The 120069-nt window shown below is 43.3% G+C and overlaps 1 protein-coding gene across 3 annotated transcripts; it reads left to right on the forward strand.

Annotated features, from left to right (window-relative positions):
• Positions 1-16878: 16878 nt before the first annotated feature.
• LOC129868402 (G protein-activated inward rectifier potassium channel 2-like) lies at positions 16879-112589 on the forward strand. 3 transcript variants are annotated; one of them, XM_055942349.1, is made up of 4 exons: positions 16879-17207; positions 23248-23306; positions 96431-97358; positions 109721-112589. In XM_055942349.1, the coding sequence occupies exons 3-4, from the start codon at positions 96455-96457 to the stop codon at positions 110077-110079; spliced, it is 1263 nt and encodes a 420-aa protein (XP_055798324.1). In that variant the 5' UTR covers positions 16879-17207; positions 23248-23306; positions 96431-96454; the 3' UTR covers positions 110080-112589. The 3 variants fall into 3 exon arrangements, with proteins under 3 accessions (XP_055798324.1, XP_055798323.1, XP_055798325.1); XM_055942348.1 differs by lacking the exon at positions 23248-23306 and having other exon boundaries at positions 16880-17207; XM_055942350.1 differs by lacking the exons at positions 16879-17207; positions 23248-23306 and adding an exon at positions 18161-18249.
• Positions 112590-120069: the final 7480 nt, after the last annotated feature.

Raw genomic sequence — 120069 nt, forward strand, 5'->3', positions numbered from 1 at the left:
ATCGTCTTCTCCTGCCAGCGATTCCATCACTACTTATATGGTCGAGAGCTGGTCACCGCTGAAATTGACCACAAACCACTCATTGCCATATTCAGTAAACCTCTCCTCAACGCGCCCAAGAGGCTTCAAAGCATGCTCCTGACTCTGCAAAACTACAGCCTGAAGGTCATTTACAAGCCAGGACCAGAGATGTACATCAGCAACACACTGAGCAGGGCAACAGCACAATGTACAGGCAGAGGCACTGTCTATCAGCAGCAGGCCATCTGTTCGCTACAGCAGGAACAACAAGATGTTCAACAGATCAATCAGGCAGTACTTAAACGTGACAGATCACCGCCTAGCCCAGATCAGGCAACACACTGACAAGGATGAACACCTACAGTCACCGAAGTCCATGGCTCACGCAGGTTGGCCATACCTGAAAGAGGAGACACCTTTCACAGTGAGAGAATACTGGACCTTTCGAGATGAGATCAGCGTGCAAAGTGGCGTCTTGTTCAGAGGTCAGAAGGTCATTATTCCCAAATCACTACGTCCAGAGATGCTTACCCGCATATACTCCAGTCACGTTGGAGGTGATGCATGCTACCGCCAGGCTCGTGAAACATTATACTGGCCAAACATGCAAGCAGAAATTAAAGACTTTGTCAGCAACTGTACCACATGCAACGAGTATGCTCATGAACAGCAAAAGGAAACCATGATGTCACACGAACTGCCCACAAGGGCCTGGCAAATCATCAGCATGGACTTATTCAGCCACAGACAAAAGGACTATCTTCTCATCGTTGATCACTACTCTGACTTTTGGGAAATTGAACTGCTCCCTGACTTGTCTGCAGAGACGGTCATAAAGCGCTGCAAGGCGCAGTTTGCAAGGCAAGGTCAGCCTGACAAGGTAATCACGGACAATGGCCCACAATTCACTGCACAGTTCAAGCGTTTTGCCTCAGAATGGGAGTTTGACCACGTGACCTCCTCTCCAAGACACCCAAAAGCAAATGGCAAGGCAGAATCAGCTGTCAAGATTGCAAAAAACCTGTTAAGCAGGGCCTTGCGCGACAGCAACGACCCATGGAAAGCGATCTTACAGTGGAGGAACAAACCCACCGAAAACATGGACAGCAGCCCAGCACAACACCTTCTGTCCAGACGTCTGAAGACTACCATCCTCGTAGCTAACAAGCTACTTGAGCCCTGCGTCATGGTTGGCGTCATGGACAAACTGCGTCACAGAAAGCAGCTCGCTAAGTGCTTCTACGACCGGACTGCTCGAGACCTACCAGAGCTGGAGGTGGGTGAAACGATAAGGATGGGCACATGCCTACAGAGAGTTGCACCACGTTCTTACCTGGTGGATGTTGGTGGCTCCCTCTATCGTCGCAATCGGGTGGATCTGCGCGTAGCAGAGCAGACAAACCAGAACACGCCATACACTCACCTAGATGAGCTGGATCACATTCCAGGCCTAAGGGTAAGGGGCGCAGAATTGAGACATGAGCCAACTGAAGGTGAGGCCCCTACCCCACCAAACTCTCCAGCTCGTGGCCCTAATCCTACCCCTGTCAGAGCCAAACCGACGGGTGGGTCGGTTGTGCAAGCCACCGGACAGGCTTACTCTGTAAGCAAGAGACTGTTAACTTGTCGTCTGTTAATACATTTTTTAAAAGAATTTTAAAAAAGGAAGATGACAACTGAAGTAAAAAGAAAATGTCATGCTTTTCAATTGTTATGACTTGACTGTTAAGAACTTAATGTTATGTCGTTATGTTTGCACTTTCTATTGAAAAGGATGATGTTACGGAGTCTAGTTGATAGGTATTCGACTAGCCGGACTGTTCCCCAGACTCCACGCGTAGGGATTTGTACAATACTTAACAAGGCTATTGAACTTGACATTGGTGTCTGTCTTTATTCCTTTATCCAACATATCATACTGAAACACACGTCTTTGATGTGTTTGATACCATTCCATTGACTCCATTCCAGACATTATTATGAGTCGTCCTCCCCTCAGCAGCCTCCACTGATACACTATAATAACATAAATAACATATCATATCTATCTGGTATCATAGGTGTTGTTCAAAGGGGGGCCCTTGGCTCTATCTGTGAAAGTATTACAGAGACTGTAGTATTATCAAAGAGAAAAGGATGATGTATTGTGTAATGCACATGTGTGTCAAGTTTCATTTCTCCTACCAGGATACCAATGAGGACACAGGGGAATGGCCCTGCATGGAAAAATCTGATTTGGGCAGGAGAAACCATTAACGCTCAGTCTGTGCTGCTGTCACTTGTCCACAGTATCGCTGTGACAAAGCAAGTAAGGATTTGTAGGACGGGAAAAGGCAATGGGGGAAGGGTGTGAGGACTAAAATCCAGTGGGGAGTTGTAGAGCAGTGCATTATGGGTTGAAATACCTCAAACTAACTGGGGGAATCTCCAACGGCTTTCCATCCCAATCCCTGTGCGGCCCAAGGGCAAGAGAGTGTTCTGTCGATTCTGTGAAAACGCTGGCGTGTCTGAGCAAGAAGTAATCTCAGAGCTGTGCTGGTCATTCCTCATTTAAGACATACTGAAATACTGTCAGGACTACGGACAATAGTCAGCTGACTGAGAAGGTGTGTGTGTGTTGCTTTGTCTTAGGGTGTTAAGTTCACTTCTCATCATATGTTGTTTCACACATTTCAAGACAAAATGCTGTATTTGCACGTACTTATTAATAACTCATGTTCGTTAGCTTTGCCCATACTGTACTCCGTCTGCTCACCAGTGCATGCATGTCACAACCTACATTTCACATATGAACACTATCTATGCAGGCTGTGTCTGTAATACCAACCTAAAGCTCTGTGGATATCCTACAGAAGTATGTGCAGATATAGTGCATTCGGAAAGTATTCAGACCTCTTAACTTTTTCCACAATTTGTGACGTTACAGCCTTATTCTAAAATGGATTCAATTGTTTTTTCCCCCTCATCAATTTACACAGAATAATCCATAATAACGAAGCAAAAAGCATGAACATTTTTTTTTTTGCAAATACGTAAAAATTTAAATAATACATTTTACATAAGTATTCAGAACATTTAGTCAGTACTTTGTTGAAGCATCTTTGGCAGCGATTTCAGCCTCGTCCTCTTGGGTATGATGCTACAAGCTTGGCACACCTGTATTTGGGGATTTTCTCCCATTCTTCTCTGCAGATCCTCACAAGCTCTGTCAGGCTGGATGGGGAGCGTCGCTGCACAGCTATTTTCAGGTCTCACCAGAGATGTTAGATTGGGGTTAAGTACAGGCTTTGACTGGGCCACTCAAGGACATTCAGAGACTTGTCCTGAAGCCACTCCTTTTTTTACATTTTTATAATTATTTATTACAAAACACACAAGGAAGGGGTAACATTAAAGTATTAGAACATGAAGGACAAACAATACAGCATCAAGACACTATCAAACATGTATCAGTCTTTCCGCAACAGAGCCATCCTTATGTGTGAGGGTGCGTGTGCATGATGGTGATATAAGATATGTCATAGTTTCCTTTTTCATGATAACAATCTTGTGAAGCCCGAACCATCCAAGATCCCCCCCACAGTTCCCCAATAGCTGTCCCTCAACCATTCGAGACCCCTCCCACAGTCCCCCCCGGATGAAAAAAAATAAAATACAATGAATTCCATTCCCCACCCCCAAGAACCCCCCAATGCACCAACAACCAAGAGAATGAACTAAAGAGAAAAAAAGAAAAAAGACAGAAGACAACAGCAAACAACAATGCAAAAATAATAAATTTAAAACAAAGGACATCAAGCCCAACTGAAATCATAACAGCAATGCCTACTTTATATGTTTGTGTGCATGTCTGCCACTATTACATGTATGTGTGTGTTCTTGTATGTGATTATTTGAATGAGAGTGTGTGTATATGCATGTGTACAAACACCTGTACGGCATCAGCCTCAGGCAAACCGGCAATAGTTGTAAAAACACTGCCACTTAGTGTCATTCAAATGTACTTGTATTATGTTTTATTTTGACTTTTTTTCTCCTTTAACTTTTGACCATCATTCTCTCTCTCCTGAAGCCACTCCTGCGTTGTCTTGGCTGTGTGCTTAGGGTCGTTGTCCTGTTTGAAGATAAACCTGCGCCACAGTCTCAGGTCCTGAGCGTTCTGGAGCAGGTGTTCATCAAGGATCTCTGTACTTTGCTCCATTCTTCTTTCCCTCAATCCTATCTAGTATCCCAGTCCCTGCCACTGAAAAACATCCTCACAGCATGATGCTCCCACCACCATGCTTCACTGTAAGGATGGTGCCAGGTTTCCTCCAGACATGGCGCTTGGCATTCAGGCCAAAGAGTTCAATCTTGGTTTCATCAGACTATACAATATTGTTTCTTTAGGTGACTTTTGGCAAACTCCAAGCGGGCTGTCATGTGCCTTTTACTGAGGACTGGCTTCCGTCTGGCCACTCTACCATAAAGGCCTGATTGGTGGAATGCTGCCGAGCTGGTTGTTCTCCCATCACCATTAAGGAACTCTGGAGCAGAGTGACCATTGGGTTCTTCGTCACCTCCCTGGCCAAGGCCCTTCTCCCCCGATTGCTCAGTTTGGCAGGACGGCCAGCTCTAGGAAGAATCTTGGTGGTTCCAAACTTCTTATAATTGAAGAATGATGGAGGCCACTGCGTTCTTGGGGACCTTCAATGCTGCCGACATTTTTGGTACCCTTCCCCAGATCTGTGCCTCGACACAATCCTGTTTCGGAGCTCTACAGACAATTCCTTCGACCTCATGGCTTGGTTTTTGCTCTGACATGCACTGACATGCACTGTCAACTGTGGGACCTTACATACACAGGTGTGTGCCTTTCCAAATCATGTCACAGGCGGACTCCAATGAAGTTGTAGAAACATTTCAAGGATGATCAATTGAAACAGGATGCACCTGAGCTCAATTCCGAGTCTCATAGCAAGGGGTCTGAATACTTACAGTTGAAGTCGGAAGATTACATACACCTTAGCCAAATATATTTAAACTCAGTTTTTCACAATTCCTGACATTTAATCCTAGTAAAGAATTCCCTGTCTTAGGTCAGTTAGGTTCACCACTTTAGTTTAAGAATGTGAAATGTCAGAATAATACTAGAGAGAATTATTTATTTCAGCTTTTATTTATTTCATCACATTCCCAGTGGGTCAGAAGTTGACATACACTCAATTAGTATTTGGTAGCATTGGCTTTAAAATGTTTAACCTGGGTCAAATGTTTCAGGAAAACTTCCACAAGCTTCCCACAATAAGTTGGGTGAATTTTGGCCCATTGCTCCTGACAGAGCTGGTGTAACTGAGTCAGGTTTGCTGGCCTCCTTGCTCGCACATGCTTTTTCAGTTCTGCCCACAAATGAGGTCAGGGCTTAGTGATGGCCACTCCAATACCTTGACATTGTTGTCCTTAAGCCATTTTGCCACAACTTTGGAAGTATGCTTGGGGTCATTGCCCATTTGGAAGACCCATTTGCGACCAAGCTTTTGCTTCCTGACTGATGTCTTGAGATGTTGCTTCAATATATCCACATCATTTTCCTACCTCATGATGCCATCTATTTTGTGAAGTGCACCAGTCCCTCCTGCAGCAAAGCACCCTCACAACATGATGCTGCCACCCCCGTGCTTCACGGTCGGGATGGTGTTCTTCGGCTTGCAAGCCTCCCCCTTTATCCTACAAACATAATACTGGTCATTATGGCAAAACAGTTCTATTTTTGTTTCATCAGACCAGAGGAAGTTTCTCCAAAAAATACGATCTTTGTCCCCATGTGCAGTTGCAAACCGTAGTCTGGCTTTTTTATGGCGGTTCTGGAGCAGTGGCTTCTTTCTTGCTGAGCGGCCTTTCAGGTTATGTCCATATAGGACTCGTTTTACTGTAGATATAGATGCTTTTTTACCTGTTTCCTCCAGCATCTTCACAAGGTCCTTTGCTGTTGTTCTGCGATTGATTTGCACTTTTGCCACCAAAGTACGTTCATCTCTTGGAGACAGAACTCGTCTCCTTCCTGAGCGGTATGACGGCTGCGTGGCCCCATGGTGTTTATACTTACGTACTATTGTTTGTGCAGATGAACGTGGCACCTTCAGGCATTTGGAAATTGCTCCCAAAGATGAACCAGATTTGTGGAGGTCTACAATTTGTTTTCTGAGGTCTTGGCTGATTTCTTTTGATTTTCCTATGATGTCAAGCAAAGAGGCACTGAGTTTGAAGGTAGGCCTTGAAATACATTAACAGGTACACCTCCAATTGACTCAAATGATGTCAATTAGCCTATCAGAAGCTTCTAAAGCCATGACATCATTTTCTGGAATTTTCCAAGCTGTTTAAAGGCACAGTCAACTTAGTGTATGTGAACTTCTGACCCACTGGAATTGTGATACAGTGAAATAATCTGTCTGAAAACAATTGTTGGAAAAGTTACTTGTGTCATGCACAAAGTAGATGTCCTGCACGACTTGCCAAAACTATAGTTTGTTAACAAGAAATTTGTGGAGGGGTTGAAAAACTAGTTTTAATGACTCCATCCTAAGCGTATGTAAACGTCCGACTTCAACTGTATGTAAATAAGTTATTTCTGTTTTTTATTTGTTATACATTTGCAAACATGTCTAAAAACCTGTTTTTGCTTTGTCATTATGGGTTCTTTATTCCATTTTAGAATAAGTCTGTAACCTAACAAAATGTGTAAAAAGTCAAGGGGTCTGAATACTTTCCGAATGCACTGTACATATAGGGTTTGTTCCAGTAACCTCTTGTCACCTGTTTATCTTCCCAAACATCCACCCACAAAATAGATCCACCCACAAGTTGATCCAAGGTCAATTTTGTGTTATTCCCTTGAAATGGATGAGGTTAGGTTTGGGGGTAAGCTGATCATAGATTTGTGTCTACGGACAACCACTATCTGGACAATATGACTCATTCTGAAAATCTTTGCCGTTTAAGACAGAGCATATCTTCAGGGACAAGGACATTATGTCTAAGGTGGTGGCTATTTCTACCATGTCACAACGTAAGATGTTTCCCGAGTCAAAGGATCACTTCAGGGATCAAGTTCAGCGTTGACCCAAATCACATAGATACTAGAGGCAGAATAAAAACAGTAAAACTCATAAAGCAGCCAATAGAAAATGGCCGTCTGAGGGATTAGACTTGGTCATGCAGTCTGGGTCCAGTTTATTTGTGTAAGCCACTCTGGGGCATTGGTAGGGCAGTCGGGCTGCTAATTTTAGAGGGAACATTGATCGGAGCAAGCTGAGTGTTCCAGGATCTGATCTCCCTAGTCACCCCTGCTAGATGATCAGGGTCGGACAGACAGACAAACAGGCAGACAGAAAAGATACTGTACACACACACGCACACTTAATCACTTAGCTGACCATTGTCCGTCGAAAGCTGAAGACAAAATTTGCCAACTGTTTAATGTGTGGACAAGTGTTAAAGCACTAGGCTTTTTAAAATTATTATTATTATTATTTCTATTATTAATAAAATGTTGATTTATCAGGCGGTGCACCCTTACTTCCTCCGGATATGTCAGTATCACTTTCTCAGTGCTTGTTTACAGTCTGTCCAAAATCATTAGAAATGCGTAGAGGCACTGCTTACGTCAATGGAAATCTACAGTGTTGATTAAATAATTTATAAACCTACAATATATTTCAATATTAAATAGAACTTTTCAATATAAAGGAGATTTGACATATCAAGAATCTCACCTCTACTGCAAAACAGCGAAGGAGGAACTTTCCACTGAAAGTGTAGAAAGGGTGAAGAGTTTGGCGTTCACTGTTTGGCGGTAGAGGTGAATTTCTGGATGCCTCTGCTATTGACTTGTCAGAGGCTTGAGTTGAGAGTAATCCCAGACACAGCAAGTGAAGTGGTTCTGAGGGAGTCCATTTGGTTTTTCAGGCATACGGAGATTGCTGTTGGAGAGCCTGAAACACTAGCTTTCATCTTCCCTCCACTCTGTTGTTTTCCCTCTCTTTAGTGGCACTGACATAGCCAGGCTGCAGGCTTCTGTCTTAAGGTCAGGAGTCTTGGCGTGAGCAGAGTGCAACAAAGCCACAAGCACAATGTTTAGAGGAGTGGTGAATCTTCTCATATGTGTACAATAGCTTTGACTGTAATGGCACATACAATACTATAACCAACCGCGATGTTCCTGGTGGAGTGGATATCCAGCACAGGAGATCAAAGTTGGTTGATCACCTGAATAAGATTGTAATGATCACCGCCATGAGTATTTGTGTGTGAATATTACACTACAACTTAGTGTGAGCAGTGTGTTACAGGAAACTCGTAAATTAAAGAAAGCAACAGAAATAAACACTCTGAAAAAGGGCTCCTTGGACAATGGTATGGATTGCCATGGTAATTTTGCTAACTTTTTAGGAGAATCGTACTATTGAGTTAATTATACTATGAGCATCACTAGCGCACTAGAGATTGCATCAGGTTGGTAAGAGCAAAATCCATATCTACGTACTACTTTGAGAAACTACTCTTCAGTGTGGGTGAAATCCCTCCTTGGAATCGGCTCTACTTCCAAAACCCTATCCAAACAATTGTAATACCTTGAATCTGGTGTGATTTTTTTTCTGGTTGTTTGAATAATTAATCTTTCTCAGGGTCATTAATCACACAACATGCAGCCTTCGCTAGATAGTCTCCATGGATTTGTGTCTGTTCAATTATTACTTTTATTGCTGATACATGACTAAGCCCCTTGTAAAACTTTCAGATGCAAGTTATGTTTATCGACAGGTTGGATCAGTTTAGATCAATTCAGCCATGAGTTTGTTTAATATCGTAATACTGTGTTTTCTGACATAGGGTATGCCACAAGAAGGGCAGTTATTAAACTATTCACAAATATGAACATGATTATGAAACCATATTTCTTTAGCTACAGTAAATGTAGCTAAAACTGAATAAATGTTTTGGGACTTCTGGGAATTCTGTGGTACCGTTATATCAATTTGCTAATGGTATGCTAATCAGGTTTGCACATCAACATCTCTGAATCCTTTTCTCAACAGTTGATGTAAATGTTTTGTTATTGGTAGTATTCTGTCCATATACTGTACTATATATGTTGGTCTATAAATATCTGGTGAACAACATGTAAATGGTTGCAACTGTAGGCTACTGTAAACTGTGATTAACAGCCATATGTCCAAGCTAGCCTTACCATTTTTGTATTTTTTTAAATGTATTTATTAACCCATCTACCTCCCCCCTCTTCGGAAGAAACATATCTTGTTTGTTTTTTACAGTTTTTCTGCTACATATAGATACATTTTGCATACACATTTTACATACATGGTAGTTTTATATAACGCAATCACATAACAATAATACATTACCAAACGTAAGCTATTTAATCCCACCCCTCAGCCACTCTCAGCCCATCCCACCTATCACCCTAGACCACACTTGTTTGGTTTCCATGTATTTTTAAATTTTGCTGTGATGTTTTCCATTTTTAACCTTTCTAATCGTATAGTATCCACAGATTGTGAGCTAAAGATGAAAACCTTTCCTACAAGTATTATTATATTATTTATTGACTGACTATGGGTTCCCAAATCACCAAGCTAAGTTTGCCTATTACAGCTCTGCACACAGGGTCATGGTTCACTGAATATGCTCTCAGCATGCTCCAGCTACAGATGTCGGATCTTAATTTGATCTGTTTTTTTGCTGAGAATTTAATTGCAATGCAGGAAGTGCAAACTTGTAGTGTATTTGAGTTTTAAAATGGATTCTAAAGTTTGTAATTTCCATTTTGAAATGTCATACTTTAACAACACCTCAAAAAAATGTCCATTCATTATAATTCACATAATAATTCACATTTCCAGTTGCTCCAGGCTTATTTTCATGCTGTAGAGAACTGGCTCAAATTAAGATCCTACATCTGCACAGAGAGCTTTTTCAGGGCCACAGACAATGGGAGGTATTCTGTTTTGTCTCGCTACAATCAAACGTGTTTTAGCTGAACTGAGTCTACTGCACTGTGCTGTCCGTGTGCTTGTGTGTGTACACACGGTACAGACGTGGGTGTATTTTGTGTTCACATGTGTGTGTGTGTGAGTTTGTTTGTGCATGTGTGTTTGAGTGTGTGTGCAAAAGTGTGTATTTTTCAGCAGTTGTGTCTTTCTGTGACAGTTACAGTAGTTCCTTTCTGCATCATGAAAAGCAGGTCACATAAAGTACATAGACCCGGACTAGATCAGGCTTATGACTGCACTGTGGTGTGAGGTTCTGAGCTATCTGACTGACAATGTGTGTGTGGAGGAGGGTATAGTATTTCCTGGGGTACATGACTGGGGGAGAGAGATAGCTGTCCTCATTTTATTTAATGGCAGCGACAGGCAGGCCCCCGTCTGAAAATAGCTCTGTAACTAGAACATGAAATTGTCATTTATGTCCTTTTTTACTCGTGCAGTCTGACTCACACACAATAGAAGTTTATCAAGTTGTTTTAAATAATGCACACGTGAATACTGGCATAAAGTACAGTGTTGGCTCCAGCCCTATAGACCATCCTGTTGTCCCTGTGGATAATAATACATACGGTAAACACTGTCTACCTCCCTATGGTAAATAGTGTCTACCTGTCTGGAGGGAAAACCCTTAACACAAGGCTGAGGCTGAAAATGCAATGTGAGGGTAACATAAGGTCATATTGTGAAGAGATTAAAGCACTGGGTGGTTTGGGAACACCTGAGCCAAAGCCTCTGAGTCAGAACCCTCTCTTGCCCTCGCAGGTCAATACTGAAGTATGTTAAGATTTGTTAACATTCAGACTGGTTTGTCTCTGGCAGATAAGGTGAAGTGAGAGCAGCTCCTTGGTGAATACTGAGATGTGCCGTCAGTCAGGGAAAGCAGGGAAAACAGTTGTTTTTATTCCTGCAAGTCCTCCTATCTGCATTTCTTCGAAAAGGTTTGGATTCGCTGAAACACCTCTTGGCGGTAGCAGAAATCCCATTGACCGGAAGTTATTACATTTACTTAGACTCAAACACAAGTCTTGTAAGAATATTCTCTAGACTTTTTCTAATATTTCTGAATTTGCATCACTCTGTTTTGAGACAGGATATTGAGTGTACTGTATTATGTTGGTGTTCTTGGGCAGGGTGATAAAGTAACCTGGCCTTAACAAGAAGTAAATGTGATGCAAACTTTTGCAACACTGATTCATCCGAAGACCACCCTGGGAATCCAGCCCAGCCTATGAGCTCCAGACAAACTGTTCAGAGGGCACCCTAGGCTTGCTGTGGATCTGCAGGCAGCGGTGACTTGTCCTGCTCTAACTAACTCAATGGTAATAATCGTCTCACTCCATCTGCATGAATAGTATCTGATTGTCAGTCCCACTCCTTGACAATTAAACTCTCTCTGGGCCCCATCAGTGGATAGGCAGGCCTGCATGACTCGGGACTTTGAGAAGGTCAAAATGTTCTTTCTTTCCGAGGCAGGGAGTAAATTTAGTCTGCTCTCCTAATTCTTATGTGGAAAGATGTGTGTGTGACTATTCTTTTTCTTTGTTAAGTCAGAACAGGTATACGTAAACAATATGTTTTCAGACTTTAAAATATTTATCTAGAAGTGTTATGTGCGTGTGTGTCTGCATTTGTGCATTTTCTCATGAGATTTTCAAACAGTGGGGGGTCAGAGAGGAGAGCATAATCTGTGAAATGCTCAAAACAACAAAGACAACTAGCTTTTGGAAAGTCAAAGATGGTCGAGGACCTTTTCGAAAAGATTATGCAACATATCACAGAGCTAATTAGACTGATACACAAACTAATAGAATGTTTTCACAAAACATGAAAAGCATACAGAATCCAAGTATCTATCCAGACACAAGCATCCTCAAACAAATTCTTGATCTCTTCTCTATTAAGGAATCTATCTCAATCCCCAAATTCGTTGCAGATTAAGCCCTGCGTACCCACTGGCCAGGCCTCTCCCTGACTCCAAAGCCTTAATCAAACTGTTGCTAAATTCTGCCGGCCCATGGGAAGGATATACACTGCCAGGTCTCTGACCTCCTCCCTATAGGCTGCCTCATAGTTGTCGATGATCAGGCCTACCACTGTTGTGTCATCAGCAAACTTAATGATGATGTTGGAGTCATGCTTGGCCACACAGTCGTGGGTGAACAGGGAGTATAAGAGGGGTCTGAGCATGCACCCCTGAGGGGCCCACGTGTTGAGAATCAGCGTGGCAGATGTGTTGTTGCCTACCCTTACCACCTGAGGGCGGCCCGTCAGGAAGTCCAGGATCCAATTGCAGAGGGGGGTGTTTAGTCCCAGGGTCCTTAGCTTAGTGATGAGCTTTGTGGGCACTATGGTGTTGAACACTGAGCAATGAATAGCATTCTCACATAGGTGTTCCTTTTGTCCAAGTGGGAAAGGGCAGTGTGGTGTGCGATTGAGATTGCGTCATCTGGGGATCTGTTGGGGCGGTATGCGAGTGGGTCTAGGGTTTCTGGGATGATGGTGTTGATGTGAGCCAAGACCAGCCTTTCAAAGCACTTCATGGCTACCTATGTGAGTGCTACGGGACGGTAATCACAGGTTACCTTCACTATTTTGGGCACAAGGACTATGGTGGTCTGCTTGAAACATGTTGGTTTTACAGACGCATTATACCCTGATGAAGACAGCTTGTCTGTCGAAATGTTGGACATACATTTTTTGCATCTGCGCTCCTAGAGTATGCGGCTCTCCTTTATTTTTCTAAGTGTTCCACTCCACTAGCCAGCACCTCGCCTAAATAGGTGTGCGTTTCTTTCGCCTCTAGAGTATTACAGACTCGGTCAGGGAGAGGTTGAAAATGTCAGTGAAGACACTTGCCAGTTGATCAGCGCTTGCTCTGAATATACATCCTGGTAATTCGCCTGGCCCCACAGCCTTGTGGATGTTGACCTGTTTAAAGGTCTTGCTCACATCGGCTACAGAGAGTGTGATAATAATGTATTTTAGTGGGTGTTGGAAATATTTCTGGAACTTATACACTCAAGAGCCTGGTTTCTTCCCAGATATTGCTACTGATCTACACTACATGTCCCAAAGTATGTGGACACCTGTTCGTCGAACATCTCATTCCAAAATCATGAGCATTAATATGGAGTTGGTCCCCCCTTTGTTGCTATAACATCCTCAACTCTTCTGGGAAGGCTTTCCATTAGATGTTGGAACATTGCTGCGGGGACTTGCTTCCATTCAGCCATGAGCATTAGTGAGGTCAGGCACTGATGTTGGGAGATTAGGCATGGCTCGCACTCGGCGTTCCAATTCATCCCAAAGGTGTTCAATGGAGTTGAGGTCAGGCCAGTCAAGTTCTTCCACACCGATCTCGAAAAAACATTTCTGTATGGACCTCGCTTTGTGCACGCAGGCATGGTCATGCTGAAACAGAAAATGGCTTTCCCCAAACTGTTGCCACAAAGTTGGAAGCACAGAATCGTCTAGAATGTCATTGTATGGTGCAGCGTTAAGATTTCCCTTCACCAGAACTAAGGGGCCTAGCCTGAACCATGAGAAAACAGCCCCAGACCATTATTCCTCCTCCACCAAACTTTACAATTGGCACTATACATTGGGGCAGGTAGAGTCCTCCTGTTATCCGCCAAACCCAGATTTGTTCGCCAGACTGCCTGATGGTGGAGCGTGATTCATCACTCCAGAAATATGATGTTATGGGTTATTTTGCTTCCACTGGTCCTGGGGCCCTTGTTAAGGTCAACAGCATCCTGAACTTTACCCAGTACCAGGACATTTTAGCCAAAAACCTGCTTGCCTCTGCAAGGAGGCTAACACTTGGCTACAAGTGGATCTTCCAGCAAGACAATAACCCCAAGCAGACACGAAAATCCCGAAATAAATGGTTACTTGACCACAAAATCTACATTTTGCAATGGCCATCTCAGTCTCCATACATGAAACCCATTGAAAACCTGTCGTTTGATTTGAAGAGGGCAGTCCATAAGCGCAGATGGATATCAAGGATATGGAAAGAATCTGTATGGAGGAATGGTCTAAGATCCCTCCCAATGTGTTCTCCAATCTCATAATACATTTTAGAATAAGGTTCAGTTCTGTTATCCTGAGGTGATGTATTGAAAACAGGGGTGCCATTAATTTTGACCCCTATCTTTTTGAGAAAAATGTGTATTAAACAAAATATTTTTCTAAAAGCAATTGTATTAGTATAAAATATAATGTTCTGTTTTTTTTTTTGAAAATAATATTGTTATAATTAGGGCACTGCTTTTTGGTGTGTAAATGGAGGCACTTATCCGAACGTCTTGATAAACTCACCAGGTGTTAAGGTCCCTACACTATGCCCCTCATTCGGGAGAGTGTGTCCCCATGCTTCTCTATACCAAGTCGCTCACATGTACAGGCCTCTCGAATGGCATCACAGCTTCTGAGTCCATTGGAGAGGATCAGCTGGAGGTGTTGAATCACTAATATTATTCCCTGCCAAATAATAGGTTTTGTGTGATTAAGATTCGCAAAGCTACGCCTCCCCTGTCTCAGTCGATCCCCCCGCCAAACAGACACGCACAACGAGACATTGATTGATTGGAGACAGCTTGTCTCAATTACAGAACATTTCCTAGGTTTTTCTACCTGCAGCAACACTAATGCTGGAAATAGAGATAAAAGCAAAGTGCCGCCATTTCCACACTAAAAATCAGGACCCTAGTTTAATACATAGTAGATCAGGTTCAATAAGTGCAACATTGATTTATTTACATGTGATGTATAGGATAAGCACTTGTGTATGTGACATTGTTGCTCTGGTAGGCTGAAACATGAGGCTAATATAACAACCTTTGCTCTGATGTGTGTAAATGTTTGCTTTGCCGTGTGTGTGTGTGTGTGTGTGTGTGTGTGTGTGTGTGTGTGTGTGTGTGTGTGTGTGTGTGTGTGTGTGTGTGTGTGTGTGTGTGTGTGTGTGTGTGTGTGTGTGTGTGTGTGTGTGTGTGTGTGTGTGTGTGTGTGTGTGTGTGTGTGTGTGTGTGGTCACTCTGCAGGTGTCCTCTTGTCTCCTTTGTAGGTCCCTGAGCCGCTCTCTGATGTGGATCACACACCCCAACACATCACCAAGGGGGATGGGAGAGAAAGAGAGAGAGGAAGAGAGAGAGAGATTATTTCTTACAATATATCAGTCAGGCGTCTTTCATGTTTGAAACAAGTGCGTCACAAGCTAGTGTAAGTACCACAGACTGATGTCTCCCTGCTTACAAAGAGTGATACGCAGCCAGCTCCTGAGGGAGATTGAGTGAGACTAACTGTATAGCTTCATGAATTAGAATGATTTGTGTGCATGTACCCCAGTATAGAGAAGTAGAGAGAGAAAAGGGAAGGGGGATAAGAGATGGAAGAGAGGAGGAGATGAGAGAAAGAGAGAGAAAAGGAGTGCATGAAGAGGAAAAAGAGAGAGAAAAAGGGAGGAGAGGAGTTGGAAAGAAAGAGTGGGAGAACGGGAGTGCAGGAAAATGATAGACAGAGAAAGGATTTTTGTGTCTGGGGAAATAGAAAGCTTCTAGTTAAGCATATGAAGGTTACATCAATAGATACTATTTTACTATGGCCGTAAAACAAACCATTATGTTGCAGTGTCACAGTAAAGTTTAAGACGAGGTAGTCGTGTAGCCTGCCAGCCATGAAAGACAATGTGACCCATCACTTATCAAACATGTCAAATCTTTTATGCTTCGGAAGTCAAGGGGCAGGTTGTTGAATTCATAAAATTGACGACATAAATCCTGTTTATTTTTGTTGTTGGGTAATGCCCGAAAGCCAAACAAAAAATATAATTTGCTTTGTTCCCCTGGGTCTTACTGCCATTGTCTTGGATAGAAAAGATTTATTGGGTAAAATGTGCCTCTGACAGGTATGCTATACAGTGATAAGTACAGCTAATTACTTTGGAGAGAGTTGTGTTACAGGTAGCAGTTCCGGAAAGACCCATGGGATGACATTTTCTTTGGAGCTTTTGTTTTATACACAGCAATAGCCATGTGTATTTTGCCATGTATTAAACTCAGCTAACCATGACTCCTGTGTCTTTTGGAACCTACATGCTCTTTAGTGTCATCAGTCCCCAGTCCTTCAGAACCAAACTAGGGAACAACCATTGTCCTAATCTATGAGTGACAGGCCACAAATGCTCTTTCATCTAATAAACATAGTGTGTAAAAAAGAGATCCTCTTGTTATTTTAGCTGATTATTTTGTTTCTGCCAAGCAGAGGCCATTTAGATCATTTGTGCACAACATAATGAATGAATGACATGCTATCTTCTGATGACACAGTATATTAGCACCACTAAAGTAGCCTGTCTGTGAAGATGCAATAATGATTTCAGCAAACACTTGTCTGGTCTGACCTTACAGTCCAACATGCAGTGAGAGAGAGAGATAGAGACTACATAAAAATATTGAAATGTTTGCATTTCCAGTATGTGGCACTGTTTTCAGTTGTATGGCATATATTCAGCCTACTATACACTAATGTGAAATGATCTGTTTCTTCTGTATTTGAATGACTTATTGATGACGTCCCCTTGTCTGATCTTTGACCTGTGTTAAACATCCCGGGTGGGTTGTTTCCACAGACCCTCTGTGATTTCCTCAATAGCCTACTCTTCCTTACTATTACATTGACAGCTCTGTCCATACATACAAAACAACCTGGATCTCAGCTATTTGAAGTCCTCCCCCTCTCTCCCTCCCTCCCTTTCTCTTTCTTTCTTTCTTTCTTTCTTTCTTTCTTTCTTTCTTTCTTTCTTTCTTTCTCTCTCGTTCTCTCTCTCTCTCTCTCTCTCTCTCTCTCTCTCTCTCTCTTCTCCTCCTCCTCTCTCTCTTCACACACAAATAGCCTGCACTCTCGCTCACTCAAACACACACTCTCTTTTGCCCATTCTCTCTATCTTCCTACTTGGTCGAGCTCAAAAGAAGGGGACATGACAGAATGACAGGAGATGGATGTTTCAACAAGATGTAGGGTGAAATGTGAAATTAGCAACTCATATTCCTCGCCCCTGTGTTAAACGACAACCGTCGGGAACCAGGCGTAATTGTTAAACAGAATGAATTAATAAGAGCGGCGTCTATTAACAAGGTAGGTAAATTTATAATTTTCTTCTGCACGTTAGACTGGTTTTGTGGTGACTGAGAAATTACGGATAATACAAGGGGGAGTGGGGGATTACATAACACATTGCACCGTGCTCCCGTTTTATCTTTCCTAATTTTTCCAAGTGCACGAGAGTATCGAGTTATCTATGAATTTAAGTCGTAGCCTAATGCTTTTTTTCGGGAAAAGCAACCGTCGGTGCACGCTTTGAATTTGAAATCATGAACACTCGATTGTTAATAACATGAACTAAAGGCACGTGAATAGGGAACAGTGGAAACTACAGAGGGTTTCCACATGTACTGTTATCCTTTAATTCTAATTTCTCAGACATTATTATCAGTGAGCTAATTGAATAATTGTGTGTATGTTATCAGAAGAATCAGTCAAAAAAGTACTCCCATAGTCTACATCTGTGTAGCCTATTTAGCCCATAGGCCTATTTTCCACTGCATATTAAGCACTTTATCTTCATTGAAGTCTCTGAGTTAATTGTATTGTCAACCTTTCTAATAATGTTAGTGTACCATAAAAAACATTTCACTGTTAGTAATTGCAGTTTCCATTAAACTGCGTCTTGTTCTTACAAACATAGCGCTTACATTTCTTGCTGTTCTAGAATATAATATTATTATATTGCGTGGCATGCATGAGTGCAGAGCGACCATCTGTAGAATCATTTCTCATAAAATTTGTGATCAAGACAATAGAGCATTTTGGGGCCAAAGAAAATGCTGAAGGGGTCGGCTCGGTGAAGCATTGTCGGTAAAAAGCGATACCTATTCTATTCTGGATAAAGAGCTCCCTCCATCTCCATGGCGACGTGGAGACGTGGATATCTCATATTCAAAACCATGAATTGTGCGTGCAGCTTTCTCGCTGAAAGGGGATCGCTTCGATGGCAGGACAAAGCGAAAGGTAGAGCACTCGCACACCGTGCTGAAGAAAAAAAACGATAGGGTCTGTTTTTGGAACGAAAAGGGGAACAATTCTGACACACAAGTTATCTTCATAGGAAAGAAGCCGGGTGAGTGAAACGAGTATTGTGAGCAAAGCCTGTTGCTTAGTCTAGGCTATCATATCCTGAGAAAAGTCTGTTTTTTAGGCTATAGGCTAAGCTCCAGTCTGTTGCCTTTCTGCGACGGCGCAGTTTACGAAAACATTTCCACTAGCCCACAGTGATTTCCTAACTAACTTACTCAGGTGCATTCGTTACACCTGGAAAACATCTAAAGCGATTAGCTAGCATACCCGTAACATCTATAGTGATTGACAACATAGGCTACGTAAATGGGCTGATGTTTCAGAGATGGGCTAAAACTGAGTTGAGTGGCTTACCTAGGCCACCTAGGTAGCCTGCAGGTCGTCCTACTTGTAACGTGGCTTAACCCAGAAAGCAGGCGCGGAGTATTGAACCAGCTCAGATTCATACTCCCATTCACCAGCTCTGCAAGCGTTAGGGCCTATAGTGTCAAACTACGTTCGTTGATCACCAAATAGGCTATGGAGTTTCGCTGAACAATTATATTTACTACCGTAGGCTACTTCCAAAAAAGGTATGCTATAAATAAAAATGTACAAGTAACCCGAAAAAATGTCTCTTATTGAGCTGTTGTAGACTTCCAACCAGTTTGTGGCAGTAATGAGTGCCAAATATGTTTTTTTTTTAGGTTGCTTGTACATTTTTATTTAGACCTTTTTTGGAAGTACATCCCGGCCGTAGTAGGGGTAAATGAATATAGTTTCTCAGAGAAACTCAGAGAAATTTGGACCTTATAATGCATGCAGATATGGTGAATGGGAGTTTGAATGTGAACTTTCCGGGCGTTAGACAGGTCTCTAACGCACTGATACTGGTTCAGCGGAGGATAGTTGAACTAGGCTGCTAGGGCCTATAACATGTAGGCTAAATTGTCACTTTACGATTTTACTTACAATAATAAAGCTGTTTTGGTCCATCAACTTTCAGAAACGTATATTTTAGTAGGCTACCATTAGAGTAGCATATAGCCTAAATCACTTAAGACCGTCGCATATGTTGCACCTGGCAGCTTCATAATAGAATTGGTGTTGATATGCATTTTCTACTTCTCACTTAGTATTGCAGTTGCCTGACACATTTAGCAAATGGACAAAAGCGCACACGTGAATTTACAGCACTTCTCCAATAGCCCACTGAAATCGTGGGAACAGTTTCAGGACCTTGGACAGCAAAAAAGCGAATGCTCTTACTCTTTACACTTCCTTCCCTACGTCAGCAATACATGTTTTACATCATAAAACGTCTTGACTATCCCCAGTTTAAAGTGCTATGCATAAGCATAGGCTACAAGCAGGCCTGGTAATGTAGCCTGAATGCTGTTTGTCTTGGATAGGCTGTTATTAGAATATCATGGGTCGACTTATCAGGCTGTCATATTGCTTTGTCAGGCACTGTTTTCTAAGGAAACGTGTAGCCTAGTCTAAATGAAAGTTACGGTTGCTTCTCCCAAGCCTATATCCTATGCCTTCACATGTAGGCTAGCAGGACAGATAGCATGCATTTTAAATGGATGATATGATTTTGTGGAATGGAGTACCATGTATGTTGATTTAACTGAAAACCAAGGATATTTTTTTTAAGTTGAAGCTCATTTACTGCATTTCTACACCAAGAAAATTAGCTATTTAGAGATCAGCAAAACAAATAAAAAATCACCCCAGCCATTAATTATCACCGCAATATTAGGTTTAAAGGTACTGTATGTGGAACGTCGTGTACTCAAGCATAAATTGACTCATTTACTTGTGGAACAACGCATACAGTGCAACATGAAATAGATAACACATGCTATCTAGTCACAACAAGGCCGACTTCAATGTGAAAGTAACTAGTGCATTAAACAGCTGACCATGAATGCAAACTATGCCAGATAAATCATACACATGTAGTGGCGTAGGAGCCGGGGGGGACTGGAGGCTCCCCCCAGTGATTAATTTGTAAATCGGGAGCTTCCGGTACCTCAAAGCCCCCCGGATAACTCCCCCCCACCCCTTTCGCGCTCACTCTGTGAAAAAAAGTGACAAACTCAATGTAGCAGCACAGCAGACCGAGTGAACTGCCAAGTAGCCTTCTATCCATGGTGGTGAAATGGACAGCGCTCTCCAAGGTGCTGATTAATTAGAAGCATTTTAGACGTCACTGCAGAACACCCACCATACCCATAGCCTATAGTATGCCCACATACTCAAGTATAGCGGTTGGGCTTAGACAAGTCAGAATTCTTTTGCCTAATTTTCAAGATATCAATGTACAGCATCATTTTTAGATGTCACGGCAGAAGACCCACTGTATGCACAGACCCAAATTTCATATGATTTTTAACCTTTTTTGGCGCAGGAACCGCTAGCGGGTCACCTACGATAACATCCGGTGAAATTGCAGAGCGCGAAATTCAAAATACAAAAATCGTAATATTAAACATTCATGAAAATACAAGGGTCATACATCATTTAAAAGCTTAACTTCTTGTTAATCCAACCGCGCTGTCAGATTTCAAAAAGGCTTTATGGCGAAAGCATACCATGCGATTATCTGAGGACAGCGCCCCACACCAAAATACTTTTTCAACCAGCACAGGCGTCACAAAATCACAAATAGCGATTAAATAAATCACTTACCTTTGAAGATCTTCCTCTGTTTGCAATCCCAAGGGTCCCAGCTACACAAGGAATGGTCGTTTTGTTCGATAAAGTCCTTCTTTATATCCTAAAAAGTCAGTTTAGTTGGCGCCAATGATCTCATTAATCCACTCTTTCAACATGCATACAAACGAATCCAAAAAGTTACCAGTAAAGTTCCTCAAAACATGTCAAACGATGTTTCTAATTAATCCCCAGGTACTCTAATATCTAAATTAATGATAATATTTAAGACGGAGAATAGTATGTTCAATAAGGAAGATAAGTAACAAAGAGCGCGCACCTCATTCACGCGCCAACAAGACAACTTTTCTAATGAGAGACACCTTGTAGTTCTTCCAACTACTTGTTCATTTTTCAAAAAACAAGTCTGAAACCCTTTGTAAAGACAGTTGACATCTAGTGAAAGCGTTAGGAACTGCAATCTGGGTCCTATCTATTTGTATTTCCCATAGGTAAGCACTGAAACGGCCTGTGACCGCCCCCCAAAAAATTCCGGATTGATTTTCCTCTGGTTTTTGCCTGCCATATCAGTTGTGTTATACTCACAGACATTATTTTAACAGTTTTAGAAACTTCGGAGTGTTTTCTATCCAATGCTACCAAGTATATGCATATCCTAGCTTCTGGGCCTGAGTAACAGGCAGTTTACTTTGGGCATGTCAGTCATCCAAAATTCCGGACATAAACCAGTATGCTAATGAAGTTCTAAGACTTCAATTAGGCAGTAGAACAAATATCACAATATCGGAATATAACTTCAAATAAAATAAATCAATGTAGGCTACAAAAGGACATATTTTGAGGGTGAACTATAACCTGGGTGTCCTCTTTAGCCTTGTCTACAATGCTTGCTGCCACTAAATGCGCTTTGACTTGGGCATGTTCAAAAACCTTTTTCTGAGGGCTCTTTATTTTTATTTTTTTACGTTGGTGGCAGAGGATGTTACTGTACATTCCCACTCGTTTGCTAGTTTAAATAATGGAAAATTACCACGCTGCACATTGGTCCTCAGATCCTTCTCGCCTCTCCTCGTTGAGGAGGAGGACGACTTAGACTGCCGTTACAGTAGATATGTACATTACGAGTAAAAAGTTTGGACACACCAACTCATTCATGGGTTTTCTTTATTTGGACTATTTTCTACATTGTAGAATAATAGTGAAGACATCAAAACTCTGACATAAGACATATGGAATCATGTTGTAACCACAAAAGTGTTAAACAAATCAAAATATATTTAATATTTGAGATTCTTCAAAGTAGCCACGCTTTACCTTGATGACAGCTTTGCACACTCTTGGCATTCTCTCAACCAGCTTCACCTGAAATGCTTTTCCAACAGTCTTTAATGAGTTCCCACATATGCTGAGCACTTGTTGGCTGCTTTTCCTTCACTCTGTGGTCCAACTTATCACAAACCATCTCAATTGCGTTGAGGTCGGGTGATTGTGGAGGCCAGGTCATTTTTGGTTACTACATGATTCCATATGTGTTATTTTACAGTTTTGATGTATTCAATATTATTCTACAATGTAGAAAATAGTCCAAATAAAGAAAAACCCATGAATGAGTAGATGTGTCCAAACTTTTGATTGGTACTGTACACACGGTGCATTCGGAAAGTATTCAGACCCCTTGACTTTTTCCACATTTTGTTATGTTACAGCCTTATTCTAAAATTGATTTAATAGTTTCCCCCCTCATCAACCTACACACAATACCACATAATGACAAAGCAAAAACAGGTTTTCATAAATGTTTGCAAAAAAAATTGTTCAATCTTGGTTCGACCAGATAATCTTGTTTCTCATGGTCTGAGAGTCCTTTAGGTGCATTTTGGCAAACTCCAAGCCGGCTGTCTTGTGCCTTTTACTGAGGAGTGGCTTCCATCTGGCCACTCCACCATAAAGGCCTGATTGGTGGAGTGCTATAGAGATGGTTGTCCTTCTGGAAGGATTTCCCATTTCCACAGAGGAACTCTGGAGCTCTGTCAGAGTGACCATCGGGTTCTTGGTCACCTCCCCGACTAAGGCCCTTCTCCCCCGATTGCTCAGTTTGGCCGGGCGGCCAGCTCTAGGAAGAATCTTGGTGGTTCCGAACTTCTTCCATTTAAGAATGATGGAGGCCACAGTGTTCTTGGGGACCTTCAATGCTGCAGACATTTTTTGGTACCCTTCCCCAGATCTGTGTCTCAACACAATCCTGTCTCTGAGCTCTATGGACAATTCCTTCAACCTCATGGCATGGTTTTTGCTCTGAAATGCACTGTCAACTGTGAGACCTTATATAGACAGGTGTGTTCATTTTCAAATCATGTCCAATCATTTCAATTTACCACAGGTGGACTCCAATGAAGTTGTAGAAACATCTTAAGGATGATCAATGGAAACAAGATGCACGTGAGCTAAATTTCGAGTCTCATAAGTAAAGGTTCTGAGTACTTATGTACATAAGCTATTTCTGTTTTTTATTTTTAATACATTTGCTAACATTTCTGTTTTTGCTTTGTCATTCTGGGGTGTGTAAATTGATGAGAAAAAATAATTGTATCCATTTTAGAATAAGGCTGTAATGTAGCAAAATGTTGAAAAAGTCAGAGGGTCCGAATACTTTCCGAATGCAATGTATAGGTAGGGATAACGTGACTAGGCAACATGATAGATAATTAACAGTAACAGCTGCGTATGTAATGAGTCAAAAGAGGATAATGAAAAAAGGGTCAATGCATATATTCCAGGTATCTACTGGTTAACTATTTAACCATCTATTTAGCAGTCTTATAGCTCAGGGGTAGAAGCTATTCCGGGTCCTGTTGGTTCCAGACTTGGTGCATCGGTACCACTTGCCGTGCGGTAGCATAGAGAACAGTCTATGACTTGGAATTAATTTTTATGGCCTTCCTCTGACTCCTGGTATAGAGGTCCTGGATGGCAGGGAGCAAGATGCAAGATGCTCTCAATAGTGCAGTTGTATAACCTTTTGAGGATCTGAGGGCCCATGCCGAATCATTTCAGCCTTCTGAGGAGCAAGAGTCATTGTCGTGCCCTCTTCACAACTGTGTTGATGTGTTTGGACCAAGATAGTGATGTGGACACAGAGGAACTTGAAGCTCTCGACCTGTTCCACAACAGCCCCGTCGATATGGATGGGGGCGTGCTCGGCAATCCGGTTCCTGTAGTCCACAATCAGCTCCTTTGCCTTGTTGACAATGAGGGAGAGGTTGCTTTTCTGGCACCACACTGCCAGGTCTCTCGTATTGGGATTTCCTATAAGAGTCCAGTGTCCCGCTCATTGAAAGCGGCAGCTCTAGCTTTTAGCTCAGTGCGGATGTTGCCTGTGATCCATGGCTTCTGGTTGGGATATGTACGTACGGTCACTGTGCGGACAATGTCATAAATGCACTTTTTAATGAAGCCAGTGACTGGTGTGGTAAACTCCTCAATGCCATCGTATGAATCCCGGAATATTCCAGTCTGTGCTAGCGAAACAGTCCTGTAGCTTAGCATCCGCTCCATTGGACCACTTCCGTATTGAGAGCGTCACTGGTACCTCCTGTTTGAGTTTTTGGTTGTAAGCAGGAATCAGGAGGATAGAGTTATGGTCAGATTTGCCAAATGGAGTGTGAGGTAGAGCTTTGTATGGGTTTCTGTGTGTGGAGTAAAGGTGATCTATTGTTTTTAGTTGTTTTTAGTTGCACATGCTGGTAGAAATGAGGTAAAACGGATTTCAGTTTTCCTGCATTAAAGCCACCGACCACTAGGAGCGCCACCTCTGGGTGAACATTTTCTTGTTTGCTTAGGCCCTCGTTGAGTGTGGTCTTAGTGCCAGTGTCAGTTTGTGGTGGTAAATAGACAACTACGAAAAATATATATGCAAACTCTTTTGGTATATACTGTAGTCTACAGCTTATCATGAGTTATTCTAACTCAAGCAAGCAAAACTTTGAGACTTCCTTAATATTAGAGATTGGACACCAGCTGTTGTTAACAAAGAGACACACACCTCCTCCTCTGAGCTTCTGTCCTGCTGATGTATAGAAAAACCAGCTAGATTTATATTTACCATGTCTTTGTTAAGCCTTAGAAACATAGGATATTACAGTTCTTCAGATCACATTGATAGGATAGTCTTGAACGGAGCTCATACAGTTTATTCTCCATTGATTGCACGTTCGCAAATAGAATGGAGGGTAGAGACAATTTTCCCAGTCTCCGACGTAGTCTCGTCAGGTATCCCGCATGCCGGCCTCTATAGCGTCATCTCGTACTTCTTCGAGTGTCGGGATTTTTGCCTGGTCTGCGATAATCATTGTCTTTCTCCAAATGGAGGGGAGTGACAGCTGTACTGATGTCCAAAATCTCTTTTCTGTCATAGAAAACGATGGGGGGGAAATTATGAACAAAAAAAGATAAGATCAGTGCAAAAAAAGACACAAAATAGCCCAATTGGTCAGGAGCCCGTAAAACGTCCGCCATTCCCTCCGATGCCATTATGTCCCATTTGCAGCATTTGTTATAGCCTACTAATATTAGTGTCTTTGAAGCCAAAAACAAGACACGTATTTTGGGGAAATAGTCTACATAGTTATTTGTTCAGTTGTGCATATTTTCATATCAATACATAAAACCAAATTGCATTAGCCTACTGGACAAATGAATTAAAATATCAACCTATACTTTAATAGCAATACAATAGCTTTTGGTTTCGAAAGGTCACCAAAAAAAGGAGGGCTCTCCCACTTCCCAATTCAATTAACCCCTGGTTATTAGAATACATCAAAGCTTACAAGGCCGAGTTCAAATGCCAACATCAAAATCAAAGCAATCAGTGCATTGCCTAAATGGCTAACCAGCAAAGCAAACTGGCATTGTCTCTACCTTTAAAAAGCGAGAGAAAAGGCTGCAGGCTAGCAGTTGCTCTCCGGGCCATGCTCTGCATGGTCCTAAAGCCACCCGCCAATTTGAATTTGGCATCAGTGTATTATGCCATTGTTAGCACTTGATGGATTGAGCTGTGCGTTGCCATGGACACCATTGCAGCTCGAGCTCATAATATTCCCTAGTGAAAGCGCAGGATTTTTTCCCCCTCAGGAAAAAATGTACAAATAAAATGAATTCTATGGACAAAACTGCTAATATTAAAAGTGCTGATGTCACAAAATGTGATCGATGATGACATGCGTGTAGAGTTAGTGAGGCGCACAAAAATCTCAGGGTGCTCCCAAAGCAAACGCAGCTTTGAACATGCAACAGTCACATGAGGCGACAGAGACCTTTGCAGATGATCGCGCTACTCTCTGACACCGTATTCTTCTCTCATTAATATTTATGTTTGCCAAAGGTTGTTGTGAGGCCTGACTGTCTAAGCCTCTTGCGTAAATGTGAACTTTCCAGGATAAGCAGCTCACCCAAACTGTGCCATATCCAGATATAGCCTAAAGCCTACAAATAGCCATAGCATAGCCTTAGGCTCCTCAAATGAGAAATTTCAAAAGCTCACACAAACAACCATCACTCTTGGGGTTTCCATCCTTCCATGTTTCCATGGCATGCTCAGCGCGTTGTTCTCCTCCCTATGTTAGTGCGTCTTCATGTTCTGTGAGTGTGGTGCTGGTAGTCCAAGGTGCTGGAGCCAGTGAACAGTTCATAGCCAGGCATGAGGAGGACTGGAGCCGGGTGCGAGGCTTGGCCCTGACAGTCTTTGCTCAGGCCCACTGTGCCTGCCATTGAGTGCCCTCACTGGGACTGCATTTAATTACTGGTCTCCAGCAGGCACTCATAGAGAGCCCACTTAATATTTAGTGACGCCACCGCTCACAGCCAGGCGGTCTCATCCACTGTGTGCTTGAGAGAGGGAGGAGAAAAGTTGTAGATCGGGTAACCATGTTCCAGAAATAGCCAAAATAGAATGTAAGATTAAAGATACAGTCCGGGATATTAAGCACAATAAATTCATAAAATGTATATGTATGATTTGTATTTGTATTTTTTTTTACAGGACTTTACATATTGTAAGAATTGGATGACGTACTGTAGTACACTAAAAAAGGGGTTTTGGCTCGTGAGCACCACTTTCAAAACTACTGGTTGAAATTATACAAAAGTTCTGGAGCATCACGTTAAAGGCATAGGAGGCCCTTCCTTGTTAGTTAGTGATGTAGGTCTTGGATTTTTACAAAAGTGTCTATTTGTTCCTTGTTTGGCTGAGTATCGCAATGTAGGGCCGTCACGTTTCATGATATTAGCCTAACTCTTGAGAGCTACTAAGGATACACTGGATGTAATGTTTGTGAAGACATATACCACAGCATGTGATCCATTGTAGATGATCACGTTTTTGTACTTTGGTTGTTTTCTCTCCATAGGCAAGCATAAGGGACTGGAAGAGAGGGAGCGAATAGAAGGAGTCTCTCTGGGATTGCTATTTGTTGAGCATCTGTTGCCTGTATTACAAGACTGACTGGCTTTTCACTTGACATTTCCAATTCCTTTCTGCTGAGTCAAGAGCCTTTTCATAGCGAAGGCAAGCAGAGCTCTTTGAATTACCTTGTTTCCAGCTGTGATTATCTTTCCCTTGATGGATGAGAGAAGGGAAGACCGGGCACATGGGAACGATTGCCCCTGATATATAGGGGCAGAGACAGCTCTTTCTCATGCATTAATCTGTAAATCTCGCTTTCTGTTTTTCCTCTCTCTCTCTCGCTCTCTCCCGTGCTGTCTCTCTCTAAACATGTTGTTTAAACACATTGTCGACCATTAGGTTGAAGGGCCAAAGCTTACACGTCGCCTGACATTTGGCTTAATGGACTAAAGTCATCACTTGTTCATCGGCTTTGATGTGATTTCCTCACACTGCTTTATAGACTGGGGATCAAAGAAAAACGTCTCTCCGCCACTGGGCCATTAAATTGTGTTTTGTCTTTATGTCAAGTGGCAATAATTGAATTCAAGAGTGGCTGGCCTCTCAAGCAGTGACGGAGTTCATATGGGTGTTTTGATAAGGGTCTTAGGGGAAATGTCAAACAAGATTCAGCTTGTTCTTGAGGGCCCTCGAGAGTTGAACCGCTCCAGTCAAAATGTCATTAGTTTGATATGACCAGATGATTGATTCAAAGCTTTTTGAGGCTGGAAGTGAGATTTGTTTTTGCTGAAAGAGCACAATGCACTGCTTTGATACATTTAAGCTTATAATAAATAAATAAAATATACATTGTATCTACACAGTACATTGTACTATATGCAGTCCACCTTTTGTGTCTTCTTTCCTGTGTGTATGTGTGTGTGTGTATGTGTGTATGTGTGTGTGTGTATGTGTGTATGTGTGTGTGTGTGTGTATGTGTGTGTGTGTGTGTGTGTGTGTGTGTGTGTGTGTGTGTGTGTGTGTGTGTGTGTGTGTGTGTGTGTGTTTGTACGTGTGCGTGGGCATGTACTAATATAGGCCTACTGTTCATGTACTAATATAGGCCTACTGTTCATGCACTAATATAGGCCTACTGGTCATGTACTAATATAGGCCTACTGTTCATGCACTAATATAGGCCTACTGTTCATGTACTAATATAGGCCTACTGGTCATGTACTAATATAGGCCTACTGGTCATGTACTAATATAGGCCTACTGTTCATGCACTAATATAGGCCTATTGTTCATGCACTAATATAGGCCTGCTATGCAGCATGTACATAATAAAGAATCTGAGTTAGATAGATATCTCCTGTCACTTCTGGGCTGTGAGAAAATGTATTGTGACTTCGGCGATGCGTCACAAGTAGCACAATCAGGACCTAGATTTACTGGGCCAGAGGAAGAGGCTGCCTCACTACAGCGACATGATTGGTTCTAGGGCTCCTCGCATGGTGGCCACAGCTGATTAATGGCTTTGTGGCACTCTACTGATTTAGTGAGGGACCGTAGAAATGAACTTAATGTAAAAAGATAGCGAGTGGAAAGGAAGGGCTCGGGTCAGAGACGGCGGCTCTTAATTGGACAGCTATAACTGCCGTTATGAATTAAGGGCATAATTCATTGTGTCTTTTTTTTTGCTTCCTTGGGTGTGAATCATGCAAGCTATGGCCTCAGAGCCAGCAAGTTATCAAAAAATATGTGCAGTTACTAAAAGGACACCTCTCACACTATTAGCCAGCTTCTAACAGTGTGTCAACCCCAGCAAACGAGGACATTTCATTATGAAAACCCACGGTTTAAGAGTTGTTGCGAAGGAAAGGGGGATCATGCCTAGGTGATTCAGATAAATAGACATTGTGTCTCATCTGGGAGGAAATGAGAAGTACATGCACTGTCTACCAGATGGCCCCTTATATTAGACTGCAGCCACAGCCTGCCACCTCTCTGGCTGTATCTGATACGTTATGGCGGGCAGGCTCATTTCCTCTCCTATGTGATATCATACTGCCCCCTCAGATCAAATCCTGATCCTTGTCAGCCACATAACAAGATCGGTCAGGTTTGATGAATTAATGACATAGTCATTGTATTGATGGGTTATGATCCGCCCCTCAAGTCTCTCTTCTTAAACATTCCTGTCCATAATGTCCTCTCGAACACTTTCCATTGGTTGGACATGAGTCACTCTCTTTTCATATGGATATCAGTCTCTCTTTATCTCTCTTCGTGCCCTACAGCTACAAATAGTGCGACACTCACATTCTGATGAAGGTGACCTACGTACTGCATAGCCAAACCACTAATAAGTGTCACGCCCTGATCTGTTTCACGTGTTCCTGTGATTGTCCCCACCCCCTCCAGGTGTGGCTTATTTTCCCCAGTGTATTTATCCCTGTGTTTCCTGTCTCTCTGTGCCAGTTCGTCTTGTATGTTTAGTCAAATCGACAAGCGTGTTTTTCCCGTACTCCTTTTGCTATTCTCCTTTTTCTAGTCCTCCTGGTTTTGACCATTGCCTGTTTCTGGACTCTGTACCTGCCTGCCTGACCATTCTGCCTGCCTTGACCACGAGCCTGTCTGTCACTCTGTACCTCCTGGACTCTCATCTGGTTTTGACCTTTTTGCCACGACCATTCTCTTGCCTACCCCTTTGGATTATTAAACATTGTAAGACTCCAACCATCTGCCTCCTCTATCTGCATCTGGGTCTCGACTTGTGCCTTGATAAATAAGTGATTTCATAATAATTTCCCAAATCTGGAGAGTGCTTGGAAGTTTTGGAAATCTGATGAGTGGTGTTTAATGGATATGTTATATACTGAACAAAAATATAAATGCAACATGCAACATTTCAAAGATTTGACTGAGTTATAGTTCATCTAAGGAAATCAGTCAATTGAAATTAATTCATTAGGCCCTAATTTGTGGATTTTACATGACTGGGAATACAGATACAGTTGAAGTCGGAAGTTTACATCCACTTAGGTTGGAGTCATTAAAACTTTTTTTTCAACCACTCCACAAATTTCTTGTTAACAAACTATAGTTTTGGCAAGTCGGTTAGGACATCTACTTTGTGCATGACACAAGTAATTTTTCCAACAATTGTTTACAGACAGATTATTTCACTTATCATTCACTGTATCACAATTACAATGGGTCAGAAGTTTACATACACTAAGTTGACTGTGCCTTTAAACAGCTTGGAAAATTCCAGAAAATTATGTCATGGCTTTAGAAGTTTCTGATAGGCTAATTGACATCATTTGAGTCAATTGGAGGTGTACCTGTTAATGTATTTCAAGTCCTACCTTCAAACTCAGTGCCTCTTTGCTTGACATCATGGGGAAATCAAAAGAAATCAGCCAGGACCTCAGAAAACAAATTGTAGACCTCCACAAGTCTGGTTCATCCTTGGAAGCAATTTCCAAACGTCTGAAGGTACCACGTTCATCTGTACAAACAATAGTACACAAGTATTAACACCATGGGACCACGCTGCCGTCATACCGCTCAGGGAGGACATGCGTTCTGTCTCCTAGAGATCAACGTACTTTGGTGCGAAAAGTGCAAATCAATCCCAGAACAACAGCAAAGGACCTTGTGAAGAGGCTGGAGGAAAACGGTACAAAAGTATCTATATCCACAGTAAAACGAGTCCTATATCGACATAACCTGAAAGTCCGCTCAGCAAGGAAGAAGCCACTGCTCCAAAACCGCCATAAAAAAGCCAGACTATGGTTTGCAACTGCACATGGGGACAAAGATCGTACTTTTTTGGAGAAATGTCCTCTGGTCTGATGAAACAAAAATAGAACAGTTTTGCCATAATGACCATCGTTATGTTTGGAGGAAAAAGGGGGAGGCTTGCAAGCCGAAGAACACCATCCCAACAGTGAAGCACGGGGGTGACAGCATCATGTTGTGGGGGTGCTTTGCTGCAGGAGGGACTGGTGCACTTCACAAAATAGATGGCATCATGAGGTAGGAAAATTGTGGATATATTGAAGCAACATCTCAAGACATCAGTCAGGAAGTTAAAGCTTGGTCGCAAATGGGTCTTCCAAATGAACAATGACCCCAAACATACTTCCAAAGTTGTGGCAAAATGGCTTAAGGACAACACAGTCAAGATATTGGAGTGGCCATCACAAAGACCTGACCTCAATCCTATAGAAAATTTGTGGGCAGAACTGAAAAAGCATGTGCGAGCAAGGAGGCCTACAAACCTGACTCAGTTACACCAGCTCTGTCAGGAGGAATGGGCCAAAATTCACCCAACTTATTGCTGGAAGCTTGTGGAAGGCTACCCGAAACGTTTGACCCAAGTTAAACAATTTAAAGGCAATGCTACCAAATACTAATGTAGTGTATGTAAACGTCTGACCCACTGGGAATGTGATGAAAGAAATAAAAACTTTTATTCTGACATTTCACATTCTTAAAATAAAGTGGTGATCCTAACTGACCTAAGACAGGGAATTTGTACTCGGATTTAATGTCAGGAATTGTGAAAAACTGAGTTTAAATGTGTCACAATCGTCTTCGTGAGAGAGAGTGGACCAAGGCGCAGCGTGTGCAAAATACATCTCTTTTATTTTAGAGAAGGGAAAAAACCTGCAACGAACACTATTACAAAACGAAAACAACCGTGAAGCTAAAGATGTAAGTGCAACCACAAGCTACAAACGTACAACATAGACAACTTCCCACAAAAGCCTACTGCCTATGGCTGCCTTAAATATGGCTCCCAATCAGAGACAATGAATGACAGCTGTCTCTGATTGAGAACCAATCTAAGCAGCCATAGACATAACTAGACAACTATACTCTACTCTGCCCCATACACATACAACACCCCTAGACACTACAAAACACATACATTCCCCATGTCACACCCTGACCTAACTAAAAAACATAATGAAAACAAAGAATATTAAGGCCAGGGCGTGACAAAATGTACTTGGCTAAGTCGTATGTATACTTCCGACTTCAACTGAATGCATCTGTTGGTCACAGATACCTTTAAAAAAGGTTGGGGGATGGATCAGAAAACCAGTCAGTGGCTGGTGTGACCACCATTTGCCTCATGCAGCGTGACACATCTGCTTTGCATAGAGTTGATCATGCTGTTGATTGTGGCCTGTGGAATGTTGTCCCACTCCTCTTTAATTGCCTGTGGATATTGGCGGGAACTGGAATACGCTGTCGTACACTTCGATCCAGAATGCTAATGGATGACATGTCTGGTGAGTATGCAGGCCATCTAAGAACTGGGTCATTTTCAGCTTCCAGGAATTGTGTACAGACATGAGGCCGTGCATTAACCTGTTTGGCGTGCAAGCCCGACGTCGGTACACTTATGACAACAGCCAGCTCAAAGTGCAGGGCGCGAAATTCAAAATATATGTTTTTTAAATATTTAACTTTCACACATTAACAAGTCCAAGACACCAGATGAAAGGTACACATCTTGTGAATCAAGCCAACATGTCCGATTTTTCAAATGTTTTACAGGGAAGACACAATATGTAAATCTATTAGCTAACCACGTTAGCAAAAGACACCACTATTTTTACTCCATCCGTTTTTTACTACATCAGTAGCTATCACAAATTCGAACAAATAAAGATATAAATAGCCACTAACCAAGAAACAACCTCATCAGATGACAGTCTGATAACATATTTATTGTATAGCATATGTTTTGTTAGACAAATTTTCATATTTCAGGTATAAATCATAGTTTACATTGCAGCTACAGTCAGAAATTGCACCGAAAGCAGACAGAAAAATTACAGACACCAACGCCAAATAACTAAATACTCATCATAAAACATTTCTGAAAAATACATAGTGTATAGCAATTGAAAGACAGGCATCTTGTGATTCCAGACAATATTTCCGATTTATCAAGTGTTTTACAGCGAAAACACAATATAGCGTTATATTAACTTAGCACAATAGCAAACATAACAACAGCATTGATTCAAGGCAAAAATAGCTATAACGTATAAACCACCAAAATATATTAATTGTTTCACTAACCTTCTCAGAATTCTTCAGATGACAGTCCTGTAACATCATATTACACAATGCATATAGAGTTTGTTCGAAAATGTGCATATTTAGCAGCACAAATTGTGCTTATACAATGAGAATAGTGTCCATAACGTCAAGCAATCTGTCCGGCGCCATCTTGGAAAGCCACCTATTCTAATCGAAAACTATTCATAAACTTGACTAAAAAAATACAGGTTGGACAGCAATTGAAAGACAAATTAGTTCTTAATGCAATCGCCGAATTACATTTTTAAAATTAACCTTACTGCGCAATACAGGCTGCGATAACACAATGCTACATTGCAAGCAATGGCGTTTCATGCATTTGACATTTTTCAACAGAACAATGAATTATCAGCATAAAGACTGCTTACTATTAGCTGAGCTTCCATCAGAATCTTGGGCAAGGTGTCCTTTCTTCAAAACAATCGTCTTTGGGTTGAAAGATGTCCTCTTGTCCGGTCGAATTAGCCGCTAAACGTTAGCCGCCAACTGGAGTGGTGTCCAACTCGTGAAAGCGCATGGCAAAGAAATCCCAGAAAATCGCAATAAACTGCTATAAACTGCTATAAGTCGGTTTAAATTAACTACCTTATGATGTTTTTAACACCTATAACGAATAAAAACATGACCGGAGATATAGAAATACTAAAACGAAAACGTTTGCAGGACGCCATTCTGATGTCTTCATGCGTCAAGCGCACTGTTGAAAAGAACGGTACTTCCTGTTCCACGGTCTAATATAAGGTCCCAGATTGCGCAATCGACTCCATTCAAAGTCTCACCGCTTACTGACATCTAGAGGAAGGCGTATGCAGTGCATGTACCCTCATAGCTTGCATGGGGACTTATAAACTGATCTCAGAACAGGGACCTGGATTTCTGAAATCTCACTCCCTGACAGGAAAAGTGCTGCAGAATGAGTTCTGTTTCACTCAGAGAAATAATTCAAACGGTTTTAGAAACTAGAGAGTGTTTTCTATCCAATAGTAATAATAATATGCATATTGTACGAGCAAGAATTGAGTACTAGGCCTTTTTGAAATGGGCACCTTTTATCTGGCTACTCAATACTGCCCCTTGAGCTCAAAGAGGTTGCTGAAACATGGGGTGATGGCGGCGGATGAATGGCACGACAATGAGCCTCAGGTTCTCGTCACGATATCTCTGTGCATTCAAATTGCCATCGATAAAATGTAATTGTAATGTAATGTAAAATGTAATGTAATTTGTTGTCCATAGCTTATGCCTGCCCATACCATAACCCACTGCCACATGGGAACTCTGTTCACAATGTTGACGTCAGCAAACCGCTTGCCCACACAACACCATGCACATGGTCTGCGGTGGTGAGGCCGTTTGGACATACTTCCAAATTCTCTAAAACGAAGTTGGAGGAGGCTTATGGTAGAGAAATTACTGGCAACAGCTCTGGTGGATATTCCTGCAGTTAGCACGCTCCCTCAAAATTTGAGACATCTATGGCATTGTGTTGTATGACAAAACTGCACATTTTAGAGTGGGCTTTTATTGTCCCTAGCACAAGGTGCACCTGTGTAATGATCATGCTGTTTAATCGGCTTCTTGATATGCCACACCTGTCAAGTGGATGGATTATCTTGGCAAAGGAGAAATGCCCACTAACAGAGATGTAAACACATTTGTGCACAAAATCCTACAGAAATAAGCTTTTGGTGTATATGGAACAACTTTTATTTCAGCTCATGAAACATGGGACCAACACTGTACATGTTGTTTTGTTCAGTGTAGTGTGTTATCAAGTTGGATTGGTAAATTTAACCCTCCGCTTAAAATGCCTCCACTGTGCCATCAAATTGCTAGCTTTTCGCGGGTGTAGCAGGCTAAGGCGTTGTCAAGAGGGCAGTTACATCTGTTTGCAAGATCAAGGACCGGTAAGGATTTATGAGCGAGGAAGATGTACTGTAAAGCAGGGTTCCCCAACTGGCGGCCCACGAATGGTTTTATTTGGTCCTGTAACGGCAGCCTTACCTCTCTTCACTAGAAGAGGGGGTGAAACAGGGATCTGACCAACACGCAGCGTAGCCAGTGCTCAACATGTTTAATTAAACAAAAAACAGTGAACACTTACAACGAACAAAAAATAACAAAGTGTGGCAAACCGAAACAGTCCTATCTGGTGCAGAACACAAACACAGAGACAGGAAACAACCACCCACAATCCCCAACACAAAACAAGCCACCTATATATGACTCTCAATCAGGGACAACGATTGACAGCTGTCTCTGATTGAGAACCATATTAGGCTGGACACAGAAACAGACAAACTAGACACACAACATAGAATTCCCACCCAGCTCACGTCCTGACCAACACTAAACAAGCAAAACACATAAGAACTATGGTCAGGACGTGACAGTACCCCCCCACTGAGGTGCGGACTCCGAACGCACCCCTAAAACTCAAGGGGAGGGTCTGGGTGGGCATCTGTCCGCGGTGGCGGCTCCGGCGGTGGACGAGGACACCACTCCACCACTGTCTTTGTCCCCCTCCTTAGCGTCCTTTGAGTGGCGACCCTCGCCCCCGACCGTGGTCCAGGAACCTTCACCAAGGCTCCTAAATATAGACAACTCAGGACAGAGAGGTAGCTCAGGACAGAGGGGTAGCTCAGGACAGAGAGGTAGCTCAGGACAGAGGGGCAACTCCGGACTGACGGACAGCTCAGGACAGAGAGGCAGCTCTGGACTGAATGGTTGCTCCGGACTAGATGCAGCTCATGACTGGAGGGCAGCTCTTGACTGCAGGGCAGCTCATGACTGGAGGGCAGCTCATGACTGGAGGGCAGCTCATGACTGGCGGGCAGCTCATGACTGAAGGGCAGCTCATGACTGGAAGGCAGCTCATGACTGGAAGGCAGCTCATGACTGGAGGGCAGCTCATCACTGGAGGGCAGCTCATCACTGGCGGGCAGCTCATGACTGGCGGGCAGCTCATGACTGGCGGGCAGCTCATGACTGAAGGGCAGCTCATGACTGAAGGGCAGCTCATGACTGGCGGGCAGCTCATGACTGGAGGGCAGCTCATGACTGGCTGGCAGCTCATGACTGGAGGGCAGCTCATGACTGGCTGGCGGCCCTGCGGCTCCTGACTGGCTGGCGGCTCTGGCGGCTCCTGACTGGCTGGCGGCTCTGCGGCTCCTGACTGGCTGGCGGCTCTGGCGGCTCCTGACTGGCTGGCGGCTATGGCGGCTCCTGACTGGCTGGTGGCTATGACGGCTCCTGACTGGCTGGCGGCTCTGGCGGCTCCTGACTGGCTGGCGGCTCTGGCGACTCCTGACTGACGGATTCTCTGGCGGCTCCTGACTGACGAACGGCTCTGACGGCTCGGGACAAACGGGCGGCTCTAATGGCTCGGGACAGACGGATGGCTCAGATGGCGCTGGGCAGACGGATGGCTCAGATGGCGCTGGGCAGACGGATGGCTCAGATGGCGCTGGGCAGACGGATGGCTCAGATGGCGCTGGGCAGACGGATGGCTCAGATGGCGCTGGGCAGGCAGGCAGCTCAGACGGCGCTGGGCAGACGAGCAGTGCAGACGGCGTTGAGCAGGCGAGCAGTGCAGGCGGGGTTGGGCAGACGGCCAAGGCAGACGGCCATTCCCCAAAGCAGAACACAGCAAAACTCCCGAAAAAATTTCAATAATCTGATTAAACTATATTGAAAAAACATACTTTACGATGATATGGTCACGTGTATCAAATAAAATCAAAGCCGGAGATAGTAGTCGCCTATAACGAAAGCTTTTCATAAGGCAATCCCCGGTTCCTTCTCGCGCCTTCCTGAAAACAGGAAATGGGTGACACGTCATTCCAAGAGGATTTATTCCACTTCAGACCAAGATAAACACTCCATTTCTTCTCTCACCGCCTCTTGACATCCAGGGGAAGGTGTATGACGTGCATGTATACTAATACATATCATGCCCATTTATAGGCAGGACCTAGAACAGAGCCTCGATTTCAGACTTTCCACTTCCTAGTCAGGAAGTTTGTGCCAAATGAGTTCTGTTTTACTCACAGATATAATTCAAACGGTTTTAGAGACTATAGAGTGTTTTCTATCCAATAGTAATAATAATATGCATATTGTACGAGCAAGAATTGAGTACGAGGCCGTTTAAATTGGGCACGATTTTCCCCCAAAGTGAAAACAGCGCCCTCTGTCCTCAACAGGTTTTAAGCTTGAAGTTGTTCACTTATGACGAATCTAGGAACTGTCATCAAGCTAATACGCAGCACAGTGTGTCCCTGTGCTCCGAGTGGCGTTGCTTTCAGGGAAACTTCCCTACGCTCCCCAATAACAATATGTCCTTGCAATATTATATCACCCAGCTAATATGTACACTGCTCTCAGAGCATTTCATATTATTCTGTATGTAAATCCAAGACACTCCATTTAGTATGATATGTTACGTTTCCTATGGTATGTATTAACGTTAGCTTGCTGACTAATGTTAGCTAGCTGACTAACGTTAGGGTTAGGGGTTAAGGTTAAGTTTAGGAGTTAGGTTAAATGGTTAAGGTTAAGGGAAGGGTTAGCTCACATGCCAAGTAGTTACAAAGTAGATAAAAATAGTAAGTAGTTGCAAAGTTGCTAATTAGCAAAAATTCTAAAGTTGTCCGTGATGATTTTCAAACTCACAACCTTTGGGTTGCTAGACGTTTGCGTCATATGCCCACCCATCAACCCCGACCAACCACCCTACTTTCGTTTTTGCCTTAAGTAACCATTTGTCTTATCCTGTCTAGGATGAGTGTGCCGCTAGCGGCACTCCCCCCCCACCCCCACTGAAAAACCAGTGCCGCGAAATTCAAAAAAAATATTTTTTTTAAATATTTAACTTTCACACATTAAAGTCCAATACAGCTAATGAAAGACACAGATCTTGTGAATCCAGTCAACATGTCCGATTTTTAAAATGTTTTACAGGGAAGACACAATATGTAAAGATGTACATCTATTACCTAAAAACACATTAGCATAATCCACCATCTTTTATTTGTCCACCAACACCAGTAGCTATCACCAATTCGGCTAAACTAAGATATTTATAGCCCCTAACCAAGAAAAAAACTCATTAGATGACAGTCTGATAACATATTTATGGTATGGGATAGGTTTTGTTAGAAAAAAGTGCATATTTCAGGTAGATGGCATAGGTTACAATTGCACCCACCGTCACAAATGGAATAGAAAAACTACTTAGAGCAACGTGTTTACCTACTTACTAATCATCAAACATTTCGTAAAAATACACAGCATACACGAATCGAAAGACACAGATCCTGTGAATACAGACAATATTTCAGATTTTCTAAGTGTCTTACAGCGAAAACACAATAAATCGTTATATTAGCATAGCACATAGCACATAGCAGCCCAGCATTGATTCTAGCCAAAGTGAGCGATAAAAGTCAACATCGCCAAAATATATTAATTTTTTCACTAACCTTCTCAGAATTCTTCAGATGACACTCCTGTAACATCATATTACACAATCCATATAGAGTTTGATCGAAAATGTTTATATTTAGCCACCAAAATCATGGTTAGACAATGTGAAATGTAGCTCAGCTGGTCAGAAAATGTCCTTGCGCCACTTAGACAGTGATCTACTCTTATACATAAATACTCATAAACGTGACTAAAAAATATAGGGTGGACAGGGATTGATAGACAATTTAATTCTTAATACAATTGCGGAATTACATTTTTTAATTTATCCTTACTTTTCAATACAGTTTGCGCCAAGCGAAGCTACGTCAAAAAACATGGCGTCCTAAGCCACTAAAATTTTTCGACAGAAACACGATTTATCATAACAAAAATGTCCTACTTTGAGCTGTTCTTCCATCAGTATCTTGGGCAAAGGATCCTTTCTTGGGAGTAATCGTCTTTTGGTGGAAAGCTGTCCTCTTGCCATGTGGAAATGCCAACTGCGTTCGGGATGAACTGAAAGCGTGCCCAGCAATTCACAGCGTTAAAGAAATAAATGTCCCAAAATCGCACTAAACGGATATAAATTGCTATAAAACGCTTTAAATTAACTACCTTATGATGTTTTTAACTCCTATAACGAGTAAAAACATGACCGGAAAAATATAACAGGCTAAACTAACGCTTGGAAAAATAGCAGGTCGATGTCCTCCACGCGCATTACGCAGCTGCAAAGGAGCTCCTACCTACAGGGTTTTTTTATTTATAGGGCCTGTGAACGCGCAATCGACCCCATTGAAATCGTCATCACGTAAAGGCATCCAGGGGAAGACGTAAGCAGTGTCCGTATAGTCATAGCAATAACAGTGCCCTTTTAACTGACTCCAGAACAGTGGCCAAAATTTCTGAAATCTGACTCCATGTCAGGGAAATTGCTGTAGAATGGGCTCTGTTCCACTTAGAGACAAAATTTCAACTCCTATAGAAACTATAGACTGTTTTCTATCCAATAATAATAATAATATGCATATTGTACGATCAAGGATTTTGTGGGAAGCCGTTTCAAAAATTACACGATTAGCATAAATAGTCTAAACAGCGCCCCCATCCTCAACAGGTTATGTAACTATACCAACTTAACATATCATACTAATTTTAGGTCCCGTATTTACGTTTCCTATGTTACGTCTAGTCTATGAGACCAGGCTGTAATATGACAGCCAAGCCTAAATGGCTTCATCATTAATGAATCGAAGGGGGTATCGATCATCTAGTTTCCCATCCCCCTTGGTACTCTACGTCTTCTGTCTCAGTGCCACATCGCCACAAACACTCTTCTCTCTGCCCCCCGCTTCTCGCTTTGACTCAGTGCTTTTTCTGTCTTCAGGACAGCTGGCTGCTGGAAGAGGACCATTTACTCCAAGCAGTGTCAGTCCCAACCCTACCTACCTCTTTCTGTGGGTCTCTCCCTGTGGGGAGAGGACTCTATGTGTCTGTGATTGTAGACACAGCCACAAGGTTCTTTGGAACATGAAAATGAAGTATTATCTCCCATGCAGTGGCTAGTTATGAGTGTTGTTTCTCTTGCTGGCAGGATGGAGTGGTTTCTCTGTTTAGGCTATAAGGGAAAGAAATGCCAAATCTTGTCTGTCTCCATGGCTATGTGTGTTGGTAAACTGTATTTCTGTGATTTTCCATGTATGCTTGTGTTGTCTGAAATACACATCCTTAACTGGTGTGCAGTGTGGGAGATTTAGCTAACAATCACATCACCATAGTATAGTAGATATCTGCGCTGCTCAAAACCCCAAACAATAAATTTTCTCCAGTTGTACACAACAACAGAAATGTAAATGTGTTAATTTACATGGGCTACAGGATCTGCTTGTATATTTTTTAAAGGCTTCATGAATATCAATTATTTTTGTGTTGTATTTATCAAGTTCTGTCTGTCAGGAAAAATTGACACGCAGCCACATAGCATAGAGGTTTGTCATTTTAGCATTAGAATAAACATGAGCGGATGGGAAATTCTCATAGCAAATCTTAAAAGCACAGTGTTTGTTTATGAGGAGAGGAAAAGAGGAAATGCAGGTACAGAACTAGTGTTAACCCAGCTAACAATTCTAAGGAGAGAGAACGTTGTTGTAATGTTACCCATAATGTTACCCTGATGATTGAGTGTCCAGTTTTTCATTAGTTAGTTACCAAAAACTTCCTGAGAACCTATTTAGCATGTTTTGGCGTTTGAGTTAGGAGAACATTCCCTTATTGTCAAACAAAACTTACCCAGAATGTGGTTACCATGTTGTCAGAATATCTAATATTAAAGCTATAATCCTTAATTGAAACAATAACAAAGTGTCCCTGCCCCTGTTTTCGCTAAAAAGGGATGGGGCTGGAGAAATGTACGTAAGCACTCTCAAATGTAACCACTCTCAAATTCATAGACAGAACTATGGATGCAAGGACTGACCATCCATGATATCAAATGTATAGTTTTAACCATGTTTTGAGGCTATACAGTGTTTGTTTACATTTACGTGGTTTATAAACATTGGAGTAAAACAAGCTCATATTTTGGGTTCTGATTGGGTACGACAGTTGAACTCAGCTAATGAGGAATTTCTAAGTTATATTCTTAAAGAATCAATGGTTATATGTAATTTATGTATATGTCAAAAAATGGATGTTGCAACTAAGGATTCTAGATTTAATGTTAGCATTTGTGAGAATTCAGAATATAAATATGCTTACATACTGTCTATACCAGATTCAGCCCGTTTATCAATCTAGAATGGCCATGTGATCAATTCTGAACAATTATTTTCCTCTAGAATTTTGTCTAAGCTTAGCGCCATTCCATTTCTTTTCTTTTTATCATAAAAACTCCCTTGCCGATTACAAGCATACCCATTACATGATGCAGCCACTACCATGCTTGAAAATATGAAGAATGGTACTCAGTGATGTGTTGAGTTGGATTTGCCCCAAACATAAAGCTTTGTATTCAAGACATAAAGTACATTTCTTTGCCTCATTTGTTGAAGATTTACTTTAGCGCCTTATTGCAAACAGGGTGCATATTTTGGAATATTTTAATTCTGTACAGGCTTCCTTCTTTTCACTCTGTCATTTATTGTCACGAACTTCAAAATGAGCGGACCAAGGCGCAGCGTGCATTGACTTCCTGTCACGATCGTGTGGGAGTGAGACGGACCAAAACGCAGCATGTGGAAAATAAGCCATCTTCTTTTATTAATAAAGAAGGCAAAACGAAACAAAACACTTACAAACTAACAAAACAATAAACGACCGTGAAGCTACAAAACGTAGTGCACACACACAGGCTACAAACGTTCAACATAGACAATTCCCCACAACAAACTAAAGCCTATGGCTACCTTAAATATGGCTCCCAATCAGAGACAACAGAAACCAGCTGTCTCTAATTGGGAACCCATTCAGGCAACCATAGACTTTCCTAGACAACTACACACCACATAGACACAGCTAGACAACTATACTAAACATAAACCCAACTACTCTAAATAAACCCCCTAAACCTTACAATCACCCTGGACACTACAAAACCCACATAAATACACATGTCACACACTGACCTAACTAAAATAATAAAGAAAACAAAGAATACTAAGGCCAGGGCGTGACACTTCCACATCTTTTTAATACAAAGTGAAACTAGAAACAAAACCAACAAAGAACGTGAAGACGTAGTGCCCAAACACACTAACACAAACAATATCCCACAAAGCAGGTGGGAGATAGGGCTTCCTAAATATGATCCCCAATTAGAGGCAAAGATTACCAGCTTCCTCTAATTGGGAACCATACAAAACCACCAACATAGAAATACACATTCTAGAACACCCCCTCACACCCTGACCTAAACCACTATAGAGAATCCAAGGGTTCTCTATGGTCAGGGCGTGACAGTACCCCCCCCAAAGGTGCGGACTCCGACCGCAAAACCTGAAACCAAATGGGGAGGGTAGGGGGGGGTGACTAGTGTCGGTGGCGGCTCCAGTGCGGGTCATAGCCACCGCCCCAACCACAGATCCGACCATGGAGCTGGGTTGGACGCCGTGCCTGGACTGGGCACCGGCACAGAGGAAGGCTCCGGCCATGGAGCTGGGTTGGCCGCCATGCCTGGACTGGGCACCGGCGCAGAGGAAGGCTCCTGCCCTGGAGCAGGACTGGATGCCTTGCCTGGAAGCTCCAGACCGTTGACCGTCGCTGGAGGTTCCGGACCGTTGACCGTCGCTGGAGGTTCCGGACCGTTGACCGTCGCTGGAGGTTCCGGCCCGTTGACCGTCGCTGGAGGTTCCGGACCGCTGACCGTCGGTTGAGGATTCCGGACCGTTGACTGTCGTAGGAGGTTCCGTGGACCGCTCTGGACTGGGAAACCTCGCCGGAAGCTCTGGACTGGGAAACGTCGCCGGAAGCTCTGGACTGTGAATGCGCGCTGGAGGCCTAGTGTGTGGAGCCGGTACAGGTGGCACCGGAATGGTGACACGTACTTCAGGGCGAGTGCGGGGAGCAGGCACAGGATCTACCGCACTGGGGAGGCGCACTGGAGGCCTGATGCGTGGGGCCGGTACAGGTGGCACCGGACTGGTGTCACGCTCTTCAGGGCGGGTGCGGAGAGCTGGCACCGGACGTACCGGGCTGGGGAGGTGCACTGGGGGCCTGATGCATGGATCCGGCACAGGTGGCACCGGACTGGTGACACGCACTTCAGAGTGAGTGCGAGGAGGAGGCACAGGACGTTCCGGACTGGGGAGGCGCACTGGAGGCCTGATGCGTGGATCCGGCACAGGTGGCACCGGACTGGTGACACGCACTTCAGGGCGAGTGCGAGGAGGAAGCACATGACGTACCGGACTGGGGAGGCGCACTGGAGGCTTGATGCGTGGAGCTGGCACAGGTGGCACCGGACTGGTGACACGCACTTCAGGGCGAGTGCGAGGAGGAGGCACAGGACATACCGGACTGGGGAGGCGCACTGGAGTCCAGATGTGTGGAGCCGGCACAGGTTTCACCAGACTGCTAACCGGATCTTCTGGTCGAATGTTGAGCAGAACACACTTGCACAACATCTCTCTCTCTCTCCCAACTTCTCCATTGCCTCCCTGACGGTCTCTGGCTCTTTAGGAGCGAATGCAGGGAACCGGCACAGGACATACCGGGCTGGGGAGGCGCACTGGAGATCTGAGCATTAGTGAGCATTTCTCCTTCACCAAGATAATCCATCCACTTGACAGGTGTGGCATGTCAAGAAGCTGCTTAAACAGCATAATCATTACACAGGTGCACATTGTGCTGGGGACAATTAAAGGCTACTAAAAGGTACAGTTTTGTAACACAACACCACCGATATCTCAGGTTTCGAGGGAGCATGCAATTGGCATTCTACCAGAGCTGTTGCCAGAGAATTGAATGTTAATTTCTCTACCATAAGTCGACATACAACGTTGTTTTAGAGAATTTTGCAGTACATCCAACCGGCTTCACAACCGCAGACCACTTGTATCCACGCCAAGCCTAGGACCAAATCCGGCTTCTTCTTCTTGAGACCAGCCATACAGACAGTTGATGAAACTGTGGGTTTGCACAACCAAAGAACTTCTACAAAAATTGTCAGTGAAGCTCAGTGTCGTAACCGACTTCAGTGGGCAAATGCTCTCCTTCGATGGCCACTGGCACTCTCGAGAAGTGTAACAGAAATATAAAGTTGTATATCGTCTGCGTAGCAGTGAAATCAGTGCTGTGCTTTCTGATAACGCTGCCAAGGGATAACATATAAAGACTGAACAATACTGGACCCAAAATCGAACCTGAGGAACGCCACGTGATATGTATTTTCTATGTATTATATGTTCACCAAGGGTGACAAAAAATGATTTACCGGTTAAATATGTCCGAAACCAATTTAGAACTGGACCGGAGAGGCCAAACCACATCTCCAGTCTGTCCAGAAGGACATCATCGTCAACAGTATCTAATGCAGCACTTAAATCCAAGAGTACAAGTACAGAGAGCAGTTTGGCATCTGTGTTGGCTCTAAGATCATTTGCCACTTTAACTAAGGCTGTCTCTCTGCTGTGGTGGGCACGAAAACCAGATTGGATGGTTGTCACTTTAAAAATAATTTATCTGTTTGAAAACCAATTTCTCCAGGAGTCCATTCTTTAGAAAAATTCTGGAGAAATTGATTTTTAAACAGCTAAATAATTTTTTGAGATTGGACGAAAATTGCTAAAAGCTGAAGAATCTAGATTACTTTTCTTTAGAAGGGGGTATGACCATAACAGTTTTTAGTGCAGTGGGGAAGGTGCCTGTGAACAGGGAGTGATTAACAATAGTTTGCACTTATTCATAGCAATTAAAAACTGTTTTGAAGACAGTGGTGGGATCGAGAAAATAAATCCATAGTGCCATTGTGTGCTATGTTAAAGCACAAATCATCAAAGTTCTCATCAAGTCTTGCTTGACTGATACCTAGCCTAATGTTGGTTATCTTATCTCTGAAATATGCTGCAAACCCATCACATTTAGATGTGGAGGAAAGTTCACATAGGTTTGAGGGGGTAGGATTTATCAGGCCATCAATGGTCAAGAAGAGCACTCTCTCATTATTCTGATTAGTAGTGATCACGTTAGAAAAATGAGCCCGTCTGGCATTTCTAATTGTCTTGTTATATATGCCAAGTTGCTCTCTCAGAATATCATAATGGACCTGGAACTTTGACTTTCTACACTTCTACTCTGCCTTTCTGCAATTTCTTTTTAATTGATAAGTTTCCTCACTCATCCTCCGTTTGGATGTGGCCTTTTACAACTTTACTGGAGCTATGGCATCAATGGTTGACCTTAATTTGCTAGTAAAGTTATCAAATAAATCGACACGAGGAAGGCAGAATAATTGATGCTGTATTGTTCATATACTCAATCAAATCTGTAGCAACTTCAGAGGTAAGATAACATTTCTTAATAATGTGTTATCCTGTGCTATGGGCAGCAAGATAGTACAAAATAAACCGTGGTGATCAGATAAAGCAACATCAACAATAGATAATATGTCACTAGAAAGTCCCTTGGTAATAACCAGGTACAGAGAATGGCCATGGTTATGGGTGGGCCCAGTAACATGTTGGATAGAGTCCATAGAGCTCAAAAGATTCATAAATTCAATGGTCTTAGAGTCAGTCTCTTTGTCAACATGAATATTTAATCACCCAATAAAATGATTTCATCATAGTTCTCAAGGAGTAGTAGCTGTAGTCTTGGGGGAGGCTTCAAAAAGAGTGGCACTACAGTCTGATGACAGTCATGTTTCAGTGAGAAACATGCAATCAACTTTGCGCTCAGTAATGGGGTCTTTCATGAGAACGGTTTTACTAGTGATTGCTCTAACATTTAAAAGCTCCATATTCAATGAGTGTGAGCCACTCTTCTCCTGGGGCATCTGCCTCGAGGTAACCAATGGAATAACAACCAAATTATTAACGTTTCGACCACGTTTTCTGACAGTCTCCAATCTAACAGAATGGTAGGAGATGACAGTTTGTATAAACTCACTAGAGGTCGGAGTTAAAGGAACATAAATTAGGCTACTCACAATAACCCTAGTGCCATTTCTACAGTGGTTGATATGCTTTCAAAGTACTCTGTTGCTTATTTTGACAGGGAGAACTAGAGCACTACCAGACCCTGTCCATCAGTCTCTAAAACAGTTTGCGATGTTGCTGGAAATAATCCTGGAATCCCTGCGGTTAGGGTGAATTCCGTCTCTTTTAAAAAGTACTAGTTGCTCCCACAGCAAATCAAAGTTGTCACAAAAATAGGCATTGCTGTTGTTGTAAAATTTCTTCAGGTACTCGTTCAGGGCAAAGAGTCTGATAAAACATTCCGAACCCCAGGAATAATTATTCTCTTTCCTGTGCTAGCGAGGGTGTTTAAAAATAAATCAAATCTGTATTCCCAGTTGTGTAAAATCCATAGATTAGGGCCTAATGAATGTATTTCAATTGACTGATTTCCTTATATGAACTGTCACTCAGTAAAATATTTGAAATTGTTCCATGTTGCGTTTATATTTTAGTGCAGTTTATATTCTGAATTCTCACACATGCTCGCTCTAATATATCTACTTTGTATTGTTATTTCTTGATTTCCTGTTTAGATGTTTTTATTATTTGTGTATTTGCGAGACATTTTACTGCACTGTTGGAGCTAGTTACATAAGCATTTTGGTACACCTGCTATAATACCTGAAAATCTGTGTACACGACCAATAAACGTTGATTAATAATAAATAAATAAAAATACTGTATAAATGGACATGTACAATGTACTGTATTTAAGTTAAAAACATTGTATGTTAAAAGCATTGTTTGTGTGTCCCTAACCTTGCCCACAGACAAATAGCTGAATGGTTCACCAATAAGGGCCTTGATGGGCTCAGCAACAGTAGCAAGGGCTATGAATGGATCAGTGGTTCACCAATCAGGGCCTTGATGGGCTTGACAACAGTAACAATGGATGGTGTGTAAAGAAACACTTTTTTTGTCTTCCGGAGAATGTTTCTTTAGGACCATCAGGCTTCGTCCTAAAAACGTATTTAGGGACTTCCCCGGAAGAAGCTTCCCTGGAACAAGATAAAAATATCCTATGTTTTAAATGTCCTTGGACACAGAAATGTTCTTTCAATGTTCCCATGAAACATGTCAGGAACATTAATATCTTGTATTTGTATTTGGCAACCATGTTCTGTGTATGTTTGGTGAAATATTCTCCTATCCCCTCAGAAAACTGGACACATGAATGTACCTGCAAAGTCCCATGGAACGTGTCTAGAACAATATCTTATATTCTGAGAATGTAGCAACCATGTTCTGTGTATGTTTGGTGTAACATTGATGGATATTCTCATAACCCTCAGTAAACTGGACACTGGAATATTCTTGCAACATTCCATTGAAACGTGTCTGGAATATTAATATGGAATATTCTGAGAACATTTGTAAAATGGCGCCGGAGCAGAAAGCAGACGTTTTACGTGCCCCCAACCGATTGTGTTTTTTTGTTTGTTTATCTGCGTTGTTTGTAACTTATTTTTTTACTTATTTTATACATAAGGTTGCCTCTACCGTCTCTTATGACTTCTAGACATCAGGACTGCGATTACTCACCACGGACTAGCAGAATCCTTTTTCTTATTTCAAGACTCTGAATAGCCCGAGGCGGAGGATATACGGCTCCCTCGGGAACAGGCCCCGACCCCCATGATCTTGTTGAAGAGGAGGTGGAGAAAGAGGGTCCGGAGAGCGGGCTGCCTTCTGAGAATTCGAAGGCAATCGAATAAACCCCCGCTTCCCTCAATTCTGCTAGCAAACGTGCAATCTTTGGACAATAAAATCGACGAGTTACGTTGAAAATTAAACTACCAACGGAACATCAAAAACTGTAACATCTTATGCTTCACGGAGTCGTGGCTGAACAACGACAATATCAACATACAGCTGGCTGGTTATACGATGTACCGGCAAGATAGAATGGCGGCGGCTGGTAAGACAAGGGGCGGTGGACTATGTACTTTTGTAAATAACAGCTGGTGCACGATATCTAAGGAAGTCTCAAGCTATTGCTCGCCTGAGGTAGAGTATATTATGATAAGCTGTAGACGACACTACCTACCGAGAGAGTTCTCATCTGTATTCTTCGTAGCTGTTTACATACCACCACAGTCAGAGGTTGGCACTAAGATAGCATTGAATGAGCTGTATTCCGACATAAGCAAACAAGAAACGCTCAACCAGAGGCGGCGCTCCTAGTAGCCGGGGACTTTAATGCAGGGAAACATGTCACTAATAAAATTTGATTTGATCATGGTCACCACATTCTGGGTACGTTCTGTTTGATATTAAGGTAATGGTCTCTTGGAAAGGTCCTTGCACATCACTGGAACATTCCTATGAACATTTTAGGTAATGAGACTCCTAAGGGAATGTTCTCTAATGTTGTGGTAATGTTTGTTGTTAGCTGAGAAGCAGCAGATATTGGTCATATTGGAGGGCAATGAAGCATTGGGTGGAGATGCTGTTTTTATCTATTAAAGGAATGGAAGGTTTCTCCTGGATCTGGATAAATTATTCAGTCATTACACACGCACACATACCCACGTTAAATAACTCCCAAATGCATAGTATGATGACATCATCCCTTTTCAGCTCCTCTTCAATGGAAACCAATCAAAGTCAGCGTGCTCCAACTTCGTTGGCCTCCTAACGATAGGAACATAGTTACAAAAGCCTTTACGTAAGCCCCTCTTTAGAGGAATAGAGAAAGGAGGATAACAGTGGATTGACATCTGAGCTGAGCTCAGGAAGATGGGTGGCAGGGAAGAAAGAGTAGTGTTTTGACTCAGCATTAATTTCAAGCTTCTCAAAGAAAGAGGGTGACAGACGGAGAGAAGTAAGGAGGGTGCAGGAGAGTGATGACGCAAATGTATTGGGCTCATGTGATGGCCCGCTAAACGGCTATCGAGGAGGGAGAGACAGAGGGAGCTAATGAATTACATCAACACATTTTTACACATCTGCTTCTGTGCTGTGGCTATATTTTCCCTCCATTTAATTAGGATACTGAGGCTTTCCCCATAATGAAACTATTCTACAGTTAATACGGATACAAAATAATTATGACGATGTAGGTACTCTACTGTAGGTGAGAGTTTACCAACACTGTCATAGCTGGTAGATAGGAGTAAATGTTGCATGATGTTATGTAAGGCTATATTTTTCAGCACTATCTACAGAATTCGATTTTTTCTTCGTCACTCGGTGCCAACTCTGCTCGTTGTAGTGTTTTTATCAAGGCTTTGATTACCATTTCAAACTCAAAGTAAACAGGCCTCAGCCTTAAACCCTCAGTTCTTGAATGACGTTTTCATATTTTTTAAACATTATTATTATTTTAATTTTTTACATGTGTTTACAATTTGCCTTAAATTGTTGGTTATAAAATCAAATCAAATTCTGTTTGTCACATGCGCCGGATACAACCTTACCGTGAAATGCTTTCTAACAAGCGTCACGTTCACTGTCTTCAAACTCCCTGTCATAAATGAGCCAAGGCGCAGCGTGCATGTAATTCCACATCTTTAATCGGAGTGAAACCTTCACAAAAAACAGGTAAACAGAAACCGAACGTGACGCAACCGTGGCGCACACAAACACTCACAGAACATATATAATTACCCACAACATGCATGGGAAAAAGGCTGCCTAAGTATGATTCCCAATCAGAGACAACGATAGACAGCTGCCTCTGATTGGGAACCACACTCGGCCAAAAACAAAGAAATAGAAAACATAGAATGCCCACCCAAATCACACCCTGACCTAACCAAATAGAGAAATAAAATGGCTCTCTAATCTCAGGGCGTGACAGTACCCCTGTACTGTCTGTAATTGCTGTAATTGCTGCTAAAGGTGCTTCAACAAAATACTGAGGAAGTGGTCTGAATAATTATGTAAATGTCATTTTAGATTTTTATCTTTAATAAATTAGCAAAAATATCTAAAAACCTGTTTTTGCTTTGTCATTATGGGCTATTGTGTGTAGATTTTAGAATAAGGGTGGAAAGTAACAAAATGTGGAAAAAGTGAAAGGGTCTGAATACTTTCCAAATGTATACTGTATACTGCATGCAGTTTACTTTAAGTCAGAAGAGCACTGCAGAGGGAAACCGTACCTGATTCAAGCAGGTTCAAATACATTAAAATGTATTGCCTCATTTGCCTGTGTGCAGCTGAGCATGCATGGCATGACACCGATAAGGATGTATCTCTCTCTTTTGATGTCCCCCCACGCTTTCCCCACTAATCATTATTAATTGAATAGGCCATTGCCCAAGCCCTTCAAACAGGATTTTCTCTCGGCCTCACTCTCACGAGGTCTACAGATTAAGTTCTTTTTTTTTATTAGTCACATTTTCATGATATATGTGGAGTACGATAGCGCAACAAAATGCTGACTTGCAGGTTCACTTCTCAACAATGCAACAACAATAGAAAAGTAATTCAGTTAATAAAATAGTGCGAGTGAGTGAGTGCATGTGAGTGAGTGCATGTGTGCAGGGTTAGGGAGTAACTGAATGCATGTAATTGCTTACATGTAATCTGATAATAAAATAAAACATTTAATCAGTTACGTTACCTGCAAAAATATCAGATTACAAATGCTTTTGAAAAACTAGATGATTACTTCTTGGATTCCTTGTGAAGAAATACATTATGACACCTTTCTGTTTTCAATTCAGCATTGAAAAAAGACGCAAGTTAAGTTTGTTTCACCTGAGCGAGTCTGACCACAAGTCAGAGAACACTATGATGACACACCAAATGTGTTTGATGGATCCATTGTGTCTTATTTTAATGCCTCTTAAAGGGAAAGTAATCTGATTGCATTACTGTGTTTGGGTAATCCAAAAGTTACGTTACTTTCTACAATTTTGGACAGGTAACTAGTAACTGTAATGGATTACATTTAGAAAGTAACCTACCCAACCCTGCGTGTGTGTTAAGGCACAGGAAGTCTGTGCAAGAGACTGTTGTTGTGCCAGCGGTCAGTCCCAGTTCAAGAGTTTAGTAGTCTGATGGCTTGTGCATAAAAACTATCTCTAAATCTGGAGGTCCGGGACCCGATGCTCTAGTATCGTCTGCCAGATGATGATGCAGTGAATAGGGGTGAGCGTGGTCCTTGTTGTTGTTGCGGGCCATTCTCAAGCACCGCTTGGAGTAAATAGTCTGTATGATGGGGCAGGGTTGGGGAGTAACCTGTAATCTGATTACCAAAAAACTGAAACTCGAATCAGTTTCATTACCAGCAGAAATATTGTATTCAGATTACAGATACTTTTGAAAACTAAATTACTTCTGGAATTACTTTTCAATTCAGAAAGGTTTGTAAAAATAAATGTTTGACACCTTTCTGTATTCTCAAAGAAATTCAATTCAGCATTTAAAAAAGGTGCAGGTTTAAGTTTGTTCCACATGAGCGAGTCTGACCACAAGACAGAGACCAGTATAATGACACACCAAAAGCGTTTGATTGATTTTTCTGTCTTCTTCTAATGCCTCTTAAGGGGACAGTAATCCAAAAGTAACTGAAAGTAATCAGATTACGTTACTTAGTTTGTGTAATCCAAAAGCAGTGGTGGAAAAAGTACCAAATTGTCATACTTGAGTAAAAGTAAAGATACCTTAATAGAAAATGACTCAAGTAAAATTGAAAGTCACCCAGTAAAATCCTACTTGAGTAAAAGTCTAAAAGTATTTGATTTGAAATATACTTAAGTGTCACAAGTAAATGTAATTGCTAAAATATACTTAAGGATTAAGTATAAATAATTTCAAATTCCTTATATTAAGCAATCCAGATGACACCATTTGTTTTTTTAGTTTTTTTTTGCAAATAGCCAGGAGCACGCTCCAACACTCAGACATAATTTACAAGCAAAGCATGTGTTTAGTGAGTCCACCAGATCAGAGGCAGTAGGGATGACAAGGAACGTTCTCTTGATAAGCGTGTGAATTAGACCATTTTCCTGTCTTGCTAAGCATTCAAAATGTAACGAGTACTTTTGGGTGGCAGGGAAAATGTATGGAGTAAAAATTACAGAATTGTCTTTGGGAATGTAGTGAAGTAAAAGTTGTCACAAATATATATAGTAAAGTAGAGTACAGATACTCCAAGAAACCACTTAATAGTTTCGTAGTACTTTAAAGTATTTTTTACTTATGTACTTTACACCGCTGTCCAAAGTTATGGTACTGACTACAATTTTGGACAGGTAACTGTAACTGTAACGGATTACATTTAGAAAGAAAACTACCCAACCCTGGTGGGGAACACGGCTCCAGTGATGTACTAGGCCATCTTCACCATCTGCTGAAGGGCCTTGCGGTTGTGAACAGAACAGTTTCGGTGCCAGGTTGTGAGGCAGCCGATCAGGAAGCTCTCTATGGTGATGCGGTAGAATTTGGAGAGATCGCAGGGGGACATGCTAAATTTCTTCAGCCAACTGAGAAAGTAGAGGAGCTATTGTGCTTTCTTGACCAGGGTGGTGGTGTTGTGAATCCATGTGAGGTTCTCGTGATGTGGACGCAGAGGAACCAGAAACTGCTGACTCGTTCCACTGCAGTCCCGTCAATGTGGATCGGGGCGTGTCCTTTTTTCTGCTTCCTGATGTCGACAATTAACTCTTTTTTTGCTGACGTTGAAGGAGATGTTGTTGTTCTGGCACCACACTGCCAGGACTCTGACCTCCTCCCTGTAGGCTGACTTGTCGTTATCAGTGATCAGACCTACAGCCATGGTGTCGTCAGTGAGGTTGAGAGAGGTCTCATTTTTGAGAAACAATGTGCTTTAAATATGGCCCAGGAGCTATGCTCAGTGGTCACTGTGAAATGAATAGGGGAATGGAATAGGGGTACTACAGTTGAAGTTGGAAGTTTACATACACTTAGGTTGGAGTCATTAAAACTCGTTTTTCAACCACTCCACAAATTTATTGTTAACAAACTATAGTTTTGGCAAGTCGGGTCATCTACTTTGTGCATGACACAGATAATTTTTCCAACAATTGTTTACGGACAGATTATTTCACTTACAATTCAATGTATCACAATTCCACTGGGTCAGAAGTTTACATACACTAAGTTGACTGTGCCTTTAAACAGCTTGGATAATTCCAGAAAAAATATGTAATGGCTTTAGAAGCTTCTGATAGGCTAATTGACATAATTTGAGTCAATTGGAGGTATACCTGTGGATGTATTTCAAGGCCTACCTTCAAACTCAATGCCTCTTTGCTTGACATCATCGGTAAATCAAAAGAAATCAGCCAAGATTTTTTTTTTTGACTTCCACAAGTCTGGTTCATCCTTGGGAGCAATTTCCAAATGCCTGAAGGTACCACGTTCATCTGTACAAACAATAGTACGCAAGTATAAACACCATGGGACCACGCAGCTGTCATACCGCTCAGGAAGGAGACGCGTTCTGTCTCCAAGAGATTAACGTACTTTGGTGAGAAAAGTGCAAATCAATCCCAGAACAACAGCAAAGGACCTTTTGAAGATGCTGGAGGAAACAGGTACAAAAGTATCAATATCCACAGTAAAACGAGTCCTATATGGACATAACCTGAAAGGCCGCTCAGCAAGGAAGAAGCCACTCCAGAACCGCCATAAAAAATCCAGACTACGGTTTGCAACTGCACATGGGGACAAAGATCGTACTTTTTTGGAGAAATGTCCTCTGGTCTGATAAAACAAAAATAGAACTGTTTGGCCATAATGACCATCGTTATGTTTGGAGGGAAAAGGGGGAGTCTTGCAAGACGAAGAACACCATCCCAACCGTGAAGCATGGGGTGGCAGCATCATGTTGTCGGGGTGCTTTGCTGCAGGAGGGACTGGTGCACTTCACAAAATAGATGGCATCACGAGGTAGGAAAATGATGTGGATATATTGAAACAACATCTCAAGACATCAGTCAGGAAGCAAAAGCTTGATAGCAAATGGGTCTTCCAGATGGACAATGACCCCAAGCATACTTCCAAAGTTGTGGCAAAATGGCTTAAGGACAACAAAGTCAAGGTATTGGAGTGGCCATCACAAAGCCCTGACCTCAATCCCATAGAAGATTTGTGTGCAGAACTGAAAAAACTTGTGCGAGCAAGGAGGCCTACAAACCTGACTCAGTTACACCAGCTCTGTCAGGAGGAATGGGACAAAATTCACCTAACTTATTGTGGGAAGCTTTTGATAGGCTACCCAAAACGTTTGACCCAAGTGAAACAATTTAAAGGCAATGCTACCAAATACTAATTGATTGTATGTAAACTTCTGACCCACTGGGAATGTGATGAAAGAAATAAAAGCTGAAATGAATCATTCTCTCTAATATTATTCTGACATTTCACATTCTTAAAATAAAGTGGTGATCCTAACTGACCTAAAACAGGGAATTTTTACTAGGATTAAATGTCAGGAATTGTGAAAACTGAGTTTAAATGAATTTGGCTAAGGTGAATTTAAACTTCCGACTTCAACTGTATTTCACAGGTAATAGCCAATGTCATTGACTGGCAGTCCTGTTACCAATTCTTCTTCCCCACCTACAGACTAGCAGTGAGGTTAATGAGGTTCAGTGCAGGCAATGCCCACTGGGACTGTTTGTGGTGGTACAGGCCAGGCAATCAGACTACAATGTGATGTCTAGATTTGAACCAAACAGATGCTGTCTAACAGCATTCCCCCAGAGGCTTCAAGGTAATTACATTATATGTTCACTGTATAGTCTGGCTAGCTTATGACATAGTGTTGATGCTATGACATAGCATTTCACTGTAAGCTCTACACCTGTTGTATTCGGCGCATGTGACAAATACAATTTGATTTGAACTATAGGTCTACATACAATAATGGTTTGTCATTTTTCTATCCACTTTGTCAATACATAGCAGCTAATATATATTATAATTGATCCTTGTGTCAAATGCATGTTATTAACACTATTTGAAAATCATAGCATGTCAATCAGAAATGAGAAGGTGTAAGCAAAATGGGCTAACTGGTAATGTTGTTAAGCTTCATGATGCCACACTTCTTCACTTAAATAGGCAATCTGCTATGGCTAAATCCATATTCCCATACATTTTTAAGAATACACAGTAACTTATAAATGCCTCATGAGCTTATTTCAATTGTGTTACCCCATCAGAACCCACAATATAAGCTCATTTGTTTGTATACAATGTAACCATGTAAACAAACACTGTATTGCCTCAAAAATGGTTAAAACTATAATTTCGTCTCATGGATGGTCAGTCACACACCAATTCCACCATTAAACCCTCCTCACACTTCTCAGATTCTCTCTTTCTCTTTCTCTCTCTCCACTTTCAATTTATCATGCTCTCACTGGCCCTTTCATTCTCTCTATATTTTTTCTCACACACAAACATGCATTGGCTCTTTCACTCACTCTTTAGCTGGTTTACTCTTTCTCTCTTACCCACCTCTCTTTTTGAGCCAATCATCTCCACAAACGAGGTTCCCGTCTCTTCCGCCAAGGTGTTTGTCACAGTATCCGTCATCCCCCTGTTCCAGGCAGGGTAATGAGCTGGGCCTACAACTGTGTGAACTCAGACTCACCTTTCTCTCTCTCTCTCTTTCTCCCCGTAGCAGACAGACACACCACTGTCTCCCTCCTGAATGCCTGTCTGTCTGGGTTAGTCTCAGCCCACAGTGCTAGTGGCAAGTCTAGGGTGGACAGAGTTCTGGGACCAGGCTGAGGGTTGTTCCATGGGATAGGAGGGGAAGTATCACTTCAGATGTGATTTCAGGGGAAATGGTGCGTGTGTGCATGCTTGTTGTTCTGTTTTCATGGAGGCGAGGCTGTCAACGTTATTTCCTGCACGGGCCATTTACCTATATGGAGTTGTTGTTGTCACGTCTGTTAGCAAAGCTACATGCTGAAGTATCCCATCCAGTTTAGCAACTGAAAGCTATTCTCTATAATAACTCTAACACTGCCCACACAGATTAACAGACCTTGCAATTATAAATGCACTGCATGAATTATTGTACAAAAAGAAAGAAAAAAACATTAGGTAGCTGTCTTTACTCATGTTACTACCACTGATTCAAAACCCCAGCAGTTCTTTTATTTGACCTCATTTCAGTCGCTTTTGTGTGGAATAATGGCCTAGATCTAGAGGTTACAGTAATTAATTCTCAATCCATTACTAAAGTCTATTGTGTGTTATTTAAGATTACATTAATGGCAGAGAGTCGGCCGTAAAACATGGCTGGTGTCAACTTACCGCTCTCACATTGATCATTAGTTCAAGCTTTGGCTGCACCTGAGTCATGTAAGAATAATTAAAGGCTTTTCAAATGTCACCATGGCTGCCACATTGACACAGTCCCCTTTATACACAGACTGCAGGAAGACTTTACTCTGGGAGAGGTGGAGAAGACATGGTTGGCATTGCACTGAATAACAAGATATACAGACAGTACGTCAGCGAAAGCCCCGAGTGAAATTTTGGTCATTATGTTTTTACTTTGTGTTTTTTTAGCTGTCTTTCTTATCAATATTTGCTTCCAGACAGACAGGAAACCAAAAACATAACCCCTTATTGAAGTCAATTCAAACATCTTCACTATGGCCTGATAAGAGGAAAGTAATAAGAAAAAAGGAACAGCTAAGTCTCCATTAATTATTTCACGGAAGTGAAGGAGAATCCAAGAGATCAAACTCTCCGTCACAAGGCAAATACTGAACAAGACAGATTTGAGTCTTGTCAAAAAGATGAGGGCTTTAAAGTTTTCAGATAGAGAGAAAGGGGAAGAGTTGATAAGTTCGGGGTCTACAATTGCAGCCTGCCCGGTAAGCGCTTTCTCTGGCAACATGTGCAATGTGACATGATGTTCGTATTGACAGACAGCGTGCCTTGAAACACTTTTTTTCATTAGCCAGTTATCAAGGGCCATCACTGTCACCTGGATGATGGTACAAGGTCCATGCCATGTAGTGTGCCCATAATCTCCACAAACAAGGTCCCCGTCTCCTCCACCAAGGGGATTGTCACAGTATCATCCCCCTGTTGTCAAGTCTAAGAGGTTGCTGCACCTGCCTTATGGTGGTGTGTGCATAGAATCCCACGGATGGTTCTTTGGCTTATCCGTTAGTAATTAAAGACATTACTGTCAGGGTTATCTAAGGCTTCTCTGATTGTTATTCAGTGAAAGGGTTGAGAGAGAGCATACATGGGAGAGATATTGCATCACCATACACACATACTGCAGGCTAATATGATAATACTGTAAATTCCATTTAGCAAACTTTTATCCAAAGGAACTCAGTCATGCGTGCATAAATGTTACATAGGATGGCCATACCGGGAATCAAACCCACGACCTCTGGTGTTGTACGCGCCATGCTCTACTAACTGGGCCACACACACACGCACACATGCACACACACACACACACACTTACTTACTTACTTACTTACTGGAAGTTGTTTTTATTGAATTCAGCGCAGGGCCACCTGAGAGCTTCAGCGTACCCAGTCTGTTTACATCTAATGATCCCACATCCTCAGTCCTCAAATTCAAACTCACTTTCACATGGCTTTCATGAAGACATGAGTTAATGAACTACTCTGTAACAGGATTGGTTCGTTTCAGATCTCACATTACCATCATGTCAGCATACATTATGTCAGAAACTGTTCAAACAAGGGGCATGTTTTTCAGGATCTTCTCCTCTGAAACCCATTTCTTTGGTCCTTACTCCTTGTGGGAATGAAGTACTTTCCAAAATTATCATCACGTTCCCAGATAGAAACGTCCCCCCCCCCCCCCCCCCCCCCACACATTCTGAAATTGCACCCCCCCCACACAGTTTTATCATTGGAATGTGATACAAAACGAGGTAACGGTGGGCTTTAGGACGATGCGGACGCCTCCGAGTGGTCAGATAGGCTGTTTGGAGTGTTTCATAATATAAATTATGTCCCCCCCACTTCTAAAACCAAATTTGCACCCCTGCCGTTAGCAGGATGGATGAGAAACTGACTGTCCAGAGCAGAGACACTCATTAAGGGCATACATTGGATTAAAGGACAAGAAAATGGCTTTTGATTCACGTACTTTGCGCCCTGTGACAGCCATATATAGCATAGAAAGCACATCAAAGCCCAGGAGAAATATTCAACAAATAGGGGAGTTGAACATGGATGTCTGCATTTTGAAGTGTCTACTGTCAAGGGCTGTGCTTCATAATGTTTTCTCCCTTGTCCCTGAACGGTACCTGGGGGCTGACATCACTTGAAAGGATGTGTGGGTCTGGGAATGTTGGCTGTTCCCTGAGGCGGACACAGAACAACGTACATACCCCAACCAGAAGCCATGGATTACAGGCAATACCTGCACTGAGATAAAGGGTAGAGCTGCCGCTTTCAAGGAGCGGGACTCTAACCCGGAAGCTTACAAGAAATCCCACTATGCCCTCCGATGAACCATCAAACAGGCAAAGCGTCAATATAGGACTACGATTGAATCGTACTACACCGGCTCCGACACTCGTCGGATGTGGCAGGGCTTGCAAACTTTTAAGGACTACAAAGGGAAGCACAGCCATGAGCTGCCCAGTGACACAAATCTACCAGACGAGCTAAATTACTTCTATGCTCGCTTCGAGGCAACTAACACTAAAGCATGCATGAGAGCATCAACTGTTTTCGGACGAGTGTGTGATCACGCTCTCCGTAGCCGATGTGAGTAACAGGACCTTGAAACAGGTCAACATTCACAAGGCCGCAGGGCCAGACGGATTACCAGGACGTGTACTCCGAGCATGCGCTAACAAACTGGCAAGCGTCTTCATTGACATTTTCAACCTGTCCGTGACTGAGTCTGTAATACCAACATGTTTCAAGCAGACCACCATAGTCCCTGTGCCAAAGAACACTAATGTAACCTGCCTAAATGACTACTGACCCGGAGCACTCATGTCTGTAGCCATGAAGTGCTTTGAAAGGCTGGTCATGGCTGACATCAACACCATTATCCCAGAAACCCTAGACTCACTCCAATTTGCATACCGCACCAACAGATCCACAGATGATGCAATCTCTATTGCACTCCACACTGCCCTTTCCCACCTGGACAAAAGGAACACCTATGTGAGAATGCTATTCATTGATCACAGCTCAGCGTTCAACGCCATAGTGCCCTCAAAGCTCATCACTAAGCTAAAGACCCTGGGACTAAACACCTCCCTCTGCAACTGCATCCTGGCCTTCCTGACGGGCCACCCCCAGGGGGTAAGGGTAGGTAACAACACATCTGCCACGCTGATCCTCAACACGGGGGCCCCTCAGGGGTGCGTGGTCAGTCCCCTCCTGTACTCCCTGTTTACTCATGACTGCATGGCCAGGCACGACTCCAACACCATCATTAAGTTTGCCGATGACACAACCGTGGTAAGTCTGATCACCAACAATGATGAGACAGCCTATAGGGAGGAGGTCAGAGACCTGGCCGTGTGGTGCCAGGACAACAACTTCTCCCTCTCAGGAGACTGAAAAGATTTGTCATAGGTCCTCAGATCCTCAAAAGGTTCTACAGCTGCACCATCGAGAGCGTTCTGACTGGTTGCATCACTGCCTGGTATGGCAACTTTTTGGCCTCCGACCGCAAGGCACTTCAGAGGGTAGTGCGTACGGCCCAGTACATAACCTGGGCCAAGCTACTTGCCAACCAGGACCTCTATACTAGGCGGTGTCAGAGGAAGGCCCTAAAAATTGTCAGAGACTCCAGCCACGGCAATTGACTCTGTACCGGTACCCCCTGAAAATAGCCTCTCTATTGTTATTTTACTGCTGCTATTGATCTATTTTTTACTTAACACTTTTTTCTCTTAAAACTTCTTAAAGCCTTGTTGTTTAAGGGATTGTAAGTAAGCATTTCACTGTAAGGTGAATTGCTTGTATTCGGCGCATATGACAAATACAATTTTATTTGATTATATTTGAGAACACATTTAGCCACCATCATGTCAAAACTAGAGTGCAGTGGTGCGGCAAGCCACCGGAATGAATCAAGATAATGCAAAGGCAGTTTTGGGGGGTATGGCCCTAGCCCTCACCCTCCGATCCAATAGGTCCCAGACGTGGTCAATAGGATTGAGATCCGGGCTCTTCGCTGGCCATGGAAGAACACTGACATTCCTGTCTTGCAGGAAATCACGCACAGAACGAGCAGTATGGCTGGTGGCATTGTCATGCTGGAGGGTCATGACAGGATGAGCCTGAAGGAAGGGTACCACATGAGGGAGGAGGATGTCTTCCCTGTAACGCACAGCGTTGAGATTGCCTGCAATTACAACAAACTCAGTGCGATGATGGTGTGGCACACTTCCCCAGACGAGGACGGACCCTCCACCTCCAAATCAAATCAAATCAAATGTTATTTGTCACATACACATGGTTAGCAGATGTTAATGCGAGTGTAGCGAAATGCTTGCGCTTCTAGTTCCGACCATGCAGTAATATCTAACAAGTAATCTAATAATTTCATAACAACTACCTTATACACACAAGTGTAAAGGAATGAATAAGAATATGTACGTAAAAATACATATGGATGAGCGATGGCTGAACGGCATAGGCAAGATGGTATAGAGTGCAGTATATACATATGATATGAGTAGTGTAGGGTATGCAAGCATTATATAAAGTGGCATAGTTTAAAGTGACTAGTGATACATTTATTACATCCAATTTTTAATTATTAAAGTGGCTAGAGATGAGTCAGTATGTTGGCAGCAGCCACTCAATGTTAGTGATGGCTGTTTAACAGTCTGATGGCCTTGAGATAGAAGCTGTTTTTCAGTCTCTCGGTCCCAGCTTCGATGCACCTGTACTGACCTCACCTTCTGGATGATAGCGGGGTGAACAGGCAGTGGCTCCGGTGGTTGTTGTCCTTGATGATCTTTTTGGTCTTCCTGTGACATCGGGTGGTGTAGGTGTCCTGGAGAGCAGGTAGTTTGCCCCTGGTGATGCGTTGTGCAGACCTCAGTACCCTCTGGAGAGCCTTACGGTTGTGGGCGGAGCAGTTGCCGTACCAGGCGGTGATACAGCCCGACAGGATGCTCTCGATTGTGCATCTGTAAAAGTTTGTGAGTGCTTTTGGTGAAAAGCCGAATTTCTTCAGCCTCCTGAGGTTGAAGAGGCGCTGTTGCGCCTTCTTCACCATGCTGTCTGTGTGGGTGGACCATTTCAGTTTGTCCGTGATGTGTATGCCGAGGAACTTAAAACTTTCCAACCTCTCCACTACTGTCCCGTCGATGTGGATAGGGGGGTGCTCCCTCTGCTGTTTCCTGAAGTCCACGATCATCTCCTTTGTTTTGTTGACGTTGAGTGTGAAGTTATTTCCCTGACACCGCACTCTGAGGGCCCTCACCTCCTCCCTGTAGGCCGTCTCGTCGTTCTTGGTAATCAAGCCTACCACTGTAGTGTCGTCTGCAAACTTGATGATTGAGTTGGAGGCGTGCACGGCCACGCAGTCATGGGTGAACAGGGAGTACAGGAGAGGGCTGAGAATGCACCCTTGTGGGGCCCCAGTGTTGAGGATCAGCTCAGTGGAGATGTTGTTACCTACCCTCACCACCTGGGGGTGGCCCGTCAGGAGGTCCAGGACCCAGTTGCACAGGGCGGAGTCGAGACCCAGGGTCTCGAGCTTAATGACGAGTTTGGAGGGTACTATGGTGTTAAATGCTGAGCTGTAATCGATGAACAGCATTCTTACATAGGTATTCCTCTTGTCCAGATGGGTTAGGGCAGTGTGCAGTGTGATTGTGATTGCGTCGTCTTTGGACCTATTGGGGCGGTAAGCAAATTGGACTGGGTATAGGGTGTCAGGTAGGGGGGAGGTGATATGATCCTTGACTAGTCTCTCAAAGCACTTCATGATGACGGAGGTGAGTGCCACGGGGCAATAGTCATTTAGCTCAGTTACCTTAGCTTTCTTGGGAACTGGAACAATGGTGGCCCTCTTGAAGCATGTGGGAACAGCAGACTGGGATAAGGATAGATTGAATATGTCCGTAAACACACCAGCCAGCTGGTCTGCGCATGCTCTGAGGACGCGGCTAGGGATGCCGTCTGGGCCGGCAGCCTTGCGAGGGTTAACACTTTTAAATGCTTTACTCATGTTGTCTGCGGTGAAGGAGAGCCCGCAGGTTTTGGTAGCAGGCCGTGTCGTTGGCACTGTATTGTCCTCAAAGCGAGCAAAGAAGTTGTTTAGTTTATCTGGGAGCAGGACATCGTGGTCCGCGACGGGGATAGTTTTCTTTTTGTAGTCCATGATTGACTGTAGACCTTGCCACATACCTCTCGTGTCTGAGCCGTTGAATTGCGACTCTACTTTGTCTCTATGCTGATGCTTAGCTTGTTTGTTTGATGCTTAGCTTTCAGTTTTGCACAAATGCTGCCATCAATCCACGGTTTCTGGTTGGGGAAGGTTTTAATAGTTGCTGTGGGTACAACATCACTGATGCACTTGCTAATAAACTCGCTCACTGAATCAGCGTATTCATCAATGTTATTGTCCGACGCTATGCGGAACATATCCCAGTTCACATGATCGAAGCAATCTTGAAGCATGGAATCAGATTGGTTCGGACTAGCGTTGAACAGATCTGAGCACGGGCATTTCCTGTTTTAGTTTTTGTCTATAGGCTGGGATAAACAAATGGAGTCGTGGTCAGATTTTCTGAAAGGAGGGCGGGGCAGGGCTTTGTATGCATTGCGGAAGATAGAGTAACAATGGTCCAGGATTTTTTCCACCCGGGTAGCGCATTCGATATGCTGATAAAATTTAGGGAGTTGTCACGCCCTGACCTTAGAGAGCCTTTTTATGGCTCTATTTGGTTTGGTCAGGGTGTGAATTGGGTTGGCATTCTATGTTCTTTATTTCTAGGTTTTGTGTTTCTATGTTTTGGCCGGGTATGGTTCTCAATCAGGGACAGCTGTCTATCGTTGTCTCTGATTGGGAATCATACTTAGGCAGCCTGTTTTCCCACCTTAGGTTGTGGGATGTTGTTTTTTGTTAGCTCTGTGTAGCCTTCAGAACGTGACGTTCGTTGTCCTTTTTTTGTTTTGTTTGGTGTTCACATTAAATAAAGAATCATGAACACGTACGACGCTGCACCTTGGTCTCATCCTTCCGACGAGCGTTACAGGAGTCTTGTTTTCAGATTAGCCTTGTTAAAATCCTCAGCTACAATGAATGCTGCCTCAGGATATGTGGTTTCCAGTTTACGTAGAGTCCAATGAGGTTAATTCAGGGCCATCGATGTGTCTGCTTAGGGGGGATATATACGGCTGTGATTATAATCGAAGAGAATTCTCTTGGTAGATAATGCGGTCGACATTTCATTGTAAGGAATTCTAGGTCAGGTGAGCAAAAGGACTTCAGTTCCTGTATGTTATTATGATCACACCACGTCTCGTTAATCATAAGGCATACCCCCCGCCCTCCTTCTAACCAGAGAGATGTTTGTTTCTGTCGGCGCAATGCATGAAGAAACCAGGTGGCTGTACCGACTCTGATAACGTATCCCGAGTGAGCCACATTTCCGTGAAACAAAGAACGTTACAATCTCTGATGTCTCTCTGGAAGGCAACCCTTACTCGGATTTCGTCTACGTTGTTGTCAAGAGACTGGACATTGGCGAGTAGTAAACCCGGGAGCGGTGCGCGATGTGCCCGTCTACAGAGCCTGACCAGAAGACCGCTTCTTCTGCCCCTCCTGCGGCACCGTTGTTTTGGGTCGCCGGCTGGGATCCGATCCATTGTCCTGGGTGGTGGACCAAACAGAGGATCTGCTTCGGGAAAGTCGTATTCCTGGTCGTAGTGTTGGTAAGTTGACGTTGCTCTTATATCCAATAGTTCCTCCCGGCTGTATGTAATCAAACTTAAGATTTCCTGGGGTAACAATGTAAGAGATAATACATAAAAAACAAAATATTGCATAGTTTCCTGAGAACGCGAAGCGAGGCGGCCATAACTGTCGGCGCCGGATGTGGCTCATAGACAGTGATCGATCCCGCTCCAGAGTACAGGCCTTGGTGTAACGCTCTTTCCTTCGACGATAAACGCGAATCCGACCATCACCCCTGGTGAGACAAAACCACGACTCGTCAGTGAAGAGCACTTTTTGCCAGTCCTGTCTGGTCCAGCGACAGTGGGTTTGTGCCCATAGTTCTTGCCGTTGATGTCTGGTGAGGACCTGCCTTTCAACAGGCCTACAAGCCCTCAGTCCAGCCTCTCTCAGTCTATTGCGGACAGTCTGAGCACTGATGGAGGGATTGTGCTTTCCACGGTGTAACTCGGGCGTTGTTGTTGCCACCCTGTACCTGTTCCGCAGGTGTGATGTTCGGATGTACTGATCCTGTGCAGGTGTTGTTACACATGGTCTTCCAATGCAAGGACGATCAGCTGTCCCTCCAGTCTCCCTGTAGCGATATCTTAGGTGTCTCACGTACGGACATTGCAATTTATTGCCCTGGCCACATCTGCAGGCGTCATGCCTCCTTGCAGCATGCCTAAGGCACGTTCACACAGATGAGCAGGGACCCTTGGCATCTTTCTTTTGGTGTTTTTCAGAGTCAGTAGAAAGGCCTCTTTAGTTTCCTAAGTTTTCATAACTGTGACCTTAATTGCCTACCGTCTGTAAGCTGTTAGTGTCTTAATGACCTTTCCACAGGTGCAAGTTCATTAATTGTTTACGGTTCATTGAACAAGCATGGGAAACAGTGTTTTAACCCTTTACACTGAAGATCTGTGAAGTTATTTGGATTTTTAAGAATTATCTTTGAAAGACAGTGTCACGCCCTGACCTTAGAGAGCCATTTTATTTCTCTATTTGGTTAGGTCAGGGTGTGATGTGGGGTGGGCATTCTATGTTTTGTATTTCTGTGTGTTTGGCCAAGTGTGGTTCCCAATCAGAGCACATTTGTGGCCTGCTGGAGGTCATTTTGCAGGGCGCTGGCAGTGCACCTCCTTGCACAAAGGCGGAGGTAGCGGTCCTGCTGCTGGGTTGTTGCCCTCCTACGGCCTCCTCCACGTCTCCTGATGTACTGGCCTGTCTCCTGGTAGCGCCTCCATGCTCTGGACACTACGCTGACAGACACAGCAAACCTTTTTGCCACAGCTCGCATTGATGTGCCATCCTGGATGAACTGCACTACCTGAGCCACTTGTGTGGGTTGTAGACTCCGTCTCATGCTACCACTAGAGTGAGAGCACCGCCAGCATTCAAAAGTGACCAAAACATCAGCCAGGAAGCATAGGAACTGAGAAGTGGTCTGTGATCACCACCTGCAGAATCACTCCTTTTTTGGGGGTGTCTTGCTAATTGCCTGTAATTTCCACCTTTTGTCTATTCCATTTGCACAACAGCATGTGAAATATATTGTCAATCAGTGTTGCTTCCTAAGTGGACAGTTTGATTTCACAGAAGTGTGATTGACTTGGAGTTACATTGTGTTGTTTAAGTGTTCCCTTTATTTTTTTGAGCAGTGTACTTAGGCAGCCTGTTTTGCCACCTTAGTTGTGGGCAGTTGTCTTTGTTAGTGGCCTGTATAGCCCTAGTAAGCTTCACGGTCGTTTTTGTTGTTTCTTGTTTTGTTGGCGACATTTATAATAAAGAAAAATGTAGGGACATTGATTTTTTTTGCTGAGTTTATGTGTCCAGTGGCCTCAGTGGTCCTGTGATTTTCCAGGGCCAAATTGCATTTTACATGTCATGAGCTGTGCCTGAGCTGGATTGGTACAGCTGTGATGATCATGGTCAATAGTCTTATCAGTAACTCAGTGATGCGGTGGCCTTCCCCTTGCTGAGGGTTATAGAGATGTAAATCGATCTGCTCTGGTCTCCAGCAGAACGGCAAACAGAGTGAGGAGTCTCTTTATAGCAGATTTCTCTTCCCTGACCACTCCACGCCTGTCAATCACAGCGACAGCATACTCCGCTGCCTGGACGATAAAGTCAAAATAAATAGCTACGATTCCAAGGTTCCCCTGCGAGATCGGAGTAGGAGGAATTCTCGGGGGAGCGTGGGGAAAGGTAATATAGGGAGAAGGGTCGCAGCCAGCTGCAGGATTCCACCTTGGGTGACTCCTCCTTGATCCGACAACAAATGACAAGAGCATGGTGTGAAAATGAAAACCTGATTTCCATCTGCTTCCTGCAGTCCCACACGCCCCTTGCTGCCTATAACGGCTCTCATGGCGGCTATATTAGCAACCCCCTCTCAAATCTAATCTGCCTGAAAGAGGGGGGGAGGTTTGTATCAGGTTGCCTTGGGTTGATTTTCCAAATAAAATTATCCTGTCAAAGTAAGATTCAAACAGTAATCAGCACCACCTCCTTGCTCCCAGGACAGACCCTCCATCGAACTTCTGCTGGAGTCAGGGCCAAAGGTCCCCTATGTTGGTTCAGTTAGCCTACTCCTCGGATATCTGTGAATGCATATATGTTAATTTAACCTAGCATTCAAGCCTCTTTAGATGCAAGCAATATGAGAATTTAAGGGCTTATAGTGTCGTGTTGGATATGCCCATTTTAGGAGATTGGTTGATGGCTGAAGGTCTCAGAACGAGAGAGAGAGAAAGAAGACAGTCTGTACGGCAGAGATCTGGAGGAGTTCTCCCATAAGGGAGGCATGGTAACCCATCTGTCTTACTTGTCTTGCTATTACTGTGAAGCGATACACTCTGGGGCCTGGGCAACAGAGTTGTCATATCTCCTAACTTGTGAATGCATTGCCAAATAAAATGAAAGGACAATGATTAGGTGGTTGAGTGAAGTGCAAGTGAATCCACAGGTAGGTGGGCTGACCCGAGGTCGGGTCTCTTTGACATCTTGGCGGGTGCTAACATACATGTTGCTCGTTGTGACGTGCGCCTTTGCCAGGAAATGCTGCACCACTAATATGATTTGATAGCCACGTTAAATGGCATGACCTTTTGGAAGAGCAATTGTTTTTGGAAGCTGCCACTGTGTGTTTCCCCCTCCTCTGAAGCAGAACTTGAACACAACCAGCTTCCACACTTGCTCTTTTCAACAGAGTAATTATGATCTCAATTGAAATTGGGGGGGAATAACCTTCACATTTTTGTAGAGTTTATGATTACCACCAGTTAGAGAGAGAAAGAATCTGAGGGAAATAGCAAGACAGAAGAGAGAGAATGTGTTTGTGTGGCTCCCGAGTGGTGCAGTGACCTAAGGCACTGCATCTCAGTGCTAGAGGTGTCACTACAGACCCTGGTTCGATTTCATGCTGTGTCAAAACTGGCTGTGATTGGGACTCTCATAGGTCGGTGCACGATTGGCCATGCATCATACGGGTTAGGGTAGGCCATCATTGTAAATAAGAATGTTGTTCTTTTAACTGACTTGCCTAGTTAAATAAAGGTTAAGAAAAAAGCAGTGGTGGAAAAAGTACCCAATTGTCATACTTGAGTAAAAGTAAAGATAACTTAATAGAAAATGACTCAAGTGAAAGTCACCCAGTAAAATCCTACTTGAGGAGAAGTATTTGGTTTTAAATATACTTAAGAATCAAAAGTAAATATAATTTCTAAAATATACTTAAGAATATACTTCAAATTTCTTATACTAAGCAAACAAAACTAATTTACAAACAAAGCTTTCGTGTTTAGTGAGTCCGCCAGATCAGAGTCAGTAGGGATGACCAGGGATGTTCTCTTGCTAAGTGCATGAATTAGACCATTTTCCTGTTCTGCTAACCATTCAAAATGTAACGAGTACTTTTGGGTGTCAGGGAAAATGTATGGAGTAAAATGTATATTATTTTCTTTAGGAATGTAGTGAAGTAAAAGTAAAAGTTGTCAGAAATAGAAATAGTAAAGTAAAGTACATATACCCCAGAAAACGACTTAAGTAGTACATTAAAGTATTTTTACTTAAGTACTTTACACCACTGGTCAGAAGTCTACTATATGTGTAATGGGGTGGGTGAGGGATGTGAGCATGAGTTTCAATGATTATACTACAGTGTATTACTTTGAGTATGAGTGATCTTTGCGGTCACTACATTTTACAATTCTATATGAAACTACAATATATACAGTACATTATTTATTTATATACAGTCCCTTCAGAAACTATTTATACCCCTTGACTTATTCCACATTTTGTTGTGTCACAGCATTCATTCAAAATTAGTATTTTTCTCACCCATATACACACAATACCCGATAATGAAAGTGCAAACATGTTTCTAGAAATCTTAGCAAATTTATTGAAAATGAAATACAGAATTATCTCATTTACATAAGTGTTCATAACCCTGAGTCAATACTTGTAGAAGCACCTTTGGCATCGATTACGGCTTGGTATGTCTGTATCAGTGTTGCACATCTGAATTTAGTTTTTTTCTTCCATTCTTCCTTTCAGATTTTCTCAAGCTCTGTTACGTTTGATGTGAAGTCTTTCCACATATTTTCAAAGGGATTGAAGTTTGGGCTTTGGCTAGAACACTCAAGGACTTTCACATTCTTGTTCTGAGGCCATTCCAGCGTTGCTTTGGCTGTATGCTTGGGGTCATTGTCCTGTTGGAATGTAAATCTTTGCGCCAATCTAAGGTCGTTTGCACTCTGAAGCAGGTTTTCCTCAAGGATTTGCCTATATTTGGCTCCATTTATTGTTCCCTCTATACTTACCAGTCTCCCAGTCCATGCCGCTGAAAAGCATCCCCATAGCATGATGCTGACACCACCAGTCTTCACGGTAGGGATGGTGTTAGACGGGTGATGAGCTGTGCCTGGTTTTCTCCAGACATAGCGCTTTGCATTCAGGCCAAAGAGTAACGTTTTTGGCTCATCAGACCACAGAACCTTTTGCCTTATGCTCTCCAAATCGTTAACATGCCTTTTTGCAAACTCCAGTCGTGCTGTCAGGTGCCTTTTTCTCAGGAGTGGCTACTACTGTCTGGCCATAGTCCCATTAATCCAAGACTGGTGAAGTGCTGTAGAGACATTTGTCCTTATGGCCCGTTCTCCCATCTCAGCAAAGGAACTCTGTAGTTCTGTCAGAGTTGTCATTGGGTTCTTGCTCACCTCCCTGACCAAGGTCCTTCTTGCCCGGTTGCTCAGTTTGGTCAGATGGTCAGCTCTAGGCAGAGTCTAGGTAGTTCTATTTGTTTTCAATTTCCCAATGATGGAGACCACTGTGCTCTTCGAAACGCTCAACACTCTCTAACAATTTGTTAGCTATGCTGTCCTTACGAACCACATAGCATATCATTACAGCAGTATGTACCGGTATGTTAGCTATCTACCTAACGTTGTAGTTATGGGCGCAGGCACTCCAGATTAAATTTAACTAGGCAAATCAGTTAAGAACAAATTCTTATTTACAAGGACAGCGTACAACTTCCTCACCGTGGTCTCCCGCACGACACAGGGATTATTTAGCTAAATAGCCCAGTACTGTACTGCCGACCGTCACGTTGTACAGCGCCATATTTTCCGTTCCATCCATCCTAACGGAAACCCAGAGGGTTTTTTGTTTTTCTTGGAATAGAAACACCTAATATTAATCTAATTAATTAAGCAAGTACTAGTCAAAAGTTTGGACACACCTACTCATTCCAGGATTTTGCTTTATTTTTACTATTTTCTACATTGTAGGATAATAGTGAAGACATCACAACTATGAAATAACACATATGGAATCAGTTAAGAACAAATTCTTATTTACAAGGACAGCCTTCTCCTTCCTCCTCGTCGGGGAATTGCACCCCGGTCTCCCATGTGCCCAAATTCTGTAGTACAGACATGGCCTGCTCTCCCTTATGTAAGGAATTAGGCACTTTCCCATGCTTACTACAGTATGTATTGTAGGCTATGTTTTCTTGTCAGACTGCACAGTAGCCTAATAAACAAATGCAGGTGGCTTATATCTTCAAAATGCTTTAAATGCTTTATTATCCAAATATCAAAGCATATACTGTACAGTATTTCTTCATCAGCATATTTATGCTTTCGTTAATAAAATAATGATTAAAAATACTCCTTCAAAATTGAGATGTTAATTTAGTTATGGATCCATAACGAATTGCTATGGGAATAAATATCACTGATTTACAAAAATATTGGAACAAAGTTGTCTAATGAAGGCAAACAATTTAGAATCCTCCAATCCTCTTATGCTGTAGCCTACACCCGACCTTCACGTTGTACAGTGCCATATTGTCCATTCCATACTAACGGAAACCCTGAGGGTTTCGTTTTTCTCGGAATATAAACACCATAATATTAATCAAATGAATTAAGCCAAATTTCTTAAAATCAATCCCATATACTATATTATACTAAAAAGAAGAAACATTCTCTGGTAATGCCAATATTGAAGACTATCAAATGCTTATCAAAGATTCCCTTTGGTGGTCAAACTAGCACTAACTTGCATTAACAAAAAAATGGCTGACAATTAGATAGCGTGCCACAGAATGCTGCAACAGCCCGCAAAGTGTGTTGTAGTATGACGCAACTTTTAAAGGAGCAACCACTGTAGTCTAAGCGGCGCTGTATGGATTTTCTGCAGGCTCTGTCTCTTACACCTTTACTATAGCACACTCACATGCACGAACACACACACACACTAATTGTCACTTCATTCTGTGTATGAAGGAAGCCTTGGGGATGTTGAGAGGATTGGTTGAGAGGATACGGAGCTACAGTGAGCTCCAAAAGTATTTGTGTAGTAACACATTTTTTGTTGTTTTGGCTCTATACTCCAGCACTTTGGCTTTGAAATGACACAAAAAAATATGAGGTTAAAGGGCAGACTGTCAGCATTCATTTTATGGTATTTTCATCCACAGTGGATGAACCGTTTAGAAATTCCAACAGTTTTTGTACATAGTCCCCCCATTTCAGGGACCAAAATATTGTGACAAATTCAGTTAGTGCCTTCAGAAAGTATTGTTACCCCTTGACTTCTTCCACATTTTGTTGTGTTACAGCTTGAATTCAAAATGGATTCGATTTTTCCCACCCATCTACACCCAATACCTCAAATGACAAAGTGAAAACATGTTCTGAGAATTTTTTTCTAGTTTATTGAAAATTAAATACAGAAATATCTCGTTTACATACAGTTGAAGTCGGAAGTTTACATACACCTTACATACATTTAAACTCAGTTTTTCACAATTTCTGACATTTAATCCTAGTAAAAATTCCCTGTCTTAGGTCAGTTAGGATCACCACTTTATTTTAACAATGTGAAAAGTCAGAAAAATAGTAGAAAGAATAATTTATTTCAGCTTTAATTTCTTTCATCACATTCACAGTGGGTCAGAAGTTTACATACACTGAAATAGTATTTGGTAGCATTGCCTTTAAATTGTTTAACTTGGATCAAACGTTTCGGGTTGCCTTCCACAAGCTTCCCACAATAAGTTGGGTGAATTTTGGCCCATTCCTCCTGACAGAGCTGGTGTAACTGAGTCAGGTTTTCTAGACCTCCTTGCTCGCACACGATTTTTCAGTTCTGCCCACAGATTTTCTATAGGATTGAGGTCAGGGCTTTGTGATGGCCACTCCAATACCTTGACTTGGTTGTCCTTAAACCATTTTGCCACAACTTTGGAAGCATGCTTGGGGTCATTGTCCATTTGGAAGATCCATTTGCAACCAATCTTTAACTTCCTGACTGATGTCTTGAGATGTTGTTTCAATATATCCACATCATTTTCCTACCTCATGATGCCATTTATTTTGTGAAGTGCACCAGTCCCTCCTGCAGCAAAGCACAGAACGCATCTCCTTCCTGAGCGGTGGAGGTTTACAATTTTTCTTTCTGAGGTCTTGGCTGATTTCTTTTGATTTTCCCATGATGTCAATTAAAGAGGCACTGAGTTTGAAGGTAGGCCTTGAAATACATCCACAGGTACACCTCCAATTGACAAATTATGTCAATTAGCCTATCAGAAGCTGCTAAAGCCATGACATATTTTTTCTGGAATTTTCCAAGCTGTTTAAAGGCACAGTCAACTTAGTGTATGTAAACTTCTGACCAACTGGAATTGTGATACAGTGAATTATAAGTGAAATAGTCTGTCTGTAAACAATTGTTGGAAAAATTACTTATGTCATGCACAAAGTAGATGTCCTAACCGACTTGCCAAACTATAGTTTGTTAACAAGAAATTTGTGGAGTGGTTGAAAAATGAGTTTTAATGACTCCAACCTAAGTGTATGTAAACTTCCGACTTCAACTGTAAGTATTCACACCTCTGAGTCAATACTTTGTAGAAGCACCTTTGGTAGCGATTACAGCTGTGAGTCTTTCTGGGTAAGTCTCGAAGAGCTTTGAATTTTGCAACATCTGTCCATTTTTCTTTTCAAAATACTTCAAGCTCTGTCAAATTGGATGTTTGTTGATCATTGCTAGACAACGATTTTCAGGTCTTGCCTTAAATTTTCAAACAGATTTAAGTCAAAACTGTAATTCGGACACTGTCTTCTTGCTAAGCAACTCCAGTGTAGATTTGGCCTTGTGTTTTAGGTTATTGTCCTGCTGAAAGATGAATTCATCTCCCAGTTGCTGGTGGAAAGCAGACTGAATCAAGTTTTCCTCTAGGATTTTGCCTGTGCTCAGCTCAATTAGGTTTATTTGTTGTCCTGAAAAATTCCCCAATCGTTAACAATGATAAGCATACCCATAACATGATCCAGCCACCACTATGCTTGGAAATATTGGGAGTGATAGTAATGTGTTGTATTGGATTTTCTCCAAACATAACACTTTGTATTCAGGACAAAAAGTTAATTGCTTTGCCACATTTTGCTGTATTACTTTAAAGCCTGCTTGCAAACAGGATGCATGTTTTTTAATATTTGTATTCTGTACAGGCTTCTTTCTTTTCACTCTGTCAATTAGGTTAGTATTGTGGAGTAACTACAATGTTGTTGATCCATTCTTAGTTTTCACCTATCACAGCCATTCAATTCTGTAACTGTTTTAAAGTCACCATTGCCCTCATGGTGAAATCCCTGAGCGGTATTCCTTCCTCTCCGGCAACTGGGTTAGGAAGGATGCCTGCATCTTTGTAGTGACTGGGTGTATTGATACACCATCCAAAGAGTAATTATTAACTTCACCGCCCTTTTTCATCGCTTTTAACATTTTTACCCATTTACCAATAGGTGCCCTTCTTTGCGAGGCATTGGAAAACCTCCTTGGTCTTTGTGGTTGAATCTGTGTTTGAAATTCACTACTCGACCTTACAGATAATTGTATGTGTATGGTACAGAGAGGAGGTAGTCATGTTAAATACTATTATTACTCACAGAGTGAGGCCATGCAACTTATTATGTGACTGGTTAAGCACATTTTTACTGCTTGACTCATTTAGGTTTGCCATAACAACGCTGTTAAATACTTATTGACTCAAGACAATTCAGCTTTTCATTTTTTTTTTACATTTGTAAAACGTGGGTATAACCAATGAGGAGATGGCACGTGGGTCCCTGCTTCTATAAACCAATGAGGAGATGGGAGAGGCAGGACTTGCAGCGCGATCTGCGTCAGAAATAGGAATTACTTCTATTTTAACCCTTGGCAACACAGACGCTCGTTGACGCGCATGAGCAGTGTGGGTGCAATAATTAAATAACATAGATTCCTACATTTATTTTGCAAGGCTCGCACACGCGACACGAGTGGTGTAGTCAGGGTATTACAAACCAACAGCCCTTAACCAACAATGCAGTTTTAAGACAAAATAAGTGTTAAGAAAGTATTTACTAAAGAAACTAAAGTAAACAATAAATATTATTATTATTATTTTATTTTTAAATAACATAATTCAATTAAATAACAGTAACGAGGCTATATACAGGGGGTACCGGTACATAGTCAATGTGCAAGGGCATAGGTTAGTTGAGGTAATTGAGATAATATGTACATGGAGGTAGAGGTAAAATGATTATTCATAGATAATAAACAGAGAGTAGTAGCAGCATAAAAATTGTGTGTGTGGGGAGGGGGGTCAATGGGTATCCTGGAAGGATATTGACCTCATCCCATCAGTAGAGGATGCCTGTTTTTTTGTTTTTTAAATGCCTCCCTCACCATCTTAAATAAGCATGCCCCATTCAAGAAATTTAGAACCAGGAACAGATATAGCCCTTGGTTCTCTCCAGACCTGACTGCCCTTAACCAACCCAAAAACATCCTATGGCGTTCTGCATTAGCATCGAACAGCCCCCGTGGAACTTTTCAGGGAAGTTCGAAACCAATATACACAGGCAGTTAGAAAAGCCAAGGCTAGCTTTTTCAAGCAGAAATTTGCTTCCTGCAACACAAACTCAAAAAAGTTCTGGGACACTGTAAAGTCCATGGAGAATAAGAATACCTTCTCCCAGCTGCCCACTGCTCTGAGGATAGGAAACTCTGTCACCACCGATAAATCCACTATAATTGAGAATTTCAATAAGCATTTTTCTACAGCTGGCCATGCTTTCCACCTGGCTACCCCTACCCCGGTCAACAGCACTGTACCCCCCACAGCAACTCGCCCAAGCCTTCCCCATTTCTCCTTCTCCCAAATCCAGTCAGCTGATGTTCTGAAAGAGCTGCAAAATCTGGACCCTACAAATCAGCCGGGCTAGACCATCTGGACCCTTTCTTCCTAAAATGATCTGCCGAAATTGTTGCAACCCCTATTACTAGCCTGTTCAACCTCTCTTTCATGTCGTCTAAGATTCCCAAAGATTGGAAAGCAGCTGCGATCATCCCCCTCTTCAAAGGGGGTGACACTCTTGACCCAAACTGCTACAGACCTATATCTATCCTACCCTGCCTTTCTAAGGTCTTTGAAAGCCAAGTCAACAAACAGATTACCGACCATTTCAAATCCCACCGCACCTTCTCCGCTATGCAATCTGGTTTCAGAGCTGGTCATGGGTGCACCTCAGCCACGCTCAAGGTCCTAAACGATATATTAACCGCCATCGATAAGAAACAATACTGTGCAGCCGTATTCATTGACCTGGCTAAGGCTTTCGACTCTGTCAATCACCACATCCTCATCCGCAGACTCGATAGCCTTGGTTTCTCAAATGATTGCCTCACCTGGTTCACCAACTACTGCTCTGATAGAGTTCAGTGTGTCAAATCGGAGGGCCTGTTGTCCGGGCTTCTGGCAGTCTCTATGGGGGTGCCACAGGGTTCAATTCTTGGGACGACTCTCTTCTCTGTATACATCAATGATGTCGCTCTTGCTGCTGATGAGTCTCTGATCCACCTCTACGCAGACGACACCATTCTGTATACTTCTGGCCCTTCTTTGGACACTGTGTTAACAACCCTCCAGACGAGCTTCAATGCCATACAACTCTCCTTCCGTGGCCTCCAACTGCTCTTAAATACAAGTAAAACTAAATGCATGCTCTTCAACCGATCGCTGCCAGCACCTGCCCGCCCGTCCAGCATCACTACTCTGAACGGTTCTGACTTGGAATATGTGGACAACTACAAATACCTAGGTGTCTGGTTAGACTGTAAACTCTCCTTCCAGACTCACATCAAACATCTCCAATCCAAAGTTAAATCTGGAATTGGCTTCCTATTTCGCAACAAAGCATCCTTCACTCATGCTGCCAAACATACCCTCGTAAAACTGACCATCCTACCGATCCTCGACTTCGGCGAAGTCATTTACAAAATAGCCTCCAATACCCTACTCAGCAAATTGGATGCAGTCTATCACAGTGCCATCCGTTTTGTCACCAAAGCCCCATATACTGTACTACCCACCACTGCGACTTGTACGCTCTCGTTGGCTGGCCCTCGCTTCATACTCGTCGCCAAACCCACTGGCTCCAGGTCATCTACAAGACCCTGCTAGGTAAAGTCCACCCTTATCTCAGCTCGCTGGTCAACATAGCAGCACCCACCTGTAGCACGCGCTCCAGCAGGTATATCTCTCTGGTCACCCCCAAAGCCAATTCCTCCTTTGGCCGCCTCTCCTTCCAGTTCTCTGCTGCCAATGACTGGAACGAACTACAAAAATCTCTGAAACTGGAAACACTTATCTCCCTCACTAGCTTTAAGCACCAGCTGTCAGAGCAGCTCACAGATTACTGCACCTGTACATAGCCCATCTATAATTTAGCCCAAACAACTACCTCTTCCCCTACTGTATTTATTTATTTATTTATTTTGCACCTTTGCACCACATTATTTCTATTTCTACTTTGCATATTCTTCCACTGCAAATCTACCATTCCAGTGTTTTACTTGCTATATTGTATTTACTTCGCCACTATGACCTTTTTTTGCCTTTTCCTCCTTTATCTCACCTCATTTGCTCACATTGTATATAGACTTATTTTTCTACTGTATTATTGACTATGTTTGCTTTACTCCATTTGTAACTCTATGTTGCTGTATGTATTGAACTGATTTGCTTTATCTTGGCCAGGTCGCAATTGTAAATGATAACTTGTTTACAACTTGCCTACCTGGTAAAATAAAGGTGAAATAAATATATAAATAAAAAATGGAAATTGTCCGGGTAGCCATTTTATTAGCTTTTCAGGAGTCTTATGGCTTGGTGGTAGAAGGTGTTAAGAAGCCTTTTAGACCTAGACTTGGTGCTCTGGTATCGCTTGGCATGTGGTAGCACAGAGAACAGTCTATGACTAGGGTTGGCAATTTTTAGAGCCTTCCTCTGACACCGCCTGGTATAGAGGTCCTGGAGAGCAGGAAGCTTGGCCCCAGTGGTGTACTGGGCCGTACTCACTACCCTCTGTAGTGCCTTGCGGTCGGAGGCCGAGCAGTTGCCATACCAGGCGGTGATGCAACCAGTCAGGATCCTTTCGATGATGCAGCTGTAGAACTTTTTGAGGATCTGAGGACCTATGCCAAATCTTTTCAGTCTCCTGAGAGGGAATAGGCATTGTCGTGCCATCTTCACGACTGTCTTGGTGTTTGGACCATGACAGTTTGTTGGTAATGTGCTCCACTACAGCCCAGTCGATGAGAACGAGGGCTTGCTCGGCCCTCCTTTTCCTGTAGTCTACGATCATCTCCTTTGTCTTAATCAATCAATCAATCAATTTTATTTTATATAGCCCTTCGTACATCAGATAATATCTCGAAGTGCTGTACAGAAACCCAGCCTAAAACCCCAAACAGCTAGAATGCAGGTGTAGAAGCACGGTGGCTAGGAAAAACTCCCTAGAAAGGCCAAAACCTAGGAAGAAACCTAGAGAGGAACCAGGCTATGAGGGGTGGCCAGTCCTCTTCTGGCTGTGCCGGGTGGAGATTATAACAGAACTATGCCAAGATGTTCAAAAATGTTCATAAGTGACAAGCATGGTCAAATAATAATCATGAATAATTTTCAGTTGGCTTTTCATAGCTGATCATTAAGAGTTGAAAAACAACAGGTCTGGGACAGGTGGCGGTTCCATAACCGCAGGCAGAACAGCTGAAACTGGAATAGCAGCAAGGCCAGGCGGACTGGGGACAGCAAGGAGTCACCACGGGCGGCAGTCCCGACGCATGGTCCAGGGCCCAGGTCCTCCGAGAGAAAGAAAGAGAGAAGGCGAAAATTAGAGAGAGCCAAGATTTTCAAAATGTTCATAAATGACAAGCATGGTCAAATAATAATCAGGAATAAATCTCAGTTGGTTTTTCATAGCCGATCATTAAGAGTTGAAAACCGCAGGTCTGGGAGGTCTTAATCACGTTGAGGGAGAGGTTGTTATCCTGGCACTACACGGCCAGGTCTCTGACCTCCTCCTTATAGGCTCTCTCATCATTGTCAGTGATCAGGCACTGTTGTTTCGTTGGCAAACTTAATGATTGTGTTGGAGTCATTCTTGGCCATGCAGTCATGGGTGAACAGGGAGTACAGGAGGGGACAGAGCATGCACCCCTGAGGGGCCCCCGTGTTGAGGATCAGCGTGGCAGATTTGTTGTTGCCTACCCTTACCAACTGGGGGCAGCCTGCCAGGAAGGCCAGGATCCAGTTGCAGAGGGAGGTGTTTAGTCCCAAGGTCCTTAGGTTAGTGATGAGCTTTGAGGGCACTATGGTGTTGAACGCTGAGCTGTAGTCAATTAATAGCATTCTCACGTAGGTGTTCCTTTTGTCCAGGTGGGAAAGGGCAGTGTGGAGTGCAATAGAGATTGCGTCACCTTTGGATCTGTTGGGGCGGTATGCAAATTGGAGTGGGTCTAGGGTTTCTGTGATAATGGTGTTGATGTCAGCCATGACCAGCCTTTGAAAGCACTTCATGACTACAGACGTGAGTGCTGCGGCTCGGTGGTCATTTAGGCATATTACCTTTGTGTTCTTGGGTACAGGGACTATGGTGGTCTGCTTGAAACATGTTGGTATTACAGACTTGGTCAGGGACAGGTTGAAAATGTCAGTGAAGACACTTGCCAGTTAGTGAGCGCATACTCGGAGTACATGTCCTGGTAATCCGTCTGGCCCTGCGGCCTTGTGAATGTTGACCTGTTTAAAGATCTTACTCACATCGGCTACGGAGAGCATGATCACTCAGTCGTCCAGAACAGCTGGTGCTCTCATGTATGCTTCAGCGTTGCTTGCCTCGACGCTCGCATAGGAGTCATTTAGCTCGTCTGGTAGGCTTGTGTCACTGGGCAGCTCACGGCTGTGCTTCCCTGTGTAGTTCATAATAGTTTGCAAGCCCTGTCACATCCGACGAGCGTCGGTGCAGGTGTAGTAGGATTCGGTCTAGTCATGTATTGATGCTTTGCCTGTTTGATGGTTCGTTAGAGTCCACAGCAGGATTTCTTATAAGCATCCTGGTTAGAGTCCCGCTCCTTGAAAGCAGCAGCTCTACCCTTTAGCTCAGTGCGGATGTTGCCTGTAATCCATGGCTTCTGATTGGGGTATGTACGTATGGTCACTGTGGAGACGACGTCATCGATTCACTTATTGATGAAGCCAGTGACTGATGTGGTGTACTCCTCAATACCATCGGATGAATCCCGGAACCTATTCCAGTCTTTGCTAGCAAGACAGTCCTGTAGCTTAGCATCTGCGTCATCTGACTACTTCCGTATTGACAAGTCACTGGTACATCCTGCCTTAGTTTTTGCTTGTCAGCAGGAATCAGGAGGATAGAGTTATGGTCAGATTTTCCAAATGGAGGGCGATTGAGAGCTTTGTATGAGTCTCTGTGTGTGGAGTAAAGGTAGTCTAGAGTTTTTTCCCCCTGGTTGCACATTTAACATGCTGGTAGAAATGAGGTACAATAGATGTAAGTTTCCCTGCATTAAAGTCCCCGGGCCACTAGGAGCGCCGCCTCTTGGTGAGCATTTTCTTTTTTACTTATGGCCTTATACAGCTCGTTGAGTGCGGTCTTAGTGCCAGCATCAGTTTGTGGTGGTAAATAGACAGTTATATAGATGAAACTATCTTGGTAAATAGTGTGGTCTACAGCTTATCATGAGCTACTCTACCTCAGGCGAGCAAAACCTTGACTTCCTTCATATTAGATTTCGTGGACCAGCTGTTATTGACAAATAGACACAGACCGCCACCCATTGTCTTACCGGAGGCAGCTGTTCTATCTTGACGATGGACTGAAAACCCAGCCAGCTGTATGTTATCCATGTCATCATTCAGCCAAGACTCGGTGAAACATAAGATATTACCGTTTTTAATGTCCCATTGGTAGGATAGTCTTGATCAGAGCTCATCCATTATATTATCAAATGACTGCACTTTTTTTCTAATATGACTGATGGTAGAGGCGGGTTACCCACTCGGCGTCGGATTCTTACAAGGCACACAACCTACGACCCCTATATCTCCATCTCTTCTTCATGCAAATGTGCAAATGACGGGCTTTTTGGCCTTGTCCGGTGTCTGAAGTAAATCCTTAGCGTCCGACTCCTTGAATAAAAAAATCTTCATCCAGTACGAGGTGAGTAATCACTGTTCTGACATCCAGAAGCTCTTTTTGGTCATAAGAGACGGTGGCAAAAACATTACGTACAAAATAAGTTACAAAGTTACCTTTTCCACTGTCATCTAGAATCTCAGAGTTGTCAGATATGTCAACTACATGGTCTCAAGTACCTTGTATCCCTGCATCCTGTACTGTGTGTTGCCGAGGAAATGGAGCGGCACACAAGAGGTAGAAGATCAGAGGCGGGTTATTGGGTGACATTGTTGTGGCTGGTGGTCTCTTCTTCAGCTGTTGAATCAACGACAAACCCTATCTGATCGATGGATAGAACACGCATCTTGTGATATTTTATCATACACTTCATTCACCTTCATCTGTTTGGTATTTGGTATTTTATTAGGATCCCCATTAGCTGTTGCAAAAGCAGCAGCTACTCTTCCTGGGGTCCACATGAAACATGACATAATACAGAACATTAATAGACAAAAAAAGCTCAAGGACAGAACTACATACATCTGTTCATTGTTTATTTCTCTTTTATTTCAACTATGAATCATATTGAGATTGAATTGCTCTTTATAAAGGAGATGTGGGCCATGCGGTAGCCCCGACAAGCATTAGCCTATGCTACAGTTCAACCATCCAACCATTCATACTAAAAAAGTTCTCTCCTCTCTTCAATGTAAATGAGACATCATGCTGTGGGTCTCTGGCGGTGGCCCGTTCTGTGTGTGACTCTACTGTTCCCAGGCCTAGTAAATCAGCAACAGGTCAAACACATTTCACTTCATCACCAACTAAATATGAACATTGTCCTCTTCATGGCCATACTTGTTGTGGGAACATAAATGTAGCCCAGACACAGGGGTCCCCATGATTTAGAATGCAGAGAACATAATGTCTTCCCTTATGGACACAGGCAAGCAGGACTTATGGGCCATTAACCCTCCAATATGCTCTGCCTGTAGGGTCGTTTCATATGATTTCAATACATTTCTGACTGCACCCAATGTTATTTGAACAACACGTTCCATATGTTTGCCCGTGGTAGAAGTGGTCATTGTAACGGGCTTCCTCCTTCTCATCCGAAGAGGAGTAGCAAGGATTTGACCAAAGTGCAGCGGGTTGTGAATACATAATGATTTATTAAAGCAAACGACGAAACGCGAAAACAAACACTTGGAAGGATTACAAAATAACAAAACAACGTAGACTGACCTGACAGTAAGAACTTACATGTAACACGAAGAACGCACGAACAGGGAAAACAGACTACACAAAAACCGAACGAACAAACATACCGAAACAGTCCCGTGTGGCGCAACATACACAGACACGGAAGACAACCACCCACAACAAACAATGTGAAACAACCTACCTTAATATGACTCTCAATCAGAGGAAACGCCAAACACCTGCCTCTAATTGAGAGCCATACCAGGCAACCCATTAACCCAACATAGAAAACACATAACATAGACTACCCACCCAAAACTCACGCCCTGACCAATTAAACACATACCAAACAACAGAAAACAGGTCAGGAACGTGACAGAACCCCCCCTCAAGGTGCGAACTCCGGGCGCACCCCTACAACTCAAGGGGAGGGTCTGGGTGGGCATCTGTCCGCGGTGGCGGCTCCGGCGGTGGACGAGGACACCACTGTCTTTGTCCCTCTCCTTCGCGTCCTTTGAGTGGCGACCCTCGCCCCCGACCATGGTCCAGGAACCTTCACTAAGGCCCCTCCTACATAGAGGAGACAGCTCAGGACAGAGAGGTAGCTCAGGACAGAGAGGTAGCTCAGGACAGAGAGGTAGCTCCGGACAGAGAGGTAGCTCCGGACAGAGAGGTAGCTCCGGACAGAGAGGTAGCTTAGGACAGAGGGACAACTCTGTACTAATGGCAGCTCCGGACTGGGTGGCAGTTCCGGACTGGGTGGCAGCTCCGGACTCGGTGGCAGCTCCGGACTGGGTGGCAGCTCATGACTGGAGGGCAGCTCATGACTGGAGGGCAGCTCATGACTGGAGGGCAGCTCATGACTGGAGGGCAGCTCATGACTGGAGGGCAGCTCATGACTGGAGGGCAGCTCATGACTGGAGGGCAGCTCTGGCATCTTCTGACTGGCTGGCGGCTCTGGCAGCTCCTGACTGGCTGGCGGCTCTGGCAGCTCCTGACTGGCTGGCGGCTCTGGCGGCTCCTGACTAACGGACGGCTCTAATGGCTCGGGACAGACGGACGGCTCTAATGGCTCGGGACAGACGGGCGGCTCTAATGGCTCGTGGCAGACGGATGGCTCAGAAGGCGCTGGGCAGACGGATGGCTCAGAAGGCGCTGGGCAGACGGATGGCTCAGAAGGCGCTGGGCAGACGGATGGCACAGACGGCGCTGGGCAGACGGATGACACAGACGGCGCTGGGCAGACGGATGGCACAGACGGCGCTGGGCAGACAGATGGCTCAGACGGTGCTGGGCAGACAGATGGCTCAGACGGTGCTGGGCAGACAGCCGACTCTGACCTGCTGAGGCGCACAGTAGGCCTGGTACGTGGTGCCGGAACTGGTGGTACTGGACTGGAGACACGCACCTCAAGGCTAGTGCGGGGAGCAGGAACAGGGCACACTGAACTCTCGATGCGCACTATAGGCCTGGTGCGTGGTACCGGAACTGGAGGTACCGGGCTGAGGGCACGCACCTCAGGGCGAGTGCGGGGAGAAGGAACAGTGCGTACAGGGCTCTGGAGACGCACAGGAGGCTTGATGCGTGGTGCCGAAACTGGAGGCACTGAGCTTGAGACACGCACCACAGGGAGAGTGCTTGGAGGAGGAACAGGGCTCTGGAGACGCACTGGAAGCCTGGTGCGTGGTGTAGGCACTGGTGGTACTGAGCTGGGGCGGGAAGGTGGCGCCGGATATACCGGACCGTGCAGGCGTACTGGCTCCCTTGAGCACTGAACCTGCCCAACCTTACCTGGTTGTATGCTCCCCGTCGCCTGACCAGTGCGGGGAGGTGTAATAACCCGCACCGGGCTATGTAGGCGAACCGGGGACACCATGCATAAGGCTGGTGCCATGTAAGCCGGCCCAAGGAGACGTACTGGTGGCCAGATATGTAGAGCCGGCTTCATGGCACTTGGCTCAATGCTCATTCTAGTCCTACCAGTGCGGGGAGGTGGAATAACCCGCACCGGGCTATGCACACGTACAGGAGACACCGTGCGCTCTACTGCGTAACACGGTGTCTGCCCGTACTCCCGCTCTCCGCGGTTAGCCTGGGAAGTGGGCGCAGGTCTCCTACCTGCCCTAGACCCACTACCTCTTAGCCGCCCCCCCCCCCAAGAAATTTTTGGGTTGTACTTGCGGGCTTTTCGGGCTTCCGTGCTAGATGAGTCCCCTCATAACGCCGGTTCCTCTCTCCGGTTTCCTCCGCTCTCCGAGCTGCCTCCAGCTGTTCCCATGGGCGGCGATTTACTCCAACTTTAGCCCATGGTCCTTTTCCTTCCATGATTTCCTCCCAAGACCAGAAATCCTGTTTCGTGCGCTGTCCGTTTACCCGCTGCTTGATCCGGGTTTGGTGGGTGGTTCTGTAACGGGCTTCCTCCTTTTCCTCATCCAAAGGGGAGTAGCAAGGATTTGACCAAAGTGCAGCGGGTTGTGAATACATAATGATTTATTAAAGCAAACGACGAAACACGAAAACAAATACTTGGAAGGATTACAAAATAACAAAACAATGTAGACTGATCTGACCGTAAGAACTTACATGTAACACGAAGAACGCACGAACAGGGAAAACAGACTACACAAAAACCGAACGAACAAACATACCAAAACAGTCCCGTGTGGTGCAACATACACAGACACGGAAGACAACCACCCACAACAAACAATGTGAAACAACCTACCTTAATATGACTCTCAATCAGAGGAAACGCCAAACACCTGCCTCTAATTGAGAGCCATACCAGGCAACCCATTAACCCAACATAGAAAACACATAACATAGACTACCCACCCAAAACTCACGCCCTGACCAATTAAACACATACCAAACAACAGAAAACAGGTCAGGAACGTGACAGTCATAAAGTGACTTTACATTCAGTGTCAAAACATTCAGGAGATAGAGGTGTTCAAAGTTGACCCGTTTTGCATACCACACCCTACCACAGAAAAGGCTTTGTGAGGTTTATAATTCTTTGAGAATGTTCTCACTTGTAGGGAGTGAGAAAACTAGTCTTATAAACTATAAACAGTTTCCTTTACCAAACATTACTGACAACAACAGCTTCTTCCATAACTGACACACCCACTTCCTAATTCACTCAAACCAGGAAGTGACTATGGCTTTAGCTAGGGAGTGACCGGGGCTGAGCCCACAGCCTATACACATCTCAAGGAACGATAGAACCTTGTGGGGTACATATGTGTGGGGAATAATGAACATAAAGCCTATATGAATTATCTTATCCCTGTATTCAAGCCCATTTGTGTGATAAAATAGCAGAGATTTAGTGTGTTAAACATTGTCATCTGGTCTTCTCTACTAACTATAGATACAAGTGTAGGTGCTACGATAAAATAAGACACAATTGTAATCATGTGAAGCAGGGTCAGTCAGTGCATTGCTGGGTGTAAAAAAAATGTGTGTCACATTTGAGAACAGTCATTGTAGGTGATTTCATTGGCCCATAAACGCTTTCAGTTAGAGGGCTGTAAAAGACCATCTTGAACGATCCTCGGTGTCGAAACATGATGAGTGTTGTTCCACAAGGCTACATCCACTGGATCCCCTTATCTTTGGCGGTTGAAATCATTTTGTTGTGTAAATGAGATTACTCAGTAAAGTTCTATCGATTTAGAGTGATGGCGAACAAGAGACAGCCATTTGAAATAGAAGACATGGCTGTGTGGCAACAGACACTGGCCAATCAAGATAAGGGCAGGAAAGAGCACACACGCATTCTCTCAATGAAGCCCACTATAAAATGGAGGGGAGAAGAAGCACTGTAAGTGGGTTGTAATTCAATTAGGTCCAACCAATTAAAGCTACATATAGCATGCATTTCTCCGACAGCAACAAAAGTCAATCTGTCCATGAAAACATAAAAGGACACACTCCGTGGTGTGTATTGTACTCATCTCCACAAAGAACTGTTGCTCAGCATTCATCTCCATTTTGCCCTTGCTGGAGCTCTGATTCAGATGAGAAATCTGGGGGATTTGAGGAGGGCTTAGTGAATCTGGACTAATTTAATTGTCTGTATGGCTGCCGGCGACCAGTGACACAGGAATTAGTCATGGACACAGAAGCCTCCTCTGCCCCTCTCTATGAACTAGGACCACAGCTTTGTTTGCCAAGGGATATCTGCATTTTTGGATATCCATGAAAAGCAAATCTAAAAGCATTATTGAGACACATTGGATTAACTGAGTTTTTTTGGCTACTGCAGATACAGGTAACGGCCAAAATAATGGAAACACTTAAGTAAATGAGGGATACAAAGTATGTTGAAAGCAGGTGCTTTCACAAACGGGTGGTTCCTGAGTTAATTAAGTAATTAACATCCTATCATGCTTAGGGTCATGTATAAAAATGCTGGGCAGCCCCCATCCACGAGTGGTCACTAAATGGTTTGATGAGCATTGAAATTATGTAAACCATATGCCGTGGCCATCTCAGTCACTAGATCTCAACCCAATTGAACACTTATGGGATATTCAGGAGCGACCACCACCATCAACAAAACACCAAATTATGGAATTTCTAGTAGAAGAATGGTGTCGCATCCCTCCAATAGAGTTCCAGACACTTGTAGAATATACGCTAAGGGGCATTGAAGCTGTTCTGGCTCGTGGTGGCCCAATACCATATTATTGAACCTCTACAGGATCGGTGGGTCGCCCGCGGGACGGTTGAGCTAACGTAGACTAATGAGATTAGCATGAGGTTGTAAGTAACAAGAACATTTCCCAGGACATAGACATATCTGATATTGGCAGAAAGCTTCAATTCTTGTTAATCTAACTGCACTGTCCAATTTACAGTAGCTATGACAGTGAAAGAATACCATGCTATGGTTTGAGGAGAGTGCACAGTTATGAACTTGAAAAGTTATTAATAAACCAATTAGGCACATTTGGGCAGTCTTGATACAACATTTGGAACAGAAATGCAATGGTTCATTGGATCTGTCTAAAACGTTGCACATACACTGCTGCCATCTAGTAGCCAAAATCTAAATTGTGTCTGGTCTGGAATAATACATGATGGCCTTTCTCTTGCATTTCAAAGATGATGGTACAAAACAAATACAGAAAAAAAACACGTTTTTTTCTTTATATTATCTTTTACCAGATCTAATGTGTTATATTCTCCTACATTCATTTCACATTTCCACAAACTTCAAAGTGTTTCCTTTCAAATGGTATCAAGAATATGCATATCGTTGTTTCAGGTCCTGACCTACAGGCAGTTAGATTTGGGTATGAAATTGTAGGCGAAAATTTAAAAAAAGGGTCTGATTCTTTTAATTCATATGGCTGCAATCCCGGTAACGGGATCGATATGACAACAGCCAGTGAAAGTGCAGGGCGCCAAATTCAAACAACAGAAATCTCATAATTAAAATTCTGTCACGAACCGGCTCAGAGCCCGTAACAAAAGGGAGACCACGTGGAGATAAGGAGTAACAAAATATATTTATTAAATAACGAAACTAGGTATAATATACAATGGTGTGTGTAATCAGTAATCAGTAGTGTAAGTGAATGTTTTGCATGCCTGAATGTGATAATGCAGGGTGTTGAAAGATGCTAAAACAAACAACCAAAAAACACCATGAAACATAACCGAATCTATCAAGGTGTCTGCATGGAGAGAGTCTCCTCCATGAACGGGGAAGTGGTGCATTTATCCTGGGAGACACCGGGCCTAGGTGTTTCCCATGTATCTGATGACCCTCCCAACTCCGCCCACCGACATCCTAATAAAGAAACAAGAACAAAAAGAGAACACAGCAGACAGAGTGGGAGGGTCGTCACATTCCCCCCCATAAAACCGGGGACCAACAAGGACCCCGGAACAACATACTCTGCGTCCCAAATTGATGAGGGGTTACGTGCACAATTCCAATTTACCCCAGCCAACCTCCTTCTCCTCCGACCTCAGCAACCTTTGCGCACGGGAAGCACTATTTAAGAGGAAAGAAGTCCCCAGACCTCAGCAACCTAAATGCATAGGAAGCAACATTTAAGAGGAAAGACTCCCCAGTCCTCAGCAACCTTAGTGCATAGGAAGCAACATTTAAGAGGAAAGAAGAATACCAGACCAGGAGGGAACAGACAGGAAAGACAGAACCAGACAATACAACCATTCAAGAACAGGGCGTACGAGACTACATCAGCTACACACTCCAACGAAAAGAACAAGGTCCTTAATTTTTTAACTCCCAACGAGTCATAGCCACTTCCCAACGTAACAGACTACTCATTTCAATCTACCCTGCAATATACCATCGTCAGGACCAGGCACATCTTCCTCCTCATGCACAGATCTAGCATGATAAGAACCCAAGGAAACAACGGTATCAGCCAAAAGAACAGGTTTACCGTCCTCTGTAAACTCCCACTGTTCAGTCTCAGAGGAACGTGCATAATAGGGTTTTAACAAATTTACATGGCACAACTGGTGTGCTTTTCTCCATTCTGGAGTGGCAACTAGGTAATTTTGCTCAGTGTACTGACGCACCACTGTATATGGACCTTGAAACCTGGCCCGAAAAGGAGAAACAACAATTGGCAGCAGAGCAAGAACCTGGTCACCCGGAGAAAACTGACGAGGCTCAGTTCGGCGATCAAATATGCCCTTCATCCTCTCCTGTGAAGATGATAACTTCTCTTTAGTCATTTCACCACTACTACCCTTTTTTGCACTAGGCAAAGGACCCACACAGTCAATGATCAAATACTCAAAAGGTTGGCTGAGTACAGGAGTAGGAAACCGTGGTACCGGCTTAATAGCTTGATTAGGTTTGCCAGGTAATTGACAGGTGTGACAAGTTTTGATGAAATCAGAGACATCCCTCTTTAATCTAGGCCAAAAGAAATGTCTTAATATGCGATGGTATGTTTTCCTCACACCCATATGTCCAGCACCACCATTGTGAGAAGTTGTCAAAACCAACTCACGAAGCTTTACCGGTACCACAACCTGACTAATCGCCTCCCCCAGAAAACGACTACCATGAGACACCCACTTTCTCATCTGGACATCCTCTTGGAGAAAATAGCAATGGGCGACATCTCCCAACTGTTCCACAGGCACAATTTGGTCACGCAACTCTTCTAATGTGGGGTCAGTCCGTTGCGCATTGATTAGATCTGAGTGGGTAACAGATAACGGAACAACAGGGAAAGCAGTGGCATACTTCTTTGTGGTATTCTCATTAGTCGGCACAGTGACCAGTTCGCCACGACTCATAGAACGCGTCACTGCACACGCACGGAACATCTCTGGGGAGCTCTGTACACTCTCATCTGGAATCTCAACAACTGACGGCTTTATGGAAACAACTCGAGATGGAAACACGACAGGCCATACACGATCACCAGCCAAGTTATTCCCAAGAATAACGTCAATACCCTCAATAGGCAACGAAGGACGCACCCCCACAACAACCTCACCTTTTACCAGCCCACAATCCAACATCAGTTTATGCAATGGAACTGAAAGAGTGTTCAAACCTATTCCCCTAATTAGAACACTATTCCCCGAATCAGTCTCAGCTGAAAAGGGTAACACAGACTCCAACACAAACGATTCGGAGGCACCTGTGTCTCTCAAGATCTTCACTGGCACCAATTCCTTACTCCCTAATATAGACACAAAACCTTCCGTAATGAAAGGTAAATAGCCTGGGTGAATATGGACTTTCACCTGCGCCTGAGACCATGTGTCATGAGTGAACTGATGTGAAACAGGCGCAGCTAACGCCGTAGGCTTAGATTTAACGTAATCACGCGTACTGAATTTGTCTTTTTCCCTGAGAACCGGACATTCGTTTTTCCAATGACCTGAATCATGACAGTAATGACACTCTTGCCCAAAGTCAGCTTTTCCACGGGATTCAGGCTCAACCCTAGTTGAATTGAACTCTGCCCGTGAACCAAAGTATCTCGGTGAGCGAAGCCCAAATCTATCCGAACGCCCCCACTCATTCCGAATACGGGGCTCTGCAAAGACACTTTTGTGAGTCAACACATACTCATCCGCCAAAACCGCAGCTTCAGCGACATTCTTTACTTTTCGTTCGTTAATATATGTGGCAATACGTTCAGGGATTGTGTCCTTAAATTGCTCTAACATAATCAGATCACACAGCCCTTGGAAAGTCACAACTGCAGAGGCAGAACACCAGCGAGTAAACTGTACAGATAATTGTCGCGCAAACTCAACATGAGTCTGTTTATCATCCCTTTTTGAAGTTCTAAATCGTTGGCGGTAAGCCTCAGGGACCAATTCATAAATCTGTAACACAGCCGTTTTAACCTTATCATAACTGGCACTGTTGTGTACACTAAGAGCTGAATATGCTTCCTGCGCTTTACCAGTCAGCACACACTGCAACATTAAGGTGCGGTCAGAATCCGGCCAACTCCTAGCGTCAGCAACACGCTCAAACAACGAAAAGAATGTCTCAGGGTCCTTTTCATTAAACTGAGGCAATAACCGTAAGTTCCCAACAATATCAAATGTGTCTGGGGCACGACCAAAAGAGGAACGACCCCTGGGTAAATCTGGGTCACCTTCCCAGAACAAACTCTCCCCGGAAATCTTTCCTTCCCTAACCAACTCGATCCGTTCTTGTTGCAACTTGATTTTTGCATACTCAATATCTTGTTTAAATGCTAATTCCTTTTCATACTTTACACGATCATGCTGCTGCTGTAACAGAAGCAGTTCTTTCTGCTGTTCAAAAAGAAGACTACTAGGACTAACCGATGGAATGGCCATTGTAACGTTACGGGGAGATGACTCCTCAGCAGAGGCTGGCCCAGTGGTAACTTCAAGAATACCACTCTCCATCAGATTGGCCTTCAATATCAACCTAATAGAATTCTTTAGACGTTTATCACTAATTTCAACCTTGTAGTATTCGGCGATTTTCAACAGCTGTTCTTTAGTACCTAATTCTAACAATTCCTCTGATGGAAAGCGAATGAACTCCTCTACAAAAGACGCCATAATTACAACAACAAAAAATTCTCACTCTTCCCCTCTGCTGAGCACACCAGACCACAACCCAAGAAATGACAATCACCCTGAGTACCACAGAAGAGAGATGAGATACGGAGCTTCCCCAAAACCTACATTAACTCAACCCTAGTCTTCGTGTGGATTTGCGGTGGGTATTTACGCACTGTAGCCCGCTGGCAAGGAAATAAACCCCCCAGCACGCTGGCAGATTCCACCAAGCCACGGATGTGCCCCCGAGACAACTGCTCAGTCCACAGACACCACACAAAAATAACAAACATTAACCATGCCCAACATATTCCAAAAAGGAAACACGTCGCTAAGCCTATCAGGGGTAAAAGGCTATAGCTCCAGGTAGCAAGTTCCACTACCCTACCCAAATCTCCCACTGAGGTACACAGCCGATTACTCACCTCAGACCGATGTCCCAACAGAAAGTAGAACAAGAGTTTCCAGGCTGGGCAGGGCCTGGAAACTAACCAATGTACTCTCTCCAACGCAGCACACCAACCAAACAACTAAGGCAACCAATACTGGGCCTATCAACTCAAACAAAATATTTAAACCAAACACGTACCTCCACGTTCTCCCAAACAAATACGTTCAATTAATCCCGGACGAGCCCCCACTTGTCACGAACCGGCTCAGAGCCCGTAACAAAAGGGAGACCACGTGGAGATAAGGAGTAACAAAATATATTTATTAAATAACGAAACTAGGTATAATATACAATGGTGTGTGTAATCAGTAATCAGTAGTGTAAGTGAATGTTTTGCATGCCTGAATGTGATAATGCAGGGTGTTGAAAGATGCTAAAACAAACAACCAAAAACACCATGAAACATAACCGAATCTATCAAGGTGTCTGCATGGAGAGAGTCTCCTCCATGAACGGGGAAGTGGTGCATTTATCCTGGGAGACACCGGGCCTAGGTGTTTCCCATGTATCTGATGACCCTCCCAACTCCGCCCACCGACATCCTAATAAAGAAACAAGAACAAAAAGAGAACACAGCAGACAGAGTGGGAGGGTCGTCACAATTCCTCAAACCTACATGTGTATTATAGCATTTTAAAGGTAATCTTGTTGTTAATCCCACCAAAGTGTCCGATTTCAAATAGGCTTTTCAGCAAAAGCACCACAAACGATTATGTTAGGTCACCACCAACTCAAAGAAAAATTCTGCCATTTTTCCAGCCAAAGAGAGGAGCCGCAAATAGCACAAATAGAGATAAAATGAATCACTAACCTTTGATGATCTTCATCAGATGACACTCATAGGACTTCATGTTACACAATACATGCATGTTTTGTTTGATAAAGTTCATATTTATATAAAAAATCTGAGTTTACATTGGCGCGTTACATTCACTAGTTCCAAAACCATCCAGTGATTTTGCATAGCCACATCGATTCAACAGAAATACTCATCATAAATGTAGATGATAATACAAGTTAAACACATGGAATTATAGATATACCTCTCCTTAATGCAACCGCTGTGTCAGATTTCAAAAAAACTTTACGGAAAAAGCAAACCATGCAATAATCTGAGACGGCGCTCAAAACAATAGCCAAATTAGCCGCCATGTTGGAGTCAACAGAAACCAGAAAATACATGATAAATGTTTCCTTACCTTTGATGAACTTCATCAGAATGCAGTCCTAGGAATCCCAGGTCCACAATAAATGCTTGATTTGTTCGATAATGTCCGTTATTTATGTCCAATTAGCTACTTTGGTTAGCGCGTTTGGTAAACAATTACAAAGTCACAAAGCGCGTCCACTATAACGTGACGAAATGTCCAAAAGTTCCGTAACAGTCAGTAGAAACATGTCAAACGATGTATTGAATCAATCTTAAGAATGTTGTTAACATACAACTTGAATAAAGTTCCAACCGGAGAATTATATTGACTTCAGTTGAGCGATGGAACGGAGCTGCCTCCCACGTGAACGCGCGTGATCAAAGCGTGGTCACCTCATGGCTTTGGTTACTCATTCCTGTCTACTACGGCCCCCCTTCACAGCAGAGTCATCAGACAAAGTTCTATTGACTGTTGGCATCTATTGGCATCTGTTGGCAACTTCTCAGGTTTTTGCCTGCCATATGAGTTCTGTTATACTCACATACATAAGTCAAACAGTTTTAGAAACTTCAGAGTGTTTTCTATCCAATACTACTAATAATATGCATATATTAGCAACTATGACTGAGGAGCAGGCCGTTTACTCTGGGCACCTCTGTGCACCTTTCATCCAAGCTACTCAACACTGCCCCTGCAGCCATAAGATATTTATACCACTTTATGTTGGTTTTTACTTTATTTTGGCAGTTACCTGTATCTTGTATTTACACTTCTATTTATGTCCCTTCTGTGGATGTTGCAGTAGCTACCTCTTAATATGCCTGTCTCGGGGAGTGTGCTATATCCAGTGGGAGCAGGGATGTAGTAAAGGGCAGATTTGGAATCTGGCTGTGCCATTACCCAGGGGACTGGAGAACAAACAGGTGTAAACACAATACCAGACAAGCTCTCATAGAGCAAGGCTCCCTACCTCTCTCTTTCACGGAGTGAAGCATCATAAGTCCAGCACTTCAGAACGCACACATCCCTCATTCTGTCCCCCCTGGCCTTTTATCAAGTGCTAGTTGTACATGTCTCTAGTGTTAGTGCTAGTTGAATGCTGAATTAAGTCTAGGCATAAAATGCTATATTCAATATAAACGCATGCCAAGCCTTTTCTGACATAAGCAGTTTGACACACATGGATATTTTAAAACCCAGGAGCAGTAGGGGTGAATTGTCCTGCTGAAGAAAACAGCATAGACCAGCATACAGTGCATTCAGAAAGTATTCAGACGCCTTGACTTTTTCCACATTTTATTACGTTATAGCCTTATTCTAAAATTGATGAAATCGTTTTTTTCCCTCATCAATCTACACACAATAACCCATAATGACAAAGCAGAAAGATAAAAAAAAGTATATGACATTTACATAAGTATTCATACCCTTTAGTCAGTACTTTGTTGAAGCACCTTTGGCAGCCATTACAGCCTTGAGTGTTCTTGGGTATGACGCTTCAAGCTTGGCACACCTGTATTTGGGGGGTTTCTCCCATTCTTCTCGTTGGATGGGGAGCGTTGCTGCACAGCTATTTGCAGGTCTCTCCAGAGATGTTCGATCGGGTTCAAGTCCGGACTCTGGCTGGGCCAGTCAAGGGCATTAAGAGATTTGTTCCAAAACCACTCCTGCGTTGTCTTGGCTGTGTGCTTAGAGTCATTGTCCTGTTGGTAAGTGAACCTTCGCTCCAGTCTGAGGTCCTGAGCGCTCTGGAGCATGTTTTCATCAAGGATCTCTCTGTGCTTTGCTCCATTCATCTTTCACTCGGTCCTGACTAGTCTCCCAGTCCCTGCTGCTGAAAAACATCGCACAGCATGATGCTGCCACCACCATGCTTCACCGAGTGATGGTGCCAGGTTTCCTCAAGTCGCGACGCTTGGCCTTCAGGAATCTTGTTTCTCATGGTCTGAGAGTTCTTTAGGGGCCTTTTGGCAAACTACAAACAAGCTGTCATGTGCCTTTTACTGAGGAGTGGCATCAGTCTGGCCACTCTACCATAAAGGCCTAATTGGTGGAGTGCTGCAGAGATGGTTGTCCTTCTGGAAGGTTCTACCATCTCCACAGAAGAACTCTGGAGCTCTACAAGAGTGACCATCGGGTTCTTGGTTACCTCCCACCTCCCACTTTTTTTCATTAAGAATGATTGACGCCACAGTGTTCTTGGGGACCTTCAATGCTGCAGAATTGTTTTGGTACCCTTCCCCAGACCTGTGTCTGGACACAATCCTGTCTCTGAGCTCTACGGACAATTCCTTCGGCTTGGTTTTTGCTCTGACATGCACTGTCAACTGTGGGACCTTATATAGACAGGTGGGTGCCTTTCCAAATCATGTCCAATCAATTGAATTTACCACAGGTGGACTCCAATGAAGTTGTAGAAACATCTCAAGGATGATCAATGAAAACAGGATGCACCTGAGCTCAATTTCAAGTCTCATAGCAAAGGGTCTGAATACTTATGTAAATAAGTTATTTCTGTTTTTTATTTGAAATAAATTTGCTAAATTTGTGTTCCCTTTGTCATTATGGGGTATTGTGTGTAGATTGATGAGGAAATAAATGTATTTAATCCATTTTAAAATAAGGCTGTAACGTAACAAAAATTTGGAAAAAGTCAAGATGTCTGAATACTTTCCGAATGCACTGTAGGTGCTAGTATGCTGGTGACCAGCCTTTGCTGTGTTTTTGCTGGTGCCTTCATTGTGTTTTCATATTTATTAAAGGTTTCTAAGCTCAAGTGTTTTGTTGATAGTATAGACACATACTCTGCCAGTATACTAGACCAGCATGGACCGGCTTGGTCACCAGCATACCAGCATCAACAGCATGAGCTGGTATGTGTCCAAAACACAGCAAAGGCTGGTCACCAGTGTCCAAAACACAGCGAAGGCTGTGCACCAGCAAAACCAGCTAGACCATGCTGGTCAGACCAGGTTGACCAGCATCAGACCAGCATCTCCACCAGTAGTGTGGAGTGAAGTGACTGCCCTAGTATATGTCTTTATTGTAAACAAAACACTTGAGCTTAGAGACCTTCAATAAATATAGTTCTTTGGATAGAAAAAAAATCCAGATGTTATTGCGGGTGTAGGGAAATGCTTGTGAAAAGTATTGTGGAAAAGCAACAAATATTGCAAACAATTCCATAATCTAGTAATCCCAATTTAACCTCTCACTACCAGTCGAGACTAAATGAGGTAGAAGGGCAGAAACCCTCCTTGGATTCTTGTCCCAGCCTACTAAGTGGAATGGAGTAGCTTAAATTACAACATAGTGAGCATTTATTTTCTTTTTTGAGAAATTCTCTCAGAGACGGAATGGATTGTGACAGCTCTCTAATCTGATGGTATCTGGAAGCGCACTGAGCGAGAAGATGTGGTCATGGTTCAACTGGACGACCGTCCATCAGCCCTCAAAGGACCCCATGTAGAGATAGTGTTGGGCAGAAGCCTCACTATAACCTTACTCATCGCTCCTCTCAGCTCATGATGACCTAACCAGTACCACCTCCATGATTCTATTTTTAGCTGGTGAAAAATTCCATATAACACTCCGCCAACCTCTTAAAATTTGAAGCACGACAGAACATGTTGTAAATTGAAAAGGCTCTTCAAAAGTGCGTTGTCAGTATCCCCACCTGCTGTTACGACTGTGTTCAAAGAATGGGAAATCGCTTTGGTAAATATCATGCAATTTGGAGAGTATAGAAAATAGCATTGGAGAACTAGTATATTAAAACCTTTTGACAGATTAACTTTCTTTACTTAAGGCCCCTCATGATTGAAATCTGTCTAAGATTGTCAGTGCATTATGCAATAACAAATGAGTCAAATAGACATTCAATATATCTTGGCTTGCACTGTATGAAGACTAGGAAGTTAGTTTACAGATTTTCTAAGAGAAAAAAAAGTCTGTATTTTATAAGATAAATCAAACTAGCAAGATCCTACCATCTGTCTACAGCATTTGGAGTGAGACATTGTGGGATTTGGGATGAAATGACCATCTCAAAGTTTAAGGTGTTGCAGTTCAGTAGTTGTGCCTCTGTCTTACCTGCCCTTTTCTTTTGTTGTCTTCTCTCTCTCTCCCTGTAGGCTTGACTCCTTCTAGAAGCCCCAATGGAGCAGGATGTGGAAAGTCCGGCAGTCACCACCCGAAAGCCCAAGCTCCCCAAGCAGGCTCGCAAGGACCTGCCCAAGCAGCTGGTAGACCAGGTGCGGGCAAAGAGGAAGATCCAGAGGTACGTCCGTAAGGACGGCAAATGTAATGTCCACCATGGCAACGTCCAGGAGACCTATCGCTACCTGACGGACATCTTCACCACACTGGTGGACCTCAAGTGGAGGTTCAACCTCTTCATCTTTGTCTTGGTGTACACAGTGACGTGGCTCTTATTTGGCTTCGCATGGTGGCTCATCGCCTATGTCCGTGGCGACCTGGAACACATAGGGGACAACCAGTGGACTCCCTGTGTCAATAATCTCAACGGTTTTGTCTCAGCCTTTCTCTTCTCCATAGAGACAGAGACAACCATAGGGTACGGCTATAGGGTTATAACAGACCAATGCCCAGAGGGGATCCTTCTGCTGTTGATTCAGTCGGTGCTGGGGTCCATAGTTAATGCCTTCATGGTGGGCTGCATGTTTGTCAAGATCTCGCAGCCCAAGAAGCGAGCAGAAACATTAGTGTTCTCCACCAGCGCTGTCATCTCCGTAAGGGATGGCCGGCTGTGTCTGATGTTCAGGGTAGGGGACCTTCGGAACTCGCACATCGTGGAGGCCTCAATCAGGGCCAAGCTGATCAAGTCCAAGCAGACCAAGGAAGGGGAGTTCATACCCCTCAACCAGACAGACATGAATGTGGGTTATGACACGGGGGATGACAGGCTCTTCCTGGTGTCCCCGCTCATCATCTGCCATGAAATCAATCAGAACAGCCCCTTCTGGGAGATCTCCCAGGCCGACCTTGACAAAGAGGACCTGGAGATTGTGGTCATTCTGGAGGGCATGGTGGAGGCTACAGGTAAGCAGCATCAAACATATAAATTACAGGTTTAATTCATCAACTTTTCCTTCTCTTTGTTTCCTAATCACAGATTCCACTGAAATTCAAACTGTCAAACTGAAACTTTAAACTGAAATGTTGCTCCAGTATAATAATACATATTTAATTTGTGTGTGGGTGTTGTATTAACTATGACAATTATAGTAATTATAGCAATTTCATACAGTAGCAAAGTCCATATGCTCATCATCCTGTTACATGTTACCTCTGATTTGCATTAGCAGTTAATGGTTTATTCAGAAGTGAACAAGGATGTTTCATCTCTTATCATAATAATGCTTTCATATGTGCTTGTCTCCTCTTCTTGTCTTCTTTTACCTTATTTTCCACTGAGGTTTGAGAGGGAGTCATTGAAAGGCATGAGGGAAAACAGACGAGGCGATATAATTCAATGAATCTAGATTCAGCCCTTGTGTGCACCATGGTGTTGCCCCACAGCCTTTTGTTAGGTTATGGGCTGCACAATAGGCTTATTGTGGGGGAGATGCAAATAAGATCAGATTTCATTACCAATAGGAAAGGGCAGGTGCATCCCTGGTTGTGTAACCACATGGACCATTGAAAACACTGTCTGCAGACACTTTTGCCTGATTACACAAGCAGTAAAGAGGCCATAGTCTTCCGTGTGGATTAAAACTATGAGGCACAGTGCAGCCAGGTGTGCACACATGTATTTCCTTTAGCATTGATATGAAAACACACACATATTACACACACACTATTTGACACAAGCTTACTCACGGTATCCATTGTGAGGTGAATTCGACCTGTATGTTTTTTGTGCTTCAAATTGCTGGTTAGTTTGTTGGTTAGTCTAGCTTTACTGCATTCGATTTGGCTTGACCTCAGTGCATCTCCGTGTGTTACTGAAATCAAATGCACTGCCCTGTCCAGAATTCCAGACGAATTACTTCCAGTCCAAATACCAGATTTATTGTGCATCTTGCTAGCAGACAATGCCCAACAAATATTTGAAGGTTATGTTTACCAGTCTCCTTGAATCTCACTCAGACAAAACAAAACCGTCCGAGACAACTTGGAAGCAAGACATGGTTGTCAGAATAAAAGGATAAACACAGACAGGCATTTTCATCAATTAAAACACTGTTTCAAAGAAGTTGCAGTGAGGATTTTCTAAGGCTCTTTTTGGAGGTGGCAGAAAAGCAGCTAAGTGACTTAGTGGGGTGAGAAGCAGGTCTCCACACCTGGTTCACACCGGAACCTATCAGGGCAGCCCTAAAGAGGGATAGACATGACCGAATTTGGCAGCTCGTCAGAAATACAAAATACAGGACCTTGTTAAAAAATGCTGACAACAAAATTCCAACACTAAGGACATTTCAGGATGTCTTCTGGAACAATACTTCTGTATATGGCATCCTTGAAACTGGTTCTATACGGACCTAAGAGTTCGATAAATGCAGGGTGTTGTACTGTATGGCGTGTGAATGAGCTTGTATGATTTGCACAAAGACAATTTAAATGAAAAGTATGGTTTGTTTGTTGCAAAGTGTTCTATTTTTCATCGCACAGGGAGCAGTGAGAGTTTGTCTGGCCTTGAGCTGTAATGTAAGAAATCATTACACTGTAGTTTCTGGGCTGATAATGTTATTTTATAAATAACAGACAGAAAATCCTATGAAAATGGGAGCTCAAATGCATCCACTCATAACATGCCCATTAAAGGTTGGGTCAAAGAGTGAACCAGAAATGATCCTGCTATGAAACTGCTCTGAGAGATATCTGTCCCCCGCTTCTTGACTCATCCTGTAACTCTCTGGCTCTGTTCTGGAGGGCAGGCCAAACATATCAATCTCTTTCCTCCGTCTTTCCATTTCCTCCTTTATTCTCTTTGTGGACGATATCAGCTGATACATGTAAATGAGTCAAATGAGCTCAAATGAGAGAAGCCTGCTGTTTTGAAAGGGGAAGCCTCTTCGCCTATTGCTCTGTTCTTTTTCAGTTGTCATTTTCTATTTGATTCAGACAATATTGGTTTGAAGCATGTCAGCACTTTGATGATGTAGTGAAATAATATTTGATATATAGACTATATTATATACAGTGCCTTCGGAAAGTATTCAGAGCCATTGACTTCTTCCACATCTTCCTACGTTACAGCCTTATTCTAAAATGGATTTTTAAGAAACAATTTCCTCAGCAATGTACACACAATACTCCATAATGACAAAGCGAAAACAGGTTTTTAGACATTTCTGCAAATTTATTAAAGACAAAAACCAGAAATACCTTATTTACATAAGTATTCGGACCATTTGCTATGAGACTCGAAATTGAGCTCAGGTGCATCCTGTTTCCATTGATCATCCTTGAGATGTTTCTACCACTTGATTGGAGTCTACCTATGGTAAATGCAATTGATTGGACATGATTTGGAAAGGCACATACCTGTCTAAATAAGGTCACACAGTTGACAGTGCATGTCAGAGCAAAAACCAAGCCATGAGGTCGAAGGAATTGTCCGTAGAGCTCCGAGACAGGATTGTGTCGAGGAACAGATCTGGGGAAGGCTACCAAAAAATCTTCCTAGAGCTGGCCGCCCGGCCAAACTGAGCAATCGGGGGAGAAGGGCCTTGGTCAGGGAGGTGACCAAGAAACCGCTGGTCACTCTGACAGAGCTCCAGATTCCCTCTGTGGAAAGGGAGAACCTTCCAGAAGGACAACCATCTATGCAGCACTCCACCAATTAAGCCTTTATGGTAGAGTGGACAGACGGAAGACACTCCTCAGTAAAAGGCACATGACAGCCCGCTTGGAGTTTGCCAAATGGCACCTAAAGGACTCTCAGACCATGAGAAACAAGATTCTCTGGTCTGATGAAACCAAGATTAAGCTCTTTGGCCTGAATGCCAAGCATCACGTCTGGAGGGACCCTGGCACCATCCCTACGGTGAAGGATGGTGGTGGCAGCATCGTGCTGTGGGGATATTTTTCAGCAGCAGGGACTGGTAGACTAGTCATGATCGAGGCAAAAATCAACGGAGCAAATTACAGAGAGATTCTTGATGAAAACCGACTCCAGAGCGCTCAGGACCTCAGACTGGGGCGAAGGTTCACCTTCCAACAGGACAACGACACTAAGCACACAGCCAAAACAACGCAGGAGTGGCTTCGGGACAAGTCTCTGAATGTACTTGAATGGCCCAGCCAGAGCCCGGACTTGAACCCAATCGAACATTTCTGCAGAGACCTTTAAAATACCGGTGCAGCACCGCTCCCCATCCAACCTGACAGAGCTTGAGAGGATCTGCAGAGAATAATGGGAAAAACTTTCCAAATACAGGTGTGCCAAGTTTGTAGTGTCATACTCAAGAATACTTGAGTCTGTAATTGCTGCCAAAGGTGTTTCAACAAAGTACTGAAAGTACTGTAAAAGATCTGAATACTTATGTAAATTTGATATTTCCGTTTTTATTTTTAATAAATTGGCAAAAATTGCTAAAAACCTGTTTTTGCTTTGTCATTATGGGGTATTGTGTGTAGATTGATAAGGGGGGAAAACTATTTAATCCATTTTATAATAGGGCTGTAACCTAACAAAATGTGGAAAAGTTCAAGCGGTCTGAATACTTTCCGAAGGCACTGTATAACTAACATAAGACCCTTGATAGGACTATGCCATTAATATGATCAAAGTCTATTCAATCTTATTATCTGACTCCATTAAGAGGATTCATAAAGACTATCGTTGAGTTACAGGAATTGGCTATCAAGAAAGTTCTGAGAATTGTCTGTTCAAGGAAAATAAAATAAACTAAAATATAAATCCAACATGCAACAATTTCAAATATTTTACTGAGATACAGTCCATTTATTAAGGAAATCAGTCAATTGAAATAAATAAATTAGGCCCTAATCTACGGATTTCACATGACTGGGAATACAGATATGCATCTGTTGGTCACAGATACCTTTAAAAAAAGGTAGTGGCATGGATCAGAAAACCAGTCAGTATCTGGGTTGACCACCATTTGCCTCATGCAGTGCGACACATCTCCTTCACATAGAGTTCATCAGGCTGTTGATTGTAGCCTGTGGAATGTTGTACCACTCCTCTTTTAATGGCTGTGCAAAGCTGGATATTGGCGGGAACTGGAACACGCTGTCGTACACGTCGATCCAGAGCATCCCAAACATGCTCAATGGGTGACGTGTCTGGTGAGTATGCAGGCCATGGAAGAACTGGGACATTTTCAGCTTCCAGGAATTTTGTACAGATCCTTGCAACATTATCATGCTGAAACATGAGGTGATGGTGGTGGATGAATGGCACAACAATGGGCCTCAGGATATCATCATGGTATCTCTGTGCATTCAAATTGCCATCCATAAAATCCAATTGTGTTTGTTGTCCGTAGCTTATGCCTACCCATACCATAACCCCACCGCCACCATGGGGCACTCTGTTCACAGCGGTGACATCAGCAAACCGCTCACCCACAAGACGCCACACACACAGTGTGCCATCTGTCCAGTACAGTTGAAATCGGGATTCATCGGTGAAGAGCACACTTCTCTAGCGTGTCAGTGGCCATCGAAGGTGAGCATTTTCCCACTGAAGTCGGTTACGACGCAGAACTGCAGTCAGATCAAGACCCTGGTGAGGACGACGAGCACGCAGATTCCCTGAGACGGTGTATGCACGTGGTCTGTGGTTGTGAGGCTAAATTCTCTAAAACGACATTTCTGACAGTTTAAGCAGATATTCTTCAGATAGCATCAGAGTTCTCCTCAGGGGACAAGTTTCAGATCAATTCCAAACATGGATACAATAGAATCACTAACACACATTTCAATAGTCAGTCAGCTGGATGCTGTAAGAGAGAGCGACAATTTGGCCTCTTGAAGGGCTGACAGGCCCTTGAGGTTTTTTCCCTTGTTTTTCTGGGCCATTTGCCATGCAGACTCAGAGGTGACAGAGAGCACATAAGTTAGGGCCGAGCCTACAATGATAAAAGGCCAATAAAATACTAATGTAATTGTGTGGGTTGTAAAATGTGAATTATCTTCTCTCTTTGAATAAAAAAAAAGTTTTACAATTCATATTTTGCGCCTCTCTCGTGCCTGTGGGCATTTACAACAAAAGGTTTCTCAGATGATGAGAGGGGGGATCTTTGGAAGCAGTGGAAATTGCTTGATCATTCTAAGTCTTTATCAATAAATACATTTACCCTCTTACTTGAGGACCCACAGTGTTGAGGAGTTGACTGATTGGATCTGGTGTTATCATTTAGATCCCAATATACTGCTGTTCATTGTTTCTTAACTGTTTAAAATGTCCAAGAGAGGAAGGCTTTGCTGGCTGGCTGACTTTGGAGGGGCAGTCAGCAGGCCCTAACACATCCCAGCTGATTTTGTTATTTTTGGTACCTAGCATACCACATCTCTGGCATACCACTAGGGTAAAGATACAGATATATAGATCAAATAAAGTGAGATTTGGTGTCAGAATGAACCAGTCCGATTTTTTAAGCTTTGTGCATTTCAGTGAAAAGATATAGGTAGCTGCAGCACAGGCAGTGGAAGGAAGTCAGATGGTAATCAGTGACAGGAGCCAGTGATTACACTGTTTGATGAAGTGGCAGTTAAGCAGATTTTGACTGGGTTTAATTAACATAAATCTGTTACAGTCTATGTTTCTCTGAGAGATTACCACAGCAAGCAACATTGGCTGCATTATCTATATTCATTCATAACATAATGATAGATTATAGCAGTGAAAAATACAATGGAAGCAACCAAATCAATTGGCTATTGGTCCTCAGAGTAGCGGCCTGATAGCTTTTATGGCATATTGAAGTAGCCGTGAACATTATTCTTTCGTTACTCTCCTTCTCAGCAAACATGGAAAGCACATGTACCACCACAAGCACTGCGTTATAGCAATATCAGACGGATTATTCTGATAGGTTGGTTGATGTTTCTGGTTTGATTTTGTTGTACTCATAGTACATATGTTAAAGAAAGTTAGAATGAGATTATGTGTCTTCTGTGTCTCAGCAGCCATTCGGTCAAACAGTCGCATTACTCTTCGGTCAGTGGATGGAATGATGAGGTTGAAATAAAGAGTATAGAGATGCAATAGAAAAGCAGGCTTCTGATTTGCTGCATTTGGCCCTTTCCACTTCACTCAAATCAATACCAGTGGTAACTATTCCAGATTCACTATACCTTGGGTACCATTACCAACAGAGGTAATACTTTAGAGCAGTGCTCTGCATCACTTCTACTGTATCTGTATCAAAGAACAGTGAATATTTCGGTTAGACATGGAAAAAAAGCTGCAGGCAAGGATAATTCCCCATCTTGTTGTTGGAACATGAAGAAAAGTCCACCCTCCTCCCTCATTCTGCATCTATCTCCCTCTCTAAGCGACAGTGATGGTTTGTAAGGTTGCCATAGCAACTGCAGTTACTGTGTGCATGTGTGTTTGTGTGTGCGTGTGTGTGGGTGTGTGTGTGTAAGACAGACAGAGACAGAGAGTGTAAAGCTTGACTCTCTGTGAGCATACGAAGTGAGCAAGCAGGAAAGCCCACTGTGGTTATGTAAGCTCTATTATCTAAACAGCAGGCCACACCAGCCAATAGCTATCTGATTATTATTAGCTATTATGTTTCACCAATTCTGCTTGTGGGTAGTTGCTTTACTTTAGGCGAGAACTCTGTTCTTACAGACAGAGATTTATTGTACGTAGGCGCACATGTTCTATTTAGATTATTTTTAATATGGCCAATACTTTGATATGGTGTTGCCATGTGGTACATGTTTGTCTCAAATTCTGTCAATTATACAGTCAGATCCATAATTATTGGCACCCTTGATAATAGATGAGCAAAAAAGACTATAAAGTAAATAATACAAACACTGAGCTACATTGTCTGCAAAAAAAGGGGAAATTATATTATTTTATCCTAGCAACTGTTCAGAGAAATATATTTTGTTTAACAAGTAATTAAAAAGATAGTGGTCAAAATTATTGGCACCCCTGTTTTCAATACTCTAGCACCCTCCCATTGCGAAGGTAATGACACTGAGCCTTTTTCTACAATATTTTATGATATTGAAGAATACGTTGGACGGGATCATAGACCATTCCTCCATACATAATCTTTCCAGATCCTTGATATCTTTTATCTGCCCGCTTCAATTCAAACCACAAGTTTTCAATGGGGTTCAAGTCCAGAGACTGAGATGGCCATTGCAAAATGTTGATTTTGTGATCAATTGACAATTTATTTGTGGATTTTGATTAGTGCTTGGGGTTATTGTCTTGCTGGAATATTCCCTTACGGCCAAGTGTTAGCTTCCTGGCTAAAATGTCCTGGTACTTGGTAAAGTTCATGATGCCGTTGACTCTAACAAGGGCCCCAGGACCAGTGGAAGCAAAATAGCCCATAATATCAAAGATCCTCTACCATATTTACAGTAGGTATGAGGTACTTTTCTGCATATGGTTCTGTTTTTCAACGCTAAATCACCTAGGTGTCGGGGGCAGAGGGTAGCACACTTTGTTTCATTGGATAATAACTGTTTGCGAGGGGCCAGGCTGCATGTGTAATTGTCCCGTTTGTAGTCTCTGATTAGCACCATTGTGAGTAAAGTATATGAGGAGCCGGAGATGGACAGAGGGAGATGCCAACTGAGTGGATGATGGCAGACCACATACAGTGCATATAATCAAACCCCAACATTGTCAGAAAAGGAGAGAGGAATGGAGGGAGGGGGACAGAAGGGGTTTTAGGTGTTGACTGACTGCCATTACTACTCTCTGGTATCACAGACCCAACATGCAACCAGTTTACTGTGTGTCCCCCTTTGCCCCAACACCTTGGTTGTTTGAGTGGATAGGGCACCAGTCTTTCTAATCTCTACATATTAAACTAACTACAGGGGTCAGGCAGAGAACAGTCATTGTTTTGGGAAAGTTGAAAGTAGCTGATATTGTCTACATGCAAGTCAGATTTACCTAAATAGACAGGTGCAACCACAGATTACATCTGAAACCATCAATTCACTCCCCCCTAATTTGAAGGTTCTACTAGACTTCTATACTTTGTGTAAAAACAGGTGATGTGAACATTGTGAGGCCAGACTAAATGTTGAATCATTTCTCCAGTGTGTTATTGTGGTAGTGGCAGTGGCCTTTATAGCATGCTCAACTGATGGATAGTGGGAGCGGTGCCTTGTCATTCAGCCCAGGGCATGTTCAGACCGGAGCAGCAGTGGCGTGAAGGAGAATGTTTCGGGTGACAGGGGAGGGGTCGCAAGGTTGTGGAGGGCATGATGAGAAGCAGGAACAGCTTGTGGCCATTTTCACGGCTGACCTGTTCTGTGTTATGAGGGCTGTGAATGTACAGTATGCAACACAAACACATACGCACATGTAGCCACAGCAGGATGAGGAGACTGTGTGGTCATAGACTATGTGTCCGCCAGACATTTATGTTCCAGGTTTGTCTTACTCACGTGCAGACGCACGCACGCACGCACGCACGCACGCACGCACACACACACACACACACACACACACAGAATAGCTCATGGTGTTTCTGGGAATAATTCTCTCCATATGGAATTAGGCCAACTAGTTATGCGATGCAATGAACTTGACTCAGTGTACGGAATGAGGAAGGAGAGTTTGCTCCTCAGATGTGAGTCAGGACTTTAGAAGGGGGATTTCTCTTTCTACTCTCTCCCTCTGCATCACCAATGTCCTTATTAATTGTCATTGCCACAGTCCAAGTGGGAGTTAGTGTTCATTCAGGATAGAGTTTGAAGATAACCCCATTGCCAGGCCTATCCATACTAAACATCAGTAGTAAGTTGGGTGGCTTTCCAGTTATAAAAGTCCTCCCTGACTTAACAGACAGACCCTTCTCCCTTTCACTGCCACCTTGCACTGACTTACTGTAATTTATCCGGGGATTTAAAGTGACTGCAGTCTGCTCCTGATTGATAACAGATGCAGTCTGAAACAGCTAGCTCAAAGACTCTCAGCCTTGAGAGAAAGTTGCCTGAATGAGACAACGTCAGTGTATAAATCTACCATTGCATCCCAGAAGGTAATCCGGCTGCATTTTCAATAGATACAGTATATACATTTTAATAGCATGTTGTGGTATGGATTAATGCTTTATTCAGATTGTCTCAACTATCTGTCACCATTCGAGAGTATATCTCTCTTTGGGAAGCTGAGCAGAGGTCCAAGAGACTGGTCTGCCGTAAAAATGAATTGTTCATGCTTAATTTGTATTATTTGTACACACATGATCGCCCGCTTAACAACATGTGAACCAGTTGAGCTATAGAAAAGGATCCAATTCAATAGCACCATTGGGGACATTTTAAGCTAGCTGTGGAGTGAGCTTACATTATGTTCTTATCTCTGTTACACACGCACATGCGCCCACAAGCACAGACACACATGCACAGTAGGCCTATATTAGTACATGAACAGTAGGCCTATATTAGTACATGAACAGTAGGCCTATATTAGTACATTAACAGTAGGCCTATATTAGTACATTAACAGTAGGCCTATATTAGTACATGCTCACACACACACACACACACACACACACACACACACACACACACACACACACACACACACACACACACACACACACACACACACACACACACACACACACACAGTGCAATCGGCCCTGGCACTGGGGCGTGGGTTACATAAATGTGCTCAGCTAAGACTGTGTGTGGGTGTCTGCCTGCCTTTCTCTCCATTCACCTTTGGGCTGTTGCTGTTTGTTGAAATTCCTGCGTTTGAGCACGTCAGTGTTTTTCTCCTGTGTCTTGCTCAGGGGCCTCTCGGCTGTGAGAGAGTAATCAGCCACTGAGGTACCTATCGACTGCACTGTGAGCCCCCTTTAATGATGTCTCAGTCTCAGGCCCCCATTCAAGGCTTCACATCCTCGGTAGCCCACTCCCCTGCCTGGTTTAGTTCAGGTTGTGTAAAGACACTGGGCCAGTGATTGGTACAGTGTCAGGATCAGGAGGGGGCTTCCTGAAGCTGAGTAATTGCAGGGTCTGAGTAATACCTACAACAATTGCTGTACTCCACTCAATTTGTCTCCATCTTGGGCGGCTGGGCATTCTCAACCAGTTAATATGTATTTGAATCCACCCCTTGCATGTCTTCATTGAAGACATTATTAAACTGTTGTAGCGAGAGACATGCATATGTTGCACTTTGCCAAATTGAATTTGAAGAAAGGCTCTGGACAATTTTGTCATTTAGGGTGCATAACAGGAACAACAGTTTGTAATGGTTTCCAAGCAGGATAATTATATAACTTCTTTTACATTTAAAAAAAATTCTCTACAATTTCTATAAACACTCTCTTTTTGTCTGTGTCGTAGTTTGAGAGACCTCTGTGTGTTACACCTCAAAGCAGCAGATTTTGTTCCGCTGCTCATTGGTGCTGCACATTTTCAGGATCATCTGCCAAATGGAACTGCAGTACGAGATGTACCAGCCCTCCCTCCACCACCATGATACAGACACAAACACACTCTTGATATAGTCCTTTATACCGTCTCTTCGCTTTACTCAATATCCTGTTGATGGCTGCGCTCCAGAGCACCAATTATTCTTGAATTGCATGTTCATTATGAATCCCCCATTGACCTCCCTCCACTTTTGATGCTATAATCTCAATAATTGTGCCATTCAGATGCCCTGCAGCATTAAATGTGTCAATGGGGCTGGTTAGCCATGACAACTATCTAAATTGGGATATTGCTTGTCAATCAGTGCCTGTTTAACGGTTTCTTATTTAGATGTCTTATGAAACCTGCCGGATAGGGAAAAAAACATAGGTCAAACGAGGCCACTCATCACTAAGTTATGAGAGGGCTAATCTATTAATGATTATAGGCTCTTCCTCTTGTGTAAGTATTAGTGTTTCAATTTTTTTCTGCAAATGTTTCAGAAGATCCCCTCTTTATCTTTTCCTGTAAAATGGGGAAAATATTTTAAATGGCCAACTTGAATTTTCTCTAACGAGGCAAGGAATTCAGAGACTTTCTAGAGTAATTTTTAACATATCATTATATTTGACCCAATAAATTATTAATTGAAGTAGTAGCCTGTTTTCCTTGAGAAATATAATAAATTATGGCTTCACCTACACACAGAGCCTAGCAGCACCATTCATTCTAATGAGTGACAATAAAATCTGGTCAAAGTGCTTTGGTTTGGTTTTGTGATTGTGAAAGATAACATACTGTAGCCTTGCAAATGCTCAGTAGTCAACAGTAAGACCTGTACCACTGTCCACATAACTTAGACTTCGAGTGCAGCCTTGCACCTGAATGATGAGGATATAAACGCTTACTGTATGTCTCTGGGGTACATTTACAGTGTACTGCTGCATCAAAGCTCAAACCAGAGTCTAGTTAGTGTCTATGTTCATAATTAAGAGTTATTAATAGTCTCTGTACAGTATGTTCAATACATACCAATACATACCACCCTGCATACCACTGCTGGCTTGCTTCTGAAGCTAAGCAGGGTTGGTCCTGGTCAGTCCCTGGATGGGAGACCAGATGCTGCTGGAAGTGGTGTTGGAGGGCCAGTAGGAGGCACTCTTTCCTCTGGTCTAAACAATATCCCAATGCCCCAGGGCAGTGATTGGGGACACTGTCCTGTATAGGGTGCCGTCTTTCGGATGGGACGTTAAAGGGGTGTCCTGACTCTTTGAGGTCATTAAAGATCCCATGGCACTTATCGTAAGAGTGGGGGTGTTAACCCCGGTGTCCTGGCTAAATTCCCAATCTGGCCCTCAAACCATCATGGTCACCTAATAATCCCCAGTTTACAATTGGCTCATTCATCCCCCTCCTCTCCCCTGTAACTATTCCCCAGGTCGTTGCTGCAAATGAGAATGTGTTCTCAGTCAACTTACCTGGTAAAATAACGGTAAAATAAATAAAAAATAAAAACATCAACCCTTCCTGAGTGTTGTGTGGACTGGATAGGGCTGGATATATTAATGAGTGCTCAGTTTTGAGTGTCCAACTGTATCAACAATTAATAACTTACTTAATCCCAGCACGTATGACCCTAGCCAGAGATCACTGATTGCTAACACTTAACAATGTTTATTGACATGATAACATGATACAACATTGTTGCTCATAAAGTGCCTGTATACCTGTGTTTGTCATTATCTTGTAATTATCTTGACGCTGACATTAAATGAGTCATATCCACAACTAGACAGTGTTTTTGTCCATCTCTAGAGGAGGCTAAGTGCCCTCTGCTCTCTGTCCCACAGGGATGACGTGCCAGGCCAGGAGCTCGTACGTGACTAGCGAGATCAAGTGGGGCTACCGCTTCATGCCCGTGCTCACACTGGAGGATGGCTTCTACGAGGTGGACTACAACAGCTTCCACGACATCCATGAGACCAACACACCCAGCTGCAGTGCCAGAGAGCTGACCGAGATGAATTGCCGTGCCCGCCTGCCCCTTACCTGGTCCGTGGCCAGCAAGCTCAGCCAGCAGGGGGTGCTGGAACCTGAAGGCCGCGAGAAGAAGAGTACTACTACCCGGGTAACCCAGGAGGAGGGGCTGGAGGAGCAGACAGAGAGGAATGGTGACATTGCTAACATAGAGAGCGAGTCCAAAGTGTAAAGGGGAGCCAGAGAACCTAGGGCCAGGGGGGCTGTGTGAACCGTACTGTGGCATCTCTTCTCATGACTGGCTGACCAGGTGAGCTGGTCCCAGGTTAGAGGTCAGGGGTCAAGGCCAGGGTAGAAAAGGGGACGGTCTAGCCCGAGGAGCCCTGCAACAAGGACAGCTTAGGCCCTCATCGGGTCATTTACCCTCCAAAGATAGCTGGTAAACGACAATGGCTGGACGGGAAATCTCTGCGGGCAATTGCATGTTTTGAAAACTTTTTGGTTTTTCTTCAAAATACAAATTCCTATTATTATTATACATTTTTCATTCAAAGATTAAAACCTATATAAAAGTATATATTCTAGGGCATTTGCATTTGTATTTTTTGTATGTAATATTTGTTTTGTTGCTGAAGTGTGAATATTTGACAGGAAGATGTTTGATACTGATTCATTTAGACCAGGTCTGTACATATTCTATGCCTTATGTACGAAGATTTCTTTACATTAGGGGTTTTCAGAAATATATAAGCATGTACAAAAACTGTAGTTAATTTATTCTATATTGTGTACATAAGAGAATAATATTGATTGTAATAGGCAAGACAAAATAACTCTTAACAATTCTGTATGCAAGCCCTATAGACTATTAGACCAACAGCATCCTCACATCCTTGCCCACTTGGCAGAGATGTGTTAGACCCTGACTGTGCATGTCCACTAAACATACCACCAAGAGGTAGTGGGAACTGTCGCCCATGACCCTCGAGTATCATCAGTCCAAGTCTCCCCTCCTTGAAGACCTTTTTGTGCTCATAGGATAGGCTTGATGCAATACCCTTTAAGTTGGGAATGGAAGCTGGAAGGGAGAATGAACTGAAGGGAGTTGAACTAAGTTGCCCTTCGGAACCAAGGTGATGTCTGTGTGACCGTTTTCTCTCCATTTGTTTTGGCAGTATTTCTGTTTTGGTCATATAACTAAACATTAATATCAACATATACCCAAATACTACTTTCAAATATGATTTAGGAAATTCTTCATAAGAAGATGACATGGTAAATAACATGTTGGGAATACAGGGCTTTCACATGACATCATCGCTGGAGAGTGTGGTGGAATCTCAGTCTTATATGGTAGTACTGTACCTCACAGTAAGGAGGAGGAAAATGACAGGAAGGAAGTACATGCTCATTTGTTCAGTAGTTGTCTGGCCACGAATCAAAGCTCCGTTATGAAAGACTGACCATCAGAGGCTGTCGATGTACATTGTTAGAGCGTAATATTCCCTTACGGATGCCTATTATCTGAAACCCAGTATTATTGTAATGGTGTCTGTAACCAGCCAGGCCAGACATGAATGTAGGCAACTGTGTCAGCTGAAGATATGGAGGTTGCCATGGGGATGAGGTGGTCTTGTTATGCTACAGACCACAGGCCAGAGTGAGTGTGGTGGATAGCCACCCAGTGGAAAGTTCCATGCAGGCCCTCTAGTTACTGGCACTGTTGGGGTTTCATGATATAATGATGGTATTGCCTAGGGTCTCACTGAAAGAGGCAATGTAAACATAGGTCTTGGAGGGGAAAGGGGCGTCTCTATGGACACAGGCAATGCTTTCATGGACAATGCTTTCAATAAAGCTCCTATCGTCGCTGACGAACATGCTCACTTTTCTAATATAGGAAAGGCTTCAGTCTTTCAGTGTGTCTCTGAGGTGAATCCCCCTGTCGTGTTTGGCCCATAGCGGACAGATGAAAGCACACTGGGACTATGTAAAGAAACCATGTGAGGGGAAGTTGGAGAACAGCATTCAGGCCTACTCCGACAACTTTAACAAAGTGCAGATAGAGGCTGTTATTCTTCTTCTTTTCACATATTTTGCCCACTTTATTTCTGCTGCAGAACTACTTTTCTAAAAGCAATTATTTGTGTTTCTGACAAAATGTTTGATTTGAAAACGAGCAGTGTAATATGACCTAACAATGTTATCACTTTACAACAGTGTGAAATGTCTTTACTGCGGAACGTTTTAGCTCTGCTTGTCAATGATAGCACACTTGTGTCAATGAAGAACATTTGGAAACACTTTACATTAAGTTGCCCTTATATGATGCACTTAGTCTATAGCTATTTCAATTGTTTTTAATTGTGATCCATATTTGTTACAGGTGTAGTTACTGTGTAGTTATTGGTAATTACTCTGATGTTATAAAAAGGGTAGATATTTCAGCTATGTGGTATTTAAGCAGCTTAATGTAAAGTGTTTGACATGCAGGCATCAACATGCAGTTCATTTGACTTCTGTCCGTCTCTGAACAAAGGCTGAACTAAACAGACATGTTTATTATATCGACTCCTTTATTTGACTGTATTTGTTAATTTGCCATTTTAATACCAATCATGGTTGTATTAAGTTGTAACTTTAACATGATTACATTCCAACATACTGGTTCATAAATCAACTTCAACAATACTTTAACCAATACTTATCTCACTGTCTTTTATTGATAAAAATCGTATTCTACCTTTTGTGTGGATTTAATGAAATTGAGAAATATATTCATACTCTGTGGTCAATATTGTGAGAATTATTCATTGAAAGGAACAATCATATTTAATCTAAAGGGAACCTTTTAAACCATGTGGTACAGTACAGGACCAATAAATGGTAGAGCTAGAGTTTGGGAAGACCCACTATTTTGGAATGGGGTGTGATTCTCAAACACTGAGGGTTGCCAAATGCAAAGTACACCAACCCATTATTTATGTAAATTACAACCAACCAGCACCCAAACCCCAAGAGGGGACTGTGTTTGCCAGCTCTGCTTCAGGGATGTGCCAAACAGCACAGCTAAGCTAAAGTCCTGTTCTTCCTGGACTGCTTGTTACTCGAGGTTCTCAACTCTCATGCCATGCAATTGATTTGAAGTATATAAGATGCTGACAGTAGGAAATTAATCTGTTTTGTCTCTCACAAAATTATCAGACTCAGAGTTGAGAAAGGCCACCAAAAGATACTGCAACAGCACAAAGTCGAGTCGATATTCATTTAACAAGACTTCTCATTAGCACTCTATACAGCTTGAAAAAGTACATAGTATATTGTAATTAAGTCTGGGTGTGGACTTAAGATAGTTTAGCAGCATAATTGCTTAAGCGTGACTATGTGTTTATTTGCGTGTGTGCGTGTCTGTTCCCCAGCTAAGTGAATGATTTTCAAGATAATGATGGGGCCATACATTCCTTGTGTCTCTCTGATCTAAAAGCCCGACTCCAAGACTGTGGATCTAAAATGCAAGTTTCAAATTGACTGTAGATATGTTTCTCCCTCATAGCGGGGACCGTTTCAACATCCACCAACTCAGTATCTTCAGCATCACATCAGCGTGTGTCAAAACGCCTCTGCACCATTTTGATTTAATATAGATCAGACTTGATTTTTCATAAAAACATGGGCCGGGAACGGGCTTGACAGTTAAGCAAAGCAATAAAGCGACGCACTTTGCCCCTGACAACAGTCAAGTCGGATGGCAGTTCATTGTTTCTGTTGCAAGCAGAGGTGGGAGGCGGGGGTGGGGTGGACGGCCTACCTGGGGAAGTTTTCCATATCCCAATGCTGAAACCAAAATGCTATCTGCTATCACACAAACACACACACAAGCTCACAGCCGCACACAGATGCACACACGCCCACACACATTTCAGTCACAATCTGAGGTGAAAGTGAATGTAGCCTACTTCATGGCTGAATTTCAGGACCTTCAGAACGGGGGATTTTATCAGATGCCCATTATATTACTCAGCATTACCTTCCTACTCATAGAGATGAGTAGGAGGGTAATGCATCAAACAATCAAATGTGCTGGTACAAAAACGTTTTCATTTTGGTTCATTTTTGATTTGTATTCATTGCAGCTTAAGAAACAAAAGTAAAAGATAGTGATAAAAACCTGTCCTTTTCTATAGACCATCTCTGCCTTTCCCTAACATCTCCATGTAAAGAGTTATGCTGCTTCACAATGACTTGAATGAGCCCCAACAAGCACTTGTAACGGTCCTGACCTGTTTTATGTTGTTTTTTGTATGTGTTTAGGTCAGGGCATGTGTTTTGGGTGGGCAGTCTATGTTATCTGTTTCTATGTTGGTTTTGGTTGCCTGGTATGGCTCTTAATTAGAGGCAGGTGTTTTGCGTTCTCCTCTAATTAAGAGTCATATTTAGGTAGGGTGTTCTCACTGTTTGTTTGTGGGTGGTTGTCTTCCGTATCTGTGTTTTGTCTTGCACCATACGGGACTGTTCGGTTGTTCGTGTCGTTTCGATGTAGTCTGTTCCTGTCCGTAAGTGTTACGTTTAGTTATGTAAGTTTATGTTCAGGTTTCGTTTACTTCGTTTTCTTGTTTTGTATTTTTGAAAGTGTTTTGTTTTTTTCGTGTTGCCATCATCGTTTTCAAATAAAGAGATGGCTTATTTCCCTACTGCTGCATTTTGGTCTGATGATCCTTCTCTCCTCTCCTCGTCCGAGGATGAGGAGAACGAAAGCCCTTACAGCACTACTGTAGAACCCTCCCCACACACACCTTTCATTACCATCAATACATGTGTCACGCCCTGGCCTTAGTTATCTTTGTTATCTTTATTATTTTGGTTAGGTCAGGGTGTGACGAGGGTGGTTTGTGTGTTTTTGTCTCGTCTAGGGTGTTTGTACTGTCTAGGGATTTTTGTAGAGTGATGGGGTTGTGTTCATTATAGGTGTTTATGTAAGTCTATGGTTGCCTAGATTGGTTCTCAATTAGAGGCAGGTGTTTATCGTTGTCTCTGATTGGGAACCATATTTAGGCAGCCATGTTCTTTGGGTATTTTGTGGGTGATTGTTTTCTGTGTCAGTGTTCGTGCCACACGGGACTGTTACGGTTTGTTCACGTTTATTGTTTTGTATTGGTGTTCATAGTTCAGTTTTCTATATTAAAACATGGATACCTACCACGCTGCGTATTGGTCCAATCCTTGTTACACCTCTTCAGAGGAAGAAGAGGAAGACAGCCGTGACAACATGTCACTGTTTACTGCTGAATTTGGCACTATTGTCCTATGAGAGTTTACCTTTCCTCTCATGTGAAATTCCAATGTCTTCTAGAGAATTACACAGCAAGCAATGTTGTAGAAAGTTCCCATGTTTGTCTTTTCTTTGGTTTGACACTACTTCTTTGTCACTGACCACTCTACTCTCTGCCCCCCAACCCAGCCCCATGCAGGTCCTCAGTGTGATAGCGCACGGGCAATGGATGGATGGAAAGCATGCTTTATATGAAAGCACAATTATTGTACAGAAACCCAAACGACTATAGTGACACATTTTTTAAATACATTTATACAGTATGTTTGAAATAAATATGTGTTTGTGTGTTTGATTTGCCCCCAAAACAAGAGAAGGCGTAAGTGGTATGAATCAGCGTACTTGTCATGGGGCTGTGTGTTAGGTGTTGTTAGGGGTTGACAAGCCATTAGACATATATGAGGAACATAAATATAGTTCATGTGTATTAAACAAAAAACAAACAAGGAAATATAATTATTCAAGAGCATTTCCATTTCACTGGGGATACAGGTAACTGCCAAAATAAATGAGGGATACAAAGTACTGTATATTGAAAGCAGTTTCTTCCACACCGGTGTGGTTCCTGAGTTAATTAACATCCCATCATGTTTAGGAAAAAGTATAAAAATGGTCTTTTAGGTTATTGTCCCGCTGAAAGGTGAATTCCTCTCCCAGTGTCCAGAGGAAAGCAGACTGAGCCAGGTTTTTTGCCTGTGATTAGCTCCATTCGGTTTATTTTTTATCCTGAAAAACTTCCCAGTCCTTAACAATTACAACAACACCCATAAGATGATGCAGCCACCACCATGCTTAAAAATATGGAGAGTGGTACTCAGTAATGTGTTGTGTTTAGTTTGCCCCAAACATAACACCTTGTATTCAGGACAAAAAGGTAATTGCTTTGCCATATTCTTTGCAGTATTATTTAGTGCCTTGTTACAAACAATTACTTTTATTCTGTACAGGCTTCCTTCTTTTCACTCTGTCATTAGGTTAGTATTGTGGAGTAACTACAATGTTGTTGATCCATCCTCAGTTATCACCTATTACATGTCTGTGGCACTTGTTCAGTTTATGTCTCAGTTGTTGAATCTTGTTATGTTCATACAAATATTTACATATGTTAAGTTTGCTGAAAATAAACGCAGTTGACAGTGAGAGGACATTTCTTTATTTGCTGAGTTTATGTAGCCCAAGCCCTTTACTGCTACCTACAGTAGGCCATTATATATATTATTATTATTATTATTATTATATATATATATATATATATATATATATATTTTTTTTTTTGCAACGTAAGCTTAACTTTCTGAACATTCGAGACGTGTAGTCCACTTGTCATTCCAATCTCCTTTGCATTAGCGTAGCCTCTTCTGTAGCCTGTCAACTATGTGTCTGTCTATCCCTGTTCTCTCCTCTCTGCACAGACCATACAAACGCTTCACGCCGCGTGGCCGCTGCTACTCTAACCTGGTGGTCCCAGCGCGCACGACCCACGTGGAGTTCCAGGTCTCAGGCAGCCTCTGGAACTGCCGATCTGCGGCCAACAAGGCAGAGTTCATCTCAGCCTATGCTTCCCTCCAGTCCCTTGACTTCTTGGCACTGACGGAAACATGGATTACCACAGATAACACTGCTACTCCTACTGCTCTCTCCTCGTCTGCCCACGTGTTCTCGCACACCCCGAGAGCTTCTGGTCAGCGGGGTGGTGGCACTGGGATCCTCATCTCTCCCAAGTGGACATTCTCTCTTTCTCCCCTGACCCATCTGTCTATCGCCTCCTTTGAATTCCATGCTGTCACAGTTACCAGCCCTTTCAAGCTTAACATCCTTATCATTTATCGCCCTCCAGGTTCCCTTGGAGAGTTCATCAATGAGCTTGACGCCCTGATAAGTTCCTTTCCTGAGGATGGCTCACCTCTCACAGTTCTGGGTGACTTTAACCTCCCCACGTCTACCTTTGACTCATTCCTCTCTGCCTCCTTCTTTCCACTCCTCTCCTCTTTTGACCTCACCCTCTCACCTTCCCCCCCTACTCACAAGGCAGGCAACACGCTTGACCTCATCTTTACTAGATGCTGTTCTTCCACTAATCTTATTGCAACTCCCCTCCAAGTCTCCGACCACTACCTTGTATCCTTTTCCCTCTCGCTCTCATCCAACACTTCCCACACTGCCCCTTCTCGGATGGTATCGCGCCGTCCCAACCTTCGCTCTCTCTCCCCCGCTACTCTCTCCTCTTCCATCCTATCATCTCTTCCCTCTGCTCAAACCTTCTCCAACCTATCTCCTGATTCTGCCTCCTCAACCCTCCTCTCCTCCCTTTCTGCATCCTTTGACTCTCTATGTCCCCTATCCTCCAGGCCGGCTCGGTCCTCCCCTCCTGCTCCGTGGCTCGACGACTCATTGCGAGCTCACAGAATAGGGCTCCGGGCAGCCGAGCGGAAATGGAGGAAAACTCGCCTCCCTGCGGACCTGGCATCCTTTCACTCCCTCCTCTCTACATTCTCCTCTTCTGTCTCTGCTGCTAAAGACAATTTCTACCACTCTAAATTCCAAGCATCTGCCTCTAACCCTAGGAAGCTCTTTGCCACCTTCTCCTCCCTCCTGAATCCTCCTCCCCCCTCCTCCCTCTCTGCTGATGACTTCGTCAACCATTTTGAAAAGAAGGTCGACGACATCCGATCCTCGTTTGCTAAGTCAAACGACACCGCTGGTTCTGCTCACACTGCCCTACCCTGTGCTTTGACCTCTTTCCCCACTCTCTCTCCAGATGAAATCTCGCGTCTTGTGACGGCCGGCCGCCCAACAACCTGCCCGCTTGATCCTATCCCCTCCTCTCTTCTCCAGACCATTTCCGGAGACCTTCTCCCTTACCTCACCTCGCTCATCAACTCATCCTTGACCGCTGGCTACGTCCCTTCCGTCTTCAAGAGAGCGAGAGTTGCAACCCTTCTGAAAAAACCTACACTCGATCCCTCCGATGTCAACAACTACAGACCAGTATCCCTTCTTTCTTTTCTCTCCAAAACTCTTGAACGTGCCGTCCTTGGACAGCTCTCCTGCTATCTCTCTCAGAATGACCTTCTTGATCCAAATCAGTCAGGTTTCAAGACTAGTCATTCAACTGAGACTGCTCTTCTCTGTGTCACGGAGGCGCTCCGCACTGCTAAAGCTAACTCTCTCTCCTCTGCTCTCATCCTTCTAGACCTATCGGCTGCCTTTGATACTGTGAACCATCAGATCCTCCTCTCCACCCTCTCCGAGCTGGGCATCTCCGGCGCGGCCCACGCTTGGATTGCGTCCTACCTGACAGGTCGCTCCTACCAGGTGGCGTGGCGAGAATCTGTCTCCGCACCACGTGCTCTCACCACTGGTGTCCCCCAGGGCTCTGTTCTAGGCCCTCTCCTATTCTCGCTATACACCAAGTCACTTGGTTCTGTCATATCCTCACATGGTCTCTCCTATCATTGCTATGCAGACGACACACAATTAATCTTCTCCTTTCCCCCCTCTGATAACCAGGTGGTGAATCGCATCTCTGCATGTCTGGCAGACATATCAGTGTGGATGACGGATCACCACCTCAAGCTGAACCTCGGCAAGACGGAGCTGCTCTTCCTCCCGGGGAAGGACTGCCCGTTCCATGATCTCGCCATCACGGTTGACAACTCCATTGTGTCCTCCTCCCAGAGTGCTAAGAACCTTGGCGTGATCCTGGACAACACCCTGTCGTTCTCAACTAACATCAAGGCGGTGACCCGTTCCTGTAGGTTCATACTCTACAACATTCGCAGAGTACGACCCTGCCTCACGCAGGAAGCGGCGCAGGTCCTAATCCAGGCACTTGTCATCTCCCGTCTGGATTACTGCAACTCGCTGTTGGCTGGGCTCCCTGCCTGTGCCATTAAACCCCTACAACTCATCCAGAACGCCGCAGCCCGTCTGGTGTTCAACTTTCCCAAGTTCTCTCACGTCACCCCGCTCCTCCGCTCTCTCCACTGGCTTCCAGTTGAAGCTCGCATCCGCTACAAGACCATGGTGCTTGCCTACGGAGCTATGAGGGGAACGGCACCTCCGTACCTTCAGGCTCTGATCAGGCCCTACACCCAAACAAGGGCACTGCGTTCATCCACCTTTGGCCTGCTCGCCTCCCTACCTCTGAGGAAGTACAGTTCCCGCTCAGCCCAGTCAAAACTGTTCGCTGCTCTGGCACCCCAATGGTGGAACAAACTCCCTCACGATGCCAGGTCAGCGGAGTCAATCACCACCTTCCGGAGACACCTGAAACCCCACCTCTTTAAGGAATACCTAGGATAGGATAAAGTAATCCTTCTAACCCCCCCCCCCCCCCTTAAAAGAGTTAGATGCACTATTGTAAAGTGGTTGTTCCACTGGATATCATAAGGTGAATGCACCAATTTGTAAGTCGCTCTGGATAAGAGCGTCTGCTAAATGACTTAAATGTAAATGTAAATGTAAATATAGCTAAGTGAATCAAATGTAATGTAACTTCCTATTAGCTATCTATCTTGATGTATCATTGTTAATTAAAAACACAAGCTCGAAATGCATTTGTAGATAACAGCCATGGAAGGGGGTGAAACGACTGCAGCTCCCTCCAGCTGTCAGTAAAGGGAGAGTGTAGGCTACTGGAAAGGGCAGGTCATTTTGTGGGAGGACATTATGAAAATATTCTCCAGTTCAAGTCCATAGTAAGGAAGACTATGTATTAGGACAGAGAGATAATAGCAACATAATATTCAGTGCTGTCTAATTTTAGTAAAATGAAGCCTATTCCTTGGTGTTTTTTTCTGTCCTCAGATACGGAGAGCTGTGAAAGCCGGTCCACAGATGAAAAGGTTCCAATGAATGTCCCAAGAGCCTGCACACCTGGTACCTGGACTA

The sequence above is a fragment of the Salvelinus fontinalis genome, chromosome 13 (genome assembly GCF_029448725.1).
Source record: "Salvelinus fontinalis isolate EN_2023a chromosome 13, ASM2944872v1, whole genome shotgun sequence".
Taxonomy (NCBI): Eukaryota; Metazoa; Chordata; class Actinopteri; order Salmoniformes; family Salmonidae; genus Salvelinus; species Salvelinus fontinalis.

Coding starts and splice junctions, on each gene's coding strand:
- LOC129868402 (XM_055942349.1), top strand. CDS start 96,455: ATGGAGCAGGATGTGGAAAGTCCGGCAGTCACCACCCGAAAGCCCAAG. Junction 97,359..109,720: donor GGGCATGGTGGAGGCTACAG/GTAAGCAGCATC, acceptor TCTGTCCCACAG/GGATGACGTGCCAGGCCAGG.